This window comes from Acomys russatus, chromosome 19, assembly GCF_903995435.1.
Source record: "Acomys russatus chromosome 19, mAcoRus1.1, whole genome shotgun sequence".
Taxonomy (NCBI): Eukaryota; Metazoa; Chordata; class Mammalia; order Rodentia; family Muridae; genus Acomys; species Acomys russatus.
In genome coordinates, this window is record NC_067155.1 from 8,033,982 (window position 1) to 8,176,112 (window position 142,131).

The 142,131-nt window shown below is 48.2% G+C and overlaps 5 protein-coding genes across 7 annotated transcripts; 4 read left to right on the forward strand and 1 right to left on the reverse strand.

Moving 5' to 3' along the window:
• Positions 1-7,258: 7,258 nt before the first annotated feature.
• On the forward strand, positions 7,259-49,421 carry Nlrp5 (NLR family pyrin domain containing 5). The gene is made up of 13 exons (XM_051161847.1): positions 7,259-7,274; positions 10,673-10,768; positions 11,029-11,076; positions 14,367-14,436; positions 19,846-21,423; positions 24,013-24,183; positions 26,444-26,611; positions 28,040-28,210; positions 31,888-32,058; positions 37,110-37,280; positions 40,074-40,244; positions 43,211-43,381; positions 49,289-49,421. The coding sequence occupies exons 1-13, from the start codon at positions 7,259-7,261 to the stop codon at positions 49,419-49,421; spliced, it is 3,135 nt and encodes a 1,044-aa protein (XP_051017804.1).
• Positions 49,422-59,636: 10,215 nt separating this feature from the next.
• On the reverse strand, positions 59,637-79,754 carry Znf787 (zinc finger protein 787). Of its 3 annotated transcripts, XM_051162335.1 has the most exons (4): positions 79,094-79,204; positions 78,831-78,919; positions 66,488-66,576; positions 59,637-61,040 (listed from the first exon to the last, which is right to left on the reverse strand). In XM_051162335.1, the coding sequence occupies exons 3-4, from the start codon at positions 66,564-66,566 to the stop codon at positions 59,974-59,976; spliced, it is 1,146 nt and encodes a 381-aa protein (XP_051018292.1). In that variant the 5' UTR covers positions 66,567-66,576; positions 78,831-78,919; positions 79,094-79,204; the 3' UTR covers positions 59,637-59,973. The 3 variants fall into 3 exon arrangements, with proteins under 3 accessions (XP_051018292.1, XP_051018291.1, XP_051018290.1); XM_051162334.1 differs by lacking the exons at positions 78,831-78,919; positions 79,094-79,204 and adding an exon at positions 79,718-79,754; XM_051162333.1 differs by lacking the exon at positions 78,831-78,919 and having other exon boundaries at positions 79,094-79,225.
• LOC127203034 (ESX-1 secretion-associated protein EspI-like) lies at positions 77,075-79,041 on the forward strand. Its single transcript, XM_051161848.1, has 2 exons — positions 77,075-77,079; positions 78,438-79,041. Exons 1-2 carry the CDS (start codon positions 77,075-77,077, stop codon positions 79,039-79,041), a joined length of 609 nt encoding a protein of 202 aa, XP_051017805.1.
• A 13,785-nt stretch (positions 79,755-93,539) lies between the features above and the next one.
• Positions 93,540-111,663, forward strand: Znf444 (zinc finger protein 444). Its single transcript, XM_051162362.1, has 4 exons — positions 93,540-93,668; positions 104,329-104,669; positions 109,810-109,918; positions 111,044-111,663. Exons 2-4 carry the CDS (start codon positions 104,358-104,360, stop codon positions 111,619-111,621), a joined length of 999 nt encoding a protein of 332 aa, XP_051018319.1. The 5' UTR covers positions 93,540-93,668; positions 104,329-104,357; the 3' UTR covers positions 111,622-111,663.
• An 11,430-nt stretch (positions 111,664-123,093) lies between these two features.
• Galp (galanin like peptide) lies at positions 123,094-137,920 on the forward strand. Its single transcript, XM_051161849.1, has 5 exons — positions 123,094-123,177; positions 127,158-127,206; positions 130,423-130,503; positions 134,562-134,639; positions 137,865-137,920. Exons 1-5 carry the CDS (start codon positions 123,094-123,096, stop codon positions 137,918-137,920), a joined length of 348 nt encoding a protein of 115 aa, XP_051017806.1.
• The last annotated feature ends 4,211 nt before the right edge of the window (positions 137,921-142,131 follow it).

A 142,131-nucleotide genomic window follows, 5' to 3' on the forward strand; every position in this document is an offset into this window, starting at 1 on the left:
GGTTTGTTTCTTTAAGACTTTGACTCTGCACAAAACTGTCTTTGGGAGTTGCTTCCGTCCTGATACTATGAAACCTGGAATGTTCTAAAGTGCTTTAGCCCAAGGTGTAAAGTAATGTAAAGCATTTGACTTCCCAGAATGTCAGTTTTGGACCCTGAATGAAGGACCAAACTTTTTTTATGTGCTTATATGATATTAAATGCAGGGCTATGAAAACCCTTCCCACAAAAAGAAAAGGGAAAGCCAGGAAATAAGTCTCTCTCGGAGACTTACTGGTCAACTCATTCTAAAAAGATAAAAGGTCCCCCGGATGGGGAGACCTGGTGGCACTCAGAGGAAGGATAGCTAGTTACCAAGAAGAGACTTGATATTCTGAGAGCATATATAGGGGGAGGAGGTCTCCCTCAGTCACAGACATAGGGGAGGGGAGAAGGGGAGAAATGGGAGGGAGGGAAGAATGGGAGGAAACAGGGGAAGGGCTAACAATCGAGATGTAATATGAATAAATTAATTTTAAAAAAATTCTAACCAGTTTCTTAGGACTACAAAATAAAACTAATTCAAAAAAAAAAAAAAAAAAAAAAAAAAAAAAAGATAAAAGGCTTTGCCTTCCATCCTGCCAATCTATTTACCCAAGGGCTTTATCGCTTGGATCTCCTGTTTCTTCAACCGTTCAGAGGAATTTCCCATGTCTAACCCAAGTCCTGTGAATATAACAATGCGTAGACTTCACAGTCTGAATTTTATTGGGAAGGTTATTTTGTTTGGATTTTTCCTTTCCCATTAAGCTTTTTTGATCTCCATATTTAAAAAGCCAGGCGGTGCACACCTTTAATCCCAGCACTTGTGAGGCAGAGGCAGGCAGATCACTGTGAGTTCGAGGCCAGCCTGGTCTACAAAGCGAGTCCAGGACAGTCAAGGACACACAGAGAAACCCTGTCTCAAAAAAAAAAAAAAAAAACCTAGAAAAAAATCTTACCTTTAATAGAAATCTAACGCTTTAAATTGTGCTTTTTTTTTTTTTTTTTTTTTTTTTTTTTTTTTTTTTTTTGAGATGGTCTGTGTAGGCCTGGCTGGCCTGGATCTCACAGAGATGGCCCTGCCACTGCCTCCTTAGTGCTGAGTTCAAGGGCATGTGCCACCACACCCAGCTAAGTATTTCTTTTTTTAATATTCATCCTGTAGTCAAATTCTTCCTACAGAGAGATGCATAGAAAAAGCTTGCTTCTTCCTAGCCTTCTAGGGAGGGTGTTATTGGGTTTCCCTTTTTGTGTTCCTTGTTTGGTCTCATGTGTTTGTTGTTTCAGCTTTTACAGACAAGGTCTTGCTGTGAAACTCAGAACCCAACCCTCACCCCCATCCCACCGAGCACCCTCCCCCATCCCAGCCCCCACCCCCACCCCGAGCTATGGGGATTACTGATAAGAGCTGCTACCCTAGGCTAGCATTCCTTTTCTGGTGAGCAAAATAATGTTTGATGGCCAAAGTTATCAGTGCTTTGAAGCATACCCTTCATAGATGGGTATGCTTAAGCCATCTTGTGGGGGAGGGTGTATTTATTTCTGTTCGCTTTTACTGAAATGGTGGTTAAGTTGGGATTACCTTTCAGTGTACGTCTTAAAAAGCAATAGACATGAGAATCTTATCCCTGGCTGGTATTATTTCCCGCCCCCCGCCCCCCCTCCTGTACCCCCAGCAGGTGTTTATCATCTCTGAGTCACTCTCCTCACCTGCAAGTGGTGTTCAGCCTCCGATACCCGGAGAGGCTCCTCTTTCTGCTAAATTGACTGTTGCGTGTTTTGCCTCTTCTGAATTAAATGAGCCCAGGTGTCGTTGATCAGGTTCTAAATGGTTTTTGCTGTTTTCAGCAAGGGGAGGGGGGTTGGTGGTTGGATGGTGGTCATATTTGCATTTACAAGACAAGCCCAGTTCCCTAAGGGAGTGATACCTGTTTCCTTTTCCAGTGAAGTAGGGGCTCCTCTTCACAGAGGCCACAGCATCCATGTCTGGTGAAGCATTGAAGACACTCTCCTCTTGTATATCAAAAAATAAAGGTCATGATTGGTCATGGGGGCGCAAGCCTTTAATCCCTGCAGTCAGCAGGCAGAGGCAGGCTGATCTCTGAGTTCAAGGCCAGCCTGGTCTACAAAGTGAGTCCAGGACAAGCAAGTCTACACAGAGAAACCCTGTCTCAAAAAAAAACAAAACAAACATACGTGTGTGTGTGTGTGTGTGTGTGTGTGTGTGTCCATTCTCAGGATCCTTAATTCTGTTATTGATTTCAAGTTCAGTTGGAAGCCAAACAGTCATTTGTATTGCTCAATCCTCTGCTTATTTTAATATGTTGAACTGTTGGTCATTTTTATGGGCTAGTTAAAATTCTGAAATATTACTCATCCTATGTCTCAAATTTACCAGCTCCAGTTCATTGTTTTAAAAAGTTTCATTTATGTGGGAGGGCACGGCTGTGGTTTAGGGGCGGGGGCTGTGGTGTTTGGGGCTGTGTGTGGGTATGGGGGAGTGAGGGGGTGTGAAGGGTGGAGGTTGGTGAGTGGTATGGGGGTGGATGTGTTGTGTATGTGTGCCAAGGGGCACCCAAGTGACTTGGTTCATTTGGAGGCCAGAGATAGCTTTCAGGAGCTGATTCTCTCTCCTTTCATTATGTGGGTCCTGTGGGTGAAACTCAGGTCATCTGACTAAACGACAAGCGCCTTTACCTGTTGAGCTATCTCACCAGCCTTACCCCAACCCAAGGAAGCTTTAAAGTTTAGTGACCTTAAAATTCTTGCGGGGGGCGGGGCGGGAGAGGGGAGAGTGGCGGGTTCAAGACAAGATTTCTCTATGTCATAGCCCTGGCTGTCCTGGAACTCTCTTTTGTAGACCACGCTGGCCTCGGTACTTTATATTTTTAGAATGAAGAAAGTGAATTGGATTCATTTTGGTTGTCTTGTTCATGCTAGGGCTGGTGATATAGCTCCGATTAGATAGAGGGCTTGCTGAGAGTCCCCAGCAACCCAGCAGGAGGATCAGAAATTAAAATACAGCTTCTGCTACATAGCAAGTTCAAGCCCAGCCTGAGATACATAAAGTCCTGTTTAGAGAGAGAGAGAGAGAGAAAAAGATGCTGATGTTGCATTTAATCTCTGAGTTATTTGGGGGGTTAACTATAAAGAAATCTGTGCATATGAACATTTCAGACTTTGGTGTCGCAGTTCTCAACCTGTGGGTCACGACCCCTTTGGGGGGGGGGTCGAATGACCCTTTCGCAGGGGTCGCCTAAGAACACTTGAAAACACATATGTACATTCTGATTCATAACAGTAGCAACAAAAAATAAGTTTATGCTTGGGAGTCACCACAATATGCACTTTTTGGTTTTTAATAATATTTTTATTCTTTGAATATTGAGTATGTCTGCCGTGTGTTTTGATATGTCTGCCACATATTTTGATCCTATTTTCCCCCTGTTACCTCTCTCGCTCCCTGTCCCCTTGAGGCTGCACAACCTGTCTCCCTTCCAACTTGATGTACTCTTTTTTTATAACTGGTTTCAGTTTGATTTTTTTTTTTTTTTTTTAAAGAGGGCTGTGTATCTCTGGTTGTCTTGGAACTAGCTATAGAGTCCAGGCTGGCTTCAAATCACAGAGATCTGTCTCTGCCTCCTGAGTGCTGGGATTAAAGGCATGCGCCATCACACCCAGCTCATCGTGTGTTACGAAAAGCTTGACAGCCGCTCCTGGCCTGGCTGGCCGGTCCTGTTTCCCCTGTTCTTCCTGCGCCCTCTGCCCCTCCCTACACCGCTGGTGGCTCCCTAGTGGTTGTGTAAGGTTCTGACTTCAGTCTGGGTACCAATAGTGTGTGCATAGTAAAAAGAGACCCTGGCCTCAGTCCTAAGTGGTTGTGTGTGCACAGCATGCGTGAGGTTCAGCCCTAGCGATGGGGTGTCCATGAGGCCCTGGCTTCAACCATCTTTCGCACTTAACAAAACCTTTCTTGGCTGCCTTTGGTGGAGTCATAATCTTATCGAAATGGACGGACTCTGTTGGTCTTAAGTTGCCTGTGTCATGCGTTTCAGACACTGAGTTGTTATAAGGCTGGCTATCCAAGCCTCGCCCTTCATATCCACAAACTTAGGTGCATCGTTAATTCGCTTTTTTTTTTTTTTTTTTTTATTGTTTTGGTTTTGAGGCAAGGAGCAGGTGTCACCATTGAGTAGCAGGGGTTATTCAAGAGCCTTATGATGAGCCAGGCACAGTAGTGCTCACCTTTAATCCCTGTCCTTGGATTGGGAGACAGAGACAGGCAGATCTCTGTGAGTTCAAGGCCCGCCTGGACTACGTTAGCAACTTCTAGAGCACCTAAGATTGTTTGGTAGGTCTGCTTTTCATTTTTGGAGGAGCCTTCACCCAGACTTCCATGGCTGCTGCACCAATTTATATGTCCACCAGCAGTGAGCAAGGACACCCCCTGGACCCTCACCAGTCAGTCATCCTAACCCGAGGGGGAACCTCAAGGCAATTTCAATTTGCCCTCAAGTCTTTAAGCTCTCGTTATATGGGATTTCCTCGATTGCTTTATTTTCTACCACAAGGCCAGAATTGTGGCCGAAGAGTAATAAACCAGATTAGCCAAAATGACCAATTATCAGCATGCTGGCTTTTATAGGTATCAGATGATAACGAAAGAGGATGTTTCAATTAAGAGTTACTCCTGGGTCTTATTAACATTACTAGGTATACTGCTTCCTATGATTGCTAAATTGTTCTGTCATCAGAGGTGGCATTGAGAAGCCATGAGAGGAAGTGGCAAAACATACTGAGCTAGCACTCAATGATGAAGAACCAAATTTGTCGTGTGGTGCCTGGTGATATACCAGGACTTGCACAGGTTTGTTGTCCATCTGTGTGACTTCTGTGGAGGAATTTCTAATCATAACCTTAGCCTGTCTCTTGATTTCAGCTTGAAATTTTTTTCCTACGTATATGGCCACGTCACATTGCATGTACACACATCAGAATAACCTTGTGGTGTAGATTTCTGTCGTCCTACCCTTTGACATGGGTTCCAAAGCTGAAACTCAGGTCACCAGGCTTCTATGACAAAATGCCTTTACCCTCTGAGCCATGTTGCTGGTCCTACTGAAGTTTTCTTATCTACTTTAGGTAATTTTTAGGTAGTTTACTTTTCTCTCTCTTTTTTTAAGATTTATTTCTTTTTTATTATGTATATAGTGCTATGCCTGCATATACACCCACAGAACAGAAGAGGGCACCAGATCTCATTATAGATGGCTGTAAGCCACCATGTGGTTGCTGGGAATTGAACTCAGGACCTCAGGAAGAGCAGCCAGGGCTCTTAACCTCTGAGCCATCTCTCCAGCCCAGTTAGGTCGTTTACTTTTACCTGTGCATGCCTCTAGAAGTCTGAGGGTAACTTTCAGGAGTCAGTTCCCTTATTCTACCATCTTAGTCCCATAGATCGAACTTGAGTTGTTCGGCTTTGGCAGCTAGCATCATTACCGGCTGAGCCATTTTGCTAGCCTCTAGGTTTTCTCTCTCTCTCTCTCTCTCTCTCTCTCTCTCTCTCTCTCTCTCTCTCTCTCTCTCTCTCTCTCTCATATCACATCCCTGCTGCAGTTTCCCCTCCCTTCTCTCTTCTCAGTCCCTCCCCTTACCCCCAGCCCCTGACCTACTCGTCCCTCCATTTCTCTTCAGCAAAGGGAAGACTTCCCAGGGATACTAACCAAACATGGCATATCAAGTTGCCATAAGACTGAGCACCTCCCTCATATTAAGGGCGGGTGACGTGGGGAGAAGGGTCCCAAAAGCAAGCAAAGGAGTCAGAGACAATCACCATTCCCACTCTTTGGAGGTCCACAAACACTCCAAGCTCAACAACCACAGCATGTACGCAGAGGACCTATCCCAGACCCATGCAGGGTCTGTGGTTGCCTCTTCAGTCTCTGTGAGCCCACATGAGCCCTGCTCAGTTGATTCTTGTGGCTCATGTTCTCCTGGTATCCTTGATATCTCTGGCCCCTACAATCCTTCTTCTCCTACTTCTGCAGGGTTCCCCAAGCTCTGCCTCATGTTTGGCCATGGGTCTCTGCTGCATCTGCCCGCCCCATCAGTTACTGGATGAAACCCGTCTCTGGCAGTATGCCTAGGATCCTATTTATTGAGTATAGCAGAATATCATTAGGAATCACTGACTTTCATGCCAGTCATATTTGGTTCTATCCTAGGTCTCTGGCTTATCCAGCCTCTAGGTCCTGGCCTTCCAGGCAGTGTCAGACATGGGCTCCCTCTAGTGGCATGGTTCTCAAGCTGGACCAGTCACTGATTAGCCAGTCACTCAATTTCTGTGTCACCGTATAGCACATCTTGTAAGCAGGACAAATTGTAGGTGGAAGGTTTTGGGGTTGGTGTTCCAATCCCTTCACTGGAAGTCTTGCCTGGTTACAGGAAATGGCCAGTTCAGGCACTCTATCCCCCGTTGTTAGGAGTCTTAGCTATAGAGTTGCCCTGAAGATTCCTGGAAGTTTCTATGGTACTAAGTTTTTTACCTGTCCCCAAAATGACCCCCAATTCCAATTGTCTCTCCCAGAACCCTCTCCCTACTCTTCTCTCCCTCCTTATCCATCTTTTCCCCACCTTCCCCATTACCCCCATGATAGTTATTCTATTTCCCCATCCCAGGGAGATTCATGGGTGTCCCCCCCCCCCCTTGAGCCTTCCTTGCTACTTAGCCTCTCTGGGTCTGTGAATCGTCACATGATTATCCCTTAATTTAATACTGATAACCACTGCTAAGTAATCACACACCATGTTTATCTTTCTGGGTATGGGTTACCTTACGCGGGATATTTTTTTTCTAGTTCCATTCATTTGCCTACAACTTTCATGATGTTATTTTTTAATAGCTGAACAATAATACCTCATTGGGTAAGTGTACCATGTTTTCTTTATTCGTTGTTTCGTTCAGTGACATTTAGGTTGTTTCCTGCTTCTGGCTATTACAAATAAAGGCGTTACATTATAAGCATAGTTGAGTAAGTGTCCTTACGGTAGATGGTGCATCCTTTGGGTGTGTGCCCAGGAGTGGTATTGCTGGGTCTTGAGGAAAATCTATTCCCAGTTTTCTGATAAGCAACCGGATTGATTTCCAAACTTGTCTGTACAAACTTGCACTCCTACCTTGTTCTATGCCCTCTCCAGCTTGATCTGTCACTCATGTTTTTTATCTTAGTCATTCTAACATGTATAAAACGGAAGGTCAGTCATTTTGATTTGCATTTCCCTGGTGGCTAAAAATGGTAAATGTTTCTTTTTTTTTTTTTCTTTCTTTTTTTTCTTTTTTTTCTTTTATTAATTTATTCTTGTTACATCTCAATGTTTATCCCAGCCCTTGTATCCTCCCATTCCTCCCCCCCCCATTTTCCCATTATTCCCCTCCCCTATGACTGTTCCTGAGGGGGATTATGTCCCCCTATATATTCTCATAGGGTATCAAGTCTCTTCTTGGCTACTTGCTGTCCTTCCTCTGAGTGCCACCAGGTCTCCCCCTCCAGGGGACATGGTCAAATGTGAGGCACCAGAGTACGTGAGAAAGTCGTATCACACTCTCCACTCAACTGTGGAGAATATTCTGACCATTGGCTAGATCTGGGAAGGGGTTTAAAGTTTACCTCCTGTATTGTCCTTGGCTGGTGCCTTAGTTTGAGCGGGACCCCTGGGCCCAAATCTGCCTATCATATTGTTCTACTTGTAGATTTCTAGGACCCTCTGGATCCTTTTATTTTGCTATTCTCTCATGCGTCTCTCATTTAGAGTCCCAATAGGATGCCTTCCCCTCTGTCCCAGTTTCCTGGTAAGTGAAGGCTTTTGTGGGACATGCCCCTTGGGCTAGTATGCAGATATAAGTGAGTATATACCATTTGATTCTTTCTGCTTCTGGGTTAACTCACTCATTATGATCATTTCTAGCTCAATCCATTTATCCACAAATTTCGGGAATTCCTTGTTTTTAATAGCTGAGTAGTATTCCATAGTGTATATGTACCACAGTTTCTTTATCCACTCTTCTACTGAGGGACACTTAGGCTGTTTCCATGATCTGGCTATTATGAATAAGGCTGCTATGAACATGGTTGAGCAAAGTTTCTTGTTGTGTGCTGGAGCATCTTCTGGGTATATTCCAAGGAGTGGAATAGCTGGGTCTTGAGGAAGCCCTATTCCCAGGTAAATGTTTCTTTAATTACTTCTTGGCCGTTTAAGATTCCTCTGTTGAGAAGCCTGTTTACATCTATGCCACATCTTTAATTGGATTATTTGGTTTGTTGGTGTCTAGTTTCTGAAGTTCTTTTTTATATTTTTTGAAATTAGCCCTCTGTAATATGTGGAGTTGGTGAAAATCTTTTTCCATTTTATAGGCTGCCAGTTTGTCCTATTTGACAGTGTCCTTTGCCATACAGGAGCATTTCAGTTTCATGAGCATTTGCCATTTATTTATTGTTGATCTTAGTGCCTGAACTCTTGTTCTGTTCAGGAAGTTGTCTCCTGTGCCAATGTGTTTGGAGATACTTCCCATTTCTCTTCTACCAGGTTCGGTGTATCTGGCTTTATGTTGACCATAAAACCAAGACTACTTAGACCTGCAGGATGATAGAGATGGATCTATTTCCATTTTTCTACATACAGACATCTAGTTAGACTATTTGTTGAAGATGCTTTCTTTTTTCCCATTGTGTATTTCTGGCTTCTTTATCAAAAACCAAGTGTTCGTAGGTGTGTGGATTTACGCCTAGGTCTTTGGTTTGATCCCACTGATAACCTTTTCTATTTTTGTGCCAATACCATGTGACAGTGGTCACAGCTTAAAAGCAGTGTGGTTAATACCTCCAAAAGTTCTTTTATTGTCCATGATTATTTTTAGCTAATTGGGGTTTTTGTTTTTCCATATGAAGTTGAGTATTGTCCTTTGAAAGTGTAAAGAATTGTGTTGGAATTTGATGGCAATTACATTGAATCTGCAGATTGGTTTTAGTAAAATGACCATTTTTACTGAATTAATCCTACCAATCCATAAGCATGGGAGACCTTTTCATCTTCTGGTATCTTCTTCTATTTCTTTTTTTCTTTTTTTTCTTTTTTTTTCAGGGTAAATTGAATAAGCTTATCTCAAGCTTATCCTTGGCTTGCTTTATTTCCTTTTTTATTAATTTATTCAAATTACATCTCAGTTGTTAGCCCATCCCTTGTATCCTCCCACTCCTCCCTCTCTCCCGCTTCCCCCTTTTTTCCCCTCCCCTATGTCTGTGACTGAGGGGGACCTCCTCCCCCTGTATATGCTCATAGGGTATCAAGTCTCTTCTTCCACATTTATTTTAAGGCTTGAAGTTCTTGTCATACAGGGCCATTCACTTGCTTGGTTAGAGGTACACCAAGATTTTGTGTGTGTGTGTGTGTGTGTGTGTGTGTGTGTGTGTGTGTGTGTGTGTGTGACTATTGCAAAGGGCGTTTCCCTGATTTCTGTCTAAGCCTGTTTGTCATTTCTGCATAGGAGGGCTGGCAATTTTTTTTTTAGTTAATCTTGTATCCAGCCACTTTGTTGAAGGCATTTATCAACTATAAAAGCTCTCTGGTAGAATTTTTGAGGTCACTTATGTATACTATCATGCCATCTGCAAATAATGATACTTTGACTTCTTCCTTCCCAATTTTGTATCCTTGATCTCCTTTAGTTGTCTTATTGCTTCACTAAAACTTCAGGTACTATATTGAATAAATATGGAGAGAGCAGACAGCCTGGTTTTAGTGGACTTGTTTTGAGTTTCCCCCATTTAATTTGATGTTAGCTTGCTGTAAATTCCCTTTGCTATGTTTAGATGTGTCCCTTGTATCCTTGATCTATCTCTCCAAGACTTTTAATCATGAAGGGAGTTTGGATTTGTCAAACGCTTTTCAGCATCTAATGAGACAATCATGTGGAGTTTGTTTATATGGTGGATTATATTGATGGATTTTTTGCATGTTGAACCATCCCTGCATCTCTGGGATCAAACCATCTGACCATGGTGTTGATGAGTGATCTTTTTTCATGTGTTCTTTGATTCAGTTTGCAAGTATTTTCACATCCTTGAAGGTTTGCGGGGTTGTTTTGTTTTGTTTTGTTTTGTTTTGTTTTGTTTTGTTTTGTGACAGGCTCTCAGTATGTACCCCTGACTGGCCTGGAACTCTCTATGTAGAGACTGGCCCTGAGTTCATGGAGATCTGCCTGCCTCTGCATCCCAAGTGCCAGGGTTAAAAGTGTGCACCATCATGGCTGGCATGAGTTACTTTTACCTTTACTGACTTTCCATAACTTGCTATTAACAGGCACCAAGCAGAACATGTCTGCAAACTATGTCCTGTATTGTTAGTAACTACTGGGGACCTATTTACTTTTTTTTTTTTTTTTTTTTTTTTTTTTTTTTTTTAGTATAGTGATCAGTCCAAAAGCATTCGGAGAACATCGCATTGAACTGTAGTCAATGCTGGATGTTGTTTGGGGAACTGAGGATTCAGCAACTGAAGTGTCCCAGATTCTATATTCTAGTGACAGACAGGTAACTGGAGTGAGATCTAGAGAGAACAGTCACTGCAAAGTGGTCTTGGCTCAGTATCTCCCATAGGAGGAAGGAAGTATGCACAGCATCCCACAGGTATTTCTCGCTCTGTGTTACCAAAGAGTCTACTTTTCTACCAAAGACTGAGCTCTATGATGAAGGGCATGTTACCCTCCCTCTACTACAACTGCACACTAAAGTGGTTTCTCATGGAGCTAGATAATAAATAACTCAGGATGTTTAAGCTATTGCTGAAGAAAAAATTGTCAGACTTGATAACGTGAGCTCCTGAAAGTTGAAGTGGATTAGGCCACCAATGGCATAACCCAAGTGGAATGCCTAGTCTCTCCCTCTTTCTTGAGTATTACCTAGGACAGAACCATTTACGTTTTAAACCTACAAAACTCCTCATGTTCTCTCAGGAAGCAAAGAATGCGATGAAAAATGTGACTTGGGGGAAAAGACTAAAGGTAGGGGAAAACTCCACCCTGTCTTTGTTGTTGTGGTTTTTTTTTTTTTTTTTTTTTTTTTTAGATAGTCTCTCTATGTAGCTGTGGCTGTCCCAAAACTCCTTTTTTTAGACCAGGCTGCCCTCAATTTCACAGCGATCCACCTGCTTCTACCCCCAGGGTGCTTATATTAAAAGCGTGCACCCTTATTCCTGGCTCCATCCCAGGTCTTAATGCTGAATAGTGTTCCAATACTCTTTCTAATAGAGTCCACCTCTGATGTATGAGTCTGGACCACAAGAAATGAAATTCATTGCATCCTCATTGGGTAGAAATTAGCATAGTCCCAGCCGGACATGGTGGCGTACACCTGTAATCCCAACACTCTGGTAGGCAGAGGCAAGAGTATCTCCGTGAGTTCGAGGCTAGCCTGGTCTACAAAGCAAGTCCAGGACATCCAGGGCTACACATAGAAACCCTGTCTCAAAAAATCCAAAAGAAGAAAAAGGAACATAGTCCCATCTGTGAAGTATTTAAGAGAAGAAGTGGGTAGAAATTTCTCTTGCTAGGCAGACTAGTTGAGACTGACAGGTTGGCGTCATAAATTGATTTGCTCCTGGTGGGATTCTGTACCCTTAACTTGTTGTCCTCCTTCCTCTGCCGCTTTGGTTGAATTCCTATCCTGAACCTTGGGTTCCATCCCTCAGAAACACGGCTCCTAGAGATACAATGTGTGATCTGTTGCAAAGGTTTCGTGGAATCATGTTTTGAAAGTGTCTGGAAGCAACCAGGCGCAGTGGTGGCACACACCTGTAATCCCAGCACTCGGGGAGGCAGAGAGAGGCAGGTGGATCGCTGTGAGTTCGAGGCCAGCCTGGTCTACAAAACAAGTCCAGGACAGCCAAGGCTACACAGAGAGACATGTCTCAAAAAAACAGAGAGAGGGATGGAGGGAGTGATGAGAGGGAGGAGAAAGGGAGAGGGAGGGAGGGAGGGAAGAGAGAGAGAGAGAGAGAGAGAGAGAGAGAGAGAGAGAGAGAGAGAGAAGAAAAGAAAATGGCTAGAGTTTGGTTATTGAGAACACTGGGGTCACCCTCTGGACTCAATGAAGAACTAAAGTTTAATGTCCTGATCTAAAAATCTCCAATTTGATGATTTCTTGCATATTGATCACTGAACTTAGATTAGGATATGAATGAGAAAATTATTTTAGAAGGTGAATTCTCTTCCAACTACAGGCTTAAAACAGAATAAACAATTTCATGCCTGGGCTTTAACCCCAACCAATGAGGCTGAGGCAGGAGGATTACAAGTTTAAAGCCCACCTGGGTAATTATATATTGTCTCAAAGTGGCAGGGGGTGGGGAGGGCTGGAGCAGAACACTTGCTGAAAATTCATCAGTAAGGTGCTATCAATGTGGCTCGGGTGTAAACCACTTGCTTAGAATCCACCAGTGAACAGCGCGAGGTGTGGCTCAACAGTGACGTATTATGTTGCACATCCAACAGAGTGGGTCTGGGGACACGGTTCATAAGTAGAGCGCCTGCCTAGACTCCCCCAGTGAGGGGCTTGAGTGCTGCTGAGTGGTAGAGTCCCTGCCTAGCTTGCAGAAGATTCTAGAGGTCAGTTGCAGTCCTGCTTGTCAGGTGCTTGTGTTAGTTCTATGGCTACATTTTTGCATACAGAAGCCCCATGTGGAAGGCACGTTGATGCCGCTTGAAAATGAAGGTAATGAAATGTGTAAAGACTGGCTGTTTCCCGAGGCTGATGTAGGACTGTCTGTAGGTCTGTCAATGTTCGGATGCCTTCATAGGCCCTGTGGTTGGACCTGAAACCCACTCAGTGAAAATGGAGTCCCCATGGCAAGAGCTAATATAGGGCATCTTTCAGGGTACAAAACTTGTCCAAGTTTTATGAGCCAAGATGTGTGAGAGGTGATATTTGTTATTTAACCTTCAATGAGTACATACTTAAAATTCTCCATGTGTCAACGACCAAATATGTTCTAGGGAAAAAAAGATAAATGTGTCTGAATCTAAAAAAAAAAAAAAATATATATATATATATATATATATATATATATATATATATATATATATATATATATATATATATATATATATATATATATATAATCCAGATGTGATAGCACATGCCCTAATCACAGCACTTAGAAACTAGATGCAAGAAGATGCAGGAATTCAAAGTCATCTTGGCTAGATGAGACTATTTCAAAAACAACAAAATGGTGGTATAAAGGGCTGTAAAAAAAAGTCTTAGACCACACTAAAGGGATGCAAAGTCTAGAATTGCTTCTTACAAGAAATAAGCTTCATACTCAGGTGATAACAAAGAGAAATAACCCAACTTCTTGGGCACAAAGATGAATATTGTGAGCAGAAGGTGGTAGCACTGTGTGAAGCCCCTTCACACACAGCATTTAGCATCAGTTTCTACGGATGGGCGAGGGGATTCAGTGGACAAGCATGAGGACCCGAGTTCAAATCCCCAGAACCCATGTGAAGAGCCAAGTGCGACAGCTCATGCTTGTAAGCCCCAGCCCTGGTATCAGGAGGAGCAGTAGTTCAAGGTCATTCTTAGCTTAGATCAGGCAATCTTCAGATTTAGGAGAGACCCTGTCTGGAAAATTACAGGTGGTTGCCTTGTTACTCTTCTATGGCTGTTCTACATAACGCACTATGACCAAGGCAACTTATCATGGCGTTTAATTGAGGACTTGATTATAGTATCGGAGACTGGCCCATGGCCATCATGGCAGGAAGCATGGAGGCACTTAGGTGTGCATCACATGGAGCAATAGCTGAGAGTTACCTGACTCAGTGGCACACTGAGGAGGCAGTGTGTCTGTGCCTGGCGTGGCCTTTCGAAAGCTCCTCCCACAAGGCCACACCCTCCTAATCCTTCTCAAACTGTGCTGCAAGCATTCAAATATATGAGTTTGTGGCGACCATTCTCATTCAAACCAACACTGCTGGGGATGGAGAAAAGAAAATGGCTCAGTGGTTAATAGCACCTGCTGCTCTTGGCAGTCTCACTCAAAATACCCACATTCAAGTGACTCACAACCTCCGGTAACTCCAATTCCACAGAATCCAATGTCCTCTTCTGGCCTCCAAGGAAACCTGCATGTGCACATAGACATAAAAAAAAAATCTTTTTTTTTTTTTTTTCAAAAAAAATTTTTTTTCAAATTCCCCTCTGTAGTTCGGATATGAGGTGTTCTCATCCCCAGCTGGTCCAAGCAGACTGTGATTTTAGTAACAGCATTCTCTCTTCCTCTCTGTCTCAGAAAGCTCAATGAGTAATCTGGAAGAAGATGCTGAACCAGCCCCAAGTGAGCAAGAACCAGAAGAGGAACAGGCACCAGGTTTGCGGGCAGGAGGGGGATGTAAAGAAAGATAAACAAACCACAACGTGGTGTGTAGTTTCATCTGAAGAGTTAAACCCTGAATTCCTATGCAGGTGCATACAGAATTGGAGTTTGGTTACCAGCCCCCACCTCAGGGGGCTCAGCAATCACCTGTGACTCCAGTTCCAAGAGCTCCAACACCTCTGCCCTCTGCCAATACAGTTGCTCATACATGCCCACTCACAGACATGTAATTAGAAAATGAAAATAAACCTCTTTTTTTTTTTAAGGTGGATATTTCCTGAGGAACAAAACGTAAGGCTAACCTCTGGCATCCATATCGGCATGCACACATATACTTGAACTTATCACATGTCACTCACACATGCACACAAACGATGCTTTTAACTTGCCTAGATAGGGGTATGGAAGGCTAATTTTTTGTTTCTCGGTCCTGGTTGCCTGGTCTATGTGTCTGTCCTTACACTGCTACCCCCAGCGTCTTAAATATTGTTTCGTTCAGGATATATGACATTTGTCTGCAAGTCTGGAGGCCATTCTCAGTCTCATTGATTCTATCATAAGTTTTTAAATCACCTTGACAATATCCTGGAGGAAGATGGTCAACTTGTCTCTTGATGTGTATTGCATTAAATTGCATAGATCTGTGTTTGGGTGTAGCTGATATTAATAAGGTTGACTCTGGAGGCTTACATTGCTCAGTCAGCAAATTATTTGCTGCCCAAGGATCAGAGTTCAATTCCCAGAGCCCATATTATTAGGGCAGGTGGGAAGGGTATGTGCCTGTAATCCCAGCACTGAGGACGCAGGGACTGGAGGATCCCTGGTCCTTGATGGCCAGCCCAGTTTAGCCGTATTCCCGAGATCTAGGTTTCATAAGACTCCCTGAAAACAAGATTGGGGACCAGAGAGATAGCTCATCAGGTAAGAGCACTGGCCACTCTTCTGAAGGACCCAGGTTCAGTTTTCAGCACCCACATGCCAGATGACAACCATGTGTAGCTCTAGTTCCAAAGGATCTGCTGTCTTCTGGCCTCAGCAGGCACAGCCTGCACAAGGTACACAGCCATGCAGGCAAAACATTCATAAAATAAAATAATGAATCTTTAAACATTGGGAGTGATTGAGAAAAACACCAAAACTCCACCTCCTGGAATATAAACACACACACACACGTGTGTGTGTGTGTGTGTGTGTGTGTGTGTGTGTGTGTAGCATCTATATAGCATGTATATGTGAGTATATATATATGTGTGTGTGTGTATATACATATATATATACACATATATAGTGAATGTATATATGGGGATCTGCCATACATGTACAAATAGACAACCAACCAGAGGACACGTTCCTACAGTAAAGAGACTCCAAATACTGATACTGCCTCAGGAGCCCTTATCCAAGCTCTGGTGGAATATTGTCTGTCTTGATTTTGTGCAGGTGACCTCAGCTGCATGACTCCATGTTTGTCCAGAGGACAGCATTTCACAGCTTTCCCTCCCCATCCCCTTGGTCTTGCTCTCTTGCTGCCCTCTCTTGCTTTGCACTCCCTAAGCCCAGGGAGGGGTGAAACTGTGGTAGAGACAGTGTCTCTGCTTTGCACAACAGTCAAAAATCATGTTGGATCGGTTTTTTTTTTTCCTCTCCCTTTCACAGAATCCTTTCTATATAAGGAAGAAGATGAAACAGCAAAGACAAGTAAACAAGGTGAAGAAAATATTAATTTGTGGCCAGTCTCTGAGGAGGCTGGATGGTAGCAGTCTATTCGGCACTTAGATGGGAGGCGAGGTCCAGGTGTCACTGGTGTGTGTACCCGAACCTTCCCCGAGGGCTTGAGGCTCAATGGCGATTTATGCCGGGTCACAACTCATGAAAAGTTCAAAATAACCCATAATTACAGCAAACTGAGACACACAAGCGGGAGTTGACTTGTTCTAAACTCAGCTAAGAATCGTCAGCTGCCCTGACCAAATTTAGAAATTTTGCTACAGGTTTTCAATTAGCATATGATGTGATGGGTTTCCTTGTAATTTTTTTTTTTTTACTTTGCTGGTTTCGCCAAGATATTTTCATACAACTTATGCCCCTTCTGCTTTGATTTTTGGTCACCCGATGTGGGTTGCTGCTTTCGGGAGCTGGAGTGAAAGGTTATTTACCAAAGTGCGAGCGCCTTACCAGAGGATACCCCACTGCAGAAATTCTCATTCTCCTAGCAGCCATTAACTGCCTGTAGGTCCCCAGGGAGGGGGGGAGCCTCATGTATTCCAGGCTGGCCTGGTTGAGGATGATCTTGTGAACACTTAATCCTCCTGCCTCCACCTCTCGACTGGAGGAATTACAGGTGTGCATGTGGCCTAGTCCAGTTTCTGCGGTGCTACATGTTGAGGCCAGGGTTTCATGCATGCTAAGGCAAGTGCTCTATCAACTGAACCACATCCCCAGACCCACTGTGTCATTTTTTTCCTGTACTTCTTCCAGTCTATCCTCCATCCCAATAGCCCACCTCTGGCCTCATGTCACTTAGATTGTTGTTCTTTTTTTTTTTTTTTTTTTTTTTTTTTTTTTTTTTTTTCTCCAGCACTTAAGATCTCTTCTCAAGGTTTCCTTCAACCTTATCTCACACACATATATGCTTTCATACACTCTAAGGGAAAATATGAAGTATTTGTATTTCTGATTCTGGCAGATTTCACCCAACAGTGATTGCTCTTTCACTTACTTAATTAGTAAATTTCCATTGTATTGTGGCTCAGCCTTTAGTCCCATCACTCAGGCTGGCAGCAGAGGCAGAAAGATCTCTGAGTTCGAGGCCAGCTTGGTCTACAGAGCAAGTTCCAAGACAGCCAACACTATATAGAGAAATCCTGTCTCAAAAATGAGAACAAAAGTTGCTTGGAAATAAGAGTCACATTATTTTTTATTCCTTGTGTTGCCTTATTATATTCCAAGTGAGTCCAGGCAGGGTAGCACATATCTTTAATCCTCCCAGCACTCAGAAAGCAGAGGGAGGTGGAGCTCTGTAAGTTTCAGGCCAGTCAAGACTACATAGTGAGACCCTGTCTCCAAAAATTAATTAAATCTATTTCACTTTGGAGCTGGGGAGATGACTCAATGGTTAAGAGCACTTGCTGCTCTTGTAGCGGTCTGGGGTTCAATTCCCCCGCACTCATACAGTAGCTTACAGCTATCTGAGCCTCCAGTTCCCAGCAATTTGATGCCTCGTCTGACCTTTTCAGACATCAGACATGCATGTGTACGTACATACATGCAAAACAGTCATACACATAAAATACTTAAATCTCTAAAAATGTCATAATGTATCACGTGAGCAAACTGCACTCGCTCAGTTCTCCCATTGGTAGGATTTTTCTTTTGCTCTTGCCTCTTTGTTAGCGGTTAAAAATCCAGCTCTAAGTACCTGGTGTCCACTGAGGCATTGATTAAAAGCAGTGATGGGATCTTGTGGGAGATATTTTACATTGTACGAGCAGTAGAAGTGGGGATCTGACCAGCTCAGAGAAGAGTGTCAGAGCTGCATCCCACCTGCCTCAGCAGCATGAATGGGAGGCAGCGCTTGGGAGTCATGAACCTATATGTTGTGACCCCTTTGGGGGGAGGGGTCAAACAACCCTTTCGCGGGGATCTCCTGATGATCAGATGTTTACAATTCATAAGAGTAGCAAAGTTACAGTTATGACGTAGCAACGAAATAATTTTATGGTTGTGGGTCACCGTATTAAAGAGATGCAGCATTAGTATGGCTGAGAACCACTGCTCTCTAGACCTCAATGCAGGCTGTGCCTTATACCATCATTTATTTAATCCATATTGAAAACTAATACTTTCCGGTCCTCTCTAAATTAGAATCCTTACTATTTTAAGAGGTAGGGTTTCTCTCCTGGAACTGGCTCTGTAGACCAGGCTGGCATCAAACTTGCCAAGATCTGCCTGCCTCTGCCTCCCGAGTGCTGGGATTAAAGGTGTGAGTCACCTCTACCCAGCTGGAATCCATAATACTGATGACGTTTCTGAGACGTTCACTAATGGGCCAGGCCTTGTGATGAGCATTGGTGTAATTGTCACCTCGACTGCTGAGCAACCACCTTGGGAAGGCAATCAGTATCTGTCTTAGTCAGGGTTTCAGTTGCTGCAATGAGACACGCCATGATCAAAAAGCAAGCTGGGGAAGGAAAGAATTTATTTGGCTTATGCTCCCAGATCATAGTCTTATCATTGGAGGAAGTCAGAACAGGAACTTAAACAGGGCTGGAACCTGGAGGCAGGAGCGGATGCAGAGGCCGTGGAGGGGTGCTGCTCACTGGCTTACTTGCCCTGGATTGCTAGCCTGCTTTCTTGTAGAACCCAGGACCACCAGCCCAGGGATGATGAGCCCATGGGCTGGGCTCTCCTCTATTAATCACTAGTTGAGAAAAATGCCTTCGGGTGGATCTCATGGAGGTGTTTTCTCAACTGAGGCCCCTTTCTCTCTGATGACTCTAACTTGCGTCAGTCGACACACACAACCAGCCAGTGCCATATCTCCCGTTTCATTGATGAACAAACTGCCATAGAGGGTTGATAGGAGTCAAAAATAGATTTACACAATAGTGAGATTAATATCCGCCCAACAGAAAGCTTGCAAATGCAAGCTTTTGCCTAATTATGTCTTATAGAAATTGTAATGCAATTTTTGTTCGGATGTAACAGATAAAACTAGTTTGGGGTTTTTGTATGTGTTCAAATTCGTGTGTGTGTGTGTGTGTGGTCACATGCATGCACACATGTATGTTAATGTTTGTGCATCTGTTTACCCATGTGTGTGTGTGTGTGTATATAATTTCTCATGAGAAATATATTGCTCAGAAGAATCTAGACTGAACTATGGATATAACTAAGTTGATAAAGTGTTTTATAGCATGCACGCATAAAGCCATGGGGTTCAATCCCCAGCACCACATAAAACTGGGCATGGTGGTGCGCACCTGTAATCCAGACAGCTGGGACATAGACAGGAGGATGACTGACTAGAAGTTCAAAGTCATTGTTTGTTATGAGACTCTTATATCAAAACAGATAATGAAGTAGCAAGAACCTTGCACATAGCTTTCTGACTTAGAACCAGGGAGGGGGGGGCACATATTTTTTACATGTTCAGTAGAATATATAGAGATACAATGCATATATAGTAGTGATCAATTAAAGGCAGTATATTGATTATCTTAAACATCCATCATTTCCTTTACTATAAGTCCATTCAGATTCCTGTCATCTGTTTTGAGATGTTCTAAGCTATTGTTAATTATACCCATTATGTAGATATGCCTGTTAGTGTCACTGAGAAATTAGATTTTGTTTAAAAAAAAAAACTTTTTTAATTTATTCTGTCTTCTTATCTGACTTCATACCGTGGAGATGACCTACGAAACTACAAGGCCCATGTGATATCTAAATTCGACACCAGTGCGGACGTACGCTCTGATGACCCAGAGATGAAAGTGTTGTTGGACGCTTTCAAACAGACAGTCTTCCGTCCTCACACTGTTATCCTTCACGGAAGATCAGGAGTTGGGAAGTCAGCCTTGGCCAGAAGTATCATGCTGGGCTGGGCACAAGGTAAACTCCTCCAAGACATGTCCTGTGTCATCTTCCTCTCTACTAGAGAAATAAAGTGGACAGAGACGAGCAGTTTGGCACAGTTAATTTCCAAGGAGTGGCCAGACTCCAAGGCCCCAGTGACAAAGATCATGTCCCAACCAGAAAGGCTCTTGTTTGTCATAGACGATTTTGACCATCTGAACTCTGTCCCCCTACGTGATGACATGAGACTCTCTGAAGACTGGGAGGATGAGCAGCCCATCTGCGTCCTGATGTTCAGCCTCCTCATGAAGGCCCTCCTACCCAAGTCCTTCCTCCTCATCACCACCGGAGACACGGGCTTAGAAAATCTCAAGTCAATGGCAGTGTCCCCCCTCTACATACTGGTTGAAGGACTGTCTGCAACAAGGAGGACTCAGCTGGTCGTTGAGAACACCCTTGATGACCATCGAAGAATGCAAATCCTACACTCTGTGATAGATAACAACCCGCTATTTGACCAATGCCAGGTGCCCTCCATATGCTCACTGGTCTGTGACGCTTTGCAGCTACAGGAGGCGCTAGGAAACAGATGTGCCCCAGCCTGCCAGACTCTGACCAGTCTGTATGCTACCTTGGTGTTCCACCAGCTCTCCCCAAGAGATCCTCTCCAGAGCTGTCTCAGTCAGGGAGAGCGACTTACCCTAATGGGTTTGTGCAGAATGGCAGCCGGGGGAGTGTGGAGCATGAGGTCCGTGTTCTACGAGGACGACCTGAAGGCCCACGGCCTAAAGGCATCTGAGATCTCGGCTCTCTTTCACATGAACATCCTTCCCCACCAAGTTGGCCACAGCAGTGAGCAGTGTTACATGTTCTTCCACCTCAGCCTTCAGGACTTCTGCGCCGCCTTGTATTATGTCTTAGAAGGGTTGGAGGAATGGAATGAGTACTTTTTCATCATCAGAAACCGAGGGACCATCATGCAGCTGAAGGAAGCTGATGACACTCGTCTCCTTGGGATGAAGCGTTTCTTATTTGGCCTCATGAACAAGGGCACCATGAGGACCTTAGAGGTTCTGCTCGGATGTCCTCTGTCCTCTGGTGTAAGGCAGAAGCTCCAACACTGGGTCTCTCTGCTAGGACATCAGGTCGACACCACCAGCCCAGCAGATGTCCTGGATGCCTTCCACTATCTCTTCGAGTCTCAGGATGAGGAATTTGTTCACTTGGCTCTGAACAGCTTCGAGGAAGTGTGGCTTCTTGTTAACCGTAAGATAGACTTGATGGTATCTTCCTACTGTCTCCAGCATTGTCAGAACTTGAAGGCAATTCAGGTGGATGTCAAAGACCTCTTCTCAGTGGATACGACTTCCGAGCTGTGCCCTGTTGTTCCCCAGAAGTGAGTATTGGGTGATATTTTTTTTATCCCAAGCTGGTTAGTAATTTTTGTATGCTTCTGTATGCTACTTTCAGAAACATTCAGAGTACCAGATAGCTCCTAACAGATGGTTCACTTGCTAGTGAGACCTGGCCTGCGTCTGGTTTATCTTTAATGGATAAGCCCTTTTAAAATGCTGAGTCCCCACACTAGGGACATAGCTCATCTGGTATGTATATTTCCATTGCTTGCCTAGCATGAATGAATCCCAGAGTTTAGTTCCCAGCAAGCACTGCATAGACTGGGTATGTTGTAGTACATACCAGCAAGCCTAGAACTCACAAGGAAGGAGGTGTCAAGCTAGGTTCCACTGATAAGCTGATTAGAACAGCCAAATTAATGATAAAATGCTGGAAAATATTAGTCCTTTGTGGCCACATTGGAAAGAGGGACAGAGATAAAAGATTAGTAGACCTCTATTGATCCATCTCCCCATAGTCCATCTTTTGGATCCCGAAATAAGGTTAAAATAGAGCACTGTAGAACCAGAGGCATGCACATCTAAGTAGTCCTGGTTGAGGCATGTGCTCCCTGCCCACCATTGACATATCGTCTGGCCTCCAGTCTCTCCAGCAACGTGGTCTGCTCTTTGTAGAATCACTTTCTGGGATGCAAGTTCGGCTCTTGCTGGCACCAGGCTCCAGCCTTCTCCCGGCATGAGACTCCTGGGAGATTGGCAGTCTCTTGGGGCCCGTTATTTCCAAAGTCTGATAGTCATAATGGTGAACGGATTCATGTACAAAAGTATCTAGGCAGGACAGAGGGCTCAGATTATAATAACCATGTGCTACTCTTCTAAGGGACCTGAGTTTGGTTCCTAGCACCCAGGTGGGGTGGCTCCCAAGTGCCTACAGCTCCAGGTCCCAGGGGATCCAACACCCTCTTCTGGCCTCTGCAGGCACCTACATCTGTGTGCACATAGTCACACACAGGCAGAAGACATCATCGTTACATATTATTATATATTATGTATAGTATATATCACCATATATCATATATATTATATGGTATATATTACATATAATGTGTCATATGTAATATATCATATATCACATATGATATATAGAATATACATTGTATATTAATATATATATTAAACTACAATGTGCACATTATCTGAGTTTGTTCCCTCTTGATTGTGAAGTTTTGATCTTTGACCAACATCACTTCCCCCTCCTCCCGGGCTCTGATGAGTCCACTGCTAGGGAATCTTATATTTAAAAAACACTTAGTTCCATTTACGCGTATTGTGTGTGCACCCGCACGTGCGTGTCACAGCATGCATGGGAGCCAGAGAACAGCTGGCAGTACTGAGTCCTCACCACAGAGGTCTCAAAGTTTGAACTCAAGTGGCCAGGCATCAGAGTCTCGCCTCACAGGTAATGCCCTCGTAGAAGCTGTGTGTCATGGAGTCATGTTTCCAATTAACCGTTTTCTTCCATTCGTAATCTGGCATCCTCCAAAATCCCTTGCAGATGAGGGAGGGCAAGAAGTCAGAGCTGGAGTCCCATCTCAAGGATCCTGTAACCCTCCTCCTCCTCCTCTTGCTGCCACTAGGGATTATTCATAATTCTATCACCATGTGCCTGGCTTTTCCTGTATTGTTCTATTCAGCTGGTTGTCATAACTAACAGAAAGTAGTAATCTCTACTCCAAGATAGGGATGAAATGAACATATTATCTCCAGAGGTTTAAAAAAAAAAAATCCAAGCTAGCGAGATGGCTCAGCAGTTAAGAGCACTTGCTGATCTTCCAGAGGACCTGAATTTGGTTCCTAGCATCACATTGGGTTGCTCATAGTTGCCTGTAACTACAGCTCCAGGGAGATTTGCTGCCCTGTTCTGGTCTCCATGAGCACATACACAGACATGTGTGCGTTCACATGCAGAGAGAGAGACAAAGACAGAGGGGGACAGGGACAGAGGGACAGAGGGACAGAGAGACAGAGACAGACAGACAGAGACACAGAGGGAGACGGACAAAGGCACAGAAAGAGATGGACAAAGACACAGAGGGACAGAGAGCCAGGGACACAGAGAGCCAGGGACACAGAGAGCGACAGGGACACAGAGAGCGACAGGGACACAGAGAGCGACAGGGACACAGAGAGCGACAGGGACACAGAGAGCGACAGGGACACAGAGCGCGACAGGGACACAGAGCGCGACAGGGACACAGAGCGCGACAGGGACACAGAGCGCGACAGGGACACAGAGCGCGACAGGGACACAGTGACACAAACAGACAGAATTTTAAAAATATTTAATGCCATACAATAACACATCTGCACCATTTAAGTCAATGTGTGATGGGATTGGGGGATGAAGCCTCCTCAGACTGGTCTAGCAGCCTATCCCTGGGGGTATTGAAGCTGGTCCTGTGGAGTACCAGGCAGCACCCACTGCACTGGCTTTACTACCTCGGCTGTCCTCTGTTCTCTTTCACAGTCTAGTCTTCCTTCTGTGACCTTGCCGTGGCAGTCACTCATGTTCAAACCCGGCTGTTCAACCTCATTTTCCTCCCATTTTTTCCCTCCCTTCACTGACACAGGACACAATGTAAGCCCCTCATCATTGAGTGGTGGGAGAATTTCTGCTCTATGCTCAGCACCCACCCAAACTTGGAGAAGCTGGACTTGGGCAACAGCGTCCTGAATGAATGGGCCATGAAGATACTGTGCCTCAAGCTGAGGGATCCGTCCTGTAATATAGAGAGCCTGACGTAAGTGCCACCCAGCCTGGTACAAGCAGCCTTTCCCGTGGCGTCTCACGCCGAGACAGGGTCCATCTGTAAACCCTGAGGGGAGATGTGTTGTCCTAAGAAGACAAGTGCTGTAAAAGATAGCTGGGTCGTGGTGGCGCACGCCTTTAATCCCAGCACTCGGGAGGCAGAGGCAGGTGGATCGTTGTGAGTTCGAGGCCAGCCTGGTCTACAAAGCGAGTCTAGGACAGCCAAGGCTAACACAGAGAGACCCTGTCTTGGAAAAACAAAACAACAAAAGATTCATCATGAACCAAGTTCCTGGAAGCACAGAATAGGAGCTGACTAAAAGACCTTATAAAAAGAGTCACACTGAAGCAGGCAAATTACTGTGGGTGAGTTTTGAAGGATACATAGGAGTTGGTTAGTAAGGGGAGAGTATGAGCGAAAGACATTGGGGGGGCCAACCATATGGCATGAGGTCAAGTTTCATGACTTATGTAGCTCTTTGATCACGCTTTAATACATTTAAGCTAGTGAATATTGTAAAAATAAGTGAACAGCTAACTATAAAATGTAAAAGTCGCAGCAGTCAGTCTGGGAAGCTGATGTATAATTCCCTTCAGAGGATGCAGTTTGCTGGAAGGAAAGGGGCCTCCCAAGCAGAACTTTACAGAAACAATACAATATAAAGAGATCTAAACACCAGAGGGCCTTAAAATGGAGAGGTTCCCTTTCAAGACTGGCGAGCAGCTTTATTAAGGTTGAGAGCAAGGCAGAGGGGCCATGGGCGTGGCTTGGTGGTTAAGAGCACTGGCTGCTCATGCTGAGGACTCAGGCTGTATTCCCAGCACCCACAAAGTGGCTTACAACCTCTTGTAGCTCCAGCTCCAGGGAACCTGACCACCTCTTGCCACCTCCACGTGCTCCCGCACACGTGTGGTGCAGATCAGTCATGCAGGCACATGTGGTGCGCATCACTCATGCAGGCACATGCACATACAGTTTAAAAATCTTTTTTTTAAGAGTGTAAATAAGAGCGTGCTTGAGGCCATCGAAAAGGGATGGATGTTGGGTTGAATCAAAAGGAGCCTCTCAGAAAGCACCCTATGTTAACACACCTCTCAGCAACGCCCCACCCCCACACCCTACCCCCTTCCCCCAACCCCCCTGCCCCCGAGAAGTCTTCCTGGACCAAATTCTGAGACCAAAGGAAAGGTCTGACATTTCATATCACATGATTTAGTTCAGCACAGCATATGTGATGAGGACCATGGCAGACCCAGGTACCATTAATTGAGAGCTGTCAAGGCACAACACAGGCAGCTCCTTAACTCCATCCCAGTGAGAACTTCAGGAAGGCAGGTCTATTTGCTGAGTAAATGGCTTAGTGAGGAGAGCATGTGCCTGGCCTGCGTGAGCCAGAGTTCAATCATTAGTACCATATAAACTACATGTGAGGGCACAAGCGTGTAATCCTAACACTTGGGGAACTGGTACCAGGTGGACCTGAAGTTCAAGGTAAGTAGCTCAGCAGTTAAGAGAACTGTTACTGTCCTGACCAGAAGTGGGTTCTCTAGCTGTAACTACAACTCCCATGATCCATTGCCCTCTCCTGGACTCCGTGGGCATCTGAATGGACATGCACACAGACATATGTTTTAAAAAAAAAGTTATTCAAGGTCACCCTCAACTACATAGTAAGTTTAAGAGCATCTTGGGATAAATTAAACCCCATTTCAAAAAAAAAAAGAAAAACTTAACTGACAGGAGAAGGTAGCACAAGGCTGTGAAAAGAAGAGGATCACACAGCTTACTAAGTGTGAGACTGTCTCAGAGCTGATTAGAAGGCAAAGAGGAGAATTATTAATGAAATGTGATTAATAAGTGTAACGTTATTTCCCTCTTCCCCTCTCCCCTGTCTTCTCTTCCTCCTCCTCCTCTTCTTTTCTCCCCTCTCCCCCTCCCTGTCCATCTGTCCATCCATCCATCTGCCTGTTTGTCTGTCTGCCTGACTCCCTCCCCCTCCCCCCTCCCCCTCCCCCTCCTCTCCCTCCCCCTCCCCCTCCTCCCCCTGTCCCTCCCCCTCCCCCTCCACTTCCCCATCCCTCCCCCTCCCCCTCCACTTCCCCCCTCCCCTCCCCTCCCTTCTTTCTCCCTCTCCCCTCCCCTTCCTCTTCCTCCCCCTCCCTTCCCCCTCCTCTTCCTCCCTTCCTCTTCTCTCTCCCTCTCCCTCCCTCTCTCTCTCTCCCCCTCTCCCCCCTCTACCCTTCTTCTGCAGGTTTAAGAATGCAGAGATAACACCTGGCCTGCACTATCTCTGGATGGCCCTTATTAGAAATCGGCATTTAAGACACCTTAATCTAGGGAACACCCCCATGAAGGAAGATGACATGAAGTTAGCTTGTGAAGCACTGAGACATCCAAACTGCTTCCTGGAGTCCCTGAAGTGAGCTTTGGCTATGATTTCAGCATGTGACTTTTACCTTAAAATACAGAATAATTTCCAAGACCCTGTGAAAATAGGATGAGGCCGCAACCACTTTGGGGATCGAACGAGCCTTCCACAGGGTTGCATATCAGATATCCTGCACTTTTAGAACTTTACATTAAAATTCATGACAGTAAGAAATTTACAGTTATGAAATAGCAAGAAAGTAATTTTATGGCTGGGGTCAGCACAGCATGAGGAACTGTATTAAAGGGTTACAGCATTAGGAAGGTTGCGAACCACTGCTCTAGAGAATTAGAGACGTGGAGTTCAGGAGAGGGGAGCAACAGTGATTTGGCAATGCCCTAAGTGGGCATGGGAGACTAGAGAAAGTTGGAGAAAATAATAAGCTACATGCCAGAAATTTGAACATTTCAAATAGTAGATTTTAAAGTATAAATATTGCACCACAATAAAACACCTTCAGTGCTTTGTAAAAATTAGAAACAGAAATGGTGAGATGGCCCAGGGGACAAAAGGGTTTGCCACCAAGGCTGGTGACCTAAATTCAATCCCCAGAACCTACATAATGGGGAGAGAAAGAAATGACTCCCAGGAGTTATCCTCAGAGCTCTACATTCATATTATGGAACATTTACACACACATGTTGATTAAAAACAAGTACTGCATGCTGGGGGGGCGAGGGAGGGAGGTGGTGCATGCTGGGGGGGAGGTAGGTGGCAAGTTTGAGGCCAACATGGTTTACCTAACAAGATTCTGACTTCAGAAAAAAAATGGTGGTGGCAGTGGCAGTCTGGGGCAGTAGCTCAGTTGGTATCGTGCTTGTAGAGCATTCTAGAAACACTGGGTTCAGTCCCTGTCACTGCACAAAACCAAGCACCGTACTCAGGAAGAACAGAAGTTCAAGATCATCCTCAGGTATTTAGCAATTTGAAGGCTAACCTGGGCTACATGAGGCCTTGTCTTGAAAAGGGTCATGTGTAACCTCAGGAAGTTTCTTTGATTGGCTACGTAACTATGGTGAGCTTTCTAAGTGAGAACTGACATAGCTCTATCTTGTGACGCATTTCCATTGAGCCATGTTGAGAAGTTGGCACTTTGCTTTTTGAATTAGGGGTGTGTGTGTGTGTGTGTGTCTTGAGTTGGTACTTTGCTTTTTCATTAGACTTCAGGGAGTATGTGTGCACACGTGTCTCACTAGCCCAGTACTTTTCTTTCATTTAGCAAACCTAGATAGCCTACTGTAGCTATGGGGGTGTGGTGTGCTGGTTAACAGTGTGCATGGGAAAGTTCTGTAAGGAAAAGAGGAAGAAGTAAAACTTATTTGTGCAAGCGAGCTGACACCTCCAGTTCCTAATGGAGAGTGTGTTGCCTTGGTTACCCAAAAGAGACAAAAAAATGTCTTGTGCTGCCTGTCTCTACAGATTGGATTCCTGTGCATTAACCCATCCTTGTTATGTGATGCTCTCTGAGCTTCTTAATTCAACCAGCCACCTAAAATCTCTCAGCCTGGCAAAAAATAACGTGGTAGAAAAGAGCATGAAGTCCCTCGGTGTCGCCTTGAGTAGCTCGGAGTGTACGCTGGAGAAGCTGATGTGAGTCTTCCTTCCTCTCGCCCTATGGTCGTGTTGCATCTGAGATGTCCAGGAGATGGGTGGGAGCGGCAGATGTTTAACTCCAGAACGAGGATGGTAGCTATGGCCTCATGGGAATGAGCCATCCGTTCTATCATAGCAGCCCTTCTGTTGAGAGGGAGCCCAATGGGAGTCAGCCAAAGACCTCCGTAGTGGCAAAGTGCCTTTGGAACGTGACACGGACGTGAGCCAAGTGGGTTGTTTCACACTTGACTCTACAGTTAGAGACAATCCACTCACTGAGCGACTGAGATCCTTCACACTTAGCCAAGCCCAAACCAGAGTGTGTACATAGTTGGCACAAGGTATAAGTTGTCTGTGACTGTAAACTTAGCACCCAGGAGGCTAAGACAGAAAGATGTGGTAAGTCCGAAGTTAGCCTGGGCTACATAGTTTTGTGCTGGCCTGAGCTACAGAATGAGACCTTGTACACACATGTGTGCACGCACACACACACACACACACACACACACCAGGAAGATGTGCAAACCATTATTTAAATTATAATAAGATTTAACAGCTCTTGTCAATGCCTGCCTTCTTTCTAGAATTCTGTTGGCAAAGGACATGGTGTGGATGCATGAGGACCAGAGTTTCAGGGTCACCAGAACCCCTGTAAATACTAGATGGGCTTGGTGGTTACAACACAGTCCTAAGGAGGAAAAGACAGGATCTCCAGAGCAAGCTGGCACCGCCAGACTAGAACAATTTGTAAGCTTTGGATTCAGTGAGAGACCCTGCATCAATATACAAAGATAAGAGGTTGATCAAGGAAGATGTCCAATGTCAAGCTCAAGGCTCCACGAGCATGCATGCACAGACACACACGATATACATACATGCACAGACACGTGTGCATGCACAGACACACACGATATACACACATGCACAGACACATGTGCATGCACAGACACACACGATATACACACATGCACAGACACATGTGCATGCACAGACACACACGATATACACACATGCACAGACACATGTGCATGCACAGACACACACGATATACACACATGCACAGACACATGTGAATGCACAGACACACATGATATACATACATGCACAGACACATGTGCATCCACAGACACACACGATATACATACATGCACAGACACATGTGCATCCACAGACACACACGATATACATACATGCACAGACACATGTGCATCCACAGACACACACGATATACATACATGCACAGACACATGTGCATCCACAGACACACACGATGTACATGCATGCACAGACACACACGTTATACATACATGCACACACTACACACGCCAAAAAGAGAAGGAGGGTCCTAACAGGGTGTCGTCTGACATGCCAGATAACTCTGACCTCCTGGGGGGAAACAATGGAGCCAACAGACGAGGCCAGTCTAAGTTTTAGAGACATACTTCTACACTGAAATTTGGGGCAGGCTGATTCTGTATCCCTTACTATCAATGCTCCAAAGAAGAGGTCAGTTGCTCCTGGTCAAGTTGTCCTGTGCATAGAGAGGAGAGTGGAGAGGTAAAAACTGTACAAGCCATTATTTAAATTATAATAAGATTTAACAGCTCTTGTCTATGCCTGCCTGCCTTCTAGAATTCTCCAAACATGGCTATGGAGTGGCCACTGTCTTTAGTTTCATTGGTAAAGGGAGAGGCAGTTTTAGACTTAAATCACTCATCTTTGGATGAACTCTTATCAGTGGGCAAATGGGAAATCAAATCCGTGGTCACGGCTGAGAGCTGTGTGCTGGCACCTGCCTAGCTTATTAAGTTAATGTCAATGCAAACATTGAAAACCAAATAGTACAAATCACCCTTTTAAAGGCTAGAGGAAAGACTGGAAAGATGGCTCCAAAGTTAAGAAGAACTTGCTGCTCCGAGTAGAGGACTGAGATTCGATTCCAGGCACCCATATTAGACAGGTCACACCCACCTGTAACCCCAGCTTCAAGGGCTCCAGCGCCCTCTTCTGGCCTCTGCTGGCACTGCACCTGCATACACATAGGCACATAAATAAAAATCCTAAAGGCCAGAAACAGACGAAATCACAGATGTCAGCATGGTTGCTGGTCCAATCCAGCTGGTGTTTCTTTATTCACCAGAAGAGCCCCTTCCCCATTTAGGTATGTTGAGGCAGTTAGGGTGGCCATCCCTCTGTGAGAAGGGGACAGCAAAGCTTTTGCTTTCAAGTCTGTTGGCTTTCCTTTTTATGGCTAAGTATGAGGTAATAGATTACACGTTGTCAAATGTATGTCAACTAAATAAATAGTTCATAGTCCACTGGAGCTTTTCCACCTTAGATTCATAAGGGTGTTCAGTGAGAGGGAGAACAAAGACAAAACCATAGGCCAGTGAGATGCCTCAGCAGGCAAAGATGGCGGCCAAGTCCGCCAACCTGATGCAGATCCTCAGGGCACGTATAATTGACTGCTACAAGCTGTCCTGACTTCCACAAGCATGCCATGGCACACATGTGCCCACACACATAAAGATTAAAGCCTTGAGTGGAATGAGAAGAGGAAAGGGAAATTTTAAAATTTGGGAGGGGAGTGGTTCATTATGTGTGTATACCAAGATTTACTTTATTTTGTAGGTATCTTCACATTAGTGCAGTACCTCAGGAGGACAGAAGAGGGCACCAGACCTCTAGAGCTGGGGTGATAAGTGGTTGTGAGCCATTTGATGATAGGTTCTGGGGACTGAACTCAAGTCCTCTGGAAGAACAGCAAGTTCTCTTAACCACTGAGCCATCCCTCCAGACCCCATACACGTGTATACTGTGTGTTTAACATATTTACACCCATACACCCATATCCCCATATCCCCACCCACTATGCCCCCTTTATTTTCCTCAACACATTCTATTTTCATGAAATGCGTACGTACACAATTGAAGGAATCTACATAAAACCTTGAGCTGGCTGGCAAGGTTTCCACCAAGCCTTGGTGACCTTAGCCTAGTTCTTGAACCCATATAGTAAAAGAAGTAAACTGACTCCTTTCAGTTGCCCTCTAACACACAGGTTCACGCACATGCGCCCATACACACACGCTGTGCCCCCATGCGTGCACCTAAGAAAGTGTAATGTCAAAAAGTGTGAAGCTGGAGAGATGGCAAAGCAGTTATGAACACTTGCTGCTCTCCCGGAGTCGTAATAATCCCGGCGTCTCATAATCACCTGTAACTCCAGCTCCAGAGAATCCATTGCCCTTTTCTGCTGTCCTTGGACACCCACACAACATTCACGTGCAGACGGACATGCGTGCATGCACATAAAATATACATTTTAAAATAATTAAAAATTTAAATTGTTTTAAAATCTGGGAACCACAAATGAAATTGGCTTTAATTCATTCAATATGCTTGTCTTTGGTTGCCTCCGTTTTCCTACAAATGACGTAATTTCATTCTTTATGGATGAAAAATTACTCTGCTAAATAAATAAATATATATATATACACGTTCTCCATATTGATGACTCTGTTGCTGAACCCTTTGGTTCAGTTGGTTCCACAGTTTAGCTGTTGCAAGTAGTGCTGAAGTAAATACTGGTGTGCAAGTTTGGAGGATGAAACCTTAAGAATGGACCCCTCATTGTTTTTCTCTCTGGGGCGGGGGGATGCCTCTCCTTGCAGACTGGACAGCTGTGACCTCACACCTGTCAGCTGCTCCATTCTGGCCTCAGCCCTTTCCAGCAACAAGACCTTGACCCACCTGTGCCTGTCGAACAACAGCCTGATGACTGAAGAAGTGAGGCAGCTGTGTCAGTTCATGAGCAATCCAGAATGTGCCCTGCAGCGGCTCATGTGAGTCCCGTTTGTCTCTTTCGGGGGGGGGGGGGGGATCACAGCTTTCAGACTCATCGGGTGTCAGTTCTAATAGGGAGCGATGGGTGGGGATGAGAGTGATGGTGCCTGGCGGGCATCCTGGCAGGAACAACATCCTCTGGTGTACTTGTTACTTTTCTATTGCTGTGATGGCAACACCCAGACAAAAAGCAACTTAAGAAAGGGGGTTTGTTTATTTTAGCTTACGGCTCCAGAGGTGATAGATTCCAAATCAGTGGAGAAGGCTTGGCAATAGTCAGGAAAAACAAAATGGCAGGAGCAGGAAGCTGATGAGCTTTTTTTTTTTTTTTTTTTTAATAAACCGAGAGAACAGGCAGGGAGATGAGGCTGTGAAACCCTCACAGCCCACCTCCAGTGACATGCTTCCTCTAGTAAGGCTCCTCCTCCCTAAAGAGTAATGCCAAGTAGGAACCAAGTATCTAAACACATGAACGTCCAGGCGAGGGTGGGGGGTGGGGGAGGGGCATTTCATATTCAACCTAACATACCCAGTATGTTTAGGCCTCTGGTTTTCTGTGAACTTCATTGGTTATTTTAAAAAAAAAAAAAAAAAACCCTTTCTGTTATTGCTACTTTGTGTATATGTTTTTAAGGTGACTCTAGGCTTTTATTACGTTATTATGTATGTGGGGGGTGGGGTGGGGATGCATACCTCCACACACATGACATGTAGGTCCCAGGACAACTTTCAGGAGTTGGTTCCCTCCTTCCACCCAGGGATTCAACTCAATTCGTTAGGCTTGGCCGTTTTGCCCACTGCACCATCTCAGCAGCCCTCAAGATTTTTTTTTTCCTAAATACAACCTTGTTGTTTTTTTTTTTGTTGGTTTTGTTTTTTTTTAATGGGTATATGTCTGTGTGGATGGTAAGGAGGATGTATACATGGATTCAAGTTTGTGTGGGTACAAATGTGTCTGCGTATGCCCGTGGAAGCCAAAGGTTGCTGTTGGTGCCGTGTTCAGTCACCCTTCATCTAATATATTAAGGTAGAGTCAGTCTCCTGTTTGAACCCAGCTTGGTAATTCAGCTAGACTAGCCAGCCAGCTAGCTCAGTGGGGTCTCCTGTCTCTGCCTCACAGCCACGGAGATTACAAGAGGGTCACGTTTACATGGATACCTGGGATGTGAACTCGGGTCCTCATGCTTGCATGGCAAACATTATCCCAATTATCTCCTCTGTGTGTGTGTGTGTGTGTGTGTGTGTGTCAGTGTATGTATGTGTGTGAATGTAAAATGATGTGTTTGCAAATGACCTGCACACACTTCCCTGCATACTACAAATCTTACTTTTAATGCCTACTGATGTATAAGTGGCATGTACTCTCTATAATTGTTACCGAATATGGAGCCCCTGGGCGGGGGGGAAATCCTATACTTGTTTATTCATTCCGGGCACAGTATTTTTCTTTCTGATTCAGAATTTGTTGAACGCATGGGACTAGAGCCTATGCCTGTGGGTAGCCATCTGTGCCGAGTACTGTCCCTGTTTTGTCCCTGTTTCCTTGCTTCCCTCTGCCTTTGGAAATCCTAAACCTCTCCATCTTTGTTTTCTTGGGATGGAAAGGCTTCCTTCAAATATAGTGGAACTCTGTAAGTATCCTTCAACCAACCAGTTCGGGGCTGTCACTCCTGGTGACACAGGGTTCTTCCTTCCACCTGCTGCTGTGGCTTGTGCCTGAACAAGCACCATCTAACACATCCTGGGGTGGGGCGGGGGTGGGGGGTGGTGATATCATAGCCTTCTGATGCTTATCAATACTGCACATCAGGTTGGTTGGTTGGTTGGTTTGTGAGAGGCTTTCTCTGTGTAACAAGCCCTGGGTGCCCTGGACTTACTTTGTAGACCAGGTTGGCCTTGAACTCACAGAGATCCACATACCTCTGCCTCCTGAGTGCTAGTATTAAAAGCATGCACCACCCTGCCTTGCTACACATCACTGTTTTAGCTAGTACATTGGTGAGGATGCTTGCCATTCGTGTGTGAGACGTGCATCCGTGTGAGCACAGACATGTGCCTGCCACCCTGAAGACAGCCACTTCTGCTGGTTCTTACCTCCTTTCTTCTTGAGACAGATCTTTGTTGCTAAGCCGCTACATGTGCCAGACTAACCAAATCGGCAAGCTCTGGGTTCAAGTGAGAGACTGCCTCAATATAATTAGATGGTGGAGGCCCATGAAGGAAGATACCGAGAGCCAACCTGCTGGCTTCTAGGCATACTCCTCCAAATCTCGTCTCCGATCAGGAGTGCAGGGATTGCAGATATATGCTGGGTGGGTTCTCTGGGGAATCCAGAAATGGGCTTTCACAATTGTATAACAAGCACCCTACCCACTGAGCCATCCCTCCAGCCTGAGGGCTTTGAGACCAGGATCTCAATGTAGCCCAGAGTAGCTTCAAATGAGCTATGTAACCAGAGATGACCTTGAGCCTCCCACAAGCCTCCTGTATCCACCTGCAGAGATCTGGGATTACAGGCACGCGTCAACATGCTTACTATGCGGTGCCTCATGCATGCTCAGCATGCTCAGCAAGCAGTCCACCCAGCCTGAGGCCATTTTTAACTACTAAATGAGCACCAGAAAGCACAAAAAAAAATGAGCAAGCATGGCCCTAACTACATACCCAAAGACGATTTTGTTCAGGTGGTGAGACAAGACTCACCTCCACCCAGGAGCAGAATGTAGGGCTGGAGACTGATGTGTGTCTCTGACCGTGTGTGTGTGTGTGTCAGAGGGGACCCATGAGTGCCACCAGTGTTGATTTTTGCAAGTTGTTAGCGAGTTTTTACCAAATAGGAAAATTTACAAGCATAAAAATCCACAGATGATGCAGAAGGATCGTATGTATTAAGGCAAACAGTATGAGTTTTTTAATTTTTAAATTACGGTGCATGCCTATGTGAGGGGCAAACATACCACAGCAGTCATGTGGAGGTCAGAGTCCGTTCTCTCTACCCACCATGAGGGTCCCAGGAATTGAACTCGTGTCATCATGCTTGTGTTAGGAACTTTGACCCACTGAGCCGTCTTGCCAGACCATAAATAGTCTAAGTTACCGGAAATACAGAGTTGGGAAGGCATGCAGTGAAAATCTGTGTGAAAGGAAATTCAGTGAGATTCCTATGGAAGCCGGACAGACATCTCAGTGTCTGTCTCGTGCCATCGACACATGAGGAGCTCAATTTGGATCCCTTGAACTCACACAATAAAAAATAAAAAAAGCCCAGATGGTGGGTGCAGCATTATAATCTCACTGCTGGAGAGCAAGAGACAGACACGTGCCATTTAGAGCCCTTATCTCAAAAAAAAAAAAAAAAAAAAACCAGATAGGACTGGGCTGGAGAATAGGGCTCAGCAGCTAAGAACTCTTGCTGAGCTTGTAGAAAACCCGGGTTTCAGTTCCCAGCACCCAAATGGTGGCTCACCATTATCTATAACTGCAGTTCGGTGGATCTAGTGCCCTCTTTTGGCCACCATGGGCAGTGTGTGTGTGTGTGTGTGTGTGTGTGTGTGTGTGCGCGCGCGCGCGCGCGCGCGCGTGTGTGTGTGCACGCGTGCATGTATGTGTGTATACAAATCTTTAAAAATGAAAGTTGATGGCTCGTGAGGAGCAACCATCCCCATGGCCTTCACACACATGCACACATGAGCAGGGGCACACACCTATGAAAATATATATTTTAGGGAGCTGTAGTTGACTCAGGGCTAAGGCCACCAAGACATGGAGTTGGAGACTCCGAGGAACACCACCCACGCAGGCTGCAGTGGGAACAGCATCCACCTTGGCTACTATGTGACAGTAGTTGTAGGTATAAATGTTTTTAAAACTTAAGTTAATCTTCGACCATAAGTCTTATGTCTGACGAAGCGAATGAGAGATTCTTGTTAACGCAGATTAATGCAGTCTGCTTACCCTGGCTAAGGGGGTGGGTGGCTGCTTGTTGTTCATTTCCTTTGGAAAGTTAGTCCACCAATGACTTCATGTGACTTGGGACAGTGGGTAAAGGAGCTTCCGCCAAGCCTAATGACCTGAGTTCAATCCCCAGGATCCACATGATGGAAGGAGAGAGCTGGGTCTCACAAGTCCTCTGGAGTTGCTGCATGTGCTGTGGCATGCAGTCACTGACACACGTAATAAGTAAATGTCATTCGAAAGCACATACATGTGTCATAAACCAGGAAGTCTGTTAAAGAATGTAACCTTAGCCGAGATGAGGCAGTGCTTACTCATAGCTACAATATTCAGGACATGGAGGCAGGAATTCTAGGTGATCTACGAAATGAGTTCCCAGCCAGCCTGACCTACCAAAGGACCCTGTCTCAAAAATATACAATGGGGCTAGCAAGATGGCTCAGCAGGTTAGGCACCTAACTGCCAAGCTGAGCAGTCTGAGTTTGATTCATGGGACTGCAAGGCGCAGGGAGAGAACCGACTCCCTCTAATTGTCCTCTGTCCTCCATTCATACGCCATAGCATAGGTACAGTTACGCATGCATGCGCACGTGCACACACACACACAGGAGAAATACAGGGGGCGGTGTGCCTGCCCAGGATGCATATGGGTGGCAGAGAAAGTAGGAGTCAGCCATCTTCTTCCACCATGTGGTCCCCAGAGAATGAACTCAGGTTGAAGTTCTCAGGCTTGACAGCAAGCACTTTTCCCTGTTTGGCCATCTCACCAGCTTGGTCAGAGCCTAATGCTGGTAATTTCCCTAATAGCTGCCAAATGTCAGCTCAAGGCTAACAGTAATGGTCGATGTGTGAGCCCCCATCCTCCAGAAGCGCCAACTGTGAGGCCAAAAGGAGCCTCTTATCCAAGGCCCTGGGAAAGAACATTTGGGGGTCGGATGGTGGTGGCACACGCCTTTAATTTCAGCACTCGGGAAGCAGAGGCAGCTGGATCTCTGTCTGGGACTGCAAAGCGAGTCCAGGACAGCCAGGGCTACACAGAGAAACCCTGTCATGACAAACAATGGTAACCCTCCTCTTGCCATTTGTGTCCCTACAGACTAAATCACTGCAACATCAGAGGACACTCCTATGGCTTCCTGGTGTTGATGCTTATGAATAACAGGAGGCTGACACACCTGAGCCTGACCATGAACCCCATAGAGGATGGTGGAATGAAGCTCCTGTGTGAGGCTATAAAGCAGGAGACTTGTGGCCTCCAAGAACTGGAGTGAGTAGACGGTGGGGGTTAAGGGTCGTCTCTACTGCCCAGGTTTCTGGAAAGCAAGAACTGTTAAGAATGAAAGACTAGCTCCAAGGTCAAGCGCTCATCCTCCTGGGAGCTCATCCTCCTGGGAATCACACTAGCCAGGTGTGAAGTGATGTGCAGTCCACAGAGTTGAGGGAAGGAAGGAATTACTATGGATAGGAAACCCAAGGCAGGATTATGAGTTCTGGGTCATCCTTGATCCCTAATATCCGCTCATTTCCTCAGAGATTATTTGGTTTGATTTTTGTTGTTGTTGTTTCTGTCTGTAGTAGTCCAGGAATGGAACCAAGACCCTTGCCATATGTACTCTACCACTGAGCCACACCCCCAGCCCCTCACTGGGGAATTCTAGGCAGGGGCTCTACCACTGAGTCACACTCCTCAGCCCCTCACTGGGGCAGTCTAGGCAGGGGCTCTACCGCCCCCAGCCCCTCACTAGGGGATTCTAGGCAGATGCTCTACCACTGAGCCACATCCCCAACCCCTCAAGGGGGGTCCTAGGCAGGGGCTCTACCACTGAGCCACATTCCTCAGCCCCTCACTGGGGGATTCTAGGCAAAGGCTCTACCACTGAGCCACGCCCCAGCCCCTCACTGGGGGATTCTAGACAGGGGCTCTACCACTGAGCCACACCCTCAGCCCCTCACTGGGGGATTCTAGGCAGGGGCTCTACCACTGAGCCACGCCCCAGCCCCTCACTGGGGAATTCTAGGCAGGGCTCTACCACTGAGCTGCACTCTCAGCCCTTCACTCGGGGAGTCAAGGCAGGTGTGCTACCACTGAGCCACACCCTCAGCCCCTCACTGGGGGATTCTAGGCAGGGGCTCTACCACTGAGCCACACCCTCAGCCCCTCACTGGGGAATTCTAGGCAGGGCTCTACCACTGAGCCACACTCTCAGCCCTTCACTCGGGGAGTCAAGGCAGGTGTGCTACCACTGAGCCACGCCCCCAGTCCCTCACTGTGGGGGGAGGGGCAGTTCTATGTAGGTACTCTCCCACTAAGCCACTCCCCAGCCCTGGGGCCTGGGGCCCATGTCTTAAATGTAAAGTGCACTTATATGCCTTAGACATAGAGTGGTTTTACACACAGCTTTTAAGTGCAGCTGTGTTATTATAGCCATGACCTGTCACAGAAAGCCAGGTGTGGGATTTTTCCCTTGAAGGCATCATCATGATGCTAAATTTCACATTCAGAGATATCTGCATTTCAGATGCACAAACTCTTTGAGAACCTTTGAATTACCAAGCTCAAATAAGCAGCCAGGCATGCTGGTGCATGCCTTTCATCCCACCAGTCAGGAGGCAGAGACTGGAGGACCTCTGGGTTGGAGGCCAGCCTGGTCTCTACGTAGTGAATTCCAGGACAGCCAGGCCTGTAGAGAGAGATTCTGACGCAAAATAGAAAGCATCCAGCTGTTACTAGGTGGCCACTCCTCTTCCATCCACCCCACTCTGCCTGGAAACAGAAGCACAAGGTCCCCACCCCTCTGGAAACCCCAGGCTCTGTTGGTATTGTGCGAGTTTCTGTCTCCTTTCCTCTCTGTCACGGTGTTCTTCCAACAACGTCTTCGCTCCTTGCCTGTTTCTCCGCCTGTGGACAACCTTGACTCCTTCTGTAGGTGAGACTCAAGCTTTAGTGTGCAGTTAGCTTTCCAAAGAGGCGTCCGTTCATCCCCTGCATTTCCCCCTCCTCCACCATCCCCCCCCCCCAGGCTAATGCCATACCTACTGTGCACCATTCATGAGAACAGACAGAGAGGGCATCTCTCGGGGCTGGAGGGACGGCTTCGTGGATGCTGAGCTTGATGAGCAAGCATGAAGACCTGCATTCGGATTCGAACAATGCATGTAAAAAGCCTCCAGTATAGCCGGGCATGATGGTGCGTGTCTTTGATCCCAGCAATCGGAAGGCAGAGGCAGGAGGATCTCTGTGAGTTCAAGGCCAGCCTGGTCTACAAAGCGAGTCCAGAACAGCCAAGGCCACACAGAGAAAACTTTTAAATAATAATAATAATAATAATAATAATAATAATAATAATAATAATAATAATAATAATAATAATAAAAACCCACCTCCAGCATTTGCCTGTAATCCCAACACTAGGGCAAGAGGGGCCAAGCAGGTATCAGAGCTCACTGGCCTGAGGTACACAGAAATAAAGGAATATACTTGTTGTCAGCTTCTGGCTGCCACACATGCAAGCACAGGTGTGACTACCCTCACACCCTCCACACCCTCACACCCCCCACACACACACACACAATAAAGACCATCTCTCTTTAAACTACATTTTGCTTTCTTATTTGGGCTGAGGGCCTTTATTTGCAACAGTGCTCACATTAGAGGTCAGAGGAAAACTTGCAGCAAACAGTCCTCACCTCTGACCGTGTGAGTCCACTGGGATCATCAGTCTTGGTGGGAAGTAACCTCTATCCTCTGAGCCATCTCACTTGACCCCAAGACATTTTTTTGGGTTGTTTTGTTTTTGTTTTGTTGGTTTTAGTTTTTCGAGACAGGGTTTCTCTGTGTAGCCTTGGCTGTCCTGGACTCCCTCTGTAGACCAGGCTGGCCTCGAACTCACAGCGATCCACCTGCCTCTGTCTCCCGAGTGCTGGGATTAAAAGGTGTGCCGCCACCACTGCCCGGCAAGAAGTTTTCTTAGAAGAAAGTTAAGGCAGCTGTTCTGAGCATTCCTGAACGTCGCTCCCACTGTAGTTCTTCCCCGCTGAAGATTTCCCACGTCTCTTGCAGACTGGTGGACTGCCAACTCACAAACTACTGCTGCGAGGATCTGGCCCACGTGATCACCGTGAACAAGCACTTGAAGAGCTTGGATCTCGGTAACAACGCCCTGGGTGACAAAGGAGTCGTAGCCCTGTGCGAAGGGCTGAATCAAAGTAACAGCACCCTGAAGAGACTTGGGTAACTTCTTGGGGTCTCCCCCTTTCGAGGGGCTGAGCTCAGAGGAGGTGGGAGGGCCTGAGAAGGAAACCAGGGTGGTGCTGTGATTGTTAAAAGGCCTGCTAAAATCAGAATGTACCTTGGTGGCACCACGGGTCTGGGAATCTACCAGACCTCTGTGCTAGGCGAGGTGCTGGGAGCTGGATGGTGGAAATAACCGGAAACAGCTAATACCCGGGTGGTGCAGCACGTAGAATCTAGCAGGAAGAATGAACACAAAGCAACCAGTTATAGTAGTGGGTTTTTTTGTTGTTGTTGTTGTTTTTCAAGACAGGGTTTCTCTGTGTAACCTTGGCTGTCCTGGACTTGATTGGTAGACCAGGCTGGCCTCGAACTCACAGAGACCGCCCACACACACCTGCCTCTGCCTCCCTGAGTGCTGGGATTACAGGCGTGCACCACTGCACCCAGCACAGCAGTGGTTCTCAAGACTTTAGGCGGCATCTCTCGCCCACCTGAGAGCCTGTTAGACCTGAGTGCTACCCAGGTATGGCGGCTCGCACATGTAATTCAGCACACAAGACGACAAGGTAGGAGGATCGCCTTGAGTTTGAGGCCAGCCAGCCTGGGCTACATTGGGAATTCTGTGAGATCCTAACACACGCAGGCACACACGCACATCCACACACACTCATACACTCCCCCACACACACACACACAATCCACATAGATAAAAATGAAAGTAACTTTTTTTTTTTTTTTTTTTTGGTTTTTCGAGACAGTCTCTGTGTTAGCCTTGGCTATCCTGGATTCGCTTTGTAGATCAGGCTGGCCTCGAGCTCACAGCAATGCATCTGCCTCTGCCTTCTGAGTGCTGGGATTAAAGGCATGCACCACCACGCCCGGCTCAAAAGTAACTTTTTTTTTTTAAGTACTAGAATATGGGCCAGTAAGGTGGGATCAGCAGCAAAAGGCATCCAACGACCTGAATTCTGTCACTGGCATTCAAGCGGTGGATGAACAGAACAAACTATAGTAAATTGCCCTCTGACCTCCAGACATGCACCACAGCAAGCACGCGCATGCATGCAAACACAGAACACATAAGTGTAATGTTTTAAATATCAGAACACTCTGATATACCATTATCAGTTGATTTTCTTCCCTTTAAGGCAGAGTCTTTCAGTGCAGCCCAAGCGACTCAGATCTTATGATTCCCCCTCCCCCCCCGCCCAGCCTCTTGAGTGTGGGGATTACAGGACTGTGATGCCATGCCCAGCTCTGTGGTTTCTTGCTCTCTTTATTTAAAATGTACTTGTATGGCCACGTGTGTGTGCCTGCTTCTCTTTAGTCTCATCACAGGCATGTCTGTACCCACTGAGTCTAGAAGGAAGGTATCAGATCTCCTGGCGCTGGAGTCAGGCAGTTGTAAGCCGCCTGATGTGGGTGCTGAGAGCCGAGTCCTCAGCAACAGCAGCAAATGTTTTCAACCACTGAGCTATTGCCCTGATGCCCCTTGTTAAGTATATTCTCTGGCATGCTGCTCTTCTTAGGATAAAGTCCTAAATTTTTATTGCCATACATTTATCCTACTGGGTTTCACAGAGACACTTCCACACAAATATATAATGTACTTCGACCAGGTTCCCTCACACACATCTCTGAACCGTCCCTGCCATCTCATTGGTCCACTTTATTCCCCTGGAAGCCACCTCACACCACCTGCTTTAGTAGCGTAAATGACTTTATGTATCTACCTACAATCTGGGCTCCACAAACAAGAGAAAAACAATGCAATATTTGTCCTCTCAGATCTGACCGACCGCACTTGGTATGTCAATCTCCACTTGCATCTGTTTTCCTAGAACCCTAAACCTCTAAAGTTTCCAGCTTCCTCGCATATGCCGTAGTCTCTGACTAAGCGCTGACTACCTGGGCATGGTTACCTCAGAAGCCCCCCCCCCCCAACAAGAGCGGTCCTCATGCAGCTTCCTATGTACCACGCGCATGCCCAGACATCCATATTTCCTATGTACCACGCGCATGCCCAGACATCCAGCCTCCTTTGTGTGGTTTCTCTATCCTTTTGACTCCTCGGGTGCAACATTGCTTATTAATCAGCAAGCATTTCCGTGTTCCCTACTTCAGTGTCGCTGGACTTGAGGTGTACCCAGCGGCTCTCAGAGCCAGAGCCAGAACTTAGAAATGGGAACATTTGGGCTCTTCCCAAGAGCCTCCCCTCACCCGTTTTTTTGTTTGTTTTGTTTTGTTTTGTTTTTTAAAGTGTTATAAAGATTTCAAGCTTTATTTTTCTTTTTTCCTTTTTTTTTATTTTTTTTAAACACATTTTATTGAAAAATAAAATAATTCATATTACATCTCATTTGCTATCCCATCCCATGCCTCCTCCCTCCCTCCCGCTTTCACCCCATTCCCCTTCCCTATGACTGTGACTGAGGGGGACCTCCTCCCCCTGCATAAGATGCTAGGGTATCAAGTCTCTTCTTGGTAGTCTGCTATCCTTCCTCCGAGTGCCATTGGGCCTCCCCAACAAGGGGACATGGATGGGTGGATCTGGGCCCAGGGGTCCTGCTCAATCTAAAGCACCAACCAAGGACAATATGCGCAGTCATCATCAAACCCCCCTACCCAAATCTAGCCAAGGGACAGAACATTCTCCACAGTTAAGTGGAGACTGGGGACTGACTTTCACATGATCTCTGGTGCCCTCGCCTGTTTTTAAATGCTGGGCTGGAATTCTTTTTTTTGGGGGGGGGGGGTTCGAGACAGGGTTTCTCTGTGTAGCCTTGGCCATCCTGGACTCACTTTGTAGACCAGGCTGGCCTCGAACTCACAGCGATCCGCCTGCCTCTGCCTCCCAAGTGCTGGGATTAAAGGCGTGTGCCACCACGCCCGGCTGGGCTGGAACTCTTATGGGCTGAGTGAAGGATCTGTCATTGGCGCTTCTTCCTTGGGCTTCCCCATAGGTTGGAGGCATGCGAGTTGACTTCCGACTGCTGTGAGGCACTGGCACGGGCCATCTCTTGCAATCAGAACCTGATCAGCCTAAACCTGGCAAAGAATGACTTCAGCACATCGGGGATGTTGAGGTTGTGCTCTGCGTTCCTGAGCCCTACCTCTAATCTGTGGATAATCGGGTAAGTCCCCTAAATGATTGTCTCCTGAGGCGTAAGCCTGACTCTTCTGAGAAGTTCCTTGGAATGGCAGTAATTGAAATTACTTGGGTAATTGAAAGTGGTTGGGATCATGACTTGGTAGCTATCTTTACCTAGGGCAATGATTCTCAGCCTTCCTTATGCTGTGACCCTTTAGCACAGTTCTTCACAGGGCGGTGACCCCGAACTATAAAATTATTTTCATTGCTGCTTCATAACTGTAATTTTGCTGCTGTTAACGACTTGTAATCTAAGTACATGATAATGCAGAATATCTGACATGCAACCCCCGAAGAAAGAGGGTCTCGATCCACAGGTTGAGAACCACTGACAGTGTTCCAGGACAGCCAAGGTTACACCGTGAGACCTTGTCTCACAACAAAGAGAAAAACACAGACATTTGTACATTCATGTTTTCAGTGGCATTTTCAGCCACAAAAGACTAATATTGTGCAACTCTGTTCATATGAGGTTCCTAGGTGGTAGACTCATCAAGACAGAAAGACTAGAGTTTGCTAAAGGATAAGACAAAGAAGGTTGGTGTCCATCCCTAGCACTGCCAAAGTAATGTAGCAGGAAGAGGAAAACTTAGAGTTCACGTTTAACGTCTCCAGGTTTTTTCAGTTTGGGAAGATGGGATAGTTCTGAAGATGAATGGTGGCAGTGGTTGCACTACAGTATGCATGTGTGTAATGCCACTTACACACCGAAAAAAATGATTAATACGGTTAATTTTGCCAAGTGTCATACATGATTCAACCTATAATCCTAATCCTTGGGAGGCTGAGACAAGAGGATTGCCACAAATCTTGGGGCAGGGAGGACATCTTTGACTACATAGTGAGTTCTAGGGCAGCATAGACCACAGAGAGACCCCATCTCAACTAAAAATAGACAAGTTTGTCATGCATGTTAAATATTTAATGTAGCCACTGATGAGTTTCTGTGTTCCAATAAATAACACCTCCACTAATTATTAAATGAAAGCATTTGCTGCTCTTGGCAGAGAAACTGAGTTCAGTTCCCAGAATGCACATGGTGTTGCACAACAGCCTCTCTCTCAAGTTTTTGTGTTACAATACCCTCTTCTTGCCTCTGTGAGCACTGCATGGACATGGTGCACATGTACACATGCAGACACATGCACAGGCATTTTTTTTCTTTTTATTAATTTATTCTTGTTACATCTCAATGTTTATCCCATCCCTTGTATCTTCCCATTCCTCCCCCCCCCCGCCCATTTTCCCCTTATTCCCCTCCCCTATGACTGTTCCTGAGGGGATTACCTCCCCCTGTATATTCTCATAGGGTATCAAGTCTCTTCTTGGCAACCTGCTGTCCTTCCTCTGAGTGCCACCAGGTCTCCCCCTCCAGGGGACATGGTCAAATGTGAGGCACCAGAGTACGTGAGAAAGTCACATCACACTCTCCACTCAACTGTGGAGAATATTCTGACCATTGGCTAGATCTGGGAAGGGGTTTAAAGTTTACCTCCTGTATTGTCCTTGGCTGGTGCCTTAGTTTGAGCGGGACCCCTGGGCCCAAATCTGTCTATCATATTGTTCTACTTGTAGGTTTCTAGGACCCTCTGTATCCATTTATTTTGCTATTCTCCATGCGTCTCTCATTTAGAGTCCCAATAGGATGCCTTCCCCTCTGTCCCAGTTTCCTGGTAAGTGAAGGCTTTCGTGGGACATGCCCCTTGGGCTAGTATGCAGATATAAGTGAGTATATACCATTTTGATTCTTTCTGCTTCTGGGTTAACTCACTCATTATGATCATTTCTAGCTCATCCATTTATCCACAAATTTCGGGAATTCCTTGTTTTTAATAGCTGAGTAGTATTCCACAGTATATATGTACCACAGTTTCTTTATCCACTCTTCTACTGAGGGACACTTAGGCTGTTTCCATGTTCTGGCTATTATGAATAAGGCTGCTATGAACATGGTTGAGCAAATTTTCTTGTTGTGTGCTGGAGCATCTTCTGGGTATATTCCAAGGAGTGGAATAGCTGGGTCTTGAATGCTCAACCTCCTTAGTCATCAGGGAAATGCAAATCAAAACAACTCTGAGATTCCATCTTACACCCATCAGAATGGCTAAGATCAAAAATTCAAGTGACACCACATGCTGGCGAGGATGTGGGGAGAGAGGAACACTCCTTCATTGCTGGTGGGAATGCAAACTAGTACAGCCACTTTGGAAATCTATCTGGTGCTATCGCACATGCATTTTTTAAAAAAACATTTATGTGCATGTGTGGAGTGCACATGGGGAGGTCAGAGGGCAACTTACAGAAGTAGTTTTCTCTTTCCATCATGTGGGTCCTGGGGATAAAATTCACATTGCTATGCTTGGCAACCAAGTGGTGGGTTTTTTTTTTTTTTTCCATTTAACAATAAAATAGCAACTTTTATTTTATTTTTAATATTTTCTTAAATTATTCATATTACATCTCAATGGTTATCCCATCCCTTGTATCCTCCCAGTCCTCCCTCCCTCCTGCTTTCCCCCTACTCCCCTCCCCTATATGACTGTGACTGAGAGGGACCTCCTCCCCCTGTATATGCTCATAGGGTATCGAGTCTCTTCTTGGTAGCCTGCTATCCTTCCTCTGAGTGCCACCAGGCCTCCCCATCCAGGGGACGTGGTCAAAAATGGGGCACCAGAGTTCATGTGAAAGTCAGTCCCCACTCTCTACTCAACGGTGGATCTACTGAGCCAGTTTACATGTCCAAGTATACTTAAAGTCCAAGAAAGTAATTTGGCTGATGTGCTAAGCAAGGTGGTGCCAGCTCTAAGAAGCAGAAACAGGAGGATTACTGCAATTTTGAGGCCAGGCTAGCCTACCTAGTATGTTCTGGCCCAGGCAATGCTGTATAATAAGACCCAGTCTCCAAAAATAACAAAGAATTTGGCTGAAGAAGATAGGGCTGGCAGCCCAGCTGAGGCTGATGGTGAAATGACTTGGTTGAATAACTTCTCCGGATAATAGCCATGAGATTTATCCATTCTACGTTTTTTTAGCATATGAATATAAACACAAAAGGCCCAGGAGTGACTCTGGATGGAATGTGTCACTGAAGGCAGGCAGGAGGGAATGGCGGATTGGAAACTCTGGCTGGGGTGAGGTTGGCCATCTGTACATAAATATGTCACAAAGTACATGCTCAAACAAGCCCAAAGGGCAAAACGTTGGTTAAGAGAGCCAACTGTCAAATGGGCCACAAGCCACAGCAGTCTTTGACAAGACCAGTAGTGAGTATGGCCTTAGCAATTGGTGCAGTTTTCTGGAGACAGCTTTCTGTAAAGTATTTCCCACACAAGCCTGAGGACCTGAGTTCTGGTCCCTAGAACCCATGTGAAACCCAAATGTGGTGCACACACCTATAATCTCTAGCACTAGGGAGGCAGAGACTAGAAGATCCTGGAGTTCACTGCTCAGCCGGCCTGCTGGTCAGCAAGTTCGGAGTTTGCTGAGTTTCTCTCCTCGGTAAATTGAAGATAGATAGACTTACCGCTGGACTCTGGCCTCCACCTGTACATGCTCTCCCTCTTCCTCCCTCTCTGACTTTCTCCCTCTCTCCTTCCCTCTCTCCTCCTCTCTCTCTCTCTCTCTCTCTCTTCCTCCCCCTCTCTCTCTTCCCCTCCCTCCCTCCCTCCCCCCTTTCCCTCCCCCCTCTCCTCTCCCTCCCTCCCCCCCCCTCTCTCTTCCCTCCCCTTCTTCTCTTTCCCTCCCCCTCCCCCTCCCCCCTCCCCCTCCCCCTCCCTCTCCCTCCCCCTCCCCCTCTCCCTCCCCCTCCCCCTCTCTCTTCCCCTCCCCCTCTCCCTCCCTCCCTCCCCCCTCCTCCCTCCCCTCTCTCTCCCCTCTCCCTCCCTCTCTCTTCCCCTCCCCCTCCCTCTCTCTTCCCCTCCCCCTCTCTCTTCCTCCCCCCTCCCCCTCTCTCTTCCTCTCCTTCTTTCTCTTTCCCTCCCTCTCTCACCCTCTCTCCCTCCCTCCCCTTCTTTCTCTTTCCCTCCCTCTCTCTCTCCCTCCCTCCCCCCCTCTCTTCCTCTCCCCCCTCTGCCTTCCTCCCTCCCCCTCCCTCTCTCTCCCTCCCCCGCTCTCTTCCTCCCCTTCTTTTTCTTTCCCTCCGTCCCTCTCTCTCCCTCCCTCCCCCTCCCTCTCTCTCCCTTCCCCTCCCCCTCTCTCCCTTCCCCTCCCCCTCTCTCTTCCTCCCCTTCTCTCTCTTCCCCTCCCTCTCTCCCCCTCCCTCTCTGTCTCCCTCTCTCTCTCCCTCCCCCTCCCCCTCTTCCCTCTTCCCTCTTCCTTCCTCCCTTTCTCTCTCTTTCCCTCTCTATCCTCTATCTTCCTCTCCCCCTTTTTATTTTTCTCCCTCTTTTTCCTTCTCTCCCTCCTCTCTCTCTCTCCATTTCCCTCTTCCCCTCTCTTTTTCCCTCTTCCCCTCTCTCCCTTTTTCTCCATCCCTCTTTCTTCCTTCCTCCCTCCCTCTCTCCCTCTGTGTCTGTGTCTCCCTCCTTCTCTCTCTCTCTCTCTCTCTCTCTCTCTCTCTCTCTCTCTCTCTCTCTCTCTCTCTCTCTCTCTCTCTCCCTCCCTCCCTCCCTTTGCCCACCTCTCTCTTCCTCTTCTCTCTCCCTCCCCCCCCTCACTAGAGCACATCCACAGGCTTGGTTCACTACTGCTCCCATCAAACTTGGATTTTTGCCAACTGATCTTTCACAAGCAAAATGGGAATTCTCTGCAGCTATTTAAATGCTTGCATACTCTTTTCCTCAACAGGGACTTTGCCTTGACTTTGTCCATCGCTGTGCCTCAAACAGATTTCTGTGCATTTTAGGACTTTTACACATGTGGGTTCGTGTGTGTGAGAGCATGTGCATCTACAGTTCATGTGCCTATGTGTGCCTGTGCATGTGGAGGCCAAAGGGTTAACCTCTGGTAAGAGGTCCCAGAACGGTTATTCATCTTGGCATTTAGGATGTTGGTTTGGGTTTGAGACAGGGTCTCGCTGTGTAGCCCTGCCTGGCCTCCATTCAGGCTGGCCTCGAGCTCACAGAGATCCACCTGCAGGACTGAAGATGTCTGAGACCATGCCTGGCCCATATTGGATTTTGGTTTGTTTAGTCTCTATTTTAGATATATATATATATTTGTCTTTATTTTATACGTATGAATGTTTGCCTGAATGTATGTCTATATACCACTTGTTTCTAATGCCCATGGAGGCCAAAAGGAGGGCATCAGACCTTCGGGGACTGGAGTTACAAATGGTTGTGAACTGCCATGTAGGTGCTGGGAATCAAAACCAAGTCCTCTGGAAGAGCAACCAGTGCTCTTGACTGCATTGTCTCTCCAGCTTCGAAGCCTGGCTTTTCAATGGGGGTTGAAAGCAGCCCCTCATGCTTGCATGGCAAGTCCTCCATAAAGTGAGCTATCTCTCTCATCCTTTTTACTGAGCTATCTCCTTTGTCCTTTTAAAAAAAATTGTTTATTGTTGAAAAACATCCATATAGTCTTTTCATGACACTACTTCCCTCCAGATCTTCTCATGATCTTCCAACATGTCTCTCCCCCAACTTTGTCCTATTTTTTTTTATTATTAATTTAATAACCCACTGCCTCCAACTAGTGCCGCTCATATGCACATGGGTATGGGGTCAACCACTAGGGCGTGCCCCCCAGTGGCCACATCCCCAAAGAAAGGTGATGCTCCCTCCCTCTTCCTTTAGGGCCATGGCCTTGGAAGCACCTCCCCCAGCCCTTTTAATCTACAGAGGATGTACTACTGTCACTGAGAGTTCTCAAATAGGTTTGTAGGTCCTTGATCTGCCTTCCAGGACATCTGAGAAAGGGAGATGTCAAAGATAGCCCCCTCTCTTCCCAGCCTGTGGAAACAGCAGTACTATGCCGAGGTGAGAAGGCAACTGGAAGAAGTGCAGTTTTCTAAGCCCCATATGGTCATCGTTGGCGACTGGTACTCCTTTGATGAAGAGGACCGTTACTGGTGGAAAAGTTGAAGATATGAGTCCCCGCTCCCCTTCAGGAGAGGTTCTATGGGCCCCAGCATCTGAAAAGTCTGTCTCACCTTGGAGGATGTAGCCAGAATAAAATAAACACATAGCATTTGAAAGAGCATCTGGTGGTGATGGTGGTAATCAGCAGGGGTATATGATGCAAAGGCATCGATCGGATGGGGAGATGGCTCAGTTGGTAAAGGGCTCATCACAGAAGACTGAGGACCTGACTTCTGAGACACAGAATATATGCGAAACACCAGGTGTGTTGGCATATGCTTGTAATCCCAGCACTGGGAGATGGAGAAATAACATACTCGGACAAAAATCACCTGAAGTGAGAAATGGTTGGTTTGGGCTAGTGGTTCAAGAAGAGGGAAGAAGGGAAAGCATGTCTGGATCACATCTGCACTCGGAAAATAGAGATGAATACACCCCGCTGCTGAGTTCCGTTTGCCCGTTCACACCATCAGGGAATGGTACCCCCTAGAGTGGGTGACTCTTCCCACCTGCCATGTGTAGCTAGCTCTCTGTTGACTTGATAAAACAGTGACCAGAATCAACTTGGGGAGAAGGGTTTGTTTGACTTAATGCTCCTATTTCACAGACCCCATGACTAAGGAAAGTCAGGGCTGGAACCTGGAGGTGGGAACTGGAGCAAAAGCCATGGAGAAATGCTTTTACTGGCTTGGTCTCCATGGCGTGTTCAGTTTGATTTCTTATACAGCCAGGACCACATGCCTTAGGGGTGTCACTACCCACAGTAGGCTGGGCCTTTCTACATCAGCCACCAGTCAAGATAAGTGTCCCATAGATTTGCCCAACTGAGTTTTCCTCTTCCCAGGTAATCCTTGTGCCAGGCCGAGAACTGATGGGCACACAGACTCTAATTTATCATTAATACAGTCCCAAGAGGCTGGATGCCAGGCGATTTCAGGTTCTGTCAACTTGATAACACTAACCATCACAAGGAGGAGACAGAATCCCAAGGGGCTTACTAGCTGGCCAGCCTAGCCCATTTGACGAATTCCAGAGCAATGAGATATTGTGTCTCAATATATACATACATACATATATATACACATATATATACGTATATAAACATATACGTATATATATAGGCGGACAGCAACTGAGGTTCGCTGAGGTTGTCCTCTGCCCCCTAGCCCCCTACATACACACATTCGAAGCTGAGGTAGAGGATCGAAGGCCTCCCATCTTGGCCTCCATTTTCAGACACCACAGGTGCTGCTCGAAGTACTTGTTGAGGGTGGTGAGACCGTCACTCAGATGTGTGAGCCAGACACACAGCATGAGCTTGATTGTCAGTGTCACAGACATGCCCTGCCACAGATGTGAGCTGCTGGGTGTCATCCTGACACACTCAAATGAGGCTGGTTACCGTTAGTGTTCATCCGTGATTCTTTGTCCAATTGGCTGATGTTCCAAAGCCAAGAGCAGCCACTGGCTGGCATGCAGGAACACGTTCTCCCGCAAGTTGCCTCGTACCCATTGGCTAGATTTAAGTCTATTTTGATAGCTCCTTGTTACCAGGGATATAGAACAAAAATACTTTAAGAGGGCTGGGGAGGAGCTGGAGAGATGGTTCAGTGGTTAAGAGCACTGACTGCTCTTCCAGAGGTCCTGAGTTCAATTCCCAGCAACCACAGGGTGGCTCACAACCATCTACAATGAGGTCTGGTGCCCTCTTCTGGCGGCCAAGCACACATGCAGGCAGAGTGTTGTATACATAATAAATCTTTTAAAAATAATAAAATAAGTAGCTTCTCCCTATCTGTAACAATTTGAGGCCCGGATGCCTGAGCATTCCCATGGAGTAGGTGAGAAAGCCATCACTCAAACCCAGTAAGTCAACTCCTGGGTGCCCTTTGCCACGCCTGCAGCATGGGGGAAGCTTTTTCTGCCTCTTCCATGTGCTCCAAACTGTTTTTTTTTTTTTTTTTTTTTTTTTTTTGGTAGCCCCATAATGCAAATAGCACTTCCGAAGCCTGACAACGTTCTAGAAGCGTTCCTTGTAAAAGCGTAAAAGTCGCCCAGTGTAGTGGCACACGCCTTTAATCTCAGTACTTTGGAGGCAGAGGCAGGTGGGACCTGTGAGTTCAAGGTCAGCCAGCCTGGTCTATGAAGTGAGTTCCAGAACAACAGAGCCTACATAATGAGACCTTATCTTGAAATTTTTTAAAAGTATATATATATATATATATATATATATATATATATATGTATGTATGTATGTATGTATGTATATGTATGTGTGTGTGTATCAAGCAACTGGCCTGACTCCCTTACCAACCCCTTCTAATGAGAATGAAAGCTCATGTCTTGGGAGCGCTGCATAAGGTGGCCCAATGGGTACAGGTACTTGTCACAAAGACTGGCAACCTGAGTCAGATCCCTAAGGCTCCCATAAGAGAAAGGGAGAGCTGAGTCCTCGGATTATCCTCTGGTCTCCACGAGCGCCACGACACGTTCCGCGTCCAGTCACACGTGAATATTAAAAAGTTTCACCAGGAGTAATCAGTTATTCTGTGCTGCTGTCATTAGCATGGTCCCTATTTGAGGTTTCTTTGCAAGAATGCCTCTCACATCCTGGGAGACCTAACACTATGCAACACCGAGACGTCTGGCCAATGTGGCATGACCTATGAAGAGGATGTGGGGACAGAAGGGGCCATAGTAGCCCCCACACACACACACACACAGGCTAGGGAAGTGTCAATCCTTCAGAACACTGTTGGCCACTTCGACCATCTGACATACAGATACAGGGTCCACAGGCACCGCAAATGCTTGTGTCGGATATGAATGCTTATTAGGCAGCAGTAGTAGCATAGTCCGGTCATCTCAGCGTCCAGCAGGGAGGGCAGAATAATCAGATCGTGTCAGCCTAAGCCTTGTGTTGTTCAAGGCCAGCCTGGAATGCATGGGGTATATTAAAACACACACACACTCTCTCTCCGAAAGTATAGAATGGGGTAGTGATTGTTCCACGTGATCCCCAGCAGATGGATATCATCTGGACAGGTAGACATCTGCACTCTCCCAGCCTTACAGCTACAGGGGCAGATGCCAAAATAACCTTCAGGGGCTACAAAGATGGCTCAGTGGTTAAGATCACCGGCTGCTCTTCTAGCGGACCTGAGTTCGAATCCCAATTGTGAGTCACAGTGGCTCATGGGGTTCCAGCATTCAAGCTGCTTCCGCCCCTGTCTGTAGAGAGCAGGGAGGGGTCAGCAAGAGATCCCAGAAGCTCAGGCTGCTGGCCTCTGGCTACCTGCTGAGGCTTGGAAACCAAAACCACCCTCACAGGGGCTCCCCCTCATGACAGCAAAAAAAATGAACTCTGAAATGTTGGCGGTTCTCAGGCAACTGATTGGAAGTCATACTCAGATTAGGCCCCCGAATGTCGACTTCCTGTTTTTCACATTTGCTCTTTACAAAGGGAGAGCCACGGAGGATTCTGGAATCGGGGCGGGGGGGGGGGGGGGGGCAGGGGGCGACGGGTGTCAGTGCAATTGCATCTCTCTCCGTACCCCATTCTCTGTATTTTACTGTAAATCTAAGGTTAGGTTACTTTTCTTGTCTCTGCCTTCTTATCTCTGTAGGTTTCTGCAGGCTAAAGCCACTGAGAAGTTTCCTGCAGCATTCTCAGAGTCCTTGAGTAGAGCATGCCTGGTTCCCTTTAGACCCCCATATGCTTTTGAGCTCTTGATGTTCTCTCATTGCACACTAGGGGGCAGTAGAGCGCCATGTCTCGGGAGGTTGAGGGGGAAAGTTCTCGTTTGTAACCTGACACTGGGCCTTCTTACTTCTCCGTTAAGGGACTTCCTATACATTGGGATGCAGGAGAGCGTGCCTGGCTTCAACAGAACACGTGCCAGAAAGACTTGCCTACCCCAGAAGAAGCAACCAGAATAGTCACTAGATGTTGCTGGGGCCACAATCTCCCTAGCCTGGGCCGTAGTGGAAATACAGTAGCACCCAACGGCTCTCCCTTTAACCTTGCAAAATACTGATTCAGACACAGTCTGTGCCCTGAGGGATCTGCTCATTTCTGATTCTGTCATGGGGCTGTAACAGCCCTTTAGGATTGTCTGTCCTTTGCAAGGCTGTCCTTTGTTATCAGTTGTATCGTGTTTTCACTCCCTTTGATGCAATATTCTATTGTGTAAAGATAGACTACCTCTCTGGGAAGGGCTGGCTTTGTGATAAACAATATGTAAGCAGGGCTTTTTTTTTTTTTTTTTTTTTTTCCAAACATCTTTGGGGTTTATTAAACAATATGTAGGCAGGACTATTTTCAAACATCTTTGAGGTTTATTAGGGTTGGGGGAACACTAGCCACATAGAGGCACTCAGATCTCTGTGAGTTCGCGGCCAGCCTGGTCTACAGAGAGAGTTCCAGGACAGACAGGGCTTCACAGAGAAACCCTGTCTTGAACAAAGAGAGAGACAGAAACAGACACACAGACACAGAGATCCAGAGAACGGAAGGAAGGAAAAGAAAGTGAGAGTAGTAGTTTTGTTCATGAGCTCTCTCCTTCCACCATGCAGGGCCTGGAGATGGAACACTGGAATTGTCAGGTGTGGAGACAGGCACCTTTACCAACCTGGGCCCCAGTCGGGTTTTTAGATATGGGGAAAAAAACCTGTTAGCAGAGGCTAGCTTTACAGTGCCACCTCAAAAGCCTCTAAAGTCTCTGGATTCTCTAAGCCCACTTTCTCCATCTGTTAAGGAACAGAGAATCTACAGTGGTCCAAGCACATAGCTGGTGTACATTAGACTCTTCCTCCTAGAACCAGGAAAAATCTCAGGCAAAATCCACCATAATAACTAGAGAAGGGGGCTAAAGAGATGGCTCAGTGGTTAAGAGCACTGCCTGCTCTTCCAAAGGACCCAGGTTCAATTCCCAGCAACCGCATGGCAGCTCACAACTTTCTGTAACTCCAAGATCTGACACCCTCACACCAATGCACATAAATTAAAATTAAATAAAATATTTTTAAAAAAATAACTAGAGAAGGTGGAGGGTGGGGGTGAACAGCCACTATGTGCACTGCTGAAGGGTCCAGTAAATTAGTTTTATCTCTCAGGAGTGAAATAGCTTTATCTGTCAGAATCAAGCAAACACACGCATGCACACACACACACACACACACACACACACACACACACACACACGCCATCCATGGGCATGGATTCCTGCAGTATCATTGGTAAGCAGCAGGGAGCCAGAAACAAACTGACTGTGCGTCCACCAAGAATTAACTGAACACCTTAAATCCACACCGTGAAATGTCTGGGTGCCATCAAAAGAAACCACTGGTTTAGTTGGAAGAGTACTTGCCTAGCATGCGTGAAGCTCTGGAGTCTATCCCTGGTGCCACTTAAGTCCCATCTTGGTGGAATGTGCTTGTGATCCCAGAACTCTGGAGGGTGCAGGCAGGATGAACAGAAGTTCAAGGTTACCCTCAGCTATGTAAGTGGGTCTGAGGCCAGGTTGGGATGGGGAAGGGGGGAGGGTAAATGCGGGAAGGGGGACGGATGGAGGGGGAGATAGAGGGTAAAGAGATGGAAAGAAAGGATGGGGGGAATTTGAGATGTGTACTGGCCCCTCTAGATGAGCATACATAAGTGCATAGTTGATGGAGACGTAGATGATGATAAAGATAGAAGATGACGTAAGCGGTGACTGAGGATCTGGTTCAATGGCAGAGTGCTTGCCTCATGTGCACAGGCCCTGGGTTAGAGCCCTAGTAATGGGAGCAGGAGGGACAACAAAGTGGGGTAATGTAGTTGGAGATATGTAGTTCATATGTTGATGAGAGACAACATATTAACCATAGATGACTGATAGATGTGCAGATGAAGGATGGCATGTAAGGCATGCTCATACTGAAAGGGTAATTTTGTTACTGCGTGTGGGCGTGTAGGGATGGGCACAGACACGTGTGTGCCATAGCACACATGTGGGGGTCAGCAGACACTGTTTAGGAGGCAGTGCTCGTCCCACCTTGTAAATCCCAGGGAGTAAACTCACGTTGCCAGGCTTGCGTGGCAAACACTTTCACACACACACACACACCCGAGTTTTCACTGGCCCTGAAAAGGCGATTCTGTAAACCCTTGAGTGTGCATTTTCCACTAAGCAGAAACCAGCTGTGTTTCTGTGAATGCATACCATGAAAAGCAGAAAGGGACTATTGCAGAACCACAGGAACTGATGAGAGGGGTAGAAGGAAGGGAGGAGGAAGGGGAAGGACAGACGAGCAAAGTATAAATATATTTGTCATTGTGAAACATTTAAAATTGTGTGTGTGCGCGCGCACGTGTGCATAAGTGTGTGCGCATATGCATGTGTTTGTATGTGCATGTGTGCGTGTGTGTGTGCACGTGCATTCATGAGCATGGCTTCAGAGACCACAATAGGGTATCAGATACCCAGGAGCTGGAGTTACAAGCAATTGGGAGTGCTGGGAACTGAACCCAGGTCCTCTGCAGAGCAGGAAGGTGCTTTTAACCACTGAGCCATCTTCTGGCCCCAGAAACACATTGTCTTTAGCTGGGTGAGGCAACTCCTATCTGCAGTCTCAGCACTGGGAGGCGGAGGCAGGGGAAGCAGTTGAAGGTCACCTTTAACCACACACCGGGTTCCAGGTTAGCCAGCACTATGTGACACATGTCTCAAAAAATGAATACATATTTTAATTTTCTACGCTAACTTAAAAAATAATCCCTGTTTTTGTACTATGTATGGCAACAGATGGTACATTAAGGACTCTGAAAGCTACTATAGGAGGGACTTGGTAGCATTTCCTCCAAGTATCCAACTGTGACCAAGCACCACTTCTTTGTCCAAATTCTCCCAGCATAGCTCCCATCAGCCCAAATAATTATATTAATCAAATCATCTATATGGGTGGATGAGATGGCTCAGTGGGTAAAAGCACCTGCCTCCAAGCCTGATTAACTGAGTGTGATGCCCAGAATCCAAATGGCGGACATGGAGAAATGACTCCTGCAAGTTGTTCTCTGCACACAATCAGTAAGTGAATTTTTAAGTCAATTCACTCTGTGGGCTGGTTTCAATGAAACATAGTATATGGACTTAAGGGTCTAGTGGTTAATATCTGCTATTCATTGACTGAGCAAACCTAGGCACGGCACTTGGCCTCCACTAACTTCTGTTTCCTTAGCTGGAATTCGGAACGCTGTTCCCATAGTGGGGGATAAGATGGGTAAGAGACTAGGATGCCTGTGGACTGAGCTGGGGGCCCCATAGGAGGAGACCTAGGGCAGGGCTTCTCTGTCCATGGTGCTGACGGGCCAGGTTCCGGCATCACGTGGTGATGGAATTTAGCACACCAGCCCCAAGATGCTCTATGAGTGTGCAAAGTTGCATGACCAAACGAGTTCAGAAAACACTGAATGCTGTATCTCAGCTGTTGCTGCTCCTGTTCTTCATCCTTCTCCCAAGGTCTCCTTCATCACTGGACAGCAGCATCTCACCCCATACAGCCTGCTCTAAAGAGAATGTGGCTGCATGGCACTAGCTAGGTTTAGGGAGAGGTGTGCCATTTTCAAGTCTTCCAAGAGGTGCAAGGATAGGGGGAGGGTAACTTGGCATCGCAAAACGTGCCAGGCCCTGATCTGTGTGTTTAAAAAACTTGAATCTGGCATGTTCCCAAGGTATTTGAGCACAGGATACAGTTTTCTCCACATAGCAATATTCCCTCAAAACATCCTCCAGGGCACAATGATCCTAGATGCACACTGCACACAGACAGGCATGGGAAGAGGGTGAGGGGGGCTCTTTCCTTCTCTCCCATGTCAGTTCTCTAAGCAACTATACCTTGCTCGTATGTCTCCCTTTGCCCCAGTAGACAAGCTTCACAAGGGCACAGGTTGGCTGGCTGTCAAGGTCACTACCATGTTCCTGGAACTCAGCTGAGCCTCTGGTGTATAGCACATGCTCAGTAAACAGAACCAAGTGGGACTTAACTCAGGGGAGTGTGAGTTTGGGGTTGTGGATTGGCAGGGGAGGCGGGTTTTCTGCTTCACACCGGGATGGGAGTCCGACTGTCTTGTCTCCCTGCTGGCTGTAGCAGCAGTAGCTCCACATGAAAAGTACACAGAGTTGAGACGGCAAGATTGCTTGCTGCCAATCCTGCCACACCAGATTTCAATCCTGGGACTCAAGTGGTAGAAGAACTGACTCTTGTAGCTTGTCCTCCATATATGTACCATGCACACACACTCATACACACACACAGAGTTTAAAAAAAAATAGAGAAGGGCTGGAGAGATGGCTCAGTGGTTAAGAGAGCTACCTGTTATTCCAAAGGTCCTGAGTTCAATTCCCAGCAACCACATGGTGGTTCCCAACCATCTATGATGTGGTGTACTGGTGTGCAGGTGTACATGCAGACAGAACACTGTATACATAATAATAAACATTTTTTTAAATAAATTCATAACACCATGGACATAGAACCACTAAATGTGTGGCGTGCACAAAAGCTGGCCCCAAATGGTATCTTCACAAAATGGAGGTTGTCCGGCCTCATTTGTCCTCCGTCTGTCCACCTGTACACTGAGACAGCAGGCAGGGGACTAGGTAGGGAATCTCAAGGGACGCGTGCCTTCTTCCTTGTCCCAGGCACCCAATGCAGGGTCTCACAAGATTGAGGTTGGCCTGGGACTGGGGGGTGGCAGAGACTCTGGCCTAAGTGCACAGACACATTGGCTTAGTAAATTCTCTATTAAATGAGTTACATTGAGTAGCTGAGGCCCAAATGGGTAGCAGGACTTAAGCACCACCTCCCTCCCTGCCATGGCATTCAGCTCCTGCTTGGGAGAGGTGTGCAGCCCTGTGATCACACGTTGGGCTCAGATCACCTTCAAATGCTCATGATTCAGGGCAGCTCTTCCTTCTACAGGGACAGAGACAGATCAAGGACTAGAGAGGTTGACTCACCTGCCAAGAGTAACACAGCCTATATGAGGCAGGGAGGAAACTGATCTTCAGCTACATCATCTCCTGATGGTGTTCTCTGACTTACCTCCAGCAATGCCCAAGGTCAGCAGCATTTTGGCAGAAAGAACCAAAGGGTTTTAAGCAACATTTCTGTAATCTTTACTAACCTGTGCCAGATAGGTTAGACCAGTGCCACTCACCCAAGGTCACTATGACCTTCCCTTTTGACACTCTTTAGATAGGACAAGTGGGCATAGAAAGGCACACTCGGGACCCATACTTCCTCTCACAACACCCACTAATAAGAAGCCTCACTACTCCTTGGGATGGTTGGGAGAAACCTACAGCTCACCCCTCTCATCCCCAGACTGGGCTGAAAATATTCCCTGGCAGTCAACAATATGAGACCAAGGAACAGGCAACACTGAGCTGGGGGCTGTGGACCCAGGAAACTACACCTAACACTGAAGGCCCCTTCTCATCCTGCAGCTGCAAGGGCTCTGCGGGATGCACTGGCCTGGTGCTGAGCAGCGCCTGAGACAGAGCATGGAATGGTTACTGCCAACATCCTGTCCACGTTAGGGTGCTGGATCCAGGGACACTGTCCACCCCATGCTTATCCTCCTCCTCTGATAACTCCTTCACTGGACAGTAGCAGCCACCAAGACAGCCTGCTCTGCAGGGAATGCGGGCACACGGCTATCTAGTAACCAGAACTTGGACCAGGGAACAGTGTCCCATTTCCACGACCTCCGGGAGCAGACCTCTTCTGAACAGTGGCCCTACTCCAGGTCAGCAAGAGGCTCCTCAGCAAGCAGGCCTCCTTTCTGGAACCTGGTGAGGACACTAGGCCCAGCATGGCCATGCCTAGTCTGGCTCTTGTCACTTGTAGGCACCAAAGTGGGAACAGCTCCATTTAACCTCTTTCCCTTCTCCATCCCAAACTCAAGAACCAGGCAGTTCTGGGACAATTGAATAGTGCCATTTATTGCCCCTACCTCCCTTCTCCCACCGCCAGGACAGGGAGCAAGAGGCTACTTCTTCACTCCCCTGCTACGGCAAATCCAGGAGGGAGAGGAACGACTTGGGCTAGAAAATCGACAAGGACTCGTGGGGCAGAAAAATTAATGGATGGGAGAGGTCAAAAAGGTATGATTAAAAGAAAACTCTAGAAGGGAAGGAAGACCCTCTCGATGCACAAGGCCCGGATTCTTGTTCCTTGCGACCCCACACCTGTAGTGGAGGATGGCCTCTCTCTTAAGGGTCTCGTGTTGATCTACACAGTTCTCACACACGTCTCTGGTTCCCAGGCTGGGAACCTATTGAGGGCCAGTCCGCCAGGCGGTAGGGCGGGTCAGCAGAGTGGATGTGGGCAGTCCTGAGAACCTGCCCAGATGGTTGTGGGTCCCCTCACACCTGGGACAGCACGGAGCAAGGAAAGAGGGAGCCACCGCTGCTCCTTTCAGTCTGGCTCTTCCCTGGGCCTCGCGGTCTTGCTCGCTGGTAATTCCCACTGAGCCCGAGGGGCCCTGCCCACCCCCCGGGCACCTCCGTCCCTACCGGGCCTCCCCACCCCGACACTCGGCACACCGCCCACCAGTCGACTGGTCCTCGCCATCGTCCTCCCCACCTGCCCGATAGAAACTCTGTCCGCAGCTGCTGCAGACCGAAGGTGCCCCAACTGCGTGGATCTTCTTGTGTCTCCGTAGCGCGGCGCCCTGCACGAAGCCCTCACCACACTCCACGCAGATGTGTGCGGGCTCCTCGCCACCAGTTGTTCCCAGCCCATCCCCGTGCTGCGCGCGCTGGTGGGCCAGCAGCCCAGCCCCATGCCCAAAGCCCTTCCCACACTCCATGCACACATACGGCTTGGGCGCTGGCGCCCGCCGTGACCGCGGCCCCGCTGCCCGCGTCCCCACCCCAGCCAGGGCTGCGGCCGCTGCAGCGCCATCCCCTGGCGCGCCCACCACTATGATGCCCTCGCCGTCGCCCACTGGGATGGCAATCTCGCCGTCCGCCGCCGCAGCCTCCTCGGGTGCCTTGGCGCGCCGCACGCTAGCCGCCAGCACCTTGGCTGCAACACCCGGCCCGGACAGCTCTGGGTGCAGCCGCAGGTGGCGCGCCAGGCTCTTAGGCTGGCTGAAGCCGCGGCCGCAGCGAGGGCACACGAAGGGCTTGAGACCACTGTGGGAGCGCCGATGCTTGGCCAGGCTCTTGCTCTGTGTGAAGCTGCGGCCGCAGTCGGGGCAGGTGTAAGGCTTCTCGCCCGTGTGGATGCGCTGGTGCTGCATGAGGTTGGAGCTCCAGCTAAAGCGCTTGCCGCACTCAGAACAGGCATACGGCTTCTCGCCCGTGTGGATGCGCCGGTGCTGCACCAGGTGTGAGCTCTGCGAGAAGGTCTTGCCGCAGTCGCTACAGGCATTCGGCCGCTCGCCTGTGTGCGTGCGCTGGTGCCGCGTCAGCTTCGACCAGTGGCTGAAGCTCTTGCCACATTCGTTGCAGATGTAGGGTGCAGGCGGCCGCGGCCGGGGTGGAGGCCCAGGAGGAGGTGCAGACTGGGGTGGGGACAGCTTAGTCGGGGGCCAGCTGGGGACGTCGTCATCATCCATGATGAGGATGCCCACTGCAAAGCAAGAGGGAAGGAGGAAGGAAGTCAGAGGTGGCGGGCCGACAAGGACCGTCCACATGCAGGCTGCCAATGTATTCCAGGTTAGTGAGTGGCACAGAACAGCTCATTAGAGCCAAGGATAACGTGCTAGAAGAGGCTCCAGCACAAAAGGCACCCGAAATCCAACAGGGATAGGAGGGCCAGGCCTGCACACTATGAAGTAATGATGTCACATTTGGGCAATCCTGATCTAAGGGTGGAAAAAAGAGGGAACAACTGGACAAATGGGATGGGACACCAGCTTGGGAGGTGTGTTAGCCCCACTATCTGGGCATGCAAGCCTCACATAAAATGAGCCTCTATCACAAATTAACTTGGACTACCACCTCCCCACCACCAAAGACAACTACAGTGAGGGGCCTTAGGTCTGGATGACTGAAAACCTGAAAAGGTCTGGGCTTTCAGGATAGCCCAGAGTCTTTCTACATGTGCCTCCTGGTCAAGCCGAGCTTGTCCTGCAGCTTCCCTGACACCTGCTCTCCAGGGGCCTGCCCACTCCTCAAACTCCCTCCGCCTCCCCATTTCACAACAGAACCAAGGCCACAGTCACATGCCAGGCCCTTACCAGGTCCGTCGTGCCAACCAACACAGGCAGCACCCTGGGTTTCAGTCAGGCTCTCATAGGCCTTTGGAAGCTTTCTTCCTCTCTCACCAGCTCCAAGAACTTGCCGGGCTGTGCCCTGGCTACACTTCTTTCCATGGAAGGGATGTTCCTAGTTCCACAAACTGGACTAACAAGCTCATGGTGATGGAACCAGACATTAGCCAAGCCAAGATCTGAATGGCCAACTGGATCTACCGAGCAGCCGCATCAGCGGTCACTGGCACAACATACCTGCAGCAGTTCCAATCTCAGAGCGGCCAGGGAGAACCTCCCAGTGAAGCCAACTCCAGGGGCACTATCACAAGCCCAGCCAGGTCCATCTCCTTGCCCAAGGCTGAGATGCACTAGTCTAAGGCAAGGAGCATCAACATCACCCAAGTAGAAGGCAAGTGCTGTACAAGGTGGGCGGAGATACTTGTACGACCATGTTTACTGCTGCACTAATCACAACAGCAAAGAATGAAGCCAGCCCAGAAACCCTTTCCCAGAAGAATGGATACAGGAATGGCATGCATGCATACATACATACATACATACTTAGACACATACACACACAGTGCAATTGTATTCAGTGGTAAAGAATGAAATCTACAGAAAAATAGATGGAACTGGAGATTATAAGTGACATAAGCCAGTCTCCAACAAATATCACTTTTCCTCTCATGTATGGGGTTGGAGGGTGAGGCTCAAAGGGTAAAAGTCCTTTCTATAAAATTAGGGGGTCCCAAGCTCAAATTCGAGCACCCACATAAAAGCCAGGCATGGCGGTGCAGGCCTGACTCTCCAACGCTGGCCGGTGGGTAGAGAGCAATGGATTCTGGGAGCTCCCTGGCAAAGTGACCTAGTTGATACATGGAGCTTCACCAAACTACTAGGTGAAGATCACTTAAACAATCTATATCTGCCATCAGCCTACAGGCATATGTGTGTCTCTGTCTCTATCACTCACACACACACACACACACACACACACACACACACACAATGTGGGAGAGAAAAGTAGAAAGGGGGCGGGGACCGGAGACAGGGGTGGGGAGAGGTCTAAAAGGCACAGGTGAACAGGAACTGAATAGAATACCTGAGAGAAAGCAGGAGGGACTGTTTAAGAGGGGGAAGCAGGCCAGTCCCAAGGTGGTGGGGAAACAGTGATACGTGTGTGTTCACGTGTCATAATGGAGCCGAGGAGATGGCTCAGTAGGTAAATGTGCTTGCTCTACACCTGACAATCTGAATTCAATCACAATACCCACGTGACAGAAGAACACCAACTCCCTCACGCTGTCTTCTGGTTTCCATGCTCGCCCTACACTCTCCCATGCACACACAGACAAAATATAACTTAAAACATTTTTAAGCTTAAAAATTCAGAATGCCAGCGTACTGTGTACATCTTTGAACAGTATTTGCAGTCATGACATACAATCTGCATGTTGAATAGAACAAGACACGGGGACCAGCGGGGGGAGGAGGGGCACGGCGCGTGTAAGGGGCACCCAGCGCTAGGTGACAATCTGGAGCTAAGACCTGGAGAGGGATGGCTGTCAAGAGCAGGGAGAGCGCTGCTCAGGCACGTTCCTTCCTTAGTCTCTGACTTTTCCTAAGGTGTCTAGCTTAGTGTACCTGTTTTGTAAATAAGTAGACATTAAACAACAGAAGGCCTAATTACTTAAAAGGTGGAGTTCCCTTTTAGCAGATGCCTGGGCTCCACAGGGACAGCTGGTTCTGAAGGGCAATGGGGTTTGCAAGTGGTACTCTTGAGTTTAGCAAAGGGGCTGCAGGGTCAGTTTAGATCAGGTTCTCAGAAAAACAGGGCCGACAGCCTTTTCTACCTCAGTGTGGTCTTCAGAGATGGCTCAGTGGTTAAGGCACTTGATGCCTTTGCAGAATACTCAGGTTTGATTCCCAGCACCCACATGGTGGCTTAAAACTTTATGTAACTCCAGTTCCCGAGGCTCTCACATCCTCTTCTGACCTTCACAGGCACCAGGCAAGCACATGGTATACATACATGAGGCAGGCAAAACATTGATACACAAAATAAAATTTTAAAATATCTGAATCAGGGCCATATGGCCCTCTGGACCAGTGGACTGGCAGGCCTGCCTTTGTTGCCCAGCCTTGCCAAAGACAGTCTTGAGATATGTCCTGCCCTCTCCCAGAAGGAAAGGCTCCCTGTATCACCTTTGGACAATGCACAGATCATGGACCACCTGGACACAGGGGCAGCTATTCCGCTTTGCAAATAGAACTGTGGGATAGCAGCAATGACTTCAAGACAACCCATCAGGGTCAAACTCTTGGTACTTGGCGCACCTCAGGAGGTTGAACAGACAGGACACCTGCCCAGTAGTCAAGTGTAGGTTGGTTCTTTATTCACCAAATGACCAAGTGAGTCTCTCCCTTCCCAGTATCACGCCAAACACTGACTCTAGGCTGGTCCTGGTGGCACAGGCCTGCAATCCCTGCTACTAGGGAACTGAGACAGGAGGTTCAAAAGTTCAAGGTTTGCTAGTTTGGGCAACTTAGCAAGTCTGTCTCAGTAAGTAGAAATAGGGCTGGAAATGTAGCTCTGGAGTAGGGTCTTTATCTAGACTGTCCAAGACTATAGGTTAGATCCCTAGTACCACAGCAGAGACAAATGATACGTTCACTCGGGGTGAAAATGTTCATCTTCAGTGAGTAGGCGCCTCCTCAAAGCTTGCTGTCCTCCCTGGGTCCAGGTCTCAACAGCGTCCCATTTGTCTTATACGCTGCTTGCCCCAGACCTGCCAAGGACAGCTTTCCAAAGCACCCCTAAAATCAGGAAGTGCCTATTTTGGGTTTTGTTTTCAAATAAAAACACATGAATCCACACTTGTAACTGCCATATGAATTCTCAGTAGCCAAAAACGTTTTTATTCAAACTATTTAGTACCCTTCTCTTCTCCACTGTGGGTGATGACAGAATCAGAACACAGGTGTCACTTACTGCTTTGACCCCCGCTGTCTTCTAGGGACAGCCACACTACAGGCCCTAAAAAGTCCCTTTCCGTTTTCACAGCTGTCTCCATAGGCAGATGTCTGGGGAGCCAGCTGGTCCTGTGCTCCAACTGAGCCCCTGCTCACTGCCACCCTCTGTCTGCCCCTCCCTGGTCACTGGGATTGGCCAAAGTTCAATCACCATCAGATTTTCAGGAAAGGCACACATGTGAGGGACTTAACTGGGCTCTTCTTCTCTGTTGACACCCTTCAAAGCTTATTTATCCCTCTCACCCTGAGGATTGTCATGGTCACACACTTTTGTCAGGCTTAGTGTTGCTGAAAGGAAATCTAACAGATGCCTTTACTTTTCCTTATCATCCATTCTTTCTGCCAGGAAGCTGGACTTCGGTTTTGCAACAGCTGGGACCAAACACAGGGTCACCACTGAGCTACACCCCAGCCCTCAGGTCTTTGTAGCTGCTCTCAACGTTTGTTACTTGTCCTCTCAACAGAGCTCAACTCAGGGCTCCTCGCGTGAACTGGTTTTTAGGATGTGTCTGTATTTGTGTGTGCATGTGTCTGTGTCAATGCATGCCACACGTGTTTGGGTAGCTGAGAGGCCAGAGAGGGTACTGGAGTCAAAGTGAGACAACCCAGAATGACCTGGAATAGTCTCAGTAAAGGGTCCTCTACGCAGGCTGTCCTGTGGGCGTGTCTGTAGGGAACTATCATAAGTTAACTCACGGGGAGGAGCCAGCCCACTGTGAGGGTACTGTTCCCCCAGTCAGGGAGGGATCTTAAACTGTCTCAAGTGGAAAGAAATCAAACTGGGCCCAAGCAAGCAAACATTGCATTTATTTCTCTCTTCTCTTGGCTGTGGCTGTGCTGTGAACTAGCTCCTGCCCCAGTGACTTCACAGCATGATACACCTGGAATTGGAAGTTCAAATAAGCCCTTTCTCCTCTAAGTTACTTTGTATTGAATTATTTTAGCACAGCAAAAGAAAAGAAATTAGAACAGTCAGGATGTCGAGTTGTCAGGATTGTGCCAAACTTTTATTGCAACCCCACACAAATGGGTATGTGGCTGTGTACAGGTGGAGGTGACGAGACAAGCAACCTAGGGCCATGACAGCCAAGTCTAAGGAACACTGAAGCAATGTGTTGTAAGCACCAATTTATTAAAACGGGGTAAGCCAACACCATCTGCCCCAGGAGCAGACACAACGCCCACTGTGCCTTCTCATGAGCGTTCTTGTCATCAGGCTGGGATCACCAGGGAGAGGCATGAGGGTGTTGGGCCAGGATGGGTCTTACCCAACAAACCTAGGCACTATGTAACCCACAGATGAGGTTTTTTTCAACCCAATAATGCTTTATTAAACAAACAAAACACATGCTGCCAACACTTAAAAGTAAATAATTTCATTTTAACCTAGCCCACCCTTACCAAGTGACCTCAGATTGCCCTTCCCAGTCCTTCCCTCACTCATTACAATTTCCAGACCCTGGGTTTGGGGACCTACCCCTGATGTGAGGAGCAATCAGGAAGTAGTCACGGTACTCTCTGAACCATACTCTGTGTATGGGGCACGAAAGGGGTGCTCAGCAACAGCCAGCTGCAGACATGAGACAAAAGGTGACTCTAAGGATCTGGATGGTCCTATTAAAAGGACCCTTAGGGACCTAAGCCCCAGCCCCTGGCTCTAAGCAGGGGGTGTGAGACTCTTGGAGGGCAAGGGGCAGGAGTCCAGGCACCCCAGAGTCACAAAGGATGGTTCCCTGGCCTGGTAGGAAGGCAGTGGGGTTGGTTGAGTGAACCACCGAGGCCACCTCACCTGGGTTCTCATGACTGGCCATCTGCTGGTCCTCAGAATCCAGCGGCCCCGGAGACCAAGCTTCTTCCCGCAGCTCCATGTCTGGGTCCCTGTTGGAAGCAAACAAGACAGGATGACAGAGATTACAGGTGTTGAACAGCACAGAGGACTCCTCAAGGTAGGCACAGTCACCCAGCAGAAGGAGCCTACACCAAGACAGCAGTGGCTCAAGCTGCAACCCCCCTGACTCAGGTCAGAGACCCTCCTAGAGCCCTGCCCAGCTCCACCCAGCTGGAACTTAGCAGAGGAACTCCATCTCCATGCCTGAGTTTCCTCATGGGCAAGATGGAGGACAGAGGTACACGGGTTTCAGCACGACCCTGCAGAGTGGACACTTGCTAGAAGAGGTCCCTATGCCTCCACAACTGTAACACCAACTGCAGGAGTCCCTAAGCCAAGGATGCTTATGTCTACATCAAAACAAGAGCAACAAAAACATTTCAGAGGTAGAAAGTTTGTGTCTCCTGTATCAAACACTGTGACTGACTAAACTCATACCCAGAGCAACTGCAGGCCGCAGGACTGGGCAAGCCCGCTCCACAAGGAAACACTAACTAACACATAGGTCTTCCAGGCCAGCCTGTGAAAAGCCTGGGCCAGCTCTAGCCCTCAGGAACACCCTGAACCACAGGTCTCCTACCAGCCTAGCCACCGGGGCCCCCTCAGTGGTGTTCCTCCTGGCTCCTGAGAGCCTTTGAACAAGTGATGACAGCTGTCCCTGCCAGATTATGTTTGGGGTCAGACCTGTCTACCCACCCTCTCCCCCTACCTGGCCTTTTCTCCTCCTCAACTCTAGTGCTCCCTCATGTTGTACCAAGTTAGTCTGTCCTCACACATCTATTCCTAGGTCAGCATTACCCATGGGAACCCCAACACCCACATCAGACAGGCAGACCAAGTGCCCCAGAGAACAGTGATATGGATACAAAGGTGAATGAAACTGGGCCAAGGAGAGGCTGACAAGACAGAAGAGGATGACTCCCAGCGCTTGGTCCTGCCCCAGACCTGGCTCAGGAAGGAGAACCACATAAAACAGAAAAACAGACCTAAGTGGGCCCCAGTTGCTGGAGTCAGGTCTCAACAGCTACGTGGATGTGCACAAGGTGGCCATGTGGCCCAAGAGCTGCATGCAAAGGCTATGGAAATCCCACATGACGACCTCCCCAGACGCTACTGAGAGAGAAAAACCCAAAACTCTGAAGATGTTTCTTACAAGAACAGCAAGGGTTAAAGTGAGAAAGCTGGAGGGAAAAACCTGTGTCAGCAACCTATGGGAGCCTACTTCACACTGAGCATGTCTGTGTGGAGGTGGGATCAAAGTGTGACATCATTGGGTACCCCTGTGCATACAAGCTGAGTCCAAGTCTCTTACATTCTTTTCATTCTTCCTCATCTGACTATACAACAAAACAGGCAGGTGGGAGGACAAAAGCTGACAAAAATGGCAGAACCCCACCAGAGCACACCACCAGACAAGGGATGATTTCAGCCCAAGGTCTGCAGGAATATCAATGACCCACTTTTTTTCTTCCTGAAAGCCAGAGCACAGCCTCCTCTTAAGATATGCCCTCCCTGTCCTGGGGAGTAAAGTGCCGTATCAGGAACAGGAGGCAAGGTCAAGGGATTTCTGCACAAACAAGCCTCCCCATCCGTTCTCCACAACCAAAACTCTAGTAGCAGCACAGAAGCACCAGCCCCCCCCCCCAGGGCTTTGCTTCCACATGATGCCCACACACATAAAAAGGCACAGCAACTTTCTTCTGGTCTATCTGCTTTATATCTGCTTATTCCTCAGACTTAGCAGAAACCTCTAAGAGGGAGAAAGTTCTGTCTCCTCTCCAACACTGCCGGGCCCCCAGGGGCACACCATGAACACCAAAACTCCAGAGCAAGCTAGCTGTGGTGGTGCACAACTGTTACCACCAGCACCTGTGAGGTAGAGGCGGAGGATCAGAAGCTCCAGGTCAGTCCCAGCTACACGATGCATCCCAACCCAGCCTGGGTGACATGAGAACTTGTCTCAAAGTGAAATGGAGAACTCCACAAGGAGAGCTTGCAAGTACACTGGGAAAATGTCAGGTGGTACTGTTGCTCTGGAAAACAACCTATTTCTCAAACAGTAAGCAGTTACCAAGTAACCCTATAGTCCCATTCTCAGCGTGCACCCAAAGAAAAAACACATCTGCACATCATGAGTGAACAGGCATGCAGTGCTGTGTTGGCAGCTGAAAAGCAAAAACCAGACGCTAGGCAAAGAAACAAAAGTTAAGCCTGTTAGTCTATGTGCACGGACTTCCCAAGGTCAAAGCCCAGAGCCACAAAGTATACGATCCCATGTGAAGGAACTGCCCAAGGTCATTAAGCCCAGGGCCACACAGGGTATGGCTCCATGTGCCATGTGAACTGTCCAATGTCACAAACCCCAGAGTCAAATAAGTCCAGGGCCTGGTGGTATAAGACTCTATGCGCATGAACTACTCAAGGTCAGAGTCCAGAGCCACATGGCATCAGATTCCACGGGTGCAGACTCTCTGAACAAGTTCACAGACAAGCAGCACATGTGTGGCTGTGGTGGTAGGACAGGAGCAGCCATGAACAGGTATGGGCTTCCTGACAGGTAATGAGAACATTCTGGACTAGACAGCAGTGACGGCTGTGAAACTCTGAATACGGTAAGTTGTCCAACTGTGTAACACACACGCCTTAAATCCCAACACTCGGGCATCAGAAGCAGGCAAACTGAAGTCCAACGCCAGCCTGGTCTCAACACCAGCTCGGTCTACGGGAGTGGGTTCCAGGACACCCAGGACTGTTACATAGAGAAACTGTCTCAAAAAAACAAAACTCCAGCATATTTTCGGCACATAAATATCTTACTAGAAAGTAAACATCTTAAAAATCTATGCATGATTATATAACCAGCAACATTACAAGTACCTAAGGAAAGAAAACAGGACTTGAGCTGCAGGCACTGCCCAGGCACTACCAGGGGTCAGAGGTAAGAAGAGCTTGTGAACAGCAGCTGCCAAGAGTGATACTGTGTTCACACTTAAACAAGAAACCCAGGGCTGGAGAGATGGCTCAGTGGTTAAGAGCACTATCTGCTCTTCAAGGGGTCCTGAGTTCAACTCTCAGAAACCACATGGTGGCTTACAACCATCTATAATGTGATCTGATGCCTTCTTCTGGTGTGCAGACATTCATGCAGGCAGAATATAAATAATAAATAAATAAATCTTTTTTCTTTTTTAATAAAAAAAAAAAAGAAAGAAAGAAACGAAACCCAGATCTCAGGCAGCCAGGAAGGCCCAGCTCCAGCCACTTCCTAGCGGAAGACCCATCTATAGGCAGAGAGGAGACAGGACAAGCCCTGCCTGCTTTCTACTCACCTCACCCCTGCAGCATGCCTTCAGTGGTCAGAGGACAGCCTCTACTTGGCGAAAAACAGGAAGCCTTACTATTCTGACCAGGCTGAAGCCCAAAAGATTTGGCAGGGTGAAAGGCAATGACACAGAGCCTAGCCTGTGCTGGCTGGAAACCATTTGTTAGACTGGTCAAGCTCTTCCTACTGACACCATGGTGTCTCCATTCAATGGTCACATTTCAAATGTTCTAAGTCACCCACATGAATGACAGTTTTCGTTTGCACTGTGATCCATAAAGCCTAAAGTTTTCAGTATCTGGCCAATTATAGGAAAAGAATGGTTGATTCCTAATTTTAAAGAGCAAGAGATTAAAAACAAACAAACGAACTGCAGGCAGCTCTCAAAGCCAAGCACCGTGGGAGCACAGGCAGCAGGAGGCAGCCTAGCTTGTGCTCCAGGCAACCTGCTGGGGCTGTTATTGTCTGTTAAGCTCTCCTGAACCAAGGGAGCACACAAGTCTACAGCACTGGTGGGCCCAGGGTGTAGGGAGGGTTGGCTCCTATCGCATGGATGAAATACCACCTAGTAGGGACCGGGGAGATGGCAAGCTCAGTCTGGAGATGCCTGCCACACAAGCAGAAAGACTCAAATTCAGTCCCCAGGACCCATGTAAAAGCTAGACATGGCAGTACACATGTACCCCACTGCTGGGGAAGTAGAGACACAAGAATTCCTGAGGCCTGCTGGCTAACAAACTGGAGAATTCCAGGTTCAAAGACAGTTTTAAAAATTAGGAAAACCATTAATGTCTGGCCTACACACCTATACAAAATGCCCAGAAAAGTTCAGACCTCAGAAGAAAGAGGAAGGCATTCTGTTCCTCTGGCCTTGCTGCAGAGCCTTTTGCTTTGCCCCAGGCCTCTGCTGGCAAGCTGGCAAAGAGGTGCAGCAGGCCACACAACACAGGAGCCTGGGTGCACGTGTGGGTGGAGACAGCCTCACCAAGCCTCAGAGGTGCCCCTCTTATGTCCTGTCTCTAGGAGCAGAGCAGCAGGACTGCCTAAGCGGCTGCCCACAGCAGAACAGAGTGCACTACAGGAGCTGACAACACCTGCCCTTTTAAGCAAACAAGCAGAGAGCAGACCTGATACTAGACAGGGGCACACAACTCTCTCCAGCTGGAAAATCTCAGCCTGGAAGCTCAACCCAAGTGTTACCACAGCTGCACACTGTGACCCTGAGCAACTACTAGCTCTCAGGGGGCTTCAGCTGTCCTTGCAGGACAGGTGTTTCACAGGGCTGTGTGAAGCCGCCAGTGGAAGCAAGCTTGTAGAGATGAGTCAGGGATTCTTATTCTTGCAAGGGTATCCAGTGCTCCTCCTCTCCCATCCATTCCTTCACCCGCTCATGAAGACAACTGCTGGCTGCCCTCTTGTTCAAGTTCTTAAGGTGTAAAGCCCACCCGAGAGCTCACAGCCTGGGGTGTGGGATGTTTAATCTGCAGAGGAGACACAGAGGAACCAGGGCAATCTTAGGAGCCACAATCCAGCTCTGAAGTCTCAGGACAGCTCCCTGGAGAAGGGCCCCAACCTGAGCACAAGGAAACTAACTCCAAGATGTACACGGGTGTTCAGTGGCAGAGCTCATGACTGGCGTGTGACGGAGGCCCTAGGGTTGATCCTCTAGGTTCAGTCTCCAGAAGCTCCGCAGAAGTAAAGAACAGTCCAGGCAATGTGATGCTAGACACCTTCTGAACAGGAACCCTGGAGGGGCAGGCCACCCTCACCTTTCCTCCTCCGCAGCCAGCACCTCTGCACACGCTCACCTTGCTCTGACCTCCACCTTGCAGAGGTAGAAGAAAGGGCACCCCACTTAGCCCCCACCCCTCCCAGCAGGGCCCTTAAGCAATCCAATTAGCACATGGATCTGAACCGACTATTAAGCCCAGACAAATTATTGTTATTATTGTTGTTATTAGGTCCCACCCACCCCCTCTGGATGCCTGCCCACCAATTATCCCCTTGCTTTCTTCTGCTGCCAATCTTGCCTCCTTCTCCACCTGCTTGCTAGGTCTGGGTATAGAAGCAGCCCCTCCTGCCTCTCATCCCTCTTCCCACCTGTGCCTGCCCCTCCCCCTCTCCTCCCACCAGCAGGCACCTCCTTTCTCGCCTGCCAGTCATCTCCAAACCACCTGTCCTCTTCCAGTTTTCATTAGCAAACACCCTAACTTCTGTCACCAAGTGCCCCTATCTACTTCTGAGTCTCAAGCACCCACTCCCCACCCACACACCCCTGGGTCACAAGCAAGGACATCCACACTCGTTCTCAAAGGCCCCAACCAAGCCAGTGCCTCCTCTGGTCTTTTCCTTTCCTCCCGACGTCTGCCCACCCCAGGACCTGCTTCTGGGTGCCTTCCCTCACTGGCACCCCAATTCTGGATCCATCCTGAGTCTCTCAAGACCCCTCTCACTCCATGACCTTAATCTTTGTAAAAAGTTAGTCAGTTCAAATAATCTTTGTAAAAAGTTAGTCAGTTCAAATAACCCAAGTAAAAACTAGGCAAACAAGCATGAAGACCAAGTACACAACCTCAGAACCCATATAAAAACAGTAGGTATAGCAGTACACACTGGAACCCCAACACTGGGAAGGAGAGCCAGGCCAGTTTGTGGAGGGGAGTTTGTTTTTTGTTTTTGTTTTTGTTTTTTTAAAGATTTATTTATTTGTTATGTATACAGTATTCTGCCAGCATGCCAGAAGAGGGCACCAAAATGGTGAGCCCCAGGCTCAATGAGATCTCCCTTCTCAAAAATAAAAAACCAACAAACAAACAAAAAACCCACAGGGTGAAGAGGCTGGAGAGATGCTCAGTGGAGGAGGGCATAGATCTGATTCTTAGCACCCACATGGCAGTTCACAGCTGCCTGAAAGTCCAGTTCCAGAGGAGCCAATGCTCTCTTCTGGCCTCGAGTGTTTGCATACACATGGCACACATAACAGGTACATATGCATACATATTAAATAAGTAGGTAAGTATATCTTTAAGACAGAAGTGACAAGTCAACTTCCACATGTGCTCACATTCATAAGCATCTGCACACATGTGCAGACACACAGACCACACAAACCTTACCCCTGGGCAAAAGGTCTGAAAAGCCTTCCCTTCAAAGAGCTACAGCTGGCCAGTGAGCACATGAAGTGATGCCGCCACAGGGAAACTCAAGCACACACACAAAGAGGCTGCACCTCACAGGCCACTGTCATGGAAGTGTGGTGAGGGTGTCCAGAAAGGAAGCCTTGGGCTTGGCTGGTGAGAGGGCAAAGCGGTGCACCTGCTTTGGAAAACACCTGGCAGTCCCTCAAGGTTACACAAGCAATCACCACCAACCCGGCAACTGCACTACTCTACACCCTCAAGTAGTGGAAGGAAAGATGACCCCGCCACATGGAAATCTAGATGTGAACATTCAGGGAAGTAATAATCACCAAGACAGAAAGAGGCAACGCAAATGCCACCATGTGAAACATGGCACTCAGCCACAACAGGTAGACACTGACACACACAACGAAGCTGAACTCAAAGGCTTTCTGCTTGTAAAGCAAGCCACCTTCGGGAGAGCACTTACTGCTCAACTCTATGTGAGACACCTAGAGTAAGCAAACCCACAGATCCATATAGTTAACCTGTTGGGGGTGGCATATCAGACATCCTGCATATCAGATATTTATGACCCATAACAGTAGCAAAATTAGTTATGAAGTGCAACGAAAATAACCTCCTGGTTGGGGGGGGGGGGGTCACGGCATTAGGAAGGTTAAGGACCCCTGCCATAAAGGAAGAAAGTACAATGGCTCCAAGGCTGGGGCAGGTGGAAGGAGTGACTGCTGAAGGATCAGCTTCTGTTTTAACCAGCAAAATCTCTAAAATCTCTTCTGGTGATAGACACACAATGCAGTACATATGCTGAAAGCCAGCAATGTGCATTTTCAGTGGGTGAATTGTACATTATGGAAGGGGTCACCTAATTCAGTAAAACTGCCACAGCAAGAAACACTACCCTGCCAAAACCAAAATTCACCCAGAACCCACAGTACCCCAACCTGGCCTATGCTCTCCCATCTTCCAGCCCCCCAATATACACATACTGTGCCCGTCAAATCCTACGCCTGACTTTCTAGCTGCCTGCTCCTCCTCCCCTCTTAAGGGCTGACTCAAGTATCTCCTCCTCCTCCTGTGCCCAGGCCCCACCTCCTATCATATGCCAGGCTTGTTATTATCACAATCATCTTTCTGGGATCCCTGAGGGCAAGTACTAAACATGCCAGGTGCCTATTGTTCTAGAATGGTACATAGATGGCCATCAGCTGGCCTCTCAGCCCACTGTCCTATCCTGCCACACCATGTCTGTGGGTGGCCTCCCCCTCATTCCAGGCCCTTGGACTCCCTCTTTAACCCAGCCCTGCATTCAGCACCAAACCAAAGCTAAGTCTTCATTTTCTCAGCCCTAGGGCAAGGACTGACGCTCCAGCTGATGCATCCCAGTGCTTGCCCCCACTGGGCTCTGACACGTGTTCTGAAGGGGTGAGCTCCTGGGGACTGCTCCATCTCATCCAGTTTTGGTAGTCAGCCGCACTCTGAGAACAGCATCTGCACCTCATCCACATCTGAGAGTGTATTTAGACACGGCATGGAGCCAATTCCTGGTCCTCAGGGTCTCCCCTCCAGTGTTTCAGCTGATAAGATGCCTCTGCCTCCTAACTGGTCCAGCACACCCACTTGCTATAGTCTCTTGTCCCTTAGCAGAGCATGATCATATTCTTTCTCTCTCTCTCTCTCTCTCTCTCTCTCTCTCTCTCTCTCTCTCTCTCACACACACACACACACACACACACACACACACACACACACACACACGGTCTAACAAGGTCTGAAGTAAACATGGTCAGGATAGAGAAAGGCCTTGGCCCCACCTACCCCAGGAGAGCCTTCTAAATCCATAATCCTCTGTAAAGCTGTGACACACCTGGCACTCAGCTGGGGCAGTCCCTGAGGGGCACCCTCTTCCTCCCTGGCCAACTGCAGCCAGAAACAGAAGCCAAGACAGCTCTTGGCCCCAAATGTGTCCGCAGATCTTCAGGGTCACTCCTGAGCACCCGAATTCTTAACCATTGGCAAGTAACTGAAAATTGCTAAAAGCAGAGCTCTCTTCAGTCCACTGTGCATGCTGGGTGATTACAATGTCTGACAGATTTACCACTAACACCAAGCTAGCAGGGGATGGCGCTGGAGTGGGATATCAATAATGGGGAGCCTGGGACAGGTGGGAGTGGCATAAGGGTAGTCATCCTACTCAACTTTTCTGTGAACCTTAATCTCTCTAAAAAACATTTTGCATTACAGACAGACAAAGAACTCATGGGCCATCTCACTCACCCTCTGAGCAGGGCTGTTTTCTAGGTGTGCAGATGGCACCTGGCCTTATGCCTCTCTAGATCTGCTGAGGCAACACGCCTAGGTGCCAAGACCCAGCATCAAAAGTTCCTCCCTTGGGAAGCCTTCCCAACTCCTCCCCTCCCTCTGCTGCAACTGTCCTGCTTGGCCAACAGTACAGATCACATTCATCAAGTGCAGATTAAACCTCAAGCTGATCCCCTCAACTGCCAGGGAGAGAGAGAGACCAGAGGACAATTCTTACAGGCAAGCTGCCAGGGTCACAATCTACCCTTCTGATGACCAACCATGTGGCCTAGACAGAGGTGTCTCATCTCACCCCATGCCAGTGGCAAATCATGACACATGCCCAGTATTGAACAAGAAACCTGCAAGCATCGTATACCAATAGACAGGTGAGGAACCATCACTGTTATACCTCTTTCAGAGATGAGAAAGCCAAGGCCTAGACAGCTGAATGGTTAATACAGTGTCATACAGCCACAGAGTAAATGCCGTGTCAAACCTAGGCCGGCCAGACTTCCTCTCAGGACACTGGCATTGCTCCCAACTAACGTCTGTTCCCATTGGCTGAGTCCTCAGGCCTCTGGGAGAGATTCCTATCTTAAGCCTAAAGTTCCTATGGGTTTCCCTCCCCCAAAAAAACCACAGGGAATATGCAGCAGACTGAGTCCTCAAAGGAGAGCAGGAACCACACTCAGCACTGACCAACTGACTCTGCACACAGACCCAAGCCCATGGTATGAGCCGCTTTGCCCTTAGCTTTGAGGCTGAGGTGGTATTGATGTGTGTCTGGTCCCCAGCATTATCCCCTGCAGGGCAGGTACTCCCACATGGAACTAGGCAGAACTCCCCAATGGGCACAGGAGAGAAGCCACTGTTCTGGGAGCCCAAAGGGAGAGACCAAGAAGCCAAGGCAGAGACAGAGGAGGAAAAGTACAGAGGCAATCGGGTCACCCAGCCCACCTGGACAGGGGCTGGCATGGTCTCTGTATAGCCCTCTGCACTCCACCTCAAGGCCATTCGCATTAGGACCATGACAGCTCAGCTTCCTACCCACCCTCCTGGCTAGTGAGGCCTCCACCACGGTTGGCATGGAGCTCAAATCTCACCACCCACTCCAGCTACCCACCTCTGCTTATGCTATAGGTCCCCTATAATGACAAGCCAGGTCTCAACAGTCTTCCAGCCAGCAGCCCCATATGCAGGAGTACTCCTGACATTTTACCAACAATAGAGACCGAGGACCACCCCCCCCACACACAATGACTAGCACTTAAGAGCAGGCCTGTAACCCCAAATCCAGGCTTGCCCAAAAGAACTGTTCCAACAGAAGGGACGACACTACAACCATGGGCCTACACGTACTATATCCTCAAGCTGCTTTGGGGCCTAGCGTGCATGAGCACCAACACAAGCATCTGTCCTATCTTGCCAAAACCAAGGTGACCACCTCTGTCCCAGGGCCTCAGAGAACTTAGTACCAGGAGCCTGCCAAGCTCTCAAAGCAAAGCATCCAACGCTCAGTCTCTCCTAAATATGGATGCCCTGGTTAGTCAGAGGATAACAACAGGGTTTGGAAAGTCTGGGAAGTGTGTCTGGGCACCCCTAAGAGCTATGGGTGCCCATCAGGGACTACACAGTTGATGGCTTTGAGCTATGCATCCTGTCAGCTCTCCTAAGTCCTGCTATCTCCCTGGAGGCCCCAGAACCCTCACGGGCCACGCTAACATGGCGTGAGCAACTGCAAAAAGGAACTACAAGACCCTTGTCAGGTTGGGTGTCCCTCCCAGAGCAATTCACTGTCCTAGGATTAGCTGTGTTTGTAGTCTTGAAGGACTGGGCCTATTCAGGGAACGGTGACAGTGTTCCCCACTTAAGGCAACTGATGAGAAAACAGCCTGGGAAAGGGAAGGTGACATATCCAAGGTCACAGAGCTGTCAAGGAGCCAAGCCTGGGACTCAGGAACACTGACTGGCTCCAGAAAGCTTTTGAGTAACCCTTGCCTGAAAGGAAAGTATGACAACCCGTGCTCTGGAGAGAATACTGGTATCGCCTCCATTGTGTCTTCACGGGAACAAGCAAAGTTTCTCGTCTATGGCTGTGTAAGGCTGTGTAAGCTTAAGGATGTGAGCTTCAGAGCTCGTGAGGAATAGTCCCAGCGGCTGAAACGCATTCCTGAATTTCACTATGGACCAAACCCGAGGATATGCCCTTCCCAATCCATTCTCAGCTCAGATGGAGAATATATAAGCTGGGCCAAGTCAGAATCTGACGTGAAACTTCTCTGGGCTGGGGCAGCCCAGCACTCAGCGACTCCAGAGAGGAAGGCTGCACTTGACCCGAGAGGCTTACAGCCCATTTGTGCTTTCCCCAGAGCTGAGGCCAGAGCTCAGCTAGGTCCTCAACAATGCCCATCACAGAACCTGGACCAGAAACTACGTGGGGGGCTGGAGGAGAACCCCACCACGTCGTTGCCTTTTTAAATAATGCCCTGAGCAATTCTCCTGGGCTGTGATGGGTCAGGTCTCACCTTCCTATCCAGGTGCCCAATCCGGGCCTGGCACTAAGGTGTCGTCGGTTCACTCTCCACTTGCGCGTCTGTGGATCACTTTTCCGACTGACCTTTGCAACTGCTGAGACACTCATGCCTGGGATTTGGGGGGGTCACCCTATGACCAAATCTTATGCAGACTGGAGGTGGGGCTGGGGGGGCTGTTGAGGGGCGGGGCTGAGTCTGCCCTAGGGAGGAAGGCAACTGTCCAGACTCGGCCATACGGCCCACGCCGCGCTGACCTTGGCCTGGGGCTTTCCCCTCCAGGGACTTGTTTCCTGCCGCCCGTCAACACGCGCGGGGGAAACAGATGAATGGGCCTCTGGCCGCCCTGTATCCCCGTAATTACCCGCCGGATCAAAGCCCAGCGCACGGCGCCCGGGGCAGCAACGGACCAGGCCGACTTTGAAACGGGGAAAGAGGGGGGACTTAGGAGGACTGGGGCCTACACTATTCCTGGGCCGCCGTTTCCGGTCAGCCCGGTCCAGGCGGCGGGGCCCCTTTCCCCCATCAGACCTCATCACCCCCCCCCAAAAAAGTCCCCGGCATTTCCGGCCATGGCCGGCGGCTAGTAAGGTGCGGGGAGGCCGGGACTCCGCTGCCCGCGTTAGCCGAGGTGCCAGCGAGCAGCCCCGCACACAGCGGCTCGAGTCGCGCACGCGCACAACCCCAGGCTGGGGCGCCAATCCCACCCTACCCCCCCGGCGCCCCAACACACAGCGCGCGCGCGCACAAACTCACCGGCCGCGCGCTCGCTCACGCCCACCCACCCCCAACCCCTACCACGACGCGCACGCGCACACGCCCGCTCTGCCGCGCTCGCCCTCCCGCCTCCCCACCCACCCACCCACCCCGTCCGAAGCCTGGCTTCCCGACGCGCGCCCACCCCAGCCCCTCGGCGCACGCCCCACTGAGCCCGCAGCCGCCCTCACCTCCTCGGCCCCGGGGCCGCCGCGCCGCACTCTTCCTCCTCTCGCCTGCCTCGCGGATGGTGGCAGCGGCGGCAGCGGCGACTCAGACCCTGGGGTCAGGGGGACGGGCGCCCAGGCCGGAAGTGACCTTCCCGGCCGCTTCCGCTCGCGCCTCTCCCTCTCCTCTTCCCCTCCCCCCGCCCGGACCGCCACCGCTTCCTCGCCGCTCTAGGCAGAGGAGCTCGGCGACCCCTGACCGCCACCCTCCTCCAGCTCTATGGTACCGAGAGGCGCCTCAGGTCGCCACTTCCGGATTTATCTAGGACCCGGGTCCTCCGTCCTGCTCTATGGCTCCCCGCTCCGAGGGGCTCCGGCCCCGCCCCCTCCCCCGGACAGAAGGCCGGGCTCGACCCGTTAGGCGCACGCTTCCGGGTGTCGGGGCGGCCCCCCAACCCAGCTTCGCCTCTCGCGCCTGCGCGGTAAGCTGCCCGCGGGGACGCTCCCGCCACTCCGGTCCTCCTGGCGTCTCTATCATCATAACCCCTTCCGCCCCGGGGCGCCTCCCGGCCAACGGTCTCTTGAAAAATTCGGTTCCCTCGGATCTCCTGGACTGCGGGTTGCATTTTATAGGACAACCTCATCTTGGGGTCTGCCCCCGTTTTGCGGAGAACCAGAGGTCACATCACCTTATTAAGTGACACAGCAAGAATGACGCAGCCTGGGCTCGAACCTTCAAAGTCAGCCTCCAAATTAAGTGTTTCTCTATGACTTAGACACTGCCTCATGGAAGGAAGGTCCATCACGACTCTTTGATGATAAAGAAAAGGAATGAAAGGACCCTCTGCAGCTATCTGTCTCCAAGACACGATTTGAACCATGAATGTCAATGTTAGTTTCCCCGTAACTACCTTTTAAAAAGCAGACGTCTGGGTCAGGTGCTGCCCATATTTGGACTACATGAGGGATGGATCTTCTTTGCAACAAACTCCTCCGTCACCAGAGAAAGTCCTGTACAGCCTAAAGGCAAAAAGACATGACACCTGAGGACAAGATTCAGACGATATAAGCCCCAGAAGCACTGCCCAAATCTTTGCAGTTAGGGCCGTTAAGGTGGGTAGAGAGGTAGGAACTTCAAGGGGAGGCCTATGCTGAGCCCTATCATGGAAAATGGCCAAGCTGCCTGCAATTCGCGTTCAAGCGCTGGATTTATATGGCCAGATTAAAGATAAACCAGGCAGGACCTTTCGGCGGGTGATAAAGATCGCAGGCCGCTTGGAACGGATCGAAAGGCTAAAGGTGAACTGATGGCAGGAGCTTTCAAGTGGCCCCAAAGCAAAAGAGTCAATGGAGAACAGTAGAAATAACTCTTCCTGGCTCAAAGCTAACAAAACTACAAGGCAAGCTCGCAGCAGTAAACATGGCTTAGTTATCCCATCCTGTGTCTGAGGCCACACACGGGAATTCTTAACTGTGAGACCAAGTAATCCGAAGGTTAAATGTTTCCTCCTCCGCAGTGAGCTTCAGAGGGTGGGCAGTTAGACACTCACCTAACACCCATGAAACCCTGAGCGGTACAGCTTTGTGCCCCTCTTTAATAGCAACTACAAGGAACAAAGACTCTTAAGCACCCCAAGCTTTCTCTTATCTTTCCAAACTATATCTTATATTAGTCTAGTAAGTGTCCAAGTCTGTCTCCCTCCCTCCCATCTCATTTTCCACTACACCTCCACCCTGACTCCACTCCCTAACCCCAACCAACTATTCTCAAATCACTTCTTGTATCTGGGGTGTGTATGCGTGCGTGCGTGCGTGTACATGTACGGTCAGAGAACAACTGTCAGGAGCTGGTTGGTTCTCTTCTTCTATCCTGCGGGGCCTGGGGGGGGTGGGGGGCGGGTCTAACCCAGGTTGCCACGCTTGGCAGCAAGCACACTCTACCAGCTGAGCCGTTTTCCTGGCTGGAGCGATTGTAAAGTGCAACTGTTGAGCCGGGCGTGGTGGCGTATGCGTTTAATCCCAGCACTCGGGAGGCAGAGGCAGGCGAATTGCTGTGAGTTCGAGGCCAGCCTGGTCAACAAAGCGAGTCCAGGACAGCCAAGGCTACACAGAGAAACCCTGTCTCGAAAAAAACCAAAAAGAAGAAAAAAAAAGAAAAGTGCAACTGTCTTGAGTTGCAGGAGCCATATGAGTGTTATGACCTTGCTGACTCTTCCTGACTTCAATTCAAAGGAAGTTTAGACAGCAACCCCCCCTCCCCCGCCCCGCCCCAGCCCATCCTAGGATGTTTCTGAAATAGTTACTTCTCTCTTTGGCCTGACGTAATACCTAACCAACGCAACTTAAGGGAGAAGGGGTTTGCTTGAATTCACAGTTTTTCCGTGGAATTGTGTCAGACTGTTGTCAGGGTGTCTCTTCCTACCCAAGAATCACACTTCTTTAAGGCATCTGAATCTGACCTTGTGTGTGGTTCTCACCAGTAAGATGGAGCAGAGATGTCATAGGCCACTTCCCAGGCCAAGGCGCTTAGGGAACAAATATGCCTGCCCTATTTGCATCCTGTTGCCTTTGGCTGTATCTCTACCATGGGCCAGAGAAACCTGGGTTTGTGAATGGGTGCCTTATGGAGACACATCTCCAGCCAGCCCCACCTAAAATTGGTACATGATCAAGAAATAAACATCTTGGGGATGGAGGGATGGCTTAGAGGTTAAGAGTGCTTTCTACTCTTCTGGAGTCCCCAAGTTTGGTTCCTAGCACCCACATAGTGGAGCTCTCAACCACCTGTAACCCCAGCTCCAGGAGATCCAACTGCCTCTTCAGGCACCTATACTGACATGCATACAGACACAGATATACAGATAATTAACAATTAAGTCTTTACTATAAAGCCACAAAACTGAATAAGATAGCACGAGGAGAAAGAGTTTAAGTGAAGAAAGAACAAACTGGTGGGCGTGGAACTGTCATCTGACACAAACTGGCCAATCGGTGGCCTTCCCTGGCATTCTCTGGGTCCCGAGGTAACTGAGGTTGACAAGCTCTGGAGCTGAGAACAGTCCTGTCTCTCAGAGTGTAGGGTGAGCCTATCTGTAGAAGAAACATGAGGTTGTGCAGAGAAGAAACAGACACAGGGTGGCCCAGCCCTTCCCAGGCCAAAAGCTTTGGGTGCATTCCTGGCTCCCTGGTATTCCTGTCAGCTTGTCTCACTCTTCTCCCTCGAGCCATGTCTTCAGATTCCCATAAAAACGTATGCCGACCTTTAGCGGCTTCTGCCTGCCTGGGTTTCTATCACCAGACATCTCAACCCCGGTTCCATGTTCAGCAGCAGGCAGTCAGTTCACCTCAGCCTCCAGAGTCACGATGCTCGCAGAGATTGGCAGTCCCCACCATAGGGCCCTTCGCAAACTTCCATCCTCCAGGGGATTCCCTGCTCCCATAGTGATGGGAAGAGCTGCCAGTAGCAGAGGGGCTGCACCTGTTCAAGTACAATCCCTTTAAGTGTCCGCTGGTTACGCACGCTCACATGAGCATACACATACACATGTACCCCGCTCGCCCTTTGCAAGTTATTACTAAAATTAGCAACCTTTTTTTTTTTTTTAACGTTTTCATCATGTCATTTTTAAATCTTTCCTTCTCTTCCCATGAGGGAGTGTGGGCCCTTATCTCAAGGTGGGTGCCTCAAGCACGTAGTATTAGCATCACCCAAAAGCCTATGAGAAATGTGGAATCCCAGATTCCTTTTTAGACTGCCTAGGTCAGATCTGGTTTGTTTTCTTTTTAAGATTCATTTTTATTTATGTGTATGTGTGAGTGCCCACTGGTATCCTGAGTGAATACCATGTATGTACCCACGGAGGCCAGAAGAGGACACTAGCTCCCTTAGAGCTGCAGTCGCTAAGTGGTTGTGAGCCTTCTAAAACATGGGCGGTGGGAACTGAATGTGGGTCCTCTGGAAAAGCAGCAAACCCTCTTAACTTCTGAGCCTTCTCCACAGACCCCAGAATCTACATTTGAACCCTGACCCCTGAGGGAACCTCCCACCCTGGGTCCTGGAAGCTAGTACAAGGTCTTGTTCAGGCTCAGAGTGGCCAATAAGGGGGACCAGGTGCAATTGCATTGTCTGTGCCCTTCACTTTCTCTTCTCTGAACGATTGCATCGATGACCCAACCGATGGCTCCGTGAATATAGGTGCCTGCCAGCAAGCCTGATGATCTGAGTTCAGTCTCCAGGATCCAAGTGGCAAAAAGGAAAGAGCCAATGCCCACATATTGTATACACACCATGGCATGTGTGTCCTTCACCTAAAAAAATTAAAATTGTACACGGGGACTAGCGCGATGACTCAGTTGGTACAGGCATTTGCCACCAAGCCTAACACCCCGAGTTCCACCCCCAGACTGCAAAAATGAAATGGAACCCTCCAGGCTGAAGATGGCAGTGGTAAATGATCCCTTGACCAACTGGCCTAGCACTTGTTCCTTGGATTCAAGCCCTGTTAGCTATAAAGCATACTTTTCCTCAATAAGGAAATGGCGAGCCTTTAGATTTCTGTTGGGTTGAGGCGAACCGTGCTTCCTCAGTGATAAAATGTGGACACAAAGGTACCGAGATGTAAAGGAACAAACTGTAAAGCCTGGTAAACTCTCCCTTCCTGGGAGTGTGGATTGATCTTGGAACCTAGGGAGATTTTTTTTTTTTTAATCTGCATGTTCTAAATGGTTCTGGAAAATGCTTCCATCCTTTTCCTGTAGCAGTAGGTGTTATTTATCCAAGGCGTGTGTTCCCGACGACACTGTGTCACACAATATAAAATGTTCCTGTTGGGAATTCAATCTGATGCTGCCTTTGCGCGGTTGCAGCTGGTGAGGCGGTGCAGGTCTTCACAAAGGCGAGGTGGCCAGGCCTTTACTCTCCAGTCCTTCTGGATGTGGTGGTGGGGTGGAGTAGAAGGGCCCAGTGGGGGGGGGGGGAAGCGTGGGGGGGGGGAAGAGCGGGGAGGCCACCACTGAGTCCTTCAGGGTGATGCAAGACAGGAGGCACAGGAGGCCACTGGCACCCTAGTACCTCTGACAGAGAGAATAGCCACTTGAGGGCCTTGAGAATGTCCTTTGGTTGATAGAACACTTGCCTAATGCGCACAGAGTCCTGGGTCAGATCCCCAGCATCAGGCATGTACATTGTGTACATCAGGCATGGTGCATGCCTGTAATCCCAGAGCCCTAGGGGTGGAGGGAGGAGGATCAGAAAGCCGAGGTCATCCTTGGCTCTATATTGAGTTTAAGGACACACTATATACTGAGTTCATGGGTCTGTGAAATAGTTACCTTAATGTCTGGTTAGAACTCTTTCGTGAGAAATAAAATTAACAGAGAATTTCTTTTTGCTTGTTAAGGGTTTTGTTGTTGTTGGTACATTTTTATTGTTATGTATATGAGTATCTGCCTGAATGTATGTATGTATGTATCTACACTATATATACTGGTGACTGGAGAGGCCAGAAGTGGGTGTTACCACCCTTGCAGCTAGAGTTGCAGGTGGTACCTGCATTCACATGTGCATACGTCCACACAAACATGTGCACAAAAGTTTTTTAAAATTAAAATAAGTCCTTTTTTTCCTTGGTTTTTTGAGGCAGGGCTTCTCTGTGAAGCCTTGGCTATCCTGGACTCCCTTTGTAGACCAGGCTGGCCTCGAACTCACAAAGATCCACCAGCTTCTGCCTCCCGAGTATTGGGATTACAGGAGTGCCAGCACTGGCCAATAAATTCTTTTAAAAAAAAAAAAAAAAAGAAAGAAAGAAAGAAAAGAAAGGAAAAATAAGTTTATCTTCAGTTGTATAGTGAGTTCTCAGTTAGCCTGGAACTCATAAGACCCTGTCTCGCACCAGGCGTGGTGGTGCACGCCTTTCATCCCAGCTCTCGGGAGGCAGAGGCAGGTGGATAGCTGTGAGTTCAAGGCCAGCCTGGTCTACAAAGTGAGTCCCAGGACAGCCAAGGCTAATACAGAGAAACCCTGTCTCAAAAAACAAAACAAAAACAAAAACAAACAAAGACCCTGTCTCCAAAAAAAAGTGGGTGTGAGCTCCAGGTTACCTGTAGACTCTATACTAGTGAAAACCCCCACTTGCTAACATGGATTGTAACCCCCAGAATGGATGCTTGGTGTGTTCACTGTTTCCCCCTGACTCACAGACAAGCACAGGCCTGTAAGACACCTAAGATGTCCACAGTGTATCTGTAAGGCTCTCTCTCTCTCTCAGCCTAAGCCTGGGAACGTGATCCAGACAAGCTTGGGAAAGTGACCCAGAAGGAATTGAAGGCCAGTTTCAGTTTCTGAGATCAAGGTGGCCAACCGAGATAAACAATTTCAACTAAGGTAAACAATTCTCAGAAAAGTACCATCTGGAAATTCCCTGGAAACTCCCCAACACCCCTCCCTGCCAAGAATAGCCCCCAAGACCAACGACCCCTGCAATACCCAATAACATTTAGACAAGCATCCTTAGCAACCACCAGCGCCAATCCTAACATAGGGCACGCAGCCCCTCCTAACCTTGGCGGTTTTAGCCTTTAAGAGTAGCCTGTAACAGTGACTCAGGGTGCCTTTCTCCCGAGTGAGTGCTGAGGCCCCCTGACGTGCGTCAGCAATAAACCTTGTGCTTTTGCATCAACACTGTGGTCCTCGAGTGGTCTCTCACAATGACCCCCTACCCGAGTGGACTCTAGGGTCCAACATATGCTGCCCTTAATAGATTGAATTTACAGTTTTCCAAGGAGGCCAGAAGAGTGCCTCCTGGGCCCTGGATTTGGAGTTACAGGTGGCTGTGAGCCATCTGAGGTGGGTGCTGGTAACTAAATTTGAGTCCTCTGCAAGCTCGGGAGGCACTTTTAACCCCTGAGATGCACCCCACGACCCCGGTTTTTAAAGATTTTTGTTGTTGTTGTTGGTATTGTATTGTGTTTGTGCATGCATGTGTCTGTCTGTGTCTGCGTGTCTTCGTTTGTGCGGGTGCCCACAGAGCAGAAAGTTGTGTCAGATCTCTTAGGTCACACGTGCTGGGATTACAGGCTTTTCACCACCGCACTCAGTTTATATGGCGCTGCAGATTGGATTCAGGGCTTTGTGCTTGCTAGGCAAGCATTCTACCAACTGAGCTTACCCTCCAGCCCCTCGTTTAATTGTGCTTTCTCAAACGTCTCCGAGAAACTGGAGATGAAAAGATAGCATGCACTCAGATCTCACCCCGAGAGCTCAGGCTGTGAGGCCCGGCGCAGCAGGTGGGGCAGGTGCGTCCCTATCTCTCACTGCTCTTTCCCGGCCCCTTTTCCTCTCAAGCTCACCTGCTCTGCTCATCCATCATCCATTTGTCCAATAAATATAATCTGAGCCTCCCAGTGCCAGGGGTCAGAGACCCAGAGATGAACCAAACCGCATCCCTGCCCCGAAGGATCTCACCGCTTCAAAGCACCATACAAAGAGAAAATGGTAATTATTATTTTGAGAAGTAATTATAGTGGTGTTACAAAGAACCCGGGGTGCTTTAAGAAGGTATGACCCATATTTACTGCCAAAGGAATTCTCACCCTGGGGCCCGAGAAGTCAGAAAGGAACCCCTTTCCTGGAGTGTTCACCTCTTTCCTTCAAAGGGCAGGCCTAGGTGGGATCAGGGGACTGATCCCAGCATCAGCAGTGGTGTCCCTGAGAGAGCCACTTGCCTGGTAGCTGTGTAGGACAGTGACTTGTACATTATATTGACAAATTGCCACGTGCTGTTTGCGTTCGCTGAAAAGCTGTCCCAGGAAAGTGGGGCTCCCCTTCCCCCATTTCAGAACCATGTCTGTCTGTCTCCAAGTGTCCTCCAAAGTCTGAGGACAGGCTGCCCCCTCCCCAGCGCTGTGATAAGGAGGGAAGAGGGCAGCACAACCACCCAAGAGTAAAAACCCAAGTGTCCTTGGGAGAGGGTAAAGCATCTCCAACAGACAGCGCTATCCTTTCTCTCACTGTACAAACGCGTCTACAGTGGGAAAGAGAAACTGTAGCGGTAGGTTTAGCCATGGGAATTAAGCCATGGATGGAAAGCTTAGCCATGGAGATAAAGCTCCTGGGGCCGGTGGTTAAGTAAATGTAACTTACATTTTATTTTTATGAAAAGAAAAAGAATGGTTTGGCTAAAAAAAATGGCTGAGGTGGGGGACAGGTGTGGTGGCACGCATGTCTTAATTCTAGCACTCTGGAGGAAAAAGTAGGAGGACGGAGTTTATGACCAACCTGAGCTTCCCAGCAAGATCAAGGCCAGCCTGGATTGCAAAGAAAGAACTTGCCCGGAAAGGGGAAGGGCGATATGACTGTCAACGCACCATAGCTAATGTAGTTCAGTCACCATCCCACAAAGGACTCAGGGTCCTCCCCTCCCCTCCCCTTCCCTCCCTTCCTTCCCTTCCGATATCCTCTGTGGAGGTCCCCAGATGGCTCCCACAGAGTGTACATGTGTGCACTCATCACCTGTGTTTGTGGGGGGGGTTGGGGGAAGGTGTCCATGGACGCCAGAAGAGGGTGCAGGGTGTTCTGGAGCTGAAGTTATAGGTAGTTATGAGCAGCCTGATATAGGTGCTAGGAATTAAACTTGGGCCCTCTGCAACAGCACACAGCATTTTCACTCTTGGGCTGTCGTTGGGGGACAGCCTGCCCTCAGAACTTGGAGCACTCTTTCCTTTCCCTTCCTTCCTACCTTCCTTCCTTCCTTCCTTCCTTCCTCCCTCCCTGCCTTCCTTCCTTTCTTTGTTTCTTTCTGTGCTAGTTTTATGTCAGCTTCACAGAAGCTAAAGTCACCTGAAAGGAGGGAACCTCACTTAAGAAACTGTCCCTAGAGCCGGGCGTGGTGGCGCACGCCTTTAATGCCAGCACTGGGGAGGCAGAGGCAGGTGGATCGCTGTGAGTTCGAGGCCAGCCTGGTGTACAAAAATGAGTCTAGGAAAGTCAAGGCTACACAGAGAAATCCTGTCTCAAAAAAAAGAAAGAAAGAAAGGCTGAGTAAGCCATGAGAAACAAGCCTGTAAGCAGCACCTCTCCACGGCCTCTGCATCAGCTCCTGCTTCCAGGTTCCTGCCCTGTTTGAGTTCCTGTCCTGACTTCCTCCAATGTGGGACTACAATGCACAAGTGTTACCCAAATAAACTCTTTCCTCCTCAGCTTGCTTTTCTGCCATGGTGTTTTGTCGCATCCGTGGAAACCCTCACTAAGTCAAGCATTGTATGTCCTTAAACCTTGAGCCATCACTCCAGCTCCACAGCTGGCCACCTTCTAGTGTCACCTACAGACCAGATGGCTCGGCAACACTTTCTCTCTGGTGATCTCACTTTCAGAGTGGAAGAAACACTCCTAGAAGCCCCACTAGCAAATTCACCTTCACATTTCTTTGGCCAAAGCACCCAAACCTTTAAGCCTCAGCCAATCTCTAGCAAGGACTCCGGGGTATAGGGATTGTTTTCAGACCACGAGCATCCACCCTTTATTGGGCCCTTTCCTTTTTCATGGCTCTTTTCAATTTACTGCATGAAGGCAGTATACTAGACCAAGTTAGAAAGTAGACCACTGGGTGCTGAAGAGAGGGCTCACTGGTTAAGACTCTGCAGAGGACTGGGGTTCAGTTCCCTGTATCTGCATCATGATGGCTCACAGGCATCTGTTACTCTGGTCCTAGGGGACCCTCACACCTTCCTCTGACTCCCTCTAGCACAGATATGCCTATACTAAAATAAATAATTCTAAACACACACACACACACACACACACACACACACACACACACACACACACACACACATACACACACGGCTACGGTTATCTGGGTTGTGAGGCTTTTAAATCTGGGATGAAGGACAGAAGGGAAGATTTTTTACCCATTGCAAGGAAAGCCTCACTTGAGCTTCAGAGCTCATGAACCGTTAGCTAGCAGTTGGTTCTTAGCCAGTACAGGCTCTGTCAGGAACTGGTACCTGTTCTCACGCTGGTCCTCTTGTAGCTGAATCATTTCTTCATCCCTAGATGTTCAACCAGAGGACCACTGCAGGCAAATGTCTGCTTAAACACCTGAATGCGTTTTGTTGTTGTTTTGTTTTGTTTTGTTTTTTAATCACAAACGTCAGTGATCCCCTGGACAGTGGTAAGGGTCTTCCCGCTTTTCCTCTGATGGGAATACATGGATGTACAGACAGCTCGGTGGCAGCAGAAAGCATGTTTCCATCGTTAGTTGGAAAAGGTGGGGACTCTGGATAACAGACATATGCCGTGATAACTTTACTTCAGTGGAAAGCAGGCGGATGCTGAAGAAGTCTGGAGTACAGGCAACAGGGTATCAGGAAGCAAGGGAGCTAGAGGAGGAAGCAGCAGAGTCTCTAGCCATGGCTCAGTGACAGGAACTGGGTCTCTTTCTTTTCTTCTTTCTCTTGACTATTGGGAACTGATTATGGGGTTGCATGTTACACAGAGGGTCTACCACTGAGCCATGCCACCAGCTATCACTGGGGGATTCTAGGCAGGTGCTCTACCACTGAACCACACTCCTAGCCCTTCAGTGGTACATGCCAGACAAATGTTCTACTGCTGAGCAATACCCCGTGCCCTTTTTTTTACTTGTGTTGTATGGTGTATGTATGTGTTTGTGTGGGTATATGTATATGTGTCATGTTCAGAGGTAGGGGTCAGGTATCTTCCAGTTTCTGCCCACCTTATTCATTTTAAAGGTTTGTCTTTTACATTTAATTACAAGTCTGAGCATTCATATATGCATTCGAGTTTCAGGTTCCAGAGGTCAGAGGTCAGAGGTCAGAGGTCAGAGGTCAGCCAGATCCCCTGGAATTGTAGTTACAGATGGTTGTGTTACCTGAAATGGGTGCAGACACCTGGACTCAGTCTTCTGCAAGAACTGAGCGTGCTTTCAACTGCTCCGCCATCTGTCCGGATTCAGGAAGCTTGTATTTTTGAGACAAGGTCTGTCACTAAAGCTAGAGCAGCTCAGCTGGCGGGGCATGAGGTTGGGATGCACCTGTCTCTCTAGCTCTGGGATTGCACTTCACTGTGAGCTGCTTTCACGTGAGTGCTGGGGACCCTGGCTCACATCCTCACGCTTGAAAGGCGAACACTTCACTGGCAGAGCCAGTGTGGTCTGTCTCCAAGATCATCTTTTGACGTCTCACGTTTGTTGGCTGAGACACAATCTTATTTTACTTTTTATCTGGGGACAAGGTCTCAAGTAACTTGCCTAGGCTGGCTTTGAATTCACTGTGTATCTCAGGTTGACCTTGACGTTTTGATCTTCCTACCTCAGCATCCCAAATAAGCAGGATGTCAGGCTTGCCCCACCAGCCCTACCGTCTTTGTTAGGTCTTTATTAATCTCCATCTCAGTCCTCTGAGTGCTATAATTATCAACATCTCAGATGAAAATGATGGTGAAAGGCCAGCTATGAGGCTCACTGGGCATAGGTACTTCCTGCTAAGTCTGATCGAGTTCCATCCCCAAGACTCACATGGTGGAAAGAAAGAATGTTCCAGATCAACTTGGGTTACCTGATGAGTTCTGGGCCAACCTGGGCTACATGTGACTCTGGTTTTTTTTTGTTTTTGTTTTTGTTTTTTTGTTTGTTTGTTTGTTTGTTTTTATATCCCCTTGAAGCAAATTGCTGCATGCATCACCAGAGTTTCTGAATCAGTGGATCTGAGGTCTGGGCTGAGTTTTCCATGTCTGATAAACTCCACATGATGCTCCGGCGCTAGTCTGAGCATCAGATTCTGAAAGACCACAAATGAGGAGAGGACACAGGCCACTCTCACTGCGAGAAGCCCACACACAGGCTTTGGATCGTCTTATTTTCTTCTGAGCTAAGGTATTTGTTTTTCTCCCAACTGTTATGCTTAAGCCTCTCTTAAAACAATCTTTCTTAAGGACTAACTCTGGAGAGGGGTGGGTGGGGGAGAATATGAATAGATGCTAGATGCAGGTAGTGAGTGCGTTAGAGCAGTGAGGGAGTGGGAAAAGAGGTGCGGGGCTGCCAGCCTCTGTGGACCTTGTACCCAGCCGCCAGGCACCTGGCCAAGCGGGAAGTGGAGGCTGAAATCTTCCTCCTGCTCTATTTGCTCTGTCCCCGCACCGTGGCCCAGGCCTGTAGCTTCTGAGGACTGCCTCTTTCTGCTGACGTGAACAAAGATCCTGTATTGGTAACAGGAACTTGGATCTGAAAGAGTCAGACATGTGAGTGACCGGATAGGAGAAACTCGGGGTGTATGCTGGGAGGGTTTAAGCAAGAGAGAAAATTCTTTCTATGTGTAAAGGAACTTTCTTACACATGGACAGGCAAAATGGCACATATTCATTTAGTCCTGTTCTTGGTGGTGTTGGGACGCAGGGTCTTTTTTTTTTTTCTTTTAAAGACTTATTTATTTATTATCTGTACATTAATTTGCCCATATGTGTGCCTGCCCACCAGAAGAGGGAGCAAGATCTCATTATAGATGTGTGTGACCCACCATGTGGTTACTGGGAATTGAACTCAGGACCTTTGGAAGAACAGACAAGTGTTCTTAACCTCTGAGCCATCTCTCTAGCCCCTGGGACTCAGGGTCTTAAACATGTTAGGCAAGATCTCTGGCATTAAGCCACGTTCCCAGACTTTGTTATTGTTGTTGTTGTTTTTAATTGGGTGGCTGGAGATATGGTTCATCAGGTAAGAGTGATTGCTGCTCTTACAGATGGCACCCATATACATATCCATAAATTAATTTTTAACAAATATATATGTATACACACATATATACATATATATGTATGTATATATATATATATATATATATATATATATATATATGTATGTTGTGTGTGCATGCACATGCCTGTAGGTCAGAGGACAACTTGTGTCAGTTCTTTTTTTCTTCCAGAATCAAAGCTTGTCATGCTTGGCAGCAAGCACTTTTACTAGCTGAGCCATCTCATTGTTTTTCAAGACAGAGACCAAGCTGACCTCAAACTCACTGTATAGCCAAGAAGGAAATCTTGACCTCCTGATCTTCCTGTATCCACCTCCCAAGTGCTGAGATTACAATTTTCAGTTTTACAGAGGAAGGAAACTGGCCCATTGTGATGGCTCAGTGGGTAAAGACGCCTGCGGTCAACCCTGATGTCCTGATCTATATGACATGCTAGTTCGCCATGCATTCTGACATTCTCGAGGTGGAGACAGAGGATCATCCTTAGCTACATAGTGAGTTTGAGACTAACCCGGGCTACAAGAGACTCCGTCTCAAAAACATTTAAAAATATATATGAACCGAGTACACCTGGAATGTGAAAGGCACCATATAGGGAAGGAATGTGGTCTCACAGGCTCTAGAAATAGAAAAGCAGTTTGTGTGACTGGCACACTTGGCAGGGGGCGGAGTGGTGGGACAGGGTTACATTTGATGGCCATTGGGGTAGAAGGTCGGTCTCCAAGTTCTAAACTAGCTAGTCAATAGCTGTAAAAACTAGGGCAAAGCTGTAGAAACCACCCATGAATTTGGTAAGGACAATAGCCAACTTCTGCTTCACGTATGCTTGCCTTGGTCCGCCGCTGTCTCCTTTTTCCAAAGCCCAGGGAGGACGGGGAGGGTCTCTAATCTGTCTGGCCCACTTGCTTGTAGTAACAGCCATCCACCAGAGGAACTCAAACAACCTTTCCTAACCTTCTTGCGGGGGCGGGGGCGGGGATGGGGGTGGGGCTGGAGCTGGAGAGATGGCAAAGAGGTTAAGAACAGAGCACAGGCTACTACTACTCTGCTGGGGGACCTGGATTCAATTTCCAGCATCCGCATGGTGGCTCACAAATGGCTGTAACTACAGTTCTAAGGGATCCCACAGCGTCTTCTGGCCTCCGTGGCACTGCACGCACGTAGCGCACAGATTTACACGGAGGAGGCAAAACACCCATACACATTACAGAGAAACAAAACCAAACCCCAAACCTTCTTCCCACTTCTTTCCCATGAGGTAGGAAAACACCGCTGTAGCCTGTCCGACGGGGCTAAACAAGGGCCGTTTGACCGATAGTATCGTCCCTGCTCACAAGAGGGGAAACTGAGGTCAGAGTGGGCAGGACCAGGCGAGCGAGCTAGTACCCAGAGGTCGGCCTTCCTTCATCAGCCTCAACCTTCCTTTAATCTAGCACTGGACAGGGCGGGAGAAACTGCAACGGTTGTCAAGGATCTCCCACTGCTGATTGGAGAAGAACTCTGACCAGGCCGTCTCGACCTGCACTACTAGCGCTGGACGGTCTGGAAAGCAAGCTGCCTCCGCCGGTTTCCACGACAACGAAACCACCGATCCCTCCCCGAGCCGCCAACCCCCCCCCCCCCACATCTGCGCATGCCTGGGGTCTGCCTGCCAGGCGTTTTGCTGTGAAGCTGGTGGGGGGGGGTGTACCACATGAACTCTGGGAAATGTAGTCCGAAACCAGAAACGCTCTGTTTGCGCCGGTAGGGGCCAATAGGAAGCGGGGTCTGCTTCTTTATGGCTCGAGAATTGTAATTTTCGTGCTAGCATGGGACGCACGGACGTGTGAGAATCATCGCAGTGAGGGCCAATGGAAAGCAGTTTTTGTCGCGATGCTTTTTGGGAGGTGTAGTTTCCAGATGACCGAGGAAGAAAGGGGGGGAGGTGTTTGGGTAGAATTGGCGAGTCCGAGTGTAGGGGGTGAGGGGGACGTGGGGGCGGGGAGGGACGGGTGAGCTTGGCGCAAAGCCTGCTGGGGCATGGAGTCCTAGTGAGCTTTGTGCGCATGTGCGGGAAGGTGAGGGTGTTTGGGGGGCCTCGCCCTGGAGAGTGAGGTGAGCTAGGGGGGAAAGGGAAGGAGGGACTGGGGGGTGGGGGGGTGGGGATGTCGGGTGTACGGGGAACGGGCGAACCTCGGGGAGGGGTACCCAGGTCTGGAGGAGGGAGAGAGGGGGGGTATGAGGAGGCTTTGGGGGAGGGGATGATAAAGAGGCTGGGGGAGGGTGTGCGGCGGAGCGGGAGATGCAGAGCGGGAGAGTTGGAGGCCAGGGGAGGCTTGGCAGCGAGAGGGGGCCTGGGATGTTCGAGGTGGAGCCCTGGGGTGGTTGGAAACTGAGGGTGGGGTGGGAAGTCCAACCCGGCCTAGGAAGCTGGGTCCAGGGGACCTCCCACCCCTTCGAAAAGGATTGCGGGAAGGGGTTCATTCAGGGGCACCGAGCCGTATAGCAGCGTAGATGGGTGCAGGTTGGCTAGTCATGTGCGCTGTTCACAAGTTCACGTGCACTTCTGTCGAGTTGAGATTCTGGAGGACAAGTATTTCTTTATTTAAAAGGATAAGTATTTCTTCATTAACTTGTCGCGAGGCGAAATTCGTTAATATGCAGAAGGGGCTTTGGAAACAGGAACAGGATAAAATGAACTTACTGTCTTGATTACGGTCCTCCTGGCCCAGCCTCTCAAGTGCTGAAATTACAAGCGTTGGCGCAGTTGTTTGTTGTGTTTTGTTTTGTTTTGTTTTAGATAGGGCCTCGTGTAGCCCTTAATCACACTTGCTTACTAGCCGAGCCAGCCAAGCATTGAACTCCTTGCTTTTCTTGTCTTCACCCCGAGAAGGTGCTTGAATAAAAAGAAATTCACCACGAGGCGCGTCTTCACCCCTTTTTTTTTTTGTCCTATTTTAACACCTGTTCCAGTTTATAATTTAATCTTGGGCGCTTGCTTCACAAGAAGCTGTTCTAGGTACTTTTTTTTTAATGAGTTATTATTTTTAGCATGCATTGGTGTTTTGCCTGCATGTGTGTCTGTTGAATCCCCTGGAACAGGAGTTACAGATAATTGCGACCTGCCGTGTGGGTGCTGGGAATTGAACCCAGGTCCTCTGGAAGAGCAGCAGTCAGTGTGCTTAACCACCTGAGCCATGTCTCCAGCCCCATACTTTTGTGCTCTTTAGTTTACTTCCCTCTCCTGGCCTGGATTGTTGCCCTCATTTTACAGCCAAGGACGTGGAAATAGTGTGTGAAAGGTGCTGTTGTTCTTTGACCAAGGACACATTGCTGGTAGGCAGCTGGAATTTGCTCCGGTTCCAAAGCTCTTATCCTCTGAGCAAATATTTGGCTAGTTGGGTTTTTGTGTTGTTGTTTGTTTGTTTGTTTGTTTTTGAGACAAGGTCTCTCTGTGTACACTTGGCTGTCCTGTACACACTTTGTAAGCCAGGCTGGCCTTGAACTCAAAGAGATCTTCCTACCTCTGCCTCCCCCCAGTGGTGGGATTAAAGGCGTGCGCCACCACGCCTGCCTGTATTTGGCGAGTTGTGTAGCTGAGGGTGCAGAGTCCTGGCCCAGTGAGGGACCTTTGATGGAGTTAGAGTGAACATCGGGGTCGAGGTGTAGGGGAGTGAGGTAGAGGAAGAGGAAACTCAAAGTTACACACATAATAGAATAAAAGTAAAAAGCAAAAGCAAACCAAAAGCAGATGCTGTGGAGAGGGCTCTGCGTGTTAAGTGCAAGCCTAGGACCTGAGTTTGGAGCAGTACTCAGGTAAAGGTACAAGGGCGGGGGGGGGGGCGACACCTCAATGAGTGCTCACTGCCTTGTTATCCTGGGTGAAGCAGCAAGCTTTCAGGTTCATTGAGAGACTTAAAAAAAAAAGTTAGAGACACCTAACCTCAACTTTAGGCTTCTACAGGCAGTATGCACAGAGTGTGTGTGACCCCTTCCCTACCCCCCCCTCCAAATCAACAGCTTGGAGAAGTTGCAGAGAAAAAAACAAAAAACAAAACAGAACAAAAACCGGCCTGAGCTTATTGAAGGGGGGAACAGAACTCCTCTACTCTCAATGGCGTCGACCTTGGGCAGGAAATCAGGTGCCCATCCTTTGGAGCCAACCAAGGAGGAAATACTTGTTAACCTTTGTAGCGTTTAGTTTAACCAATTTGGCAGCTATTCCTCTCCACAGCCTGGCACTCAGGATGTGTCGCCTAGAAAGACTAGTAACTTAACTATTGTTGCTAATTTACGTTTTAGTTTTGTGGGCTCCGTGGAGTGGGGGGAGGGGGGCGGGGAAGGAACAACTAGCTGTTTGTCCTGTGGAGCCAGCTTCGGTCCTGCAATTAGTTACAAGCAGCCTGTCATCTTTATCACCCACTTCGGGGCCAGTGCTGAGGTTATTTTTGATCTAGGACCTGAAGGTCAGGGCCTGAACATGAGCTCCAGGCAGCTGGGAGGCTTTCCATCTTAACCTTTGACCTGGGCTTCCTTTTGAATTTTCTATGCCCCACCCCCACCCCACCCACTTACAAGGCCCAGCTGGGGAGGTCCGCAGGCTACTGTCCAGGATACTGATTCTGGGGTATTTTCTTCAAAATATTTATTTATTTATTGTATATGAGTGCTTTATCTGCAGAAGAGGGCATCAGATCACATTATAGGTGGTTGTGAGCCACCATGTGGTTGCTGGGAATTGAACTCAGGACCTCTGGAAGAGCAGGCAGCACTCTTAACCACTGAGCCATCTCTCCAGCCCCTATTTGCATTTTCTTACCTCGTCTACAGGTTTTGTCTTCTTTCTCCATCGGGCTTGAGGCTAGCCACTTCCGGTCATAAAAAGGGATTTTTCTCTTTATTGCAAGAATTGGGTCTTGCCTCAAAGGAAGTCCACTTTCACTTGATCCAGACATGAGAGACGTCTGCTGTGGACATTTTTGTTTTGCTTTGTTTTTGTTAGTTTTTCGAGACAGGGTTTCTCTGTGCAGCTTTGGCTGTCCTGGACTCATTTTGTAGACCAGGCTGGTCTCGAACTCACAGAGATCCGCCTGCCTCTGCCTCCCGAGTGCTGGGATTAAAGGTGTGCTCCACCATGCCTGGCTTTGCTGTGGACTTTTACAAGAGGCGGCGCGGCGGTTTCTGACTGCTCACACCATTTGTCAGAGGAAACCAATGTACTGATAGGCTTGTGTCTCCTGGGGCTCCTGGGAAGAAAAGGGCTGGAAGGAGTCCTCTCCCACTTTTCCTGCCTCACATGCATATTACAGTGGTGCTCCATCAGGGCTAGGTATCCGTTTTCTCTTTCCATCATCTGTGTACTCTATGGCAAATTTTACCTCCAGATAGTAAACGATGCGGTCAAATTTAGCCTTGGAGACAAGCATGCTGAGGGGCTGGCCACATGGCTCAGCAGAAGCTCTTGTCGATGATCAGGTTCTTTTTTAAAAAAAAATACATGCTTTTATGTTATGTGCATTGGTGTTTTGCTGGCACGTATGTCTATGTGAGGGCGTCAGGAGCCCTGGAATGGGAGTTGCGGGCAGGCGTGAACTTCTGCTGTGTGGTTGCTGGGAATTGCACCCAGGTCGTTTGGAAAGAACGGCCAGTGTGCCCATAACCACTGAGCCATCTTTCCAGCCCAGGACTGATGACCAGGGTTCTAATCTCATCACCCATAGAGTGATAAAAATAGTCTGTAACTCCAGTTTAAAAAAAAAAAAAAAAAAGATGAGCATGCTGGGAAAGGCTTGCTCTTCTTCTTCTTCTTCTTCTTTTTTTTTTTTTAAATATTTATATGGGACAGAGGACCACTTGAAGGAGTCAGTTCTTTCCTGTTAACGGTGGGAGTCCTGGGAGTCAAACTCAGGTCCTTAGGCATGGAAGTAAGGGCCTTTACCCACTGAGCCATTTTGCTTGTCCCTGGGATGTTCTTATTCTTTGTACGAGTCCCTTTACAATGCTAGGTACCCAGGCTCTGTCTCTTGGAGCGATGTCAGCTGCCAAATCATCAACGGTAATATGGAGTAGTAGTTTTTTTTTTTTCTTTAATGTGTGTCATCAATTAATCCCTCAGTTGTACTCAATTAACTTAGCTCTCAGCAACCATTTATTAAAAATTAAAAGCCAGGTGGTGGTGGCTAACAGCTTTAATCCCAGCCCTTGGGAGGCAGAGGCAGCCGGATCTCGTAGGTTCGAAGCCATCCTGTACAGAGCAAGTTCTAGGACAGCCAGGGCTACACAAAGAAACCCTGTCTCTCGAACCCACCCCCCCCAAAAAAAATTAAAATATAATTACATTATTTCCCTTCCTCCTTACCCCCTTCCCCCAACTCCTTGCATATTTCCCCACACCCCCTCCTAAATTGATGGGCTCTTTTTCTTTAAAACAGACACACACACTGCATAATTATGCAAATACAAGATGCTCCGTCCATTTAGTGTTGCTTGGATGTGTATGAAGTTCAGGGCTGACCGCGTGGTATTGAAAGACCAATGAGGAGACTCATCCCTAAGAGATCCCTCAGAGTCTCACCCTGGGAGAGGCTAATTCTTCTCTCTCTCAGCGGTCATTACCCACCTGTAGTTCTTTGTCTAGGGGTGGGATTCCTGAGGTAGCCTGTCTATTGATTGTGTCACTGTTCAGGCCTTGCTTAGGTAGCTCTATTATTGAGGTATCCTGCATGTTGGTTTTATTTCTAGGAAACACAGCCTCACACCAGAGTTTCTGCTTCTCTGGCTCTTACAGTCTTCCCGCCCCTTCCTCTGCAATGTCACCTGAGCCTTGGTGCAAGCGTTGTGTTGTAGATGTGTCCTTCGGTACGGCCCGCTGCTCTCTCTGTTACGACAGTTTTTCTGTCTTTGGTAAGGGATGGGAGCTACACTTGTCTGTACATAAAGTTTTGGGATGCAGTTAGGAATTATGCTGGTCTGGTAAAGTGTGGAGGTGTTAAGTTCTCACAGAGATCCGGGACCTCACTAGCCCCGGGTGGTTTGCTAGGTTTCCAGGACCAGAGGTAGGATGTGACCTTTTAGTGGACAGGGAGCCCCCGCGTAGCTGCCATGTTAAGACTCCGGGAGAGATTGGAAGAGAGAGAAGGTAAGCCAGTGCCAGGCTGTCGAGGACGTTGTGCATAACATGGAGCGGGCAGACAGTCGACTAATGTTCAGCATCCTGATCCCAAGTTACAGTGAAGAAAAAGGTAACTGAGGTTGGGTGGTGTAGTGTGTCTTCCTGTGTGTTAGTTAACAAGCTCAGAGGGCCAAATCTGTAGAGTTTCTTTGCCTTGACTTAACAAGAAGCCAGGGGCTTCTAACCTTAGACGTAGTATTACCATGGAAACAGTATTCCTGTCTTAGTGTTCCTGACAGGACCTCCGAGGACTGTGGTTCCAGGCCAGTATTTTGGTGCACTTGTCACACGATGCCAGGTGACTGTGGACTGTGTGTTCCGAGGTGTTCATTTGTATCTCTGGCCTGCAGCCTTCGGGTGACAACAGCATTGGCCGTGCTGTACCCAATGTCTTGACAATCCCTGGGAGGCGTGCCACCTCCCAGGTGTGGAGCCATATCCTCATCCACCATCCATCTTCAGGAACTGGAAAAGAGGAAGAGGACAGCTGCCTTCCTTGGGGGCTGGACGTATTACAAGGAAAGCACATGCAGATAGCTACTGGGGAGCACATTTGCCAGCGCTCAGATGTAATCTGAGGCCTGCTACTGCAGTGCATGTGTTCCCCAGAGTTCATTGACTATAACCCTAGCCCCCAAAGTAGGAGGAAGTTATGGGGTCATGGAGTAGAACCTTCACTCTTGGGATTAAAAAAAAAAAAGAGAGACGAGCGGGCATGGTGGTGCATGGCTGTGATCTTAGCACTGGGGAGGCAAAAGCAGGAAGGTCAGAAGTTCAAGGTTATCCTAGGCTGCACAGCCTGGGGCCATGTGAGACTCAAAGAGAAAAGACGAGAAGCAGATATTGAGTGATGTCAAGCAGTAATCAGGTAGTGACCCACATCTGAGCTTACTGCAGGCCAGCCTCCACTCAGAGTCCTTCCTGTGTTCCCTGTAAAGCCTCTTAAGGAGCTGGAGAGATGGCTCAGTGGTTAAGAACCCTGGCTGCTCTTCCAAAGGTCCGGAGTTCAATTCCCAGCACCCACATGGCAGCTCACAACTGTCTGTAACTCCAGTTCCAGAGAATCTGACTCCCTCTCACAGACATACCTGCAGGCAAAACACCAATTAAAAAAAGAAAAAAAAGCCTTTTAAAATGTGTGTGCCTGAGTATGTGTTACACTTGTTTGGGTGCCCAAAGAGGCCAGAAGACAGAATCAGATCCCTTAGAATTAGAGTTACAGACAGTTGTGTGCCATCCAATCTGGGTACTGGGAACAGGTTCTATGGAAGAGCAGTAAGTGCTGTTAACTGCCAAGCATCTCTATCTTTTTTTTTTTTTTTTCCCCAAAGGATTTCTCTGTATAGCCTTGGCTGTCCTGGGACTTACATTGTAGGCCAGCCTGGCTTCGAACTCACAGTGACCCACCTGCCTCTTTTTTTCCCCAAGTGCTGGGATTAAAGACGTGCCATCGTGCCTGGCTCCCCCCATTTTTAAAAAGCCGTCTATTAGCATATATTAACTATGTTAATAATGGAGCCTATGGCATATAAGTATATATATAAAATGTATTTTGACCATATTCACATGAATCTCATAACCCTTTCTTGTTCTCCTGTCATTCCCACCGGTCCCCTAACTCTTCACAATTTGTTTTCTCTTTTGTGTGTGTGTGTGTGTGTGTGTGTGTGTTTTTTGTTTTTTGTTTTTTGTTTTTTTTTGACCCCTAGCACTGAGTTTAATTAGGTTACTTACCTGAGCATGGGTGAGGGGTTATTTATAGGAGTGTAGACAGTGTAGAAGTGGCTACACCACTGAAGACAATGATAACTAACTATGGATCCACAGGGAGGGGTGGACCTGGCGAGCCCCTCCTTTGTATCAACTGTTAACTGCCTGTAATTCCTCAAAGAGGCTTGGAGGCTCGGAGGCTCTTGCTCCCCCCCCCCATAGAGAATAGAATGTTGATGGGCCAGGACTTGAGGGCAATCCCAGCTGCGGAGGGAGAGTTTGAGAGAGCAACTGGCATGTGGTACGCAACACTCCACCCCCTTCTCTGTCTCTTACATTCTGTTTGTTTGTTTAAATTTTATTTTATTAATTTATTCATATTACATCTCAGTTGTTAGCCCATCCCTTGTATCCTCCCATTCTTCCCTCCCTCCCGCTTCCCCCCCCACTCCCCTCCCCTATGACTGTGACTGAGGGGGACCTCCTTCCCCTGTATATGCTCATAGGGTATCAAGTCTCTTCTTGGTAACCTGCTATCCTTCCTCTGAGTGCCACCAGGTCTCCCCAACCAGGGGACGTGGTCAGAAATGGGGCACCAGAGTTCATGTGAAAGTCAGACCCCACTCTCCACTCAACGGTGGAGAATGTCCTGTCTATTGGCTAGGTCTGGGTAGGGGTTCGAAGTTTACTGCCTATATTTTCCTTGGCTGGTGCCATAGTTTGAGCAGGACCCCAGGACCCAGATCCTCCCATCATAATGTTCTTCTTGTAGGTTTCCAGGACCCTCTGGATCCTTCTATTTCCCCATTTGCCCATGCTTCTCTCACCTAAAGTCCCAATAGGATGTCCTCCCCTCTGACCCACTTTCCTGGTAAGTAAAGTTTTTCATGGGACGTACCCCTTGGACTAGTGTCTCGATATAAGTGAGTATATACCATTTGTCTCTTTTTGCTTCTGGGTGAACTCATGATAATTTCTAGTTCAATCCATTTGTCCACAAATTTCGAGAATTCCTGTTTTTAATAGCTGAGTAGTCTTCCATAGTGTAAATGTACCACAGTTTCTTTATCCATTCTTCTACTGAGGGACACTTAGGCTGTTTCCATGTTCTAGCTACTATGAATAAAGCAGCTATGAACATGGTTGAGCATATGTCCCTGTTGTGTGGTAGAGCATTTTCTGTCTCTTACATTCTTTCCTGCCTCTCCAGCTCACTACACTCAGGCTCGGAGGGAGTGATACAGATGTCCCGCTTAGGGCTGAACTATTTATCCTTAGCACTCTGACCAGCTATGAGTCTCTGTGCTAATGGCTCACTGCAGAATAGAAGCTTCTGGGACCAAAGGTGACAGCAGCACCAAGCGGTATGGGCAGAAGCCTAAATACACAGAAGGCAGTTTGACATACATGCCTGTGTAAGAAAGCAGCAGCAGTAGCTTCCTCACTAGGGGCCTTTCCACTCACAGGCTTTTGATTGCGTTTGTAGGAGGAGGAGTGAGTTCCCTCCTGTGTGGTGGCCTTCAAATCCAATCAGAAACCCTGGGTTACCCCTGTAACCGTCATGCCACTATTGCCACCAGTGCGTGTAACTTATGGTAGTGTGGCACCTTCTTGTGTTTTCTTAGTTTAATATCCACGAGAAAACAGGAAGGAGGAGGTTCTGTCAGGCCAGAGTTGCACCAGAGAGGGACAAGGCCACGATTTAATTCTGGTCCGCTATAAAAGAAGTTCTACCCCCCCCCCCGGCCTTTATTTGAATTTTAATAAAATTTCTTTTTATCTCTTTTTCTATTTTTTTTTAATTGAAAATATATTTTTTCCATGCAATATATTTTGCTTATGGCTTCCCTGGTGCAAGATTGTAGCTCTCAAGCTAAAGGTATCCCGGAAGTCAGGAGCCAAGGTCTACCACAAAATCACTCCACACAACAACCACACACAAGAGATGTGTTGGGAAAGACATAGGAGGCTGGCTGCCTCTGCTTGGCCAGGCAAGAAACAGCAAAGAACTAAACGGGAGGCAGACTTTATATTGGTTTCTGGAGGTTGGGAACGGAGGCCGAGTTTTCCAGGGTGGGGACCGATGGGATCCTCCCCAACTTCCCTCTCATCCCAGTCCACACTCTTTCTGTCACATTAGAAAGCAAACCGGCATCTAAGGAATAGTAATAAAATAAGATAAAACAGGCTAGACATCGTGGCAGACATCCCTGCACTCAGGAGGCAGAGGCAGGCGGATCTCTTTGAGTTCGAGGCCAGCCTGGTCTACAAAGTGAGTCCAGGACAGCCAAGGCTACACAGAGAAACCCTGTCTCGAAAAACAAAACAAAGACAAAAACAAACTAGAATAAGACAAAACAAACAAGGAAAAGAATCAAAAGCACAAGAATCTCATAAAAATTGGAAGTCGTAATATATATGAAAAGGTAAAAATAACGAATAAAATAAAAACACAATTAACTTAAAATGCCCCGATTAAACATTATGAGCAAAGAATCTCCCAAAATCTCTCAGTAAGCTCATGTTCTGTTGCTGGACATGGGCACCCTGCCCTTAAGTCTGGTTTGTATACCCAGTGAGACTGTGAGAAAACCAGTTTTTAATTTGCAAGTGCTCATCAGTTGGAGGTAGCTTCTGGGTTAGAGATGGAGGCATGACTCCACTTTTCCCTTTCAGCTCCGGGACTCCGTCTGGCCCAGACTCACGCAAACCCCGTGCATACCACCACAGTTCATATCTATGTCAGGCCTGTGTGTCTGGAAGAAACTGTTTCCTTGGTGGCCTCCATCCCCTTTGGCTCCTACAGTCTTCTGCAAAATTCCCTGAGCCCCAAGGGGAGGGACTTGGTGGGGACATCCTACTTAGGACTGAGTGTTGCAAGGTTTCTCACACTGCACATTGCCCGGATGTGCCTCTCTGTTTTTATTCCTGTCTACTGTGTGAGGAAGCTTCTGGAATAATGGCTGAGCAAGGCACAAGTATAGCAGAGTGTCATTGGAAGTCATGTTATGGTGGTGTTCTTCTATCTAGTATTTGGTTTTCCCCCAGATTCCTGGCATATCTAGTCTCAGCTTCTTGGCCACCCGAGCGGTGTCAGGAATAGGTCCCATCTCTTGCAATAGACCTGAAGTCCAGCCAGCCAGCAGCAGGTGACTCCCACAACCTTTGTGCTACTGGCAGCCGTGCATCTTGCAGCCGGGTCACAAAGTAGATGGGAGGCTTTGTAGCTGGGCTGAGGGTCACCTTTCTCACTTGGCACTGCGCAGAGTTTCTAACAGTCCCATGGAAACTAGTTAGTCCTGGGGTGAAGGCTCTAGGTAGGCACCAGCTCAGCCGGTCTACCGTGTTCAATGAGTTAGGTGTTGCTAGGCTTAAGCAATAGGACTTTAATCTCAGTTTGTGGAGAGCAATCAATAACCTTGGTAATAGCCTGGGTTGTTTGGGGCTTCCCATGGCAAACAATTTGATTAGATTTAAGCCATTCCCAGTACTGGGAGTACTAGTTGGTGCTCTTTCTCCCCTGTTACTTGATTTCATTTAGGTTGGCCCTCCACCCCAAGCCCGCCATAAATACGCATGCATGCATGTGCAGATGCGTCACTCTATTAGGTCTCCATTGGATCCCAAAAGAGATTGTTCTAACCAGCTTTTCTTCAGCATGGATCACAAGAACTTGCTCCAGTGGCCTGTCTTCTCTGGTTGGAGAAGCAAGCAGACATACTTTCAATTTGCAGAACAGGAAATCAAAGCCCCAAAGACTGCTGAGAAGTGGACAAGCCGCTAAGGCTGATCTCCACTTGGCTTCAGGCCAGTTCTCTTGCCCGCGTATGAGGCGGCCATAGTCTGCGCACTTCTGAGCTGGACCCTCCCATTACTCACTGTTCCGCTCTACAGGTGCTGGTGACTTGAACCCAGGTGGCCTCATGGAGTCGCCCACGCCCCAGCCTGTGAAGCAGGAGAATCTGGCCGTGGAGACCCTGACGCTCGACTCCCCGTGGCATCGCTTCCGCCATTTCCACCTGGGTGACGCGGCAGGGCCACGGGAGGCCCTGGGGCTGCTCCGTGCCTTGTGCCGGGACTGGCTCCAGCCGGAAGTGCACACGAAGGAGCAGATGCTGGAGCTGCTGGTGCTGGAGCAGTTCCTGAGCGCCCTCCCTCCAGACACTCAGGCGTGGGTGTGCAGCCGCCGGCCCCAGAGCGGAGAGGAGGCTGTGGCGCTGCTGGAGGAGCTCTGGGTGAGCAGGAGACAGTGGTGGCTGGGGCGGGGGGGGGGGGGGGGGGTGAGGGGGTAGGGGGGGGGGGAGAGGCTGCACTGGACTCTGCTTCTCCGTATGTGGCTCGCATCACATATAAGCAAAAGCATCCTGAAAATGAAGGTGTGGTCCGAGGCTGGGGCCGGTGTTGGCAGTTGCTCTTCCGAAGGTGCAAGAGTGCCCCTCCAATGTCACCTGTGCATCAGGGGGTCCCCAATTCCTCCTTCACGTAATAGTTAGTTGGAAGGTCAAGCTGGAGCCTACCTTGCCCAGGATTCCCACTAATGCTGAGAAAGGACACCAGCTAAAGGAAGCCTCAGGAGGCAGTGTGGGGTGTCCTCTATTGAAGATGCAGAGGGCAGGACCAAGGGGTCTTAGTAAGAGCAGGGAGGCTGAGGCAGAAGGGTCATGGGGAGTTCAAGGCCAGTCTGTAACAAGACAAAACCCTCCCTCTTTAAAAAGAGACAAAGCCCAAAACAGAACATAAAAGCAGGGGGCGCTGCCAATGAAGACACCTAAGGCCTTAGGGGTTTTCCATAGCCTCAAGCTTGACAACATGGCAGATGGCCCATGTGGATGACTCTTGCATGACCCAACCCCCCCCCCACCTCACCCCTACTCACCCCCACCCCCTCAGATCAGTTGTATGCTTTTCTGTCAGGTCCCATGCCCAAGCAGAGACCCTCTCATGTGTGACACTTGAAGGCTGGCAACAGCCAGCCTTCTGACAGACCGTTAATTTTCCTCTTACGACATTTGGGTGGTGTTAGTGGTGGGCAGGGGGTCATGCTCATCCCACTTGGCATGTGTGGAGGTCAGAGGGCAACTGCAGGAGTTGGTTCTCTCCTTCCACCATGGGGCTTAGGACATCAGGCTTGGCAACAAGCACCTTTACCTGCTAAGCCACCTCTATGGCCCATCCTCTGTTTCTTTTAGCCAAGGATGGTAAAAGTGGTTGCCTTTAGTGTATATACTTAGCAGGATGATGATGATGATGTCGTCCCTCTAAAGACACGCATGGTGACACACACACCTATACCTTCATCATTGGGAATTAGGTTGGGAGGACTTTGAATTTGCGGCCAGCCTGGGCAACAGAGTGAGACCACATCTGAAAATTCACAGTTATAAGAAACAGCACTTTTATTGGCTAGGTGGTAGGGTCCTCATGATCCCAGAAAATCTCCATGTGTGGAAGTCACTGGGCTCTGGCTCTGATGACTGCTCAACTCCTTGGGCTGCCGGAGTTCAGGGGTGTAAGGAAATGCCTTTTAGGGACAGCCTTGGTGCTTACAGCTCCTGTCATGGCTGTGATAAAGTACCTTGCCGAAAGCAACTTAAGGGAAAAGTTTCTTCAGGCTCATGGTTGAGGGTACAGTCATGGGTGGAGAAGTCATGGCACTAGGAGCTAGAGGCAGCTCATCAGTGACCTGGGGAGGAGGCGCAGAACAGTGAACACTACTGCTCAGCTCTTCTTAATTTAATTTAATTTTAAGATTTATTTATTATTTATAGACTGTTCTGTCTGCATGTACACCTGCACACCAGAAGAGGGCACCAGATCTCATTATAGATGGTTGTGAGCCACCATGTGGTTGCTGGGAATTGAACTCAAGACCTTTGACAGCCAAGGCTACACAGAGAAACCTGTCTCAAAAAACCATAAAAAATAAAAATAAATTAAATTAAAAAATAAAGACCTTTGGAAGAGCAGCCAGTGCTCTTAATCTCTGAGCCATCTCTCCAGCCTCTTAATTTTATTTTATCTGTTTATTTTTCAAGTCAAGGTTTCTCCGTGTAGCCCTGGCTGTCCTGGAACTGGATCTCTAGACCAGGCTGGCCTTGAACTCAAGAGATCGCTTGCCTCTGCCTCCCAAGTGCTGGGACTAAAGACCCACCACGCCTGGTTCTCAGCTCCTCTCCAGATTCAGTCAGGGACCCTGCCCACAGAATGGCCACACAGTTAGGGTACGCCTTCCCCCACAAAGGTACGCTCAGAGGCTCCTTCCTAGGTGATGTTGGTCCTGCTGAGGTTACAGTATCAACCTTCACAGTACACACGTCACTCTTCAGTGCTGTTCATGGTCCAGGCTGCATTGGAGACTCAGCCCTCTTCAGGTAGGAGCCTTGTCCTTCAGGTAGGAGCCTTCATCCATGTGTCCTTGGTTGGAACAGGCCCTGGCATTAATGAGTGCTAAGTAAATGCTTGTTTTGGCAGTGATGAGGAACACTGCCCTGCCTTGAAGTTTCACACCTGAAAGCCAGGGTGTATTCTGCTTGGTCACTTCTCCTGAGACAGGCTCCGACCTGCTCCACATCCATAGAGTGACCTGCCTATAGTCATCCAGCCTCTGGTCTCGCTATACAAATAGCCACAGGAGTGTTTGACATCCTGGGAGCAAGGTGTCTGCCAGCCCAAGGAACCTAAAGGCTGGTGGCTGGACTACGAAACTGGGGAGAGGCCGCTCCAGCCAATGCCTGTGGTTAACACCACAGGAAGTGCCAAACCAGTTGTCTCTGATTGGAATTAAGGGAAGCCTTAGAGCCCCAGAGGCAGCCAAGAGCAAGGAAAATCAGCCCAAATACTGGGTGTGTGACAACAAGAGACGAGATAAATAAAAAATAAATAAATAATCCAAGGCATGTGGACTGATAGAGCTCTAAACTTCCACCTGTGAAAAGCATCAGGCGGTACCACAAGCTTTCTGTAGCAAGTTGCCCAGGAACAAAAGGAAAGACAAGATAAGCACCAGAAGCAGAAAACAAAACAAACAAACAAAAAAAGCAGTAGTGGGCAGTGAGCAGATGAGCAGTGCTGAAGCTGGAGCAACTTGAACAAGTTGAAAACCTAGAGGGGATGGACTTTGGGCTGGGAGGGGGAGGAGGGGAGAGTGGGGGGGGGGATTCAAATTGACCAGGTAGTCTCATGAAGAAGCAACCAATCTGAATCCTGAAAACCAGGGGCCAGAGGGATCAAAACAGTGGCCAAGGACTTTGCACACACAAAAAGGCACCAGGTCCTAGCGGTTTTATGTGTTGAAGTGCTGCCAAATCCCTACAGAAAGGATTATTCTAAAAACATTTTACAAACCGCTTCAGGTTTGAAGTGGGGTGGTGGTACCCAGCTCATTTCCATAGACTGCCAACCCCCTGCCCCACAGTCCGACCAAGCCATCACAAGGCTAGCCTGAAAAAGCAAGCCCAGGCCGATACCAAGGAAAATCGACCCAAGAATCTCAACTAGAGTATTGTCTGCTTGAATCCAGCCACGGATTGATGTGTTGTAGCAGGTGGCCTCTATACAGATGCGAAGAATGTTCTATCAGGAAATTTATCAATGAAGTGCAAAGGCTCTGTGGACCAAGCCTGTCATTCAAGGCTGGGGCCCGGCCTGAAGTGGACCAGGTGGGTTTGCGGGACTCAGCCAAGGCCAACCAACATCAACACGGAAGCAGGCAGAGTAGGGCTTGGTGCTACACGCCTTTAATCCCAGCACTCGGGAGGCAGAGGTAGAGGCGAGTCCAGAGATGACTTGCAGCGTCTGTAAGGCTGGAAGCTGCCTGAGTGGCGAGAGGCTGATTCACAGTTGCCCTGCTCCCATGCAGGCATATGCCTGCAGACTCCACGTCCACTTCCTGGGAAGGCTTTGCATGCACAGCCAGTCACCCCTGCCTTTGCTAGTGTGACCTGCGTCACTCAGGGGTCCGGTGCATTTAAAACAGGATGTGAGGAGCGCAGCCTAACTCCTGCAGCGCTTCTTGGGAGCATGAGCGTAGGAACGTACCATGCGCTCTGGTTCTTACCTTCATGCACCTCTGAGCTAAAGATTGCTTAAAGTTCGCGTTGTACCCAAAGATCAGCAGCTTAAGGTTTAAGACAGATGTATGAGTTATCTTTTTTTTTTTTAATTAATTAATTTATTTTGTAGACAGTGTTCTGTCTGCCTGTGTTTCTGGACACCAGAAGAGGGCACCAGATCTTATAGACGGTTGTGCGCCACCATGTGGTTGCTGGGAGTTGAACTCAGGACCTCTGGAAGTGCAGCCAGTGCTCTTAACCTCTGAGCCATCTCTCCAGCCCCCCTCCACTTTTTTTTTTCAGATGTATGAGTTATCTATTGCTTTGACACAAGTGGCCCCACTGCTGTGGGTCAGAGGGTGGGAGTGGCTTGGGAAAGGGGATCTGGCTCACGGTCTCTTAAGAGGCCACAGGGTATTGGCCAGGGCTGCCATCACTTGAAGACTGACCTGAGGCTGGGGCCCCATTTCCAAGAAATGTGCTTGCACTGGTTGACAGGAGACCAAGCTTGACCGCCCTCCGGCATAGCAGCCAGCTTCCCCTGGAACATGCAGCAAGCCAGCTCAGTGTCACCAGGTCCGACAAGGAGCCTCACATGGTGGAGAGGGTCACTTCTCAAAAGTTGTCCTCTGACCAACACACACACACAAAAGGTGGCAGCTCTTTGATTAATAGCTCTTGCTATTCCTGCAGAGGAGTGGAGTTTGGGTCCCAATACCCATGTCAGGTGGCTCACAACTTCCTGTAACTTGAGCTCCAGAGGATCAGCTGCTCTCTTCTGGCCTCAACATGCATGTGCGCCTATGCACTGCCCCTCAACACACATCGAAGTGAATCTTAAGATAAAAATAAATAGTTGGGCATGGTGGTGCATGCCTTTAATCCTAGCACTTGGGAGGCAGAGGCAGGTGGATTCCTGAATTTGAGGCCAGCCTGGTCTACAAAGAGAGTCCAGGACTGCCAAGACAACACACAGAGAAACCCTGACTCAAAACACACACACACACACACACACACACACACACACACACACACACACCCACACCCACACCAAAAAACGAATGAATGCCAGGCAGTGGTAGCGCACGCCTTTAATCCCAGCACCCAGGAAGCAGAGGCAGATGGATTTCTGTGAGTTTGAGGCCAGCCTGCACTACAAGGTGAATTCCAGGGCAGCCAGAGGTCTACACAGAGAAACCCTGTCTCCAAAAGCAAAACACAATAAAAACACAATAGGATTTGAGAACTATGGGTAAGGTGTGGAGGGAGGAAGGTTAATACAGGCTATTAAGATTTCTCAATTTGCCTTATGCTGTCATTTCAGGGCCCATCAACCTCTCCAGATCGCTCGTCGGCAATGAGGGCACCTCGGGATACGACAGAAGGCTCTGGGGTCAGTGTTGGAAAGGAAGAAAGTGGGGTGATTCCTTTAGGTAAGCAGCTGGCCCCTTTCCCCACTTCTTGATGACCCCAACATTGGGAGTCCTTGTCTCCCAGGATAAGGCAGGGACTGACCTGCCATCTTTATTCCCTCAGTGAGTGCCATAAAGAGAGCCCACACATGCCCCTGCCCTTGAGGAAGGTGGGCTCAGATGCCTGCTGTCTTGTCCATGCTTTGCCAGCCCATGGAAGCCCCGTAGTAACAAAAGAGATGTGGTCTTTGGAGGTAGGGCCTCCCTGCAGAACCCAAGCTGGCACAGTCTCCTTACTTGGCCTCCTGAGTGCTGAAATTACGGCATGCCACTGAGAACTGGCTATAGTGCATTTAGGTCTAAAAGAACTCACCCAAGGGTGGGTGCTGCCAAACCAGGATGGGGCCCAAGCAGCCTGCCATGGAGCCTCTGCATTCCAACATGCAGGGCCCTTTCAGACCAGCTCCAGTGAGTCTGTGCTCGTCCTCTCCCAGGTGCTGTGGTGAGGTCCTGTGTCCTGTGCCCAGCCTCCGAGCTGGCCATGGGTTCTATGACTCCATGAATCTCTTCGACAGTGGGCCACACTCCCAGCTATCCAGGAAGATACCAAATAGCTGCCGAGGGTGGCGATAGGGCAGCAAGGGGAGAAAAGTAGGCATTTCAGGCAGAAAAGGATGCCGAGTTCGTGATGTAACACTACCAGAACCAAGGTTGTGGGTGTCCCTAGGGCTCCACAGAGCAGACAAGAAACCCAGACTGAGGGGTCATATAGTTGATCTGTTAGCCAGCTTCCTCGGCGTCTTCCGTTCAGACATCCTCAGCCTTGCACAGTGCAATCAGCCCACCCACCATGTACCTTTGTAATGTTCCTTCTCTTTCCACCACCGGCTTTCTCCAAGCCATCACCTTTGTAACTAAATCAGTGTGTACCCTCACCCATTTGTCAATTGGACCACTCCCCCAGCACTCCTCCTCCTCCTCCTCCCACTTCTAAGTCTCGTTTCTCCTTACATCAAGCAGTGTCTGGCTCCTCACTAGGAGGCACAGAGGTGGGAACCTTGCCTCCCCCTCCAGGCCACCTCCCAGCCCCAAACTGTGCTGCCCACTAGCCCAGTCACAGCCCTGACCCTGTCCCTTTTCCTGCAGGAACCGTGGCCTCGGGGACAGAGGTGGCCGCAACGGGGAACGCTGGAGCCACGCGCCCCTACAAGCAGGAGCCAGGCAGCCCCCCACCGGCCCCGCTGGCACCCGTCCTCCCTGCCTTCCTGGCGGCCCCCGGCACTGTGTCGTGCCCGGAGTGCGGCAAGTCTCCCCTGAAGCCGGCTCACCTGCTGCGCCACCGGCAGAGCCACTCTGGTGAGAAGCCACACGCGTGCCCGGAGTGCGGCAAGGCGTTCCGGCGCAAGGAGCACCTGCGGCGCCACCGAGGCACGCACCCCGGCAGCCCCGGGCCTGCGCTGCGCCCCCTGCCGGCGCGCGAGAAGCCACACGCATGCTGCGAGTGTGGCAAGACCTTCTACTGGCGCGAGCATCTGGTACGCCACCGCAAGACACATTCTGGCGCGCGGCCCTTCGCTTGCTGGGAATGCGGCAAGGGCTTCGGTCGGCGCGAGCACGTGCTCCGCCACCAGCGTATCCACGGGCGGGCTGCCGCAGTGCAACAAGGGACCGCAGCATCTGGCCCGGAGGGGGGCGGTGCTTTCCCACCCTGGGCCCTGGGGTAGCTGTGGTTCCAAACACGCGCTACAGGGTATCATCCCCTTAGAGTCCCCTCCCCCGCCCCCTGTCCTATCACCTTTTCCCAACAGTTGCCTTTCCTTTCAGGCCCCGTGTTCATTCCCTTCTGAAGTTCTTAGCTTTCACCCGCCCCCCCTCGACCCTCCCCCCCATGAAAGATCCTTTTCTCCCTCCCTAACTCCACCCCTTTTTGTGGAGGGGAGATCTGCCTCTTCACGTGGGGAAAGGAGCTCAGGGAAGGAGCAGGACCCCTACCCCTCCCGCCTCCCAAGGAAGGCGATTTTGATCTTGGACCCTAGGACAGAGTCGAGGGGGGGGGCAAAGGAGAGAGGAGGCCCAGGCCCGGATCTGGTTCTCCCCGCAGCCCAAAGGAATGAGATGGCCAGAGGTGCCCGAGAAACTTGTCACGGATGGCAGGTCACCGGCATCTGAGAGTAATAAAGTGACTGACTCTGTGTACAGACTGAATCTGTGACTCTCCTGTGTTATGGCATCTGAGGCACAGGGGACTTGGGTGGGCTCACCCCACTTTCACATTGCAGAAGCAAGGACTAGACTCAGGGGAGATCTGATGCCAGACACACTCCCAATCGGGTTCGGATTGTGCTAGCTGTGTAGGCCCAGACAGGTAGTACCAGTTCTGGGCAATAAATTTTAATTAATTAATTAATTTAAGATTTATTTATTATGTTGTATACAGTGGAGGCCAGAAGAGGGTGTCAGCTCTCATTATAGATGGTTGTGAGCCACCATGTGGTTGCTGGGAATTTGAACGCAGGACCTCTGGAAGAGTAGTCGGTACCCTTGACCTCTAGAAGAGTAGTCGGTACCCTTGACCTCTAGAAGAGTAGTCGGTACCCTTGACCTCTAGAAGAGTAGTCGGTGCCCTTAACCTCTGAGCCATCTCTCCAGCCCTGGGCAATAGATTTTAAGTCCTAGTCCTTGTAATGTCACCCACTACCCTTGCTGAATTAGGTGATTGGAGGATCCCCAAGATAGGCAGTGCCAGCAGGTCTGAGCAACACATTTTTCCTAGGAAACTATTCTGGCTTTGGGAAGGCAAGGGTTGCCCCTTGTCCTCAGTTCGTCACAGTGACACCCCAGGAGTCTAGACCTGACTTCTCTCCAGGAAGGAAACATGCGGAGCGGCCTGTGTGGCTTGGGAAGAGGTGGGACAGCCCTTGGCACCTGCTTTGAACCGCTGGGCTCGGCTTCCTCACCAGAATGCAGTATCAGCTGCACAATGTGTGTGTCTGTGTTGGGGGGGGGTAGGTGGGAGATCCCCAATACCTAGTTACTGTTGTGTCTTGAGACAGGGTCTTGCTGGAGCAGCCTAAGCTGACCTTGAACTCACTGTGTAGTCAAAGGTGACCACAGATTTCTGTTTCTCTCGTCTCCATCTCCCCAGTTTGGGGATTATAGATGCGCACTATGACGCCTGGCATCTTTAAAGGTGCGTGCTACCGTGTCCACGTTTTATTTTTGTTTTTGTTTTGAGACAGGTACACTATGTAGTCCTGACTGCCCCAAAACTTGCCATATAGATCAGGCCTACCTGCTTCCTGAGTGCGGGGATTAAAGGTGTGGGCCACCACACCCAGTCCTTATTCTTAGCGCATACATGGGGCCTTCGCTGGAATATATACCCAGAGAAATGGTCAAAATAGGATGCAACTATGCTTTTTTAGAAAACGAATAATAAACGTGTGAATAAATGGCAGAATGCAGGTGGGGTCGAGGCTCTGGCAGAAATGGATTCACTAGGAAATGTGCTTAGGAAGGTAATGCTGTAAGGAAACTAGTGCTGTTTTTGAAGCAATAGTGCCCTCTGGTGGTAAGGGCTGTTCTAGAAGTAGGTAAGAATGGGGGATAGCCCTTTCAGCAAAGAGAATTTTCACTATCATTTCAAGGAATTGGGTAAGCACATGAACTCCCCTTCACACTCCCCACCCCCACCCCAATCTCAGTTCTTGTGGCAGATGAATGGAAGGCCATTTTGTTGTTTTTTAATTGTCAATACGGCCTAATAATTGTTTATTAGGATAATAATAATAAAATTATTATTATTATTATTATTATTATTATTATTATTATTATTATTATTATTATTATTATTATTATTATTATTATTACAGCAGTATATTCTAACCTGCTAGCAATCAGTCAAGACACAGACACCTGTTATATTTTTAAATAGCCTTAGTTAACCTGGGGCAGGGCAGACATTAATCCTCTAAACTACTTCCCATACCTGCCCCAATCCCATGCCATCTGTTTCTAGTAATTTCTATCATGATACCTCCATCCATAATCCCAAATACTTGCTAATTTTCTTCATCTGAGCTGAATCTTCCAGCCATGCTGGCCACGTGCTTTTCTTCAACCTAACCCATGGCGACTTCCTCTCCCTCTTTTCGGGACCCTGTCCTCGAGTCTCTCTTCAGGCCTTCTCCCACCTTCTTCTTCCCAGGATCCTCTCCGTCTCAAGCCCGGGAACCTTAGCCACACCTATCTCATTTGCCCTGCCCAGGTGTGTGGCTTTTTAATTGGTCAAAAGATGGGTCACAGAGACAGCAAGCAGTAATTAGCATCAAAATACATCAGACCGTCCCCCAGCATCATTTAGTTGGATTGTCCAACCTTTTAGTGTTATTCTGTTTCAGAGACTCACAAAGGTGTAGACATGGATGTAGGTGCCAGCAGCACCTTTGACAATGCTCCCAGTCCCAGCGCCAACCCTAACGTGGCTAATGAACCCTAGTTCTGAAAACTAGACCCACACATTGTCACAAAATGCACACAGAGCTCAGGGTCCACACCCAGGCAGTATCTTTCATGGTGACAGTTTCACTTGGTGTTGAGAGGCTAGCTTTGCTGTGCGATGGGACAGGCTGGAGAAGTCACATCACCAGCTGCAGGCTGTTGAGCGACCAGGAGGAGCAGTGGGGAGGTTGGGGGTGTCAGGCAGACTGAGGGAGTTTTCGTTTGCGATAACAGGAAATATACAGTGAAAGCCCTGTGCTGGGTGGGCTGAGACAAGTCAGTAGGTGAGAGCACTTGCTCTATAAACACGGGACCTGAGTTCGATTCGTCAGCACCCGTAGCATTGCACTGGCATAAAAACGGACTCATTGCTCAGTGAAATAGAATTGAGAACCCGCACTCCTACAGCCACTGGGTTTTGACCAAGAGGCCAACAACGCACACTGGAGAAAAGACAGCATCTCCAACGAATGGCGCTGGTCATACTGGATGTCTGCACACAGGAGAGTGAACATAGATCCATACCCATCACCCTGCGGAACATTCACCTCCAAATGGATCAAGGACCTCAGCATAAGACCAGACACTCTGAATCTAATAGAAGAGAAAGTAGGGGGCTGGAGAGATGGCTCAGTGGTTAAAAGCGCTGGCTGCTCTTCCAGAGGTCCTGAGTTCAATTCCCAGAAACCACATGGTGGCTCACGACCATCTATAATGTGATCTGACGCCCTCTTCTGGCACGCAGGTGTGCGTGCAGATACAACACTGTATACATAATAAATAAATCTTTAAAAAGGAGAAGGAGAAGAAGAAGAAGAGGAGGAAGAGGAGGGGGAGGAGGAGGGGGAGGGGGAGGAGGGGGAGGAGGAGGAGGAAGTAGGGAATAGGTTTCAACTCATTGTCTCAGGAAAGGACCCCGATAGCACAGCCACCAAGACAAGTGATAAATCAGTGGAACTTCATGAAGCCGAGAAACTTCGGTACAGCAGAGGACACCATCATTTGAGCAAAGTGACAGAATAGGAAAAGAAATCTTTACCAGCTACACAACTTACAGAGAGTTTGTACCTAGAATAAATAAAGAACTGACGAAATTAAATATCACAGAAACAACCTGATTTTAAAAGTGAGGCATGGAAGTAAACAGAGTTCCCCAAAGATTAAAACACAAATTCCTGAGGAGCATTTTCACCATCCTTGACCATCAGTGAAATGCAAATTAAAACTACTTTGAGCCCATGGGGGTGGTGGCGGCGGTGCACATCTTTAATGCCAGCACTTGAGAGGCAGAGGCAGGTGAATCTCTGTGAGTTTGAGGCCAGCTTGGTCAATAAAGCGAATTCCAGAACAGCCAGGGCTACCCAGAGAAACCCTATCTTGAAAACAAACAAACAAACAAACAAACAACAAATGATGTTGTTAGTGTCGGGGAAGGTGAACAGTCACCCCCTGCTAGTGAGAGTACAAACTGGTGCAGCCGCTGTGGAAATCGGTGTGGAGGTTCCTCAAACAAGCAAAACCTCAAAATAGCTCCAGCTACACCGCTCTCGGGGCACGTACCCAAAAGAGTACTATCATACTATCGCGACGCTTGCTCATTCATGTTCATTGCTGCTCTGTTTACAGCCAGAAGCTGGAAACTGCCTAGATGCCCACCGGCCAATGAACGGATAATGAAAATACACATTTACACGGTGGACTATTAGTCAGCTGTTAAGGAAAACGAAAGCGTGAAATTCACAAGTTACATGGACGCAGCTGAAAACAACCATTCCAGGTGGTGAGGTAACCCAGTCCCAGAAAGGCAAACGTCGCACATTTTCTCTGGTTTGCAGAAGTTAGTTTTAAGTCTTCACATCTGTAGGTTTCGTTTGAAATACCCACGGGTCAGGGAAGGGAGGGAAGACAGAATGTGCTGATTCAAGCACTCCTTTTAGAAGCGGAAGCCCAGCTCAAGTTGAGTCTGTCAGTAAAGCATCTGGATAGTTAACTTGAAGAGTAGAGATGGAGGGCCTGGGCGATGACACAGCTATGCAGAGTCACCAAGCACCTGCTCGCCGCACATAGTGCTGGCTCAGACACGGCCGGCACCTGCCTGAGTTTGGCTCCCCCTCCTGGTAACAAAGAGACACAACAGCTCCCATGGCTGGGGCATTCTTTGGGTGAGGGAGGGAGAGTGGAAAGAGAGACAGCGAGAGAGGGTATGGAGGAGTAGAAAACGCTGGGAAGAAATGTGGAAGTGAGGCCACTGGAGAAATGGCTGAGTGAGGACCTAAGAGTGCCTGCTGCTCTTGCAGAGGACGCAAGTTCAGTTCCCAGCACCCGTATCTGGTAGCTCATTAACAGCCTGTAACTCTAGCTCCAGGAAGTGGCATCCTTTTCGGGGCTTCTGTGGGTATCTGCATACACACGACACATACTCTCACAGACAAATGCACACATAAATAAAATGAAAATAAAATCTCTGGGGGGGGGCGAGAGAGAGAGAGGGAGAGGGAGGGACGGAGGAAGGGACGGAGGGAGAGAGAGAGAGAGAGAGAGAGAGAGAGAGAGAGAGAGAGAGAGAGAGAGAGAGAGAGAGAGAGACGCTAATGGCGATGTCTTTGGGCTTTTCTTCTCTTGACTCTTCCCCTCCTTTCCTCCCTCCCTCCCTGTGGTCTCTAGGTAACCTCCTCTAGACATCTATCCCATAACCCTCCGTCCCCCGTCCTGAGGACATCATCTCTCCACCTCCCTTCTCTTCCCAGAAAAGCCATTTACACTCTCGTGTCACTTTTTTTCTCCTTCCTGAGAGTCCTCCTTGTCCTCCCCCAGATATGAGGCTACACGGGAGGAAACCTTAGAACAATGGCCTCGCTGCCTTCCCTGCCCTTCTCCTTCCGCCTCTTCCTCTCCCGACTCTCCCTTTCCCGACTCTCCCTTTCCCAGCTGGAACAAGAAGGGACCGGAATGGGTTCCAGAAGAAGCACCTTGGGTGTGGGGGGCCCCCCCGATGTGAAGACAGAACCCTGGGAGACTAACGTGCTCCACGGTCAGTGCCATATGTGCGAGAAAGAGGCCTCCTGGCAGAGAGGAAAAATTCGAGGAGAGTTGGATTTTCCTACCATCTCTCAGGGAGCAAAGGGGGGGTGCCAGGGGTTAGCTTTCTCCTCAGGTTCTGCCCCTTAAAGTTGGCTTCCATGGAGCATAAAGGGAGAGAAATGAAGAGATGGGTAATTAAAAAAAAAAAGGGACGAGAGCTGGGGCACACACAGTGTCCCCATTAGAGATCCAGGAAGTATTTGGTTTTTTTCTTTTTTTTTTTATTATTTTTTAAATTATTTTATTTTTTGTACATATACATTTATATTATTGCACATATATACAATTGATTACCTCTGGCAAGAAGAACTGTGACACAATCAGGAATTATATAAATGTTACATTCTTAGCATTTTGGCTATTTGTATTTGACAGCCTTGAAGAAGACATCTTTGCTATCCTGGTGCATCTAAATTTCTGAATGTAAGTCATTGATTGGTCAGTGAGAAAGGGTGCTTGCCATCAGGGCAGATGACCTGAGTTCGATACCCAGGACTCATATGCTAGAATGGAACTAATTCCTACAAGTTGTCCTCTGATGTCCACACATATCCTATGGCATGTACCTACCAAAAATTAAATAAGTGGTGGAATTTTAGCGTGTTTACGTGTATGTATGTTATTGTACGTGTGCATGACTGACATACAAAGGCCACAAGAGGATGTCGTGTGCCCCCTTTGCCACTCACCACCTATTCCTTTGAGGTAGCATCTCTCCCAGAACCTAGGCCTCATATTTTCTTGGGTAGGCTGGAAGCCAGCCAGTCCCGGTGATCTTATTTGTTTCTGTCTGTCCACCCTCTGCCCCAGATTGGGACTGGGACTACAGGGAGGTATAGGACATCTGGCTTCTTATGTGGGTACTGGGACCCAAATTCTGGTCCTCCTGATTGCACAGCAAGGACTCTTAACCTCTGAGCTGTCTCTCCAGTCCCTTATTTATTTATATTTTTTTTTGTGGTTGTTTGAGTCAGGGTCTCATTAAAGTCCAGAGTGGCCTGGAACTGATGTTCCCCTAGCTTCAGCCCCCAAAGTGCTGGGATTACAAATGTGGGCTTTCGAGGCCACATTGTGGTGGCACAGCACGCCTTTAATCCCACCCAGCACTTGGGAGGCAGAGGCAGGAAGATCTCTAAGTTTGAGGACAGCCTGGTCTATGTGTGAAACCCTGTCTCAGAGAACGAAGAACCACCAAAAAAATTGCAACCACAAAAAAAAAAAAAAAAAAAGCAAGGGTGAGCTTTCAAGCCAAGCCCCAGGAGCCATTTTAGGATGAGGCTCATGGAGAAAGGAAACCACTGAGACACACAGATGATGAAAAACAAATGAACGAACAAACAAACAACACACATGAGAGAGAAGATATCAAGGCAGTGGGGGGAAAGCCAGAGAGCCTCAAATCAAGGACCTGCCGGGGGACAGCTGCCTCACACAAGCACCTTTGTCTGACATCACAGACCAGCTAATAACCACTCAAGTGGATGAGTCTTCCTCTCTGCCTCCATCCTTACTACCCCGCCCACCCTTGTCTCTCTCCCTCACCTCTTGTCTTTCAATTCCTCATTCTCCTCAGAAGCATAAAAGCCAGGACCCCCGAGAGCTGCTGAGCGCTGCCGAATCCACACAGGTTGGCCTGGAGGGAACGCTGGAGGCTGGAGGGGTTGATGAGTGTACAGTGGAGAGCGGCAAGGGTGTGAGAGGATGGGATGGCACGAGAGATGGGGCATCGGTGAAGGGCCAGTAGGAAGGACCTGGCAGAGAGGAGGGAGCGGGAATGGACAAATTCCATGTGATGGATTATCGTGGGTCTGAGAAAACCAGGTAAAGGTTGGGTAAAGGAAGGCGTTGACTGTTAGCTTGTTTTCTTGATTTTTTCCCCCACCTTTATGTTCCATGGCTTACTTACTTTGTGTATGTGCGTGCTCACATACATCCCAGAGCATGATTGTGGAGCTCAGAGGACAATTTCTAAGGATCAGTTCTCTCCCAAGACCTTGTTGATCCTAGGAATTGAACTCAGGTCCATTAGGCTTGGCAGCAAGCCTCCTCTACCTGCTCAGCCATCTTTCTGGCCTCCGGTTTTGGTTTTTGTTTGTTTGTTTGTTTTTGTTTGGTTTGGGGTTTTTTTGTTTTTGTTTGTTTGTTTGTTTGTTTGTTTGAGACAGAGTCTCCTGAAGTCCAGGATGGCCTCAGACTTGCTGCATAGAAGACGATGGCCTTGGACTTCTAATCCCCCTGCCTCCAGCTCTAGAGTGCTGGGATTGTGCGGGGGGCACCACCACACTTGCCTCTGGTGACCATCACTCTATTCTTTCCTGGTCTAAACATTCTTCCAGTCAGCTATCTATACCACAGTTTCCATATCCATCAATTCAAATAATCAAAAATGAAAAAATAAGCAGGGGAGGCCAGTTGGGTGGCTGAGCTGGAAACGTGGTTAGAGCTAACCCTTTAGCTCCAAAGTTTGCTTCCTAGGATCTACAAGGTGGAGAGAGAACTGGCCCCTGAAATTTGTCCTCTGGCCCCCTCCATACACGTATTGACATATTTCTTAGGTTTCCTTAAGGACGAGACGTAACAGTATTTACAGAAGATTTTCTTTTTCACTGTCCTAGGCAACATTGCCTAGAGGCAATTGAAACTTTAGAGTAGGGGGCTGGAGCTGGTGGCTCAGTGGTTGAAAGCAATTGATGATTGGGGCTTATTCTCCAGCTCACATAGCAAGTGGCTCACGGTTGATTATAACTCCATTTCTAGGGGCTCCGACACCTGTTTCTAGGGTGGGTGTATATTGTGCATTTCATAGAAGGGACTAGAAGAATGACAGATGTGGGTTTCTGTGGGAGAAGTGTCCCATGGGCACTGAAGACAGTTGTACACACTTAACTGTACATTTTCTCTCAACCAACTCTTTTTTTTGTGCTGCCTCTTTTTTAAAAATATTTTTTATTAATTTATTGATATTACATCTCAATTGTTAGCCTATCCCTTGTATCCTCCCATTCTTCCCTCCCTCCCATTTTCCCCTTACTCCCTTCCCCTATGACTGTGACTGAGGGGGACCTCCTTCCCCTGTATATGCTCATAGAGTATCAAGTCTGTTCTTGGTAACCTGCTATCCTTCCTCTGAGTGCCACCAGGTCTCCCCATCCAGGGGACGTGGTCAAATATGAGGCACCAGAGTTCGTGTGGAAGTCAGACCACTCAACTGTGGAGAATGTCCTGTCCATTGGCTAGATCTGGGTATGGGTTCGAAGTTTACTGCACGTATTGTCCTTCCAACTTTCTTCTTTACTCCTTTTCCTGTCTCGCTTTGAGTGCTCTGGTGCTACACATGTGGAGGTCAGAGGGCAACCTGGGGTGGTACCTCTTCTCCTTGGTGGGTGCAAGGGCTCCTGTTTCCAGCCTTTGAGCTGTGACCACCAAAGTCGCTGTCTATAAGTCCAGGAAACTTCCCTGTCTCTGCCTTCCATCTCAGTGTAGGACAACTGGCATTGCAGGTGCTTTGCCGGGCTTTCACATGAGTTCTGGGACCTGAACTCCTGTCCTCAATCTTGCTAGGTGAGTGCTTTGTCTATCCATTGAGCCATCTCCCCATCGAGTGTGCTCCCTCCCCCCTCTCCTTTCTGTTACAGTATTTTGTATCCATTCGGCCTACAAAGCAAATAACTGACACAGGGAGACTGAAACGTACTTTAAAGCTGCCAGCACTTTGCCGGGCAGAGTCTGAACTGATTCTAATCTACTCGTAAACTAAACAAACTACTCTAAACCTTATAACATACATATATTCCAAGCACTTGCCACTATGACCCCTGGGCTGGTCCTTGCCAAGTTCCCACCGTCCTCCTACAACCGTCCAAAACTCTTTTCTCCCTCTCTCTCTAACCGTCCAACTTTTCCTCCCTCTCCAGGAAGTCCCGCCTTCAACTTCCTGTCCTTCTGCTGTTTAGCTGATTGGCTAAACAGCACTTTATTGACGGTTGATACATTCACTCAGCATTCTTCCACACCTTTCCTTTCCTTTCCTTCCTTCCTTCCTCCCTTTAAGATTTATTTTATTTTGTCCTATGTGCACATGTAGCATGTATGTTCAGGTGCCTGCAGAGACCAGAAGGTGTTACATCCCCTACAGCTGGAGTTATAAGAGCTTGTGAGCACCTGGTGTAGTTGGGACTGAACCCAGGTCTTTTGCAATAGTAGGGAGTATTTTTGTTTGCTTCTTGTTGTTGTTGTTTTTCAAGACAGGGTTTCTCTGTGTAGCCCTGGCTGTCCTGGAACCCACTCACTGTAGACCAAGCTGGCCTCTAACTCACAGATCTGCCTGCCTCTGTCTCCTAAGTGCTGGGGTCAAGGTGTGTGATACCACACCACCTGGCAGTAGCAAGTATTCTTAACCACTGAGCCATCTCTCCAGCCTTATCATTTTTTTCGTGTGTGTGTGTGTGTGTGTGTGTGTGTGTGTGTGTGTGTGTGTCCCCAGATGAGGGTGTCAGACCTCCCTCGAGTTGGAGTTCCAGGCAGCTGTAAACTGCAATGCGCATGCAGACAACCAAACTTGGGTCCTCTGGAAGAGCAGGGAGCATTTTTAACTGCTAAACCGTCTCTCCAGGTTTTCTCTGTCTTTCTCTTCCTCTCATTCTTAGCTTTCCTTTTTAGACAGTATTGTGTATCCCAGGCTAGCCTCAAACCCAAGGATGACCTTGCATTCCTGATCCTTCAATCTGCACCTCTGGAGTGCTGGGATTGTAGGTGTACATCTTCGTCCCTGTTTTATTTAAACACATATTTCAAAATGATACTTAAGAAAAAAAAAACCCTTAGGTATCGGGCGTGGTGGCGCACACCTTTAATCCCAGCACTCAGGAGGCAGAGGCAGGTGGATAGCTGTGGGTTCGAGGCCAGCCTGGTCTACAAAGCGAGTCCAGGACAGCCAAGGCTACACAGAGAAACCCTGTGTCGAAAAACCAAAAATAAAAAATAAAATAAACCCCTTAAACCAGATGTGGTATGTACATATAATCCCAACACTCCAGAGTGGAGGCAGGAGGATCAGGGTTTGAAGCAAGCTGTTTAAAAGGCGATCACTCTGGGTTTAGCCTGAAGTGCAAGTCTGCCATCTTAAAGAAGTTGGGGCAGGAAGGTAAAAAATTACACACACACACACACACACACACACACACACACACACACACGACAGAAAGAGATGCCAAAACAAGCAAACTAAAGATCAAAAATGCTCGTTTTGCTTTTTCTGTAACACATTTAAAATAAAAAGGCATGATCTACCAACCATTAGTCACAGTGATGACGTCATGCTTCATGCCTACGACCAAACTCTTCCAGAGGTAGGTTTTTGTTTGTTTGGGTTTTTTGTTTGTTTGGGGGTTTTTTGTTTGTTTGTTTGTTTTTTGTTTGTTTGTTTTTTGTTTTTTTTTGTTTTTGTTGTGTTCTTTTTTCTTTTCTTTTGTTCTTTTCTTTTCTTTCTTCCTGAGGTAAATTCCACTCAGTAAAGTTCTCTCCCTATCGGCGTAGCATACACCCCTGCTTTGCAGACCACCTCTCCCTCCGTCTTCCCAGCGTTCCTCACTGAGTCTTGCTCTCCCAGCTCCAGGATGGCCCGCTCCGTGCATCTAGTCCTCCTTCTCACCATCTTGCTGAGCCTGGCGGAAACACCAGAGTCTGCGCCTGCTCCCAAGGTAACAACTTCCGGCAACTGCTTCCCTCTGGGGAGACGGTTTAAAAAAAAAAAATGTTTCCGCTTTGATCCTGAGGGACCTTAGTGGGAACAAGCTAATGTCGGGAAACCGAGAGAAATGATGGGAACTGACTTCACCAATGTGGCCCTATGAGTGAAGGAGAAGACGGGAGGGAAAAAAAAAATATACAGGGTTGGAATTCAGTTTACTGAGTTCGGTGTGATGACACCTACCAGTAATCTCAGCACTCCGGAGGTGGAGACAGGAGGACTCTGGCAGTAGGCAGCATAGTGAGGGAAAGGGGTGATGGAAGTAGCTCAGCTGGTGGAGCGCTTGCCAGCATGGAAGAAGCCCCAAGTTCCATCCCCACAGGGCATGGTGGTGTCTGCAGAGGCGGAGAGGGTCAGGAGCGGAAGACTAACACTTCCACTAGTAGTAGTATTTATTATCCACGAGCTGGCGGTATTGAGGCTAGCCTGGGCAACACGAGACCCTGTCCGAAGGAAAAAATAAAATAGAAGGTTGACGAGAAAGCTCAGTGGGCAAAGCACCTACTGCGTAAGCCTGATGAGTTGAGGTCGAACAGGAGACAACTGACCTCCAAAAGTGGCGCCCAGACCTCCACAAGTATGCTGTGGCGCGCGCGCATGCGCGTAAGCACCTCCCCCCCCCCCCAAAAAAAGAAAGAAAATGAAAAAAAAAAAATGACAGCACGGTGAGTGATGTATGCCTAAAGTCCCAGGGGCTGAGGAAAGATTCCTACTAGACTGAGGGCAGCCACTCACTCCTCTCTAGCCAGTCCTTGTCTTAAAAACAACAAACAGAAATAGACCAGGCACGGTGGCCCTTACATTTAATCCAAGTACTGACGAAGCAAGGACAGGCTGAGCTCTGAGCACTTGACATATGTAGTGGGGAGTGCCAACCATGCTCCGGTGTATTTTATTTTTGAGACAAGATCTCTAGTCAAGAACTGGGCATGGAGCCGGGCGTGGTGGCACACACCTTTAATCCCAGCACTGGGGAGGCAGAGGCAGGTGGATCGCTGTGAGTTCGAGGCCAGCCTGGTCTACAAAATGAGTCCAGGACAGCCAAGGCTACACAGAGAGACCCTGTCTCGAAAAACTAAGGAAAACAAAACAAAACAAAACAAAAAACAAAGAACTGAGCATGGTGGCACATGTCTTTAATCCCAGCACTCTGGAGGCAGAGGCAAGAGGATCGCTATGACCTTTAAATCCTGAACCTCCTGATTTTTACCTCCAGAGTACTGGGGTTACAGAGTGTACTATCACAGCTAGGTTTACACTGTGCTCGGGACTCAAACCCTGGGCTTCACGTGCATTAGGCAAGCACTCTATACAACTAGGCCTAATCTTGTCAAGTTAGAACTCCGTATGAAATTGATGGGTAGAGCTGCGCTTAGCAGGCTCCATAGCTCTCCCTTGGGTGGATTAATGAAAACCACGTGAGCAAGACAGACTCTGAACGCACGGTGACTGCAGCCAAAGGCAATGAATGCATTCTAAGTTCGAAACTCACTGGGAGAATAATTGTAAACTGCTCACTGGGCTGGGCATGGTGATCTCAGCCCTTGGGAGGCAGACATAGGAAATAGCAGAAGTTCAAGGTCATCCCGGACTAGCAGCAAGTCTGAATCCCTTCTCAGCATTTTGGCTAGGATCTAGTGTAGTAAATTCAAGGCCCACCTGGGCTACAGGAGAGCCTTGTACACTGTACCTGTTGCGCGCCATGAGGAAGGGGAAGAGACTATACGAGTGGGCTCGTGAAACTGTTCCCACCACATAAACAGAGAGCGACTCAGGATTGGTTTGTTTTTTTTAAAGATGTATTTATTTATCATGTATATAGTGTTGCCTGCATGTAAGGCCTGAAGGCCAGAAGAGGGCATCAGATCACATTATAGATGTGGTTGCTGGGAATTGAACTCAGGACCTTTCAGAAGAGCAGCCAGTGAGTGCTCTTAACCTCTGAGCCATCTCTCCAGCCTACGACTCAGGATTCTTGTTTTGGTCTGTGGGTCCTCAGTATGGGCTGAAGCAGGGTTTATAAGCATAAAAACTGCAAGCACCTGGGCCAAGTTACAGTTGTAAATTTTGCCCATCAGAACTCGGGTATTAAGGACTTTCCCAAGTGTTCCATCATTGTCAACTGATGCAGAATGCAAGCTTTTTGCCCAGCCAATCAAATTCGTCTGGTCTTTCTGTTATTAGGATCAGTCATTATGTTTTGGGGAACTGTTGTTGCTTAGTGATGGTGTTGGTCAGCTCAGGTAAATGGAGTCTGAAGTAAAAATGACAGTGCTTAGGACAAGTTTTTCTTTTCTTCTTTTTAAAGACTTATTTATTTACTATGTACACAGTATTCTACCTGCAGGCCAGAAGAGGGCACTAGATCTCATTATAGATGGTTGTGAGCCACCATGTGGTTGCTGGGAATTGAACTCAGGACCTTCGGAAGAGCAGTCAGTGCTCTTAACCTCTGAGCTATCTCTCCAGCTCCAAGACAAGTTTCTTTACCTGTTACAACACCCTATCTCAAATAATTGAAGACAAAAGAATAATAATAACAATAAAATATCCTCACTGCACATAGTCACACAAATGATAAACACAGGAGGTAACGGATTTGTTTAGCACTGAAGCTGTCCCACAAATTGCATATTTCAATGCATGTACTGTGTGCCATAAACATTTCAATTTTTATTTCTCAATTAAAAATATGCTAAATCCGGGGCGTTCTGGCAAGAGATCACAGCCAAAGACCTTCTAGGTCTGGGTGATCCAACTGGAATGCAAACATTCCTTTAATCCAGGAGACAGAGGTAAACAGATCTGAGTTCAAGGCCAGAGCAAGTATCAGGTACAGAAAAGCTTAGCTCCAGGCATGGTGATACATGCCTTTAATTCCAAATGAAGGTAAAGTTAAGTTCGTAGAAGGAAACACCTTTAATCCCAAACAAACATAAAGTTAGTCTGTAGAAGGAAGGATGTCTAATTGAGTGCAGAAAAGGTGATGAATCAGAAATTTTGATGGAATAGGATACGCCCAACTCTCACTAGAAGAGAGAGGAAAGGGAAGCTACTTAAGGGGCAGTTTTTCAGAGAGAGAGGAGGCTGTTTTTTACCAGGACAGTAATACAGAGATGGACTGCAGAGAGACAGAACAGCTGAGTTGAGCCAGCCAGCGCAGAGCTCAGAAAGAACAAGTCAAGGGTGAGCTTATTCAGCAGTAAGTCTCAGAGGCTGAAAACATTCTAGGTCTAGGTTAGATTGTACAGAGGTTAGAAGCTTCCAGGACTAGGCATAGGTTAGCAGAAGGAGGCAGTTAGCCTCCCAGATAACCACTGAGCCAGGAGAGTACAACTACTTTTACCTTCTAAGTTTTGTCAGGTGATGCCGTGTACATGCTGAGTTTCATGGCCTGAGGAGTACTTTCCTCACAGAGTCAGCTGTGCTAAGTAAGGTCTGGGGTGGGGGTGGGGCTGTCACTAAGGTCCTGTCACAGTCAACTCTCCCCCCCTCCCTGCCGTGTCTCCTTCCACACCTGCAGCTTTCCTTCCCTACCTGAAGCAAGGCCCTTTGAAGCTTCCCTTCCATTCCAAGCTGTCGTATTTTAAACATAGTGTTCCTTACAGTCTGTCTGGTATGTGTGTGGGGGTGGGTACATGTGTGTGTGTGCATGTGTGTGTGTGCGTGTGCATTACACAATGGTGCATTACACCAGGAGAGTCCTGGGGAATCAAAGTCATACTTGGCACCAAAGCACCTTAAATCCATTGAGCCATCTTGCCCGGGTCCTCCACTTGCTGGATTCTAGGGTTGCACAGCTCTGAAATAGGGACTAAGCAAAGCTGTGTCACTGGCGAGTATCCAGGTGGCATGGTGACCTCCATCACTCTAGACTGTCGGGGTCCTGCCACTTTTCTGTCTGAGTACTCATTTCTTTATCTCTTCCAGGGACGAGGAGGCTGGACCCTCAATAGTGCTGGTTACCTCCTGGGTCCTGGTAAGTGTGCTTCTCCCCCCCCTCCATGTTCCCTCCCTCACTCATACCTACCTGATGCCAATGGCTTTGTGACCCTGAAAAGACACAGGGTTGGTTGCTTCTGCATCACCGTGACAGAAACATCTGGTAGGAAGAGTGGAAAGATTCCTTTTGGCTCACTGTTTCAGAGGGTTTAGCTCTGTTGTGCTAAGTAAGTCCTGGTGGGCCAGCATGCATGATGGAAGGTGGGAGGGTGTGCAAGAAGCCATGGGTCACTGTGAAGCCAGAACTATGGGTCAGACTGTGGCCTTCAAAGCTGGTCCCTAGAGACCGATTCCCTACAGTTAGGTTCCGTATCCTACAGGTTCCACAACCTGACAGAATTATAAATGAACAAGTGTTTAGAACCTGAGATCATGGGAGACTCAAACCGTAACATCCATATCTAGATGGGTCTGAAGGGTTAGTCTAAGCAGAAAACCAGGTACAGGGCTCGTTGAGGGGACAAATCTCAGTTCCGCCATTTGCTTGCTGTGTAGGAATAATCACCCTGGGCCTCCATTTTCTGGCTCTGAGATGGGGAGGACAACGGTGGCTTCCCACACTGATTAGAGAGTTGTGAGGTTTAAGTAAGTAAGTTAGATGCAGCTCAGCTGGTAGCATTCCCGCCTCACACACTGGAAACCTTGGGTTCTGTGGCCAGAACTGTATAAAAAAAAAAAAATTAGATGTATCACAGACCTGTCATCTCAGCACTTGAGAGGCAGAGGCAGGTGGGTCGGGAGTTCAAGGTCATCTTGAGCTACTTAGGGAATTTGAAGGCAGCCCGAGCAACCTGAGACGCTGTCCTAAAACCAGAACAAAACAAGAGGTATGGCTAGATGGCCCGGTGGGTAAAGGCATTTGCCTCCAAGCTTGATGACCTGAGATCCAGCCTCCAGCATCCACACGGTAGAAGGAGGGACCAGTTCCTATCGGATGTATGCTGTTCTCTCCAGGGGTGAAGTGGCATGGGGAACCTAGACACAGAACCACAGACTCAATAAGTACCCAGATAAATGTAATTTTTAGCAAATGAATTAAGCAACGCTGCCACTCAGTGGGTACCATACTCTCTGCCCACATCGGGCACCATACCGGGACTTAGGCGCCATGTTTTCCTCCTTATTTTCTTCCCTTCCCTAAATGAATTTTCTTAGGAGCACGTGTGCCATGCTCAGTTCCCACCAAATTCACCATGCACCCATGTCCCCAACTATGTCAGGAGGCTAGGCTCAGTTTGTTAGACATAAAATTGAGTCAGGTGTGGTGGGGGCACACCTTTAGTCCCAGCACTCAGGAGGCAGAGGCATGCGAGTCTCTGTGAGTTCGAGGCCAGTCTAGTCTACAAAGTGAGTTCCATGCCAGCCAGAATGACATAGCGAGAATCTATCTCAAAGGAGGTGGGCAGAGGCCCGTGTGTTAGGGTTTATATAAACTGTTCTCAGCGCTTAGTCAACAGAAGAGTTCTCTGCACTTAGTCAGTCAGCACTCCTGACACTCAAGGCTGATGCCTGACTTTGCAAATTCATAAACCAAACTACTTCACTTTTCCTAGCCTAAGTCTCTAGGACTTTTATTATGAAATGAGGATCTTTGCTGCTCACAGGCTTTACTCAGAGGTCTGTGAATCCTCAGGCTGGATGGCTCAGTGGGTGGGGTGCTTCTTGGCAAGCCTAAGAAACCGAGTTCAGTCCCCAGAAGGAGCCCAAACTGACTGCCATAAATGGTCCTCTGGCCTTCATACATGTGCCCATCCCATGTGTGCTGCCCCCACATGTCTCTCTTTCTGTCTCTTGTGAGAGCCAAAGTTACAATGTTAATTACTGTGCCTAAGAGAGTCCCATGAAACAACAAACGCCTCTAGCTTGCCCAAGGACAGATACTTCCTGAAATGCTCGAGGCAGCACAGGTTTTCACTCCCCTAAGCAAGTGTGTTTGACCCAATTTCATCGGATGCATTTGATCACATAATATAAATGGGAAGTAGGCGATACATTAGGATATATGCTTTTTCCTGACTGGACCTGATGGGAAAACAGTGGCCTTATGGGGTTGCCTTTTAAAGCCTCTGCTGTTAGATCCAAGAATAGCTACACAAACCACTCAGGCTCTGGTCTCAGTCAGGTACGGATGGTTTATTGAACGCACACCCCAAGACTAATCAAGACTAGGGACACAGTGGACTTAGGAGCCAAACTGTTACATTGACCTGTTTTGTTTGTTTGTTTGGTTGGTTGGTTGGTTGTTGGTTTTTCAAGACAAGGTTTCTCTGTGTAGCCCTGGCTGTCCTGGACTCACTTTGTAGACCAGGCTGGCCTCGAACTCACAGCGATCCGCCTGCCTCTGCCTCCCGAGTGCTGGGATTAAAGGCATGTGCCACCACGCCTGGCCTAAACCCAGCTTTTTATAAGAAAAACTGTATCCAGGTAACTATATGAGAAGCAAGGAGGAGGGCAGAATTACATCACTTTGATTAGCTAAACACAAGAAAAATTGATTTTGTTCTGAGCATAATGTACCCAGGTGGCTAGACAAAGCATTTTAAGCTGATCAGCTAGGATATAGGCTTGAGGACATTTTAGTTCCCTACCATTCCAGGAGAAAGAAATGGAGCAGGGTATTTTGGTTTTGTTTAAGTAGAACATAAATCATTCGTTTAAGCAGAATGTTCAACAAGTATTGTACTCTTAAGTAAAAGGCTATTCAAGCTCCCAGGCAGATGAATCCTGGGAACCTAAATTTAATTTTACCTTATGATCAAAATGGAGACTTAGAGGCAAAATGGCTTCTGGCATGCTAAGAGTGATAGGTGGTGTTAAACAGGGGAGCCACAGTTATGCTAGGAACTGAAGTAGGTGTCAAGGGAGGGACTATAGAGTTTAAGTTTACAACATTCTCTCTCTCTCTCTCTCTCTCTCTCTCTCTCTCTCTCTCTCTCTCTCTCGCACACACACACACGCACGCATGCGCACACACACAAACACACCACTAACAACTAAATAAGTGTAAACAAAGAAAGTAAGAAAAGCCCATGTTGCCATGATAACATGACAGAAAGAACTGAAAACATGAGATTTGTGCCCAGACATAGTGTGCCCACCCTAGTCTACACCATATAAATTAGGCATGGTCGATGCACCTGTGTAACGTCATTCTGCTTAACAGTTCTCCTGCTGTCTTCCATCCCTTCCCTAGTCTTTCATCTTTCCTCAAAAGCAGACCAGGGAAGGAAGAGGGACTCAGCTCTTGAGATCCTGGACCTGTGGAAGGCCATCGGTGAGTAGTCATACCACCACTGCTGCCCCCCACATGCCCCTCCACACCCGCCTTACCCCCCACCCCAGTCTCCAGCATCCTCCTCCACCTACTTAAAGCTGGCTTTGGAAACTGGTGGATGTGGGCTCTGCCCCTCACTCTGTCACTTCCTAGGGTAGAAGGACATGGGAAAACAATGTGAATCTATCATGTTTTTAATTTCTCCACAGGTAAAATTATAGCCTCTATCTCATTGGGTGTGGTGGTGCATGGCTGTACTATTTCACTTAGGATATGGAGCTAGGAGCATTGGGACATAGTGATTTCTAAGCCAGTCTAGGCTACATGACACCCCTCTCAACACTGTCCTCCCCAAGGGAAAAAAGATAGATCCAGCAAGATAGTTCAGTGGCCTGGGAATGGTGGCGCACACCATTAATCCCAGCACTCAGGGAGGCAGAGGCAGGCAGATTGCTGTGAGTTCAAGGCCAGCCTGGTCCACAAAGCAAGTCCAGGACAGCCAAGGCTACACAGAGAAACCCTGTCTCAACAAAAGAAAAAAGAAAAGAAAAGAAAAAGATGGCTCAATGGGTAAAGGCACTTGCTGCCTAGCCTGACACTGAGTTCCATCCTCAGGACCTAGGAAACGGAAGGAGAGAACTGACTCCGTAAGTTGTCCTCTGATCTACATCTCTGTGCCAAACACATACACATACACACACGCGCGTGTGCGCACAATGAATAAAAAAAGAAAAATGTAACAACAAAAACAATAATAATAAAATAGGCTAGACCTGGGAAGATAGTTTAGTCAATAAAGCATTTGCTGTACAAGGATGAAGACCCAAGTTCAGAACTTACATAAGAAAGTTGGACAAAGCAATGCGTCTGTAATCTCAGTGGTAGGGAGATAGAAACAGGTGATCTTGGGCTTGCTGCCTGTTTGGAGCATAGCACAAAGGTCCTTGTGCCCACAGCCCTCCAAAGAAACCAGAAATGGTAAGCACACAGGATTGTCTGTCTTTCCAATGAGAAAGATGGCAGAAAAACCAACCAACAAACCCCTCCCTGTTCTTCCATCCAGAAAGCAGAGAACTGGAAGTGATTAATATCCTGGTGATCTGTGTTATCTGTTGGGTTAGACCTTATCAAGCTCCTACAACTGGGACTGGAGGTGGCTAGTAATCTAAATGACCCTCATTGCTAGGGGCTCCCCAAACTCCCACAACCAGGACCAGTGGTGGCTAATAGCCCAGATGATCTCCACGGCACCTGTATGACCCAACACCAGGCCAGAGCCTTTCATAGACCCATCCATTAGTACAGGTAGCCTATCGTTAGAACCCATCTTCTTGGGGAAAAACTGCATGTAGCCTGGGTTGAGTTTCCATGTAATTATACTGCTTTGCGCACTGTCAGCTGAGTTATGCTGGGAGATTCCCACCACTGCCCGACCCCACCAATAACTCTGGGTTTAAACATGCTAGAAATGAGCCACCTGATTTCAGACTATTTATTTATTTATTTTACATATATGAGTATTATATCTGGAGGCCACCTGCAGGCCAGAAGAGGGCATCAGATCACATCATAGATGTGCTCTTAACCACTGCTGAGCCATCTCTCCAGCCTCTGATTTCAGACTCTATAAGTTTTGATCCAGGTTGATGAAGTCAATCTGAACCAAGTTTCCATTTTCATCGCTTCATGGTTCTCATCTCTCTCTGTGGGACACCTTCAGAGATCCCATCCCTGACCAGCCACTCTAGCCAAATTGATCAGCTCCAGGATCAGTGATCTATCCTGTCTCTAAAAACTAAAGAGGAAAACAATGGAGCAAAAACCCTGATGCTGGCCAAGTGATGGTGGCTCACGCCTTTAATACCGGCACTCGGGAGGCAGAGGCAGAGGCAGAGGCAGAGGCAGAGGCAGGCGGATCCCTGTGAGTTCGAGGCCAGCCTGGTCCACAGAGCAAATTCCAGGACAACCAGGCCTACACAGAGAAGCCTTGTCTCAAAAATACAAAAGTACAAACAAATGAACCAAAGAATCTAATGTTGACCCTTGGTTTCCACAAACATTGATTTATTTGTTCATTTTTACATCCGGGTCATAGCCCTCATCCCTCCCCAACTGCCAGTCCCACCCTCCCTCCCTTCCTCTTCCCCCACCCCTTCCTCTATTCCTCAGATAAGGGGATCCCCCCTTCTCACACATGCCAGCTTGTCAAGTCACATCAGGACTGAGTGTGTCCTCTTCCCCTGTGGCCCGGGAAGGCAGTCCTGCCAGGGGGAAGTGACCAAAAAGCTGGCAAAAAGAGGACAGCATCTACTCCTCTTACTAGAGGTCCCACATGAAGGCTGAGCTGCCCATGGGTGTAGGGAGCCTAGGTCCAGTCTGTGCATGGTCCTTGGTTGGTGTTTCAATCTCAGCAAGCCCCACTGGGCCCTGGTTAGTTGGCTCTGCTGGCCTTTTTGTGGAGCTCATGTCATCTCTAGGTCCCTTTCTCCCTCCCTGAGCTTTTCCACAGATTCCCCACACATCACCCAATGTTTGGCTGCGAGTCTCCGCATCTGTTTTGAACCACTGCTGGGCGGAGCCTCTCGGAGGGGAACTGTGCTAGGCTCCTGTGTACAAGCACAGCAGAGTATCGTTAATAGTGGCAAGGGTTGGCTCTCTTCCATGGGGTGGGTCATGGATTGGGCCAGGTGTTGCCAACCTGGGTTTTATTGATATTTGGAGCTGGGCATTTCTTGGCTGCTGGGCACCAATCCCAGATGGGCAGTGCAGCATACCTTGTTTCTACCCACTCAATGACGAGAGTACTACTCCCTTCCCTCTCAGTCATGGCAATGCAAAACTTCTCCAGACAAAGGATTCCATGTCTCTCACAAGGGCACAGTCATGATTTGAGAGCCACCAGGTACTGAGAGATTCCAAGGAAATAAAGTGAAGCCACCTTACATGTATAAACATTGAATGTCACAGAGCCTCTGCATTTATTTATGTATCTATTTATCTATTTATTTACTGTGCATGTGTGTGCACATGCCATAGCTCGGTAAGGAGGTAAGAGGACAACCTATGGGAAGGTTAGTTCTACAGTCTCTCCTTGTATCATTGGGTCTCAGGAATGAAACCTAGTTTATCCAGCCTAAGCGTCCCGCAGTAGAAGAATGGATAAAGAAACTGTGGTACATTTACACTATGGAACACTACTCAGCTATTAAAAACAAGGAATTCCCAAATTTTGTGGACAAATGGACTGAACTAGAAATGATCATAATGAGTGAGCTAACCCAGAAGCAGAGAGACTCAAATGGTATATACTCACTTATAACTGGACACTAGCCCAAGGGGCAGGTCCCATGAAAGTCTTCACTCACCAGGAAAGTAGGACAGAGGGGAGGACATCCTATTGAGACTCTAGGTGAGAAAAATATAGGAGATAGGGAAATAGATGGATCCAGAGGGTCCTAGAAACCTACAAGAAGAACACTATGATAGGTGGATCTGAGCCCAGGGGTTCTGCTTGATCAAAGGCACCAACCAAGGACAAAACGTGCAGTAATCATCAAACCCCTACCCAGATCTAACTAAGGGACAGAATATTCTCCACAGTTAAGTGGAGACTGAGGACTGACTTTCACACGATTTCTGGTGCCCTGTATTTGACCATGTCCCCTTGTTGGGGAGGCCCAGTGGCACTCGGAGGAAGGATAGCAGACTACCAAGAAAAGACTTGATACCCTAGCATCATATTCAGGGGGAGGAGGTCCCCTCAGTCACAGCCATAGGGAAGGAGAATGGGGTGAAAGCAGGAGGGAGGGAGGGAGGGAGGGAGGGAAGGAGGGAGGGAAGGAGGGAGGGAAGGAGGGAGGAAGGAATGGGAGGATGCAGGGGATGGGATAGTAAATAAGATGTAATATGAATTATTTTATTTTTCAATAAAATGTGTTTTTTTAAAAAAAGAAACCTAGTTTATCAGACTTGGCAGCAAGTGCCTTTACTCTCTGAGTTGTCTCTTCAGCCCCTTCTTGGTATTTCTGCTGGTCGTGATGTCTTGTCCCTTCTCCTAGACGGGCTCCCTTATTCCCGCTCTCCAAGGATGATCAAAAGGACACCGATTGAAACGTTTTTCAAACCGGAAACTGGAGGTAAAGGTGGGGAGTGTAGAAAGAGAGGAGAGAGAGGGTAAGTGGGAGGATGAGTTGAGTGGTAGAAGGTTGGGGAGGAAGCTGCAGCCAGTCAAGAGCATCCCTCAGCAAGTTTCTAAGCATCTCTCCACATGCCCTGACTCCCACTTCCCATTCTGCCTCAGATCAATAGCATCCCTTCACCTCAGACTCTGCCTCACTTCCAGCTCCAACTCCCCAAGGGGTTCCCAAGATCTTACCATTGAGCACTTTTCCATGTAAGACCCTAGACCAGAGCCTGATGTCCCCTCTGTGTCTACAGCTTTGCAGGGCCAAAAAGTCCTTCAGAAACCAATTGAGTGGTCACTTCTCTTTAGGGACTTTTCCTGACTACCATTTTTTAAAAAGTTACTCATATTAATTTTTTTTTGAAGAAAGGGGGCTGTCCTGGACTCACTTTGTAGATCAGGTTGGACTTGAACTCACAGGGATCCTATTAATTTTTTTTTATTTAAGTAATTTATTCAGATTTCATCTCAATTGCTATCCCCTCACTTGTATCTTCCCATTTCCCCCTCCTTCCCTCTGATACCTCCTGTAGCAGAAGATTATAAGTGCCTATTGTGGGTGCTGGGAACTGAACTCGGGTCCTATTGTGGGTGCTGGGAACTGAACTCAGGTCCTTTGCAAGATCAGGATGCATTCCTAGCTACTGAGTCATCTTTTCAGTATGTATCTGTTTATTTCACTTGGCTTGTGCACGTGTGTGTGTATGTGTGTGGTGTGTGTGTGTGTGTGTGTGTGTGTGTGACCTCCACAGTGTGCATGTGGAGGTCGGGTCTGGAGGACCCGCAGGAGTTGTTTCTCTCCTTCCACCCTATGGTAGCTAAGGGGATTGAACTCCAGGTATCAGGCTTGGTGGCCTGTACCTTTACCCATCGAGCCATTTCCATGGCTCTATATGTTTCTCTCTCTCTCTCTCTCTCTCTCTCTCTCTCTCTCTCTCTCTCTCTCTCTCTCTCTCTCTCTCTCTCTCTCTCTGGTATTTTGAGACAGGGTTTCTCTGTGTAACATCACTGGCTGTCCTGGAACTCACTATGTAGGCAAGGCTGGCCTTAAACTCACAGAGATTCACCTGCCTCTGCTTGCACAGTGCTGGGATTATGGGTGTGTGCTATCCACCACCCAGTTTATGTTTCTTTTTCGGCTCAAGAATTTATCTGTTAAATCAAACCCGATGTAGTGGTATACACATAAAATCTGAGCAGTTAGGAGTTGGAAGCAGGAGGGTCAAGAGTTCAAAGTCAATCTCAGTGCACGGAGGACTCAAAGTCAACCTGGGACAAGATGAGACTCTGGACATAAAGTAAAACACATGCAGCACAAGTGGTGGTGGTGGCACACGCCTTTAATTCCAGCACCCAGGAAGCAGAAGCAGGTGGATCTCTGTGAGTTTGAGGCCAGTTTGGCCTACAGAGTGAGTGCCAGGATAACTGAAAGCTACATAGCAAAACTGTTTCTCTCTCTCTCTCTCTCTCTCTCTCTCTCTCTCTCTCTCTCTCTCTCTCTCTCTCTCTCTCTCTCTCTCTCTCTCTGTGTGTGTGTGTGTGTGTGTGTGTGTGTGTGTGTGTGTGTGTGTGACAAAGTAACACACATCCAACATAAGCTCCAGGTGCATAGAGGCCATTTCTGTGTATTGCCTGCTGTCTAGTACAATGCATGGTGTACACTAGGTATTTGGCTGGGTTTGGTGGCACATGCCTTTAGTCCTAGCACTTGAGAGGCACAGGCAGGTGGATCTTTGTGAGTTTGAGGCTAGGCTGGCCTACATAATGAATCCAAAACAGCTAGGACAACATAGAAAGAACTTGTCTCAAAAAGCCAATACACAAATGTTTTTTTTTTTTTTTTTTTTTTTTAAGATTTATTTATTTATTATGTGCACAATGTTCTGTCTGCCAGAAGAGGGCACCAAATCTCATTATAGATGGTTGTGAGCCACCATGTGGTTTCTGGGAATTGAACTCAGGACCTTTGGAAGAACAGCCAGTGCTCTTAACCTCTGAGCCATCTCTCCAGCCATAGATATGTTTTTAAAAGGATAATTTTAATTATCCAATGTGGGCTACACATCACCCCCACTCCTCTTTCGCCTCAAGACCCAGTTTCTCTGTGTAGCCATTGCGGTCCTAGAACAGACTCTGTACACCAGGCTGGCCCCGAACTCAGAGAGTTGCCTGCCTCTGCCTCTGCCTCCTGAGTGCTGGAATGAAAGGTCACACCATGCTTTCTGACCAACAAGGCCCTCAGTGTGTGCTCACACCTCAACTCTGCCTGCTTCCTCTGTTGGAACTTCACCTAAAATCATGTCTTTCTTGGATCTCAGTATTTTTTTTTTTTTCTGTCCAAGTGAACACTCACTCCTCCTCCAGTCCCAGCCTAATTATTGGAAACCGATACCCCATGGTTTTTACTCCAACTGTACAGTTCCTTTACAAAACATATGTTGGGGCTGGGGAGAACGGCTCAGGTGGTCCCAGCTCTTGCAAGCATGATGACCTCAGCTCAGATCCCCAGTACCACCTTTATGAAAAAAGTCATGTGTTAGCCTAGAGCCAGAGAATCACTGGCACTTGCAGACTTCCGGCCTTCCTCCAGATTCCATGAGAGACTCTGTCTCCAATAACTCGGAGGTGGATACAGCAGGATGTCCAACATTTGGTGAATGGTATACCCATGCACACACACCATAGGCAGGCACACACACACACACACACACACACACACACACACACACACACACACACCACACAACAACACACATACATCTGGGCAAAAAACCATCAACATAAAATAATAAAAAACAAATTAAAAATATTTAAAGCCAGTACACCTGTGGCCCACACCACCCCTCCTGAAGGAGAATCAGAGTAAATGAATTTATAAGGCATCCAGGGCCTCTGCATCATTCGTGGAGCGGAACTATTCAAAATCCACCCGTTGGGGCCACTGTCATGGCTCAGAGAGTAAAGCGTTCACCCAGAAACAGGGTAAAGGGCTTGACTGCCACCACCCAGGTGTAAGGAGAGAACTGATTCCATGAAGTTGAACTTTGACCTTCAAACATGCATCATGACACACACTTATACCCCCTACACACCACCACCGCCGCCACCACACATGCCATACATACAGTGCTAACAAATAAAATTAAAGATTAACCTACCTGTTGTTCTCCTGTTGCAGACCCGCACATACTGGACAAGAACGTTCCCGGGGAAGAAGCCACCCTGACATCATAGAGAATTACCCACCCCTCCTCCTCAGTCTTGACCCCACCCCCTGCCTGTGAAGCTCTCCCAACACCCTTTGCTGAGACTAAGACAGTTATATCCCCAAATGTCACTGAGATTTGCTGTAGTATATAAAGAATCGTGCTGGCGTAACTCTGGAGTGTCTCTGGTTATTGACTGAGATGGCCTGGTGGCTAAGAACCACTTTTGCTCTTCCAGAGGATGTAAGTCACACAGAGGATGACAGCACACACGCTGTCAAGCTCATAACAACCTGTAACTCTTAGCACCAGCGGCTCTGATGTCTCTGGGCTCCATAGGCACCTGCTACCTGCACTCAGGTGCACAGGCTACTTGCAGACACACAAAGAAGATGGTGCGTGTGTGTGCGTGTGCGTGGGCTCTAAAGACCTTGGGTTCATTTCATCCTTTATATTGTGGTTTTGATCACACACACACATGTGAAAGTCAGAAGACGCCTCTGGGGAGTTTACTCACCCCCTCCCATTCTGTGAATCTCAGGAAACTCCAGTTCATGAGGTTGGCGACAAATGCCTTGGATTGCTGAGCCACCTCACCGGTCCAAACTGATAGCTCTCTTATAGGATAGTTCTTTGGAATCCCAGTCACAGCTCATTCATTGGCTAAGATTCTTTGATGTCATGAAAAGGGTATCTGAGGTCATCTTTCTGACTTCCTAGGACTCAGGTCAGCGGAGGCTATTTTGTACCAGATCTTCCCCCCAGCTTTGCTCAAGGACAAGGCGCTGTGGACCCCAGGGCCAGCCTCAGTATTTGGATCAGCTATGCCTGGTGCCAGCCTCCGCCCAGCCCCAACCCATCCACCTGTTCCTACAGCCCTCTGTATCCTCTTCCCTCCTCGCAGAACAATGGAACACTCTCCCTTAGCCCAGGCTCCCCAATGGTTCCTTTTCCAAACTTACCAAAGCAACAGCTTGGACTGTGTGGGGATGTGATTCGGGGAGAAGGTCCAATTTCTCTGCAGACACCATCTCCTGGACCTCTATCTTCCGCTTGAGGAAAAGCTCTGCCAGGTTAAGGTGCTGGTGGATCTGACGGGAGGTGAAAGCAAGGAGATACAGAGAGTCAAATCTGAGGCGAGGGAAGAGAGAGGAGCTTCTCATTTTGGAAACCAGGTAATATTAGCCAATACTCAGGCCCAACCTGAGAAGAGATCTCTTCTGCTGTGGTGGGCCTAGGAGGCTTGTCAGAGCCGCTAAAGCCCAGCTAAGGGGTGGGGAAACCGTCCGGCAGATGCTAAAATATCCTATGCTGGGCGTGGAAGGAAAAGAACCAAGAGAAGGCACGAGAGACAGAGACCCACTGGTTTGCACACCGGGGAATCCCGTACAAACACTTCATTGGAAGCCATAATGAATACACATGGGTTTGTAAGCCTTCTGTTGTTTGTTTCTCAGCTGTTCTGGACATCCAGCTTTACTCTGTGGGGGTCCGATAGGATGCAGGATGCTTTCTCATTCCGGCCTGTATCTCTTGAGACTTGATAGTGTGGAGAAAGTTCTAATGTAGTTCCGAGAAAACAGTACATTCTTTCTTTCTTTCTTTCTTTCTTTTTCTTTTTTTTTTTTTTCCGAGACAGGGTTTCTCTGTGTAGCCTTGGCTATCCCCGACTCGCTTTGTAGACCAGGCTGGCCTCAAACTCACAGCGATCCGCCAGCCTCTGCCTCCCGAGTGCTGGGATTAAAGGCGTGCACCACCACCGCCCGGCAAACAGTACATTCTTTTGTGTGGAAATTATTTTTATAAAAAACAGTGTTTGTTTCTTTCAGCTTCTTTCTTAACCCGGCCGTCACACAAATAATTGAGACTATCTTATAATACAAAGCTTCACAACACAATCTGAGCAATTAAAGTCGGTTTTTAACCTTCTATGCTATTTTGTTTTCCTCCCAGCAAACACGCCAGCCATACTTGCACTTTGTAGCTTTCCTGGGCTCCAGCTAACTTCCCCCTCTTCCTGGGACTTCTGGTTGACCACTCCTCTGGCTGCTCTCCCTGACTCCGCCTCCTCTGGCTGGCAGGAAGTCCAGCCCTATTCTCTTCCCTGCTCATTGATTGGCTGTAAGCTGCTTTATTGACATAACGGGGACAATTGGGGCGTAGAGTTTACACATTGAGACAGGCAATCAGAACTTAAAACTACACAGTAACCTTATGCCTACAATTTTGTGTTTGGGTGAAATGTTGTATAAAAGTGTTTGATCCATTGGGTTGGCTGTCCTATGCATTGTCCAGAGAAGAAGTGAAATCTCCCAATATCACTGTGTGAGGGTAAATATGTGATTTAAGTTGCAGTAATGTTTCTTTTATGAATTTGGGTTGGGCATAGATGTCCAGAATCGCAATGCCCACTTGGTGGATTTTTTTTTCCTTTGATGAGTGTGTAGTGTCCTTCCCTATCTCTTCTGATTAGTCTTGGTTTAAAGTCTATTTTGTTAGATATTAAAAATGGTTACAACAGCTTGTTTCTTAGGCCCATTTGCTTAGAATATGTTTTTCCTCTCCGTTTTCCCCTGAGGGGATGGTCTATCCTTGATGTTTAGGTGTGCTTCTTGGATGCAGCAGAAGGAAGGATCATAGAATCCATTCTGTTGGTCTGTGTCCTCTGTTTGGTGAATTGAGACCATTCATGTTGAGAGAAGTTGGTGGTGGTGGTGGTGGTGGTGGTGGTGGTGGTGGTAAGGTGTGTGTGTGTGTGTGTGTGTGTGTGTGTGTGTGTTTCCTCTTATTAAATTACTGGTCTGGGATTATTTATCCTCTGTGTTTTCTCTGATGTAGTTAACCCCAATAAGCTCGAATTTTTTCTTCTAGCATCCTATGTACGGCTGGATTTGTATATAGATACTGTTTAAATTTGACTTTATTATGGAATATCTTATTTTTTTCCCAATATGGTGATTGCCAGTTTTGCAGGGCACAGTAGTCTGGGCTGGGTTCTGTGGTCTCTTAGAGTCTGCAGCACATCTGAGCCAGCCTGTCTGGCTTTTACAGTCCTCATTGAGAAGTCAGGTGTAATTCTAGCAATCTATCTTCATATGTTGTTGCTTGGTCTTTTTCCATTGTAGCTTTCAATATTCTTGGTTGTTGTTCCCTATGTCTAGTGTTTTGATGATCGTGGGTCGAAGAAAATTTCTTTTCTGGTGCAATCAATGTGATGTTCTATGTGGTTTTTATGCTTTGATAGGCATCTCCTTCTTCAGGTTAGGGGAATGTTCTTCTGTAATTTTGTTGAAAATATTTTCTGTACCTTTGACTTGGATTTCTTCTCCTTTCTCTATTCCTATTATTTTTAGATTCGGTGTTTTTCTGGTCTTTCCTATATGCTTTGTTTCGGGAGATTTTTAGATTTAACTTTTGACTGAGGTATTCATGTTTTCTGCCCTGCCTCTGATGCCTGAGAGTCTTGTTTCCATCTCTTGTATTTTGTTGGTGAGGCTTGCTTCTAAGCTTCCATTTTTTTTCTTCCTAAATTTTTCACTTCCAGATTTCCCTCAGTTTTGTCTCTCTCTCTCTCCCCCTCCCCGCCCCCTCTCTCTTTTGGCTTTTCAAGACAGGGTTTCCCTGCATAGCCTTGGCTGTCTTGGACTCACTTTGTAGACCAGGCTGGCCTCAAACTCACAGCGATCTGCCTGCCTCTGCCTCCCAAGTGCTGGGATTAAAGGCATGTGTCACCACGCCCAGCCTCAGTTTTGTTTCTCTTAATTGATTTTGTTTCCATTTTCAGGGCTTGAACTGTTTTAATCATGTCCTTCGACAATTTATTTGAGTTTTCCTGGATTATTTTTTAAAAAGGATTTATCCATTTTTCTCTTTAAGGACCTCCATCATAGTCACACAGGCTGCTTTGAGTCTTTTCCTTGTGCCTCTGCTACGTTGTTGCAGCGCTCAGGGCTGCTGTGGTAGGGTTGCTGGGCTCTAGTGCAGATAAACTATTGCTTGTTTTTACATTGAGGCATCTGCACTGGGAAGATTGTAATTTTAGGTGCTGGAATCTGGTCTTGTCTTTGCTGGGTGGGTGGGTGTTCTGTTCTGTGGCTTCTGTTTCCTGTTTGGCTTTTAGGAGAGTCTGGTAGCTGTGTACTGCCTCGTAGGAAATTCTCCTGGGGTCGTGATAAGCGTGCATACTGTGGGTTCCAGTTAAAATTTGTTTCTAGGTCGTGGGAGCAGTGACACTTAAGA

What these genes read in the sequence shown, in the direction of transcription:
- Nlrp5 (XM_051161847.1), top strand. An exon ending in TGCTTCCTGGAGTCCCTGAA is followed by an intron (nt 26,612 to 28,039) that starts GTGAGCTTTGGC and finishes CTGTCTCTACAG; the next exon opens with ATTGGATTCCTGTGCATTAA. An exon ending in TGTACGCTGGAGAAGCTGAT is followed by an intron (nt 28,211 to 31,887) that starts GTGAGTCTTCCT and finishes CTCTCCTTGCAG; the next exon opens with ACTGGACAGCTGTGACCTCA.
- Znf787 (XM_051162334.1), bottom strand. Translation starts at nt 66,566, where the DNA reads ATGGAGCTGCGGGAAGAAGCTTGGTCTCCGGGGCCGCTGGATTCTGAG. An exon ending in GGCCAGTCATGAGAACCCAG is followed by an intron (nt 61,041 to 66,487) that starts GTGAGGTGGCCT and finishes CTTGCTTTGCAG; the next exon opens with TGGGCATCCTCATCATGGAT.
- Znf444 (XM_051162362.1), top strand. Translation starts at nt 104,358, where the DNA reads ATGGAGTCGCCCACGCCCCAGCCTGTGAAGCAGGAGAATCTGGCCGTG. An exon ending in CGCTGCTGGAGGAGCTCTGG is followed by an intron (nt 104,670 to 109,809) that starts GTGAGCAGGAGA and finishes CTGTCATTTCAG; the next exon opens with GGCCCATCAACCTCTCCAGA. An exon ending in AAGTGGGGTGATTCCTTTAG is followed by an intron (nt 109,919 to 111,043) that starts GTAAGCAGCTGG and finishes CTTTTCCTGCAG; the next exon opens with GAACCGTGGCCTCGGGGACA.
- Galp (XM_051161849.1), top strand. Translation starts at nt 123,094, where the DNA reads ATGGCCCGCTCCGTGCATCTAGTCCTCCTTCTCACCATCTTGCTGAGC. An exon ending in AGTCTGCGCCTGCTCCCAAG is followed by an intron (nt 123,178 to 127,157) that starts GTAACAACTTCC and finishes TATCTCTTCCAG; the next exon opens with GGACGAGGAGGCTGGACCCT. An exon ending in TTTCAAACCGGAAACTGGAG is followed by an intron (nt 134,640 to 137,864) that starts GTAAAGGTGGGG and finishes CTCCTGTTGCAG; the next exon opens with ACCCGCACATACTGGACAAG.